Below are 122047 nucleotides of genomic sequence, written 5' to 3' on the forward strand. Positions count from 1 at the left end.
TGAAACAGCTCTGTGCATTCCATTTGATGTGTCTGTGGTCTAGGGGCTTCTTTTAATGGAATACTGTGATCCAATCAGAGAGATATTTCGACCCAATTACTTTCTTTAAATTGATCACAAGCACCAACACATATTATTTGCTCTTAAGTTCTTAAATGAGAAATACTCAGTGCTTGCAGTTGTCAAGTATATTTAATTGAAACAAGCATACCATGAGGTTATTCCATCGACCTGCAGACTATTTATTGAATAAGCAGACACAATGTTAATGTTTTGTTATTGAAACAAACGATTTTGATGAAACCATATGATTTCATTTATCTTTTATAATCTAATTTGAACAATAAATAACATCAATAATAAATACTCCAATAGTACAGCCTGTATTTCGGTTGTTGATATTATAATCACCTTATTTCACAGTTTATGTGGTATGTTATGCCATAAATGTAGTCCTGTGACGTTATCATTACACTACATTTTGCAATATAGCAATACAGTCTCATAAATCGGATCATTTTAATTATTTTGGTAGTCAGAGTTATAGTTTGCTGGATAACTATAGAGGAGTTTACCCAAGTCTACTTAATACTATCCAATCAGTCACTTTTTTTTATTGCAACCTAATGTAATTTACAAACAGTGGGACAAATTGTACAGTGTGCCTAGATCACTCTCTTCACTCCTCCTGTTGGCGAATGTTGGTAACTGCATCATAAATATTTAAATTACATCGGTGTTACACTTTTTTGGAATACTAATGAAACGGTGGAAGAAGTACTCCAATATTTTACTTCAGTAAAAATACACATACATGATTGCAAACATAATTAATCCAAAATAAAAGTATATATCAATATATTCAAAATCATATTTGGGCAAAAGTACCAGCAAATCAGCTAAACATAAAGTATTCTACTGAAGAAATGTCTGTAAACTGTGTTAAACTTTTAGAAATGATCAGCTAGAAGAACTATACTCAGATGCTACTTAATTAAAAGCATATTCTCCTGAGACCCAGCCCATTCATTTGTGTCCTCTGTGGTGGACACTTTGGTTTTGCATCTCTCCTTTTACTAATTTGAGTTACCCTATCAACTCCTGCTGTACTATAAAGACCACATCCTGAGCTTTCCATTGATACCACATGGGTAGGGGTGGGATCATGACAACTTCCTCTTTCTTTCGACACAAGATCAGCCAGCATATTTGATGGAAAGTCAAATATTGCTGCTTTTTTACTATGCTATTCATATATCTTCTTGTTTATGTCATAAATGATATATTTAGTTCTGAAACATTTCACTTATTTGTTTATTTAAATAATAGTAATCATTTTATGAATGTCAATTATAGTGGACACCAGGACAAAATTAATGTATTTGATGACTCAACATTGTTGTCCGAGACAGAACTCAAGCATAAAGGATGCTGTACCAGATAGTTGAGCGAGAATCCGATTTGGAGCTTTCAGATGATGAGAGAGATGAGGACGAGTGTGAGCCTTGTGAGGAAGAAGAAGATACAGGAGGCTCAGATGAGCAGACAGACTCAGAGACAGACAGGGATGCGCAGGAACGACGTGGTCCTCTGGGCCCAACCCTGTCTCCTAAAAATTACGTTCGCCCAGAACTAATGCGCATTCCCAATTATGTTTGATCAGAAACGTATCTCCTCCCTGATTATGTTTGTGTTCGACGTATTATCAACGTATGTGTAGTACGTTGACGTATTATCAACGTATGTGTAATACGTCAAACACAAACATAATCAGGGAAGAGATACGTTTCTGATCAAACGTAATTGGGAATGCGTATTAGTTCTGGGGGAACGTAATTTTTAGGAGACAGGGTTGCTGGGCCAGGAGCAGCACGTAGGCCGATGTTTGATCCCAATGATGCACTACGACCTGACTGCATTTAATCCAAATAGATTTGTGTGAGGTTTAATTATTATTCCTGTTATTAGCTTTCATTTAATGGTGTTATTTTCCATCATAATAGATTCACACCTGTGCTACCTGGGCTTCTATGCTGTCAAGATGACTCTACAACCTGTGCAGACTGGAGTCCAATTCAGTACTTTACAACAAAGTATTTGAAGATTTAGCAGCATTCATTCAAAGACGAAGAATGATGTTGTTTTATATATATTATGTATTATTGGTTTAATATCAGTCTATAGCCATAATTTGTTAGTTTTCTTATCTTCTATATTTGGCTGTCTTTTCACACGGAAATTGTCCTGTGGTCCAACTCTAAATAGGTAGGAAATCACAAAAAAATATGAATTTGGAAGACAGTATTTTCCCTCGGTTCCAAGGATATAAAAAATGAATACACGGATAAGTAAACACACAGTATAAAGTACACATGTCTCTGAGATGTATTGGAATAGAAGTATTAAAGTTATATAGTACTTGAGTTAATCTATACAAGTTAATAAGATAATATATGGCTTGTTGTTGTTTACTCTTGGCACTAAATAAGCTATTATGGACTTTGTTTCCTGATAAAAAGAAAAACGAATAGGCTATATACTTGTTATTGTAAGGGATCTCAAGACGAAAACTGATTAGAAACGTCTGCATCATATATATATATATATATATATATATATATATATATATATATATGTATATATATATATATATATATATATATATATATATATATGGTTATCATATGTTTTCTTTCCTTAAATGTAAATCTTAATCTGAAAATGTACGAGTAGGGAGTGGAGTGGATGGAATGCTACACCATTCCATTGGAAGTATAAAGCAGAAAAACGTACGAAGTAAAGCGTTGAGTAAAAGTATAGTCTGCTGTCTTGCCAGGGAAATTATGCACATGTTGCCAATAACCGCTGACATTTACTTTTTCCCTTTTTGTTGGTCCAGTAGTACGATAGGCGTGTATACTTAAAACAATGTAACCCTAGTCCTGTAGTCTGCAGCCTCCACGTCCTTACAGAGAGCCGCTTGACCTTCCTGTGAAAAAACGCTTCCTCCGCGGGTTTCACCGCGCATGTTTGTGCGTGGCTCATCATGTGATGTAACAGCCCACGGTTACACATTGATTGAATCGAAAGTACAGCAGCATGCTGGAGTAAGTAGCTATTTGCATATGGATTTCGCGAGATAAAAAAAACAAAAACAGGTATTTGTTTTCAGTCGTTGAAGCCGAATTCAGCACCGGAGCTGTCCGAAACTGACGGATGCTGCTGCCGCGTGAACTGATGCTGCTGCTGAGCTCGTGCTGCTGAAATCTCTCTCTCTCTCTCTCTCTCTCTCTCTCTCTCTCTCTCTCTCTCTCTCTCTCTCTCTCTCTCTTGCTCTCTCGCTCCTATTCTCTCCCTCCTCGCTCCTCTCCTCCACACGCACAAAACGCTCTGTCATGGCGTCTTCCAACAATGTTACCCCCACCAACTGTAGCTGGTGGCCCATCTCAGCCATGGACGAAGACGACGCTAAAATCACAGACGGGGAGGAGTGCGAGGAACCGACGGCAGAGCCCAAACCCTTCAGTAAAGACAGGCTCGTTTTGTACCACTGGACGCAGTCTTTCACCTCCCAAAAGGTAAAAAAAAAAAAAAAAAAAAAAAAAAAAAGGGCAGAGCTCGAAAATGGAGGTGGCTCCACGTCCCTTTGCATGGTGCTACAGACTGGACCTCTGTTTGTTTATTATGATCAAAACATGTTTTTCTGTGCATGTTTATTCTTGCACATATTGCCCCGGAATATGAATATGATCCTGCAGCAGGGCAGATCTCCCGTTTGAGACGCGTAGAAATGCGCTGCAGCATGGGGCTCATTTCCTCGACATAAAGCTGGATTGGTGGCAAATATCCCGTTTATTTACCACTGTATAAATCACCCCTCATATCTCACGAGCTTCCACTATTTAATGACATGTTGAAGCTATTCTGTCTCCCTATGGCTGGTAAATGTAGCTACAACCTATGTGCTCTGACACATGACATCCTAAATAATTCATTGACATGATGTGCAAAACAAAGGCCATCTTCCCCCTTCTACAGCTTATCAAACCATATGTTCTTATTTTAAGGGCTTCTTTAAGAGTATCATTGGTTATGTTAGACAGTAACCTGTATACCATTCCTATTACATGAGCATGTTGGATCAAATCAAGCTCTGAAAGCAATTCATTCACAAAAATAACTAGTATAAAGCTTGGCTTTGTACTCTTATGTTCACAGGGGTTTACTTCACAAGCAACATGTACATTAAAGGGGCACTCTGTCAATCGTACAGATTCAGTTCAGAGTCAAAGGTACCACACAGCCTGTGAAAACACATCATGTATCTTCTGTGGAGCTTTGAGAAGTCCTAAGATAAAGAATCCCTGGTGACATCACTGTGGCATCACAGGGGTTATTTCTTTCAAACTGGGGGTGTGGAGTCTGAAGGACATTATATCTACCAGACAGACTGAGTCTGATAGAGAGTAGAAGTCCTGATGTCACGTCCCGTGTATAGTCTCTGTTCCATTAGCTCCTATAATTCGGTGTAGTCTCTCAGTTAGCATTCGTTTCTTCAGTCTTTATGAAAATAATACGCTGGTTTTAAGACAAAATGGCATCCATTACAGCTGTTGCTAATAGAAACTAAAACCTTTGTGATTTTACTTTGCCAGTGCAGGAAAAACTACAGCGACTACCAGCACAGTTATTTACGTCATTGGAGCGTTGTAACATCCATACCCATAACATTTATTATCGCTTTCTTCTCAAGTAGTTTCTCCAACTTTTTACCTTTGCGGTTTGAAGACGTCTACAGCATTCGGTCCTTTGTCCTACTATTTGTTTAGCTGCAACAATTTGTCGATTGAAAGGAATTTAATTGGTAACTATTCTAATAATTGCTTTATGTCGTTAATCGTGTCAGTAATTTTATCATTTCAATATCTTGTATACAAGGATTTGCTGCTTCTATTTTGGACTGACGGTCGAACAAAACAAGCAGTTGAAGAACGTTACTTTGGACTTTGGAAGTTGTGATTGATCCATATCTTGGCTTCTGCTGCTTTCTTTTTTTTAATCTGTCCCTTGTAAATTTACCAAATTGATGTAAGTGCAATACTAAATAGCTGGAATACCCCTTTAACATACACATCCACTGTTATGAAATGACAATCGGTGCTTCATCTCTTGATCATTGACTTCTATCTGTGCCTTAATTGTACACACGGATTACACTCTTCAAGCGTTAGAGCTGAAGTAATTAATCCATTAATCGCTTGGTCAGTTGACTATTTTGGTTATTTATTAATAGTTTTTTCTTGGTTCCAGGTATTTAAAAGTAAGGATCTGCTTGATTACATTTTGACCTACGCGGGAATAAACTGAATTTGCAAAATAACTCTTAAAATAATCATGAGTCCTTGTGAGTTTCATTTGCTTGTGAATTGGACTTTTATTACACACCATAATCCAGGACTGCTGAAGTATTCCTGTCAAGATAAGAGGCTCAAAGCATGCACCACCATGACTCTTTCTCATTTGAAGGATGGTGTGACTGTATATTCCTCTCCAACAACCTTGAGTTGATGCTCAGTCTCATGTCGGCACATCACTTCTCCTGGAGCTGGAGTCGCTGAAGTGACTTCACGATCATGTGTGACTGTGCTGCCAATGAACAGACAATTTGGCATTCATTTTTAGGAACAAAACACATGGATTTCAGCCCTGAATTCCTGATTTGATGTACTTGTACAATGGCTTGTGGCATGTGTTGTTATGCAAGCGGATGCATGCTTTAAATGGCATTTTTGGGATGGCTTTTATGAGATTAAGAGGCCAAGCACTAGGTTGTCCACTCCACCAGAATTGAAGTGAATGTTTTGGGCCTGAATGCAACACAAAATACTTGCAATGTCAAATCAAGTCCACAGGACCTTGAAAGGAAATGTTTTATTTCGTCAATCGTGTGTGACATGAAACAACTTTTTCTAAAAAGACAACCTACACCGAGCAAGTGACTATGAAAAATCTGTCACTTCTCCGATAGATCAACAACCCTGTGAAAACAATATTGTCATCAGATGTTCAGGGGGAAGACTGTGTATACCTCATAGTTCCCGAGGAGAGGAGGGACGCTGAGCCATTGGATTTCTCCTGCACAGCACTTTCTTCATCCTTTTGTGTTTAATATGCTTCATGGCTAACTGCCATGACTCTAACTGTGCTGCATGGACAGAAGTGGGCCACATGCATGTACCTCACAAGTGATGTCTTGAGAACACAACAGATATGATGAAGATGAGAGACAGGTGGAGCTTGATACCCTGAAGTAACTGCAGTTACAGACCAGCTTCACAAATCAATAGAGCGCTGCCAACCTAAGAGCCTGCAGGTTAGAGATTTACACCTTCAATACGACAACTGTGAGGCTGTGACAGTCACTTGTTTTCTGTCTGTGTAGAGGCCTGTGTGTCAGGACGCCATCTAAGAGTTTGCATTAACAACCAGAGGTGGAAGAAGTATTCACATCTTAGAATGAATTAAAGCATTAATACAACAATGAAAAAAACTCTGTTGCAAGTAAAAGTCCTACTCAAGGAAAAATACTGAAGAATTAGCAGGAAGAGTACTCCTTCTGCAGATAATTGTATAACATTATTGTTAATCCTAATGCATGAATGTGTAAGCAGCATGTTACATCGCGTTTGTGCGCATGTTTGTTAAACATATGTATTGATAAAGTATTGCCTGTTTACTTGAATGTTTTCTTGCACTTATAGTAACGAGCTTGTTTGCCGTCAACTTAAGTAATCCGCTGACTTCACTTTGTGCTTGTGTGTAGTTGGAGGAGCTCAGCCCGACAGAGATGCCCGCAGCAGCGTGATAATTAATTACACCAAAGCAGTAATAAGTGCAGAATAAAAGCAACAGTAATGTCGGAGCTTATCAATACTACGGTGTTTAATAATTTAGCACTGGTGCCTGTTTATCACCGGGTTTCCATGACAGAAGAACTAGACACTGCTTTTTGTTAGGAGTCGTCACAACTAATTTATACTTATATGTTGTATTTTATAAGTTTGTAAGTTCATCATATGCTTTCATTATACAAAACCTTAATATTGTAACTAGTAACTATTGCAGATAAATGTAGTGGAGTAGAAGTATGAAGCAAAATGGAATACAAATCAAGTATAAGTTACTCAAAATTGTACTTAAGTTCAGTATTACTGATTACTTTCCACCACTGTTAACAACAAACATAGTAACATGCATGTAGCTGAAGTTAAGTAGGGCGTGTTTACTTCACCCAGGCAAATGAGCTACTTGGCATCATTACTAAGGGGTGACTAACATTATTATATAACAAACTCTTAAAGCAATAGTGACAATGCTGTTGTGGGCTCCACCTTTCAGTGCATGACTGCAACCTGAAACACTGTTTTGTATAGACATCCTTGATAATGTGTAAAGTTCTGCCAATAGAGATGTAAAAAGTTTTTGTTGTTGTTGTTGCTTGACTTTGCACGTGCATTCATAGATTTGTTCCTTCATTTAGAACCAGCGGTCGGGCTGTAATTACTGCTTGTGTCACTAAATCATTCAATATTATTTAATTACACCATGTCTGGCCATGTTCGGCAGAACTCCCATTTGGTAGCTCCTTATGAGCAGCCAAATGTAACACTTTATAGCCCAAGTGTCATCTCCTTTCTCTAATCGTATTCCCAGTAATAGCTCTCCGTGGACCTTGGCTTATCCTTCATCCCTGAAGGTTTTTGCTGAAACATTAGAACGCTGTAAAGCATATCATTATTTTGCCAGACCACACAAACAATTCAGATATGGTTATTTACACAAACATGATAAGTTGTGTTATGTTGTGGACTAACAGCTGAATATATTATCTACCCTGCTTAGCTTCAGTATTATTGCAATAACTCCTTTTCAGCAACCAAAAAACCCCTAGATGTATTGTGTAATGTTTTTGTTTGACTTCAGATCAAATGAATCATCAGACTTCATCCTGTCTTTGCGTCTTTAAAGCTTTAAAATGTCACCATGTGCATATTACTTCATACAGATTTTCACATGTACATTGATTCATTATACAATGTCGTTTGTTTAGAGCGCAGGCTAACTTTGTATTTCCTCTTGTTCGTCTTATTTTTTTGGTTTGACTCCCTAGCACAAAAAGGCAGAATGCTTTTCTCGTCTCATCTTTCCTGCACATGCTTGTGATTGCAGGTACGTCTAGTCATCAATGAGAAGGGTCTGGTCTGCGAGGAGAGGGATGTGAGCATGCCACTGCAGGAGCACAAGGAGCCCTGGTTCATGAGGCTGAACCTGGGTGAGGAGGTGCCAGTTTTCCTCCACGGCGACGCCATCATCAGTGACTACAATCAGATTATAGATTACCTGGAGAAAACCTTTGTGGGAGGTATGGTGCATTTTTCATTCACCTATATGATGCTGTTTTTATTCCATCTCTCATTGATTTTAAGAGAGTAGCCAAAGGGCTCTGGTGCAACAAGTCATGGCGGGTCTGTCAAGCTTTGGGTTTCTCTACCTGCTGCAGTTGTGTGCGTGGGGCTGAAGTAAGAGCAATACTCTGCATTCAAAGAGTTTGGATGGGACAGTCTTTTTTGTGTCTTTCCAAAACCAAACGTATACAAGTAAAAGTGTAAGGAATGGATTAACTAGTGTGTTTGTATGCAACATGAGCTGTAGTTGTTATCTTACCTGTAGCAGCGGAGCATTTCTTATAAGGCCAAGGAGCGTGTCATTTCCCAACTGCTGTTAAATTAGTTTTTTGGATTACATGTTACGTAAAAAGAAAGCTGTGTTCACGACTAATACAAACCAACTGAGGGGAATTTCCCCACCAAGTGGAACAAATCTCAGATTTTTAAAGTTTAACTTTAAACAAACATTAGCGACTCTGGAATGTTTACATTCTAACAGCCCAGCTTGTTATTTAAGATAGTGTTTTGCGTTCTGCAAACACATCTATAGAGTGCTGCAAGAATTATGTAATTTTGTAGTCCAACCTGGAAGTTATCATCGCCCTGGTTCCCTCGACAAAAAGCTAATGGGATGTTTTTCAATTGGATTTTGGATTCCATTCCATTAGATTTTCAACATAGATCATCAGCTGGTTAGAATGCTGACTTTTTGTCAGCTGGAAACATTAAAAAGTCATGGATCAAAAAAGAAAGCTAAAAATGAAACACCTGCTTCTGTCAAATATTACTAATAGCCTATTGACACCAAACAGCACATGTTTGACCCGGTTCACCATAGTTTTAGTGGTGCTTTTGGGAAAGGTGCCATTCATTAATTTACTTCAAACCATTGACACATATTTGAGCGTTGGTTTTCTGGGGCAGTTGCCTGGTGATATCAGGCCGCATCCTCCTCCCATCCTCCAGCAAAGAAAATTGGAAGATATCAATTTGTGGCCATCTGTCGTCCTTGTACAGTGTGTGACAATGTGTACGGTGCTGTGAAGCTATGTAAGCTGTTGGAACGATGTCTCTGCAGCAATGTGAACAATGTGAAACTGGAGGGATCGCTTGGAAGAAAAATGTGGCAAAGTATTATGATTTAATCAAATTATTACTAAAATGTTGATCACAACAAATAAATAAGTAAAGATGTGCCAATATGTGAAATGTACAATGTGAGTCAGTGACTCAGGTTCATCCACTGCCTATGCAGTTCTAAGAGTACAAACTTTATGATGCGTACACTGAGTGAATCCGGTTTTCTCTGAATCTCTGTGTGTGGCGTGTCCTATAGAACTGTCAGTTGAGACATTATGCTGTCATGTAATTGTCCGGGGTACCTCGAACCAGTAAAAGCCTGAGGGATGTTGGCCACTAACTATCTCCCTTGTCTTAGCATAGTTTGTGGTCACTCGTTCTTCGCAGCGATGCTTGGAAGCGCTGCAGAAGATCTGGTTCACTGCTCGCTCACTAATAGAAGGCAGTAACGGACCTTGGTGTTTGATGTCTTCTTCTCTTTCAGACACATTCATTTAAGCTGTTTGATAGTGTGCTGCATGCAGGTCATTGCATTAACTTCTGAAGTTAGTTTGAAGTCTGCGACAATAAAGTGTAATGTAACATTTCAGCTGGGGTATTACTTTATCTGATGAACGCACAGCATGTTTAAAAACCACAAGTCAATCTAAGAGCAGCAACGTATAACAACGTGTGCTGCAGCTGGCCCGGAAAGTGCAGATGTCTCAGAAAAGAGACTCTTACCCTGGCACAGAGCAACTTGGTGCCGACTCAGACCACTTTACCGTGTTGTTGAGAGGCAGCAGAGGGCTTTTACTGCGCAAAACTGTTTGTCGACTGAAAATCAAACCGTCAGGTACTTTTATATTCTGTAATGCGCATCGCTGTCCCCAAGATAATGCCTTTCTCATCAGATGGCTCTTAGTTGCTCATGCGATATTTCCACCCCGGTGCTGCAGCAGACCACCTAGAGGACCACTGCATGGCATGCCCAGGTCAGCATGCAGGTCCTGGGACTGATTACTCAGCTTTCTGGAACTCTGCCAGGTGCAGCTCCACCCCATCCCCAAGCGCCTCCGTCGGCCCGGTCATCCTCAAGCAGCCTGACTTTGGCTTCGCTGTGACCCTGCACAGAGATACAAGCTCCCGCTGTTCTGCTAACATGTTTCCTCCTTAATACGGAACATCAGCAGCAGGTCAATAAGTTGAACATTTTCCCTAACATGCAGCAAGAAAAACAAGTGTGAAAAATAGTTTTATGGCAGAGAGTTTGATGAGAAAAACAATATCACTCTCATATCTGTCTGTTTGTTATGTTATAGAACATAACCTAAATATATAAATTTGACAAAGCTGTTCCAGAACCAGAAAATATGTTACGGTACACAGTAGTATTCCTCATCACTAATAAAAACTCTTACACTAATTAATTTACATGCTATATCTCTATATCTCCGTTGTTTAATCCGTACAAATCCAACATGTAAAAAAAAAAATCTGAGCAGTAAAATGTATTATTATTATTAATATTTTGTGTTTTGATCCACTGGATTGTGCTTGACTTTCATCTCATGGGGTTAAACTGTGTTTTTAGGTTAAACCTGTTCACTCTTTCACTCAAAATAGATTATCAGAATGTCTTTTTAGTCTCCAGAGGTTTTTTTTCAGATTGCCTCCGTAATGTCTAAATGTCAGGCATTTTGAAACGTGAGCGCCGGTGAGTTCCCTGGTTACCATGCTGGGAGCAGGGAGACTTGTTATGGTGGAGGGATGTAAAAGCTAGATTAATAACGGTTGCTTAGAAACCTCAAGTGTTCAGGGAAGTCTATGAATATATACCAAGAATAATACCTAAGGATTCATGCTTTATTAGTTTTATTTGCACATTTTGTTGAATCTATATGCGTGTTTTTCTGTCCCTGTGATTGTCATCTTCAGAGAGCCGTGTAAAGGTGAAAGCTGAGCTACATAAACATATTTTCTCTGTATTGCTGTTTTCACATCGTTGTGTCTCGGCCCCGCAGAAACAGTGGCTCAGCTGGTTCCTGATGCAGATTCGCCTCTCCTCGAACGTGTGCAGCAGTACCGTCAGCTACTGGACGGTCTGCCCATGGACGCTTACACACACGGCTGCATCCTCCATCCAGAGCTCACCACCGACTCTATGATCCCAAAGTACGCCACCGCAGAAATACGAAGTAAGTGAAGCCAGCTCACCGTATTGTGTCGACACAGTCGTTTTCAATTCAGCATCTTAATTACAAGAAGACAGGGTGGATGTTTTGTGTGTGCTTCTTTTTATTTTTATTATACCATTTGTAACTATATAGTATATAGTATAGTTAAACATTTTAATCAACATAAAAGTGAAATGTTGTCTTAAAATAGATAAAACCAATTCCATTATCAAGATATATCAAAGAAATAAAGACACAAATAAAGTGAAATCATGGTAAACTGGTCTTAGAAGAAATTTAAATGAACAAACTCAGATTTTCTTTCTTGAAACGTGTCTTTATAACAGTTTTAATTAAACAACGTATGACATGATAATTAGTGAGCCTTACAGGTGCTGGAAGGTTTGCTTTAGAGACATGTTACAGTAACTGTTTCACCTTGTTTCCAGTCTGGTGCTAAGCTAACCGAGTGCTAGCTGTAGCTTTATATGTACACAACAGACATAGGAGTGGTTCTTATTGGCCTATTGGTATCTTATTGTTTCACTTTTGGAAAAAGAGAGAATAGCTGAGTCTAAATCTACAACTCCAAAACCAGCTCTGTCACAGATAAAAGATGTCTGCCCGATGATCTGAAATAGCTTTCCTTGAGTTGCTAATCAGTGATTTCCTCTCTCATCAGTCAGGAACTCTTTGACAGAATCCGGCTTTACTTTCCTAGTGAAACCAATGTTCCTAAAAACACCAACAGCATAAAGACCAGAGATTGTCCGACTGGGGAACCACACATTCTAGCAACTGAATCCCTTCAAGTGTGTATATAACACTTAAAGGCACACAGTGTTCACGCCAGATTCAACTCACATTGTGCAGTTATGCATCATGATTCAATGTGACAGTGTGTTCTGATGCATTTCACAACACATGTGGACACGTGTTTACTGTTGGAATCTGGCAGGAGTGGGTTTGGTTATTAGCAAGTATAAAACAGGCACCACTCTGGAATCAGGGACCAATAACCAAACAGAGGATACAGTCTCAAAATATCAAAGCGGGAATGAGAAGCACAATGGATGCCTCAGTTAACACACCATGTGGGTATGAAGCAACGTAACGGCGTACCTGTGGTGTGTGTGTGAGTGTGTTGTGTATACGTGTGTATGTGTGCATGGGTTAGTAGGAAAAGAAAAGGAAAGCACCCAAAGCAAAATAGATCCTCATTTTCCATGGCAAAAGGAAATTACAAATGCAAAGCTATGCATCTTCCTTGCAGCATTTATGCTCGGCGCCAATAGCATCAGTGTAATTTGACGCTGGTCAATACCAAGATTTCCTAAATGCAGCATATTGCAGTGACGGCAGGTTTATATATACGAACAGCTGATATCAAGCTCTCTAGTTCTCTTTCCATCAGGTAATTGGCCCCGGCATGTAAATCAAATCAAATGAGCCGGACTAGAAGAAAAGTGCAGTTATTATTTTTGTATTTGTATTAAAAACACTCTTGCCAGAGTCAAATTTAAAACTTCTGAGTTGTAATATTATGTTTCTGACTGAAGGCTATCATAAACTGAAACATGTCCAAGTGTCTCCCTCCCTCAAGGGACCCTAAAGGGAGCACGGATAAGAGTACGTTCTCTGGACAGTCAGATAACTCCTCGGGAGGATTAAATACACTCATTGCTAGTATGTCTGTTCCGTGCAAAGAATACACAGAAGAATATCCACATGAGTGTATGCACATATAGATTATCTCCTAAGCAATATGTTCTAATATATGTTCTGTGTGTGTGTGTGTGTGTGTGTGTGTGTGTGTGTGTGTGTTCAGGACATCTGACCAACGCTGCCACAGAGCTGATGAAGTTGGACCATGAGGAGCCACAGCTCACAGAACCGTATCTGTCCAAGCAGAAGAAGCTCATGGTGAGTTGTATGTGTTTATGAATGTGATTGAAAATGCATCAATTTATGACTTCTTCATTATATATTCGAATGTTGTATGTAAGGGAGGCACAACTCCTATTAAACTGAATCCCATAATTCTTTACATTAACTTTCAAATGATGTGCACATTACTGATGATGTAAACAAGTTGTTTTCATGTGGTTCAAGGGAAAATGAGGGGTAACAACTCCTCGAAATTAACCAAATAATATAAAATCATCCCTTATTTAGGAGTTTTCCATTTAGGTTATCCTCTTAATTAAAACATCTTACCCATTAACAAATGTCATATTGTCATAATGTCATATATATATCATATTCATTCAAAAATGTAGTTTATTTTAAGTTACAAATGTAAATATACCTGTAATACTATTTTCAAAAGAAAACTTAAAACTTAATATTTAAGTGAATTGATTTGGTCAAAATCAATTCAATATAATACATTTGATGCTGTAAATATGTCAGACTCATGAACAGTAGCATACATGTAATGGATACATTATTTTAACAACTCTGCTGGCTAATTTCCCGCCATAATATTTTGTGAAAGACAAACTCATCAAAGGTCCCACTCTTTTCAGGTTTAACACTCTGAAAAGATCATTTATTTCACAAGTCTGTACCTGAGGGAAGTTTCATAATCAACAGCCTTTATTAGTTTCCTCCGAATTACACGACTGAAGAGCTGAACATAAGGGAAAACCCTGTAACACCGAACCTTCGACCTAAAAACAGTTCATATTCCCTGGAGAAAATATCTAGGCGTACTGATTTGGAGTGTTATAAAAAAAAAAGAGGTTTTGAATCAACGAGACAGAGATGAGTGTGTGTCACGCCAGCACGCTTTCCTTCACAGTGTGTTGACTGATCTGTCGGCTGGTCGGTCCATCACTTTGGACCAGAAATATTTCAACAACTATAAAATGGATGAGCGCTTCCATGAGTATCATTAATGTTTCCCACGGGATGACTTCACTTTTCATCTAGTGCCATCCAATACTGGCACTCATTTGTCCAATATCACTGCATAGCTGCAAAACCGACGATATTCCCACCAGCCCGAGCTGTACTTAATGAATTAAGTTTGTCCAACTGGGAAATCAGCAAAGTCTTTGAATGCTCTCTGGCTGTTGGAGGCCTTTCTGCACACTGTCTTTAGACTTTGCTTCAGGAAAAAGTCCACAAGCATTATGGTGTGAAGTTAAAACAACAATGAAAGTGGAAAAAAACCCAAGGTTGTGCATTTTTAATTGTGAACATATTGTTAACTAGCGCCATGTGTGTGTGGTTGTTATGGTTGTCCGTCCGTCCGTCTGTCTGCATACATCCGACTCTCGTGACTCCTCTCTCAAGAACTCCTGGTGTGAATTTCTTAAAATTATAAGTTTATATATCTATATTTTTTATCCTTTATACAAACAATTGTCAGGCAAAAATCTTGGACCACGATAACGTGAACTACCTGAAGAAAATTCTGGGGGAGTTAGCCATGGTTCTAGATCAAGTGGAGGCTGAACTGGAGAAAAGAAAACTAGAGTATCAAGGTATGTCCCAAAAAGAAAAAAAACATCATTATCTTCCATCATAATGCCACCAAAACATGTCCCAACAATGTTTAGTTATGACTTTTTCATTTCCTTGCAGGTCAAAAGTGTGAGTTGTGGCTATGTGGACCTGAATTTACACTAGCTGACGTCTGCCTTGGAGCCTTGTTGCACAGGCTCAAGTTCTTGGGACTTTCTAAGAAATACTGGGAGGACGGCAGCCGAGCCAACCTGCAATCCTTTTTTGTGCGTGTGCAAAAACGCTACGCTTTCCGCAAGGTCTTGGGCGACATCCACACAACCCTTCTGTCTGCAGTCCTACCCAATGCCTTCCGGATGGTAAAAAAGAATCCGCCGTCCTTCTTCGGGGCCTCTTTTCTCATGGGCTCGCTGGGAGGGATGGGCTACTTTGCCTACTGGTATTTAAAAAAGAAATACATGTAGTGAATGCCCTCTTGTTGTGTTAAATGTCTAGTGTATTTGTGTGATGTTCCAACTTTTCTGTAATGTTTTATGACTGCAGGAAAACATAATGAATCTATATAGAGAACACTACTACTTACCTGGGTGAACAAAGAATATTAAAACATTCCATGATAAGAAATTGTTGACAGCACATTTTCTGGTAATCAAGGCCTTCATTGAGTTTAATTTCTGGCAACTTGCGGCCGACAAGTCCTTGTTTAACTTTTGTTGGAGGCATGCATCAGGTCTTCTCATACTGAAAACTTAAAGAAGAAACCCAGACAATATGTTAAACACAGTAACACCAACAGGGGTTAACTGACCTTCGCATGCCACTGTTATAGTCATTACTCATATCTGCTTGTTACCCCGTCGTCAGCCTGAGGTTCACCCACTAAAAACCGCAGGAAGATGTTACACGACAGACTTTCTGTTAAGTGCTGCTGCCAGAAAACTGCCAGAAGAAATGATGAAAGGATGGAGGCAAACTTTCAGCGAATAGTTTGACATTTGGGGATTTTTTTTTTTACTTTCTCGCAGAGACATAGATCCACTCTCAAATCTATCTGTTAAATATGAAGCTGTGCAGCCAGGAGATGGTTAGCTTAGCTTAGCATAAAGACTGGAAACAGCTAACTGTCTGAAAAATATAAACCCAGCAATCTTTGAAAACCCCAGAAAACCCAGAAGGTTGTGTGTGGACTGCTGTTCTGAAGGTATCATTTGTGTAAACGTTAATTTTGAAGCTAGACTTAACAGCTGGTTAGCTTAGCTTAGCAAAAGACTTTTTTAACCCTCTTGATGAAAAATAGTCAGAAAATACATTCGGTTCGTAAAACATATATATATATATATATATATATATGTATATATATATATACATATATATATATATATATATATATATATGTTACGTAAAACATCTTATATATAACATATTATTATATGTTTTACAAACCGAACGTCAAGTGAATACAAAATAATAATTAAATAAATTCAACATTTTTTCAGTATACATTATTTTATTTTAAAATATTAAATATTGAAAAGAAACACATACCTTTTTTGATTTATTGTGCAGAAAGCGTTTTCTTATCCAGATGGACAGAAGATTCTTTTGGGAACAGTTTTATTAAAGGCCTTTCTGGGTTTATCGAAGATGACTTGGTATACAGTGTGTTCACAAAGTATTCAGACACCTTTTCACATTATGTTGAAGACTTATACTTTCTGAATGCACTGTATATTTTTGAGAAAAGCAGATGCTTAGTGTTGTGATTTTAATTTAATGATGAATGAAATCGGGGCTATAAATGCAAGCTTAACTATCAAACTGCTGCATCAAATTCAACAGGCCTTAGAGCTGTCGATCTTCTCGTCTAACTCTCCGCAAGAATGTGAATAAGTGCATTTCCCAAAATGTGGAACGACTTCTTTTAACTAACTGTACACCCTTCACACAATAGATCACAGAGACACACTAAGTCAGTTTATTTAGCGCACCACGGATCACACAGCACACACTGGTCCACTGTCACCCTCTTTGTCGCTGAGCAGGAATTCAGAGGATATAAAACTTGGGTGTTTGAAAAGTTACACTTTGGCTGAACTGGTAGTGAAATTGTAAATTCTGCATCTATGGCACAAATAGAGTTGCATTAGGTTTAGGATGTATATCTCATTGCATGGGTATTTTCTTATTGTGTAAGCGTTTCGTGATGGATGGGCACTGCCCAGAGGCAGAATTTATGATCACTACCGAACATTTAAAACCAGAGATTTCCTAAATATTCTCATGCTAATTGTAACCTTTGAAGCACCTGCACTGTACCGTGTGTTCAAGATGGTCCTTCAGCAATACTGAATGAAGAAAAATGGAATTTTACGGCTTTTTGTTGGTCGCTGACTCCTCCTGACAGATGCAAGATTGTTTTTACAGATAGATATTTTGAATTATACATTGTCTCGTTCATTTTATCGGGCTGAATTTTTGATGAGCTCAAAAGATGGAATAAGGGGAGAATGAACAGGGGAGGAAAAGCTGACTCTTTCTGCTGTTTTCTTAGTCAGACCTCCAGGGTTAAACATGTTATAATTCTGCTTCTGAACTGCTCTGATCTTTAGGTTTAACTCATTGTGTGAAATACTTGGCTGGAGTTCTAAACTGCTGTTGGTTTTATGGCTGGTTATACAGACATTTCTTGCAGTAAGGACTCCCAGTATGGTGTTTCTGTACAGCTCAAGCCTTTGATAAGGAAGCTCATTTATTTTGTTTTTTTCAGTTCGGATGCTCCCGGTTTTCTCTGGCTACAGAAACTTGTCTCTGCAGGTGGTGATTAGCTGCTGTGACAGAAAACGTTGAACCAAAGACAACGATCAAAGCTCCTTTAATAGCAGCATCTACTTGCTGTGTCACATCTGATAATAAATCTGATTCTTATGAAGGAAGTAGAGGTGTGGAAGCTGTAGTTCATTGTGTTCAGGTTCATGTTTGATATGGATAAGAACACATTTGATATGTGGATTAAAGGAAACGGGGACGTTGTTTGGTTTCAAACTGTTTTTGTACGACCAGCAGTGATGTAAATGGCACAAATGAGAAGATTAAAAAATATATATCTGAATTTTACCAAGTTTTGAAGTAAGAAAGAGGACACAAAGTGTAAAGTAATATTTCCTGTTGAGTTAATTATAAAATGTGCTTACTTATTATTCATGTTTATTTTTTGATCCTCAGACACACTTCTTTTGTTAATTGACACACAGCAGATGACACTGCAGGGGGAACTGTCAAGAAACTTCATAATCAGCCAATCATTTGATTACTGCAAACACACCGGTTAAGACTCCACTGCTTCTTCAGACTGAAGTCGTGCTACCTGAGGGGCTGGATCTGTATTCTTTGAACACACAAAGAGTTCAAGTCAAGAAATCCTAGTTGTGATTTGTGGCCATTATATTTCACTATAGTATTTTTTTATTTTTTACTTTTTATTTTTTATATTTCTATATATATGCATTTATTTATGGTGCTTTTTATGATGTTTGTTCATAAGCCTTAATTTATTCAGTTGCCATCAATGAAAAATAAATAATGAAAATGGAATAAACATATACTGTTTTTTTTTATTTTACCACAAACTGTTCCCTGCCCTATAGAGCATGTAACTGTGTATTGGACACATCAGGAAAATACACACACCAATGCTGTAAATCAATCAATCAATTGCTTGTGACATTGTAAATCAATAATCATAAAAAAATAACACTCATTTGCATGTAACTATAGTACTCCGGAAGTAAATAGAGCATTGGTTGGGGCCTATTTTCAGATGCAGATTAAAAAGGATTTGGTCATCTAGTGAGTATTTATGAGAGCAGGACGGTGTATAAAGAACTGAAAATAAAAGGTCAGTGGCCATATTAATTCATTGATGCGTTTTTAATAGTTTGGCGGTCCATGGTACAGAGTAACAATATGTATCAGGCTTGGCAATATTTGACAATACTTGTAAGCAGGATCAATTCAGTTTTGGTCTTTTCGACAACAAGTCAAGTTACAACTGAAATTATTAGTTGATTAATCAATTAATCCATCAACAGAAAATCAAACTACAACTAATCAATTTAACGTTTAAATTATTGTTCCAAGCACAAAAGCCAAACACTCCGATTACAACTGTGGAGGATTTGGTGCTTTTGCTTGGATAAAACGCAACATTTTAATACAAATTGTGATGACATTTCTTGACCAATTAAATAATGAGCAAATTAATCAATACTGCTATTTAAAAAAATAATTGGCACTTCCAGGGCTGTGTATGATGATCAATTAAAATTATCTTTATACACACTTTTCGGAGCAAACTTTACAGTGTTGACACACAGGCACAGTAACTCCAAACCATATGCGACCGCTCGTTTAAATCAGCAAATAATTTAGGCCCACTGTAGTTACAGTGTCTGATCTAACTTTGTTCTGCAGGTAGTTTCCTATAAAATAAAATGTGTAGCTTCTTTACATTGGTAAAAAAAATACACATCATCAGTGCTATACAACTGGAACTGTAAACATTCACAAATGTTCAAACTCAGTCATCTAAAAGCTGTGATTACTCAGCTAAGAGTCAAACATTAGAAGGCAACTGGAGGGCAAACAATGGTGTAGCATGCAAGCCTCAGAGGTTAAAGGTGAGAGGCTGAAGCTGGGCAGCGTCTTGCCTTTATCTCAGATTACCAAGAGTAAATTTGGGAACAGCAGCTGCCGTACACCATCCTGTACTAAACAACCTTTCTGTGAGGAGGGAATAACTTAAAACAGCTTAAAATAGAATGGCCACCTTGGACCCGAATACAGAGAACATCAAATGTAGTGTGTTGTTTTGAGGATGGAACGTTGTATAGGAAGGTTTGACTGCAGCTCAGGTGTGTAGTTTCAGTCCTTTTGGGTGGCGCTGAGGAGGGAGTCCTGGTGACAAAGGTTTTAGATACCAAACCCGATATGTCAGATACCACCCCAACAGGCCGCAGATGGTCCCGAGCAACTTGTGAGACGGGTCATGGAAGTAAACAGAGGTGCAGGCAAACATCCACACCCAAACAATCACTATCAGATTCAAGGCTACGTACAGCAGGTTTAGGACCATCCTGGGCAGTGCGGAGAGACTGGCTGTCTTCAGGAAGGCCATGGGTGCCGTTTCCTCGATGATGAAGAGAGCCGAGTAGGCCAGGATGAAGGAGTGTCCCGAGATGTCATAGCCGTGCCAGTGGAAACCGGCCCGCCTGCAGCTGACTTTGGTGGTGAACTCCGTGTTGATAATCTCCTTGCCGTCAGTTTCAAAACACGAGCCGGTCGCGTCCTCGATGTAGAAGAAGGTCTCGGTGCAGACGTACCAGATGGTTGTTGCCACCGCCAGAGACAGCAGCCGCCGGCTGAGGAAGGACACGCTCCTGTTGAAGGAGGAGTTGGAGAGGAGGAGGAAGGGGGTCAGGAGCAGCAACGTCCACCCCCAGGATACTTTGACAAAATACCTGCAAAAGGAAAGGGGCATTTATATTAGCTGTCAGCTAATAGCACTAATTGTCTTTTTTAATTTGCCACTGGGCACAGGCAACCAAACTAGTTTACTTCATGAATACTTCCATCTTTAAAACACAGCTTAGAATGAGCCCAGCCCTAAAAAGATAACCAATATTACTGCAATATTTCACACTGGAAGAGCATTTGTTTCTCAATAGTGCAGTTCGGTAAACTGTAGGGCTACATCTTTTGTTTACTTATATTATTCTGAAAATTGTTTTGTCTGACCAACAGTCCCAAACCCCACGATGTTCATTTTACGATCATGGATGACAAAGGGAAGCAACACATCCTCACATCTGAGAAGTTGGAATAAGCAAATGCTATCAGTTGTCTCTAATTCCCACTAAAGCGGTGAGGTTTAAAATCTTGACATTTATTTATAAATCTAGTGAATTCTTGCATACAATATTTGGATGAGACAAAAACGCCTAAAGTTTTACTGAGAAAGATATTAAAACATATTTTCAACAAGTGTGAATTAGTGCAGAAACACTAGATGTGGTGTCAATGATACATCATATAATTATGCAACCATTGATGTAGGAGGTACGTTAAGGATTTAGAGCAGAGATGTATATATTCATATATGGTTAAAGCTAAATACTTTTGCTGGAGTGGCCACTGAGGCCCCAAAGTGACTTTACTGCGTTATACAGCAACATTTACCAAACGTTTGCTCACATTAGCATAAACAAGCTATCAGCCGAAGCCACATTTAACCTTTGACCCAAATTACGTCGGCGTAGCTAACTTCATTACAACGCAGTCCAAGAAAATCAGAAGATGGCAGTTTCACCTAACTGTTACAAACGGTCTACAGGAACCAACCGGTGAGCACAGGAGCTTCAATTCATTATTTCAGTTGGCTGACAAACAAAGCAAAACAACCCACTAGCACGACTCACACATTCAGGGCATTTCTGTTGCTGCTGAAATACGTCTGCGGGACGAGCTCCAGCTCCTTCAGAATCGATCCCACCGCCGAAATTAGCAAAAATATCCAGTGGAAGTTCTGCCGGACGGCTGGTATCCTCCAAAGTGTCACCAAGTTGTCCACAATGACATCCACCGCCGCCATGTTGACAGCGCTGAGCAGACGACTAACTCTGACGTCACTGCGGCTCAACCAATGAGGCTTTTCGGTCGGGTGTTCTTCTTCACTCGGTTTTTAACTACGGAGAGCAAGTCGCTGAATTCAGTTGCATACCGCCACCTAGTGTATATACTAGTGTATGACCTTATCGCCGACTCGGAGTAGTTGCTTTGACTACATGTTATTTTAGTTTTATAGATATGGAAACAGACGTATAAACAGCGGCGGAGAAGCTCCGATATTTTAAAGTGTAAAATACTCTGTTACAAGTAAGATACCTGCATTGTAAATTATTTATTATGAAAAACTATTTAGTAAAACTATTTATTATGCAGAATGGTCCATTTCAGTTGTATGTATATTAAGTCACTTGTTATGATTATTGATGCATTAATGCCCCCTCGGCCACAGACCAGCCCCCTCCCCCCATATTATTATTAATAAAATTATTAAAGTGGGTGCAGCACAGTGAGAGGAAGCCGGTGTTTCAGATAGTTTTGCCTGTGCCTCTGTACCTGATTCCAGGAATCAGCCAACCATTTGAGCATTTGATAATTGATTGGGTGGGTCCTTTGCCTCGCGCAAAGTCGGGTGCTACCTATCTTCTGCATACATTTTGACGTGTATGTTGGGGACAGTGGTACACCGGTAGTTGTTTTTACTGAACACAACCCACTTACCTTCCTGAACTCCTTGACGTGTTCCAACCAGACGTTAATCAGGTGGTTATGTGATGGGGACGGACAACTTGGTAACGGACGTGCTGTCCAGGGCTCCCCAGTGACGAGAATGTATTTAGTTTTTCCTCCTGTCTATACCTGACCTATTAAAAGTGCTTCTGAAGTGCACCGGTTGCTGAGGTGGGAACCTGGTGCAGGAGGTATCGGACCGATGGCGAAGGTCATGGTTCATCCTGGTTGTTCTTTAGATGGGAACAGGACATTTGGGGATTTTCAGTGATTTAGAACATCTGCTTTGGTGTCACTTGTGATATTTTTTATGCTGGGTTTCCCGTCAGCACCCAGCTCTTATGGAGGGAGAGGAGATGGTTCCCTAGCCTGTACACTGGTCTGTCTGTCTCCTGCACCCAACAGGTAACAGGAGGTGGCACGCCCTACATGGAAGCACCTGGGCCCGATGCTCTCCAAGGATGAAAGCAGCCAGGCAACAGCGCCTTATTCCTTGTAAGCGTTCACAATTGTTTTGGGGTGCATTGCCACCCATCTTAGTGAGCAAATAAACCTTCCTATGTTTTGCCTTAAACACGGTGTCTCCCACTCGTTTTGTCATGGCGTTGGAGCCGGGTCGTGACACTCATAAGTGATGGTCTCTATCTCTGTGATTGGTAATTGACATTCACTGTTTTGACTGGATTTGCACTATTGTGGAAGGGAAAAGTGCGCTGTGTTCCTAACATTCTTCAAGTTCCTGAAATGGTGTTGACGCAGTGCATGATGTTGTATTTGTGCTATTAATCTCTTTGTGAAACTACTTTAAAGAAAAACTAATTTTATCTCTGAAAGTTTACAAAAATCATTCTATGATCATTACTGACTATTACAGGATATATATTTTTTCTAATCTAACAAACTATATTTTGATAATGAGTAGTTCTAATTCAGATACAGGTTCTGAATATACTTCAGTGAAATGTAGGAGTTATATTTGTTATGACAAATGTATTCAACTCATGTCTGATATTGATCATGTCAACAATTTGAAACACTTTAAGCAATGACTGTACTCTGCAAAACACACTATAGAAGGGTTGTTCAGGACAAAAGTAAAGTGTGCAACCATTACAGCATGTTTCTTTCCAGAGGGCTCCACTTCCATATCACACTCATTTCATTTGAATCATGTAAAGAGGGAGATTGTCCTCCTCATTATATATGTTATACCTCTCTAAAGCATGTCCAGATATCCATTGACACTGCTAGAGCCCAGCAAAAAAGCACATCAGTACCACAGTGATAGTAGATGGATAGTGAATGGTGGGCTCATCTATACATAACTAATATTGAGCTTTAAAATCACTTCAATTCTGTAAAAATGTTAATTAATTAATGTATTGTAATATTGAATGGATAATGCCCGGCTGCTGTTATTTTACATTAATATGACTTGTGCAACCTTGTTTCTTGACTTCCTCCGCATGTGATTTTCATCAGTTTAATAAAACGCATTGAACATCCATGTATGTATAACAGTCTGACATCCATAATGAATGTGTACAGGTCCATTTACTGTCACTTGTAATTGGTTGATTATTGTGCCCATGTACAACCTGCCCTGCATGTGTCTGCTCAGATCTCTCCGTCTGATCTGTGTGACACTGTACGTTTAACTGTGAAAAAGTTAGTTTCTCTTAGTTGTTGCATCAGACTGTACACCAGATGTTTTGCGATTGACCCCTGACCTCCAGTGGCGGGCCGTGCATTTCCTACCTAAGCCTACTGTCTGATATCGTATACATAAATACGGGGATGACGGGAAGTTGTTCGGCGCGCACCCCCTCCATATTGGGCATATTGACCGAGTATTCACCGGAACTTTCATCTCATAATTTCATTTTTATATCGTGCAATAACTCTCAAATGTTTCATTGATCTATTTAGGCCGACAGTATATGTACCTGACAATACTCTTTGAGCCGGACCTGTTTGTTGCAAAGTAAAAACACAAATGTATCTTGTAGTTATTTTCTATGTATTTCTTTATTTTGTTATGTCTCTCCAGTGTTGGTAAGTTTTATGTGATCATTTTGAAATAAGCTACAGCAGTGTTATGAACATGATAATAATAATGTTATTAATTAAGTTCCCACATTGTTTCCCCCTCATATATTAACGTCATATCTTGTTCCCATGCACCTACATGTATGTATCCTTACCTTCTGTTCTGGTACACAATCAGTAAAGATAACAATTGTTTATGAGAAGAAGAATTATACTACACGTTGCTGGCTGTTCCTCCATTTTATTTGTATCAACATGTAATATTACAAAGATCAATACTAAACAGTAATAACAGTAATGCCTTTGAGTCAAATGAAAATCAAAAAGAAATGCAATTATAATTTGCACAATATTTATTGTACATAAAGTCATACATTTATTTATATCAGAAATATTATGATATTGTTTCTAATATAAAGACATATCTAGAAGAACATGTATGTAATCTGCTAATACTACTATAAATACTGTGCATACAGTTTACATGAACATACTGTATTCTATGTGACAAATGAAATACTTTAAAGCTTTTAGAATGATCATTTCTTGTTCAGCCTGAACCGTCAGTCTCCTTCTTGAATTCTGAGCAGATGCAAACAGCTGCTGACAGCTTCCTGTGTGTGTGAGGAGCTTCCCGAACCCACCAGCACAGAAGAAGCAGATGGAGACAAACTACGTCCTCTGTGCTGGTGGGAACGGGACGCTCCTCGTCCTCTCGGCTGGTGGGTGGGGCGGGTGGTGTCGGGGTGGAGGGGCAGGGAGGACCGTACTCACTGGGTCTCTGACTCTCTGGGGTGCTGAGAGGGATTCAGGTCTGTTGTGGGTCTGGGTCGTCCTGGGATGACGGGTTGGTTGACGTCCACCCTCAGCTGCCCCAAGAGTGAGACCTGTGGAGTCCTGCCCTGTGAGACACACACACAAGAGATGAATACTTTGGAACTCAACTACACAACCTTTACATTGTTGTGTTGAATCTGGCCTTTAATGATGGAATCGAATTACTGATACTTCTGTAGTCCTTGGGAGGGATTACTTACTCAGCACACTGAAAGAAAGGCGGCCGCCGCTCTCCATCTGGTCCTGTAGTCTGATCCTTCTCATCTGCTGCATCTTCAAGGAGACCCTGGATGTTGCTTCCTGGATCATACCTGAGTAAAAGAGACTTGGAGACTTTTCTTAACGTTAGTAATTGTTTACAACACATCTGTCTGGTTCAGCCAGACACTTTCAGTGGACTCCTGTTATTGCTGGTATTAAGTGTTGTTCTGGTAAAGACACCGTATGAAGAAAAACATACACAGAATAGCAACCATTCACAGTTTCACAGACTTAATGCAGAGAATAAGAACAGAGCTCCCGCTGCAGTCGTACAGAGACCGGATAGCCCGTTGCAGTTGGGAACCGCTGGGTGAGAGGGTCATCTCCATCTTTTTCTTCCTCCTCAGCGAAGCTTCTTCAGGACGATCCGCACCAAAACCTCTGCTGCAGGATGCTACCTTTTGCCAACCCCGCCAGAGGCGGGGGAAGGCTGTCTGGCGCTTTATCAGTCCTGCCAGACATAAAGGTTTTACAATACTGCAGCAAACAGGCGGTCGGTCTCAATCCGAGTCGCTGTCCTCATCCCACTGCCAGTGTATTCTGTTTGTGGAGAATCTGAGGCCTGACTTGGAGGGTGCAGACTCTTCTGACCTCTGTAGGGCTGGGGGCGCCACGCCAAAAGGGAGGGTGAAAAGATAGCCAGGGGGAAAGGGACTTGGATGCTGCAGGTCCTGTCAGAAACTCAGAGTTGGGAACCGCTGGGTGAGAGGGTCATCTCCATCTTTTTCTTCCTCCTCAGCGAAGCTTCTTCAGGACGATCCGCACCAAAACCTCTGCTGCAGGATGCTACCTTTTGCCAACCGCGCCAGACGCGAGGGAAGGCTGTCTGGTGCTTTATCAGTCCTGCCAGACATAAAGGTTTTACAATCCTGCAGCAAACAGGCTGTCGGTCTCAATCCGAGTCGCTGTCCTCATCCCTCTGCCAGTATCTTCTGAAGGACCTGAGTCCTGACGTGGAGGGCGCAGACTCCCCGTAGTCCTCTTCTCTGGTCCTCTTGGTGGAGGATCCGAGTCCTGGCGTGGAGGGCGCAGACTCCCCGTCCTCTTCTCTGGTCCTCTTGGCGGAGGGTGCGAGTCCTGACGTGGAGGGCACAGACCCTTCTGGGGCTGGGGGCGCCACAGGGTCATCTTCATCTTCTTCATCCTCCTCTTCTACCACCTCTTCTTCGTCCTCTTCTTCCTCCTCCGAAGAGTCCATGGAGCCATATCCGGAATCTTCGGGATCCCAGTCTTCCTCGTTGTCCTCTCTCTCGTCGTCTTCTTCCTCGTCGTCCTCTCTCTCGTCGTCCTCTCCCTTGTCGTCCTCTAGGCGTTCTAGGCGGGAAAGGTTCAAACGTAAGGATTTCTCATAACATTAAATATTTCTGGATTACATTGAGCAATAATCAAAGAAAAAAAAAGAAAAAACGACAGCATATGCATAACCTAACAACGCAGACAGCACATAGGAGGCTGTGCCTGTAAACATTTATAAACAGTAATATCAAACATACATAAGTTCTGCCTGTGTTAGTTTAAATAGATGAGGGAATCAGAAACAAATAATACTGCTTCCATCTGTTCACAAAGATGGACATTTTGACCATATATACTGTATGTATATATACACATATATATATATATATATATATATATATATATATATATATATATATATATATATATATATATATATATACATAGAGAGAGAAAGAATTATTAGTATCGTTATTGATATTGTCAGCAGTATTACTATTTGTATTTGTCTCAAACAACAATGGAGCGTTCATAATTAGCAAGCTTAAATCTTAAATTGCACATGAAGAGTGCTTCATTTAAAAGGCACAGACCATGCAGGTGCCTTTCACGGGCAGTTTTTTTTTCTGGACAATTAACCCACATGTTGAGTTCTCGTGAGCTCTCGGCAAAGACATTTATTCTGCACCAAACAATTGTAAGGACTTCAGTGTTTGTGTGAACAAAACGATCAATGGTTTGCAATAAACGGCGCGAACGTATTTAATTGACACTGAGGACGTGCGTCATGATGCACAGTAAAACATGGCGATATTAATCCAACATGACCACGGTAATCTCTTTCGTTTATAACTCATAATTCTCCCTGTTCATGAGGTGCATATTACAGTGCGTGGAGGAGATGCTGGAGGACGCACGCGCACATGCAGTCCCATAATGATTTAACAGATCGCTCTTGTACCCTCAAAACAAAGTATTGCAACAACGAGCAAAGTGCATTTCAATGTTCAATGTTAAATGTTAAATAAATCATGTATTTAATATGCTAAAGTAAAAGGAGCAGATGTGTGTGCAATAAGTCACGTTTCAACAGTCAACACAAATATGGTTTCCATGGTGCACAATCTACAGAATTCGATAAAAAATGGCTCAGGCGCCATTTTGTTTTTGACATTTCAATGTTAAATTTCGACGTTTTGATGTCTTAAACCCAAAATAACAAGGGTTTCGAACGTCTATACTAATCGTTAACACACTCCACACATCTCCCGCAATTTTTAAGCGATTCTATCGCTCAAATATCATTTTACAGGCCTGACAACATTCTGTGACGTTTTAACATTGAAAGTCAAAAAGTTTCACTGATTTCTAAACTGAGAACACTTTTTAAAAGATTTTTTTATTTAATTGTTTTCGTTGATAATAATAAAAAAGCTAAACTAAACATAAAAGTTGTCTTACCTCCACAGCTCTGGTCCAACTCACAGCCCAGTCCCTTCAGCAGGCCACTGAAGTCCTCTTTCAGGGTCTCTGGTCCTCTTTCAGGGTCTCTGTCGCTCAGGTGTAGTAGTTCTGTTCGCCAACAAGTTTCTTTCCAGCAAATTATCTCAAGCAGTTCAAAACTCAAAGAGTAAACTTTACACGGTTTGGGTTCACAGGAGGTTTTCAGTCCATGTCCAAGTCCAAAGTGCAAAGGGAAGAATCAGAACCGCCGCGGCCCTTAAATAGCCTCGGTCCGGTTTCCATGGCATTTGCTTGCGTGCGTGTGTGCGTGCGTACGTAACTGCGTGCCTCCGTGCGTGCCATTAAACAATACAGAAAGAGAGATAATAATTGTTTTGATCATATTTGTCAAATTTACTGTATATATTTATTTGATTCATATAGAGTTATGTTTAGTTCATTTGTCAGTGATCTGTTGTACAGCTATGAGTTGTTAACCTTACACAACCCGTCTCTGCGATATGTGAACACGTCGGTATTGGAGATTGGAAACGGAATTGAGAGAGAGAGAGAGAGAGAGAGAGAGAGAGAGAGAGAGAGAGAGAGAGAGAGAGAGAGAGAGAGAGAGAGAGAGAGAGAGAGAGAGAGACAGAGATATGTGCTCCTCCGTTGAAAATGTGTTGTTGGACAAATGTCTCACAACATAACAGATCTGTTGAACACTGAAAGCCAAATGGTAAATTAAATAGACTCTTTTATCGGGCAATATTGTAGATAATTATGCTCTCGTTGTATTAATCACAACATTTACAGCGTTGTGTGCTTTACTTTGTTGCACATCTTGTTTTTTTGTTCCTTCCCGCATGCTGTATAGATTTGTTGAAACCATCATCTCCTCTCTTAGTGGATTTGTTCAACTCCAAAACCACCAATATACTCTAATTTCAATCAGGAGAGACCAGTCAAATAAAGAACGGATCATTGTTTATTGTTAACAGATGATATGTGATGATAAAGTCTCAGAGTCTTCGGCGCTTGGACTCTGCATGGAGATCTGTAACTGAGGGCCGTCTGCCCGATCAGCAACAATATGAATCCCCCGTGGAGTCCAGACCTGGTGGTGATGGTGGTGATGATGATGGATCTGATGAAGACTGGGCGGAGATGGGAGGGGGAGGGTGCGTAACAGCAACATGAATGAACTGAAGTAGAGACGGTCATATCAGAAGAGACAGCAGCAAGATGATTGGCTAACAACGTAATTGTTTCGTGGTGCTTATTGGTCAGAGGAGACCAGCTGATCTGCAGCTGGGGTCGTGATTGACGGCCTGAACAATGACAGCTAGTAAACAAGGAGTGCGCATGCGTGAGACGTGAGGCAGATGGCGGGCTTGCAAGAGTTTGGTCTTCGACTAAACTTACTCTAAAGCTTCATTTGTGTTGACTTTTATTTCTTTTTCTGAAACACTGATATTGTCTTGACCAGAACAGGACCGGTTCAGTGGTTTATTGGAGGTTTATATACGATTAGTATGCCAGAACAATATTTAGTCCCAATTTTGTAGCAGTTTAATATTCTTAAAAGACCAAACCACCAACATTTTATGTAGATAGATTTTCTATCAAAGACAAAGTATCTGCAAAGTGAAGTTGCATGTTGCAGTTGCCCTGTTTGTCTCCAACGTGACAAAGACAGCATGATTAAGATTATTGAGTTCAAACACTTTCATGACGGCCACTCTTCCATTTTTATATCAGCCCAGATTAACAGACAGGCTAACTGAACATGATTTAATGTTTGTTATTCTAACATAATTTTTTATTAATACAAATAATAAATGACCAATGACCTTGGTGATGAGCCTTTTTAGTAGCTTATATGTCAAACTATTTTCTATGAATACAGTTATATTATATAGTATATAGTTATTGTTATGAATAATATCTCTGTTCACTCTGAGTATTTAATTTGAGGGGAAATTGGATTGTTATTGCACGTTTATTTTGAGTATTTATTGCACTTTTTACTGAACTATATTTACTTGACAGATACATAGTAACTTTGCAGATTAAGAGACATTTCCCCTCTCAACTTCTTTAAACTGTTAGGGGAAGATAAAATGATTACTGTGTAATCCAATATTTACGACAGGATGTTTTTCTTCTTTTTCTATTGTGCAGGGCCGACTTCTTCTGGATACCTGGGGGAAAGAAGACACAACTGAATAGCAGAAATAGGATATTGTTGTCAAATGTTTTCTCCTTTTGTCTCATTTTACAAATCAAATCATCTCCCCTGTGTAATGTGGAAGAGTGTTCCCTCGGGGAACAGTGTTTCCCTCCTGGTATAAATAGTGTTTGTTTACTTGATTATGTTATTGTGCTGAGCCCTAAACCAGGACTGCGCATGTGCGCAGTGCTGCACGCTGCCTGTACATGTGAGAGAATAAAGGGAGTGTAATATCGCTGCTTCTCTCAGCGCTCGTGTTTTTCAAGTGTATGTACTCGGCATTACGGGAAGAAGTCAGTGTTACGCTCTTACCGTAATGCCTGTATATGGGGACCTAAAGAAAACCTTACGGGCTGCGTGACTGTTTTTTGAAGTGGAGGCTGGACTGCAGTACATTCTCGGGTAATCTTTACAAAGGCTACTGTTGTAGTAGTTTACTCTTCATCAAAGTCTGGTAACACCTGCTCTGTGTCCTCGGCGGGACGATGAAGAAACTCAAAACGATGAACACGTGTTGATTTCACTGTTGGTGTTTGGTGAGAGCTTTTAAAGGTTAACGGTTGCTCTGTTGACCCTTCATCAATAGTTCAAGTAACTGTACATTTACTCTACATGTCGAGGTACTTTTACTCTGATGTCTCTGATGGCCTTAGTACAGTTAATCTGCATGTTATGCTACGCCTTTTGGAATAAAACATTCGGAAAATCACAATGTTCATTTTAATTCATGCCTACCGTAATAGATTCACACATTAATTGATGACAATGGAAAATAGGAGTTTGTCTTCTTCTTCTTTATTATTTTCCCAAGATAACAGTAAATAGTAAAGGATTATGACCATATACATTTCTTTTGCATTTCTTCATCAAAATAATGCGGCTCTTCAGAAACATTGCTTGTTAAGTATTTGCAAGTCTTTCTCTAATTCTTGGTGCCTATTTACACTCAAGTTTTTAAGACAGGTAAGAGTGACATATCCTCCTCCTTTATAAGCCTTTATACACTATGACACATTTAATGTAGATAATATAGAAAATTCACATTGCTGCCAGACTGCAGATATCCCCAATGGGAATTTGCTAAATGCAAACACTGACAGGAGCCTCTTTGAGAATGAAAATCTCAAGCAAATATGAGGAAGGGGGTGACATCTCGTCAGGTTGATCAAACGGCCGAGGCTTTGCTGCGCAAAGTGAAAAATGTTGCTGTGAATTATTAAAACAAACTTCTCCTACTGAGCTCTGAGATTATTCCAACACTCAGGAGAAAAGGCTGCCCATTGACCACACAGTTTTACTGCCCAATAAAGTAAAGAAAGGAGCTTTGTTCTCCTTCAATGGCGACTGAGAACATTGTTATAATGACTAGTGAGATACCTTTTTCTGAGAATCATTTCAGGGGAAATTAGGATACAAATAAATAAATAAAGTTTGACCGATTTTAATATTTCACTCTCCTTTTAGCTTTATTTTGGTCTCAACCAGCTTTTGTGAGAAATATATTTCTCTTTAACTGTTAAATGATCCACTATGTTCACCAGCTAGTCGCTAGTCTGTCTGCTTGGTGCTAAGCAGGTAGCGTACAGTCGGCTCACAGCTTGTTTGATTAATAACGGCTTCCTGTGGCAGCTAGATAGCATCGCAACATGAGTGAATCCCAACAGTAAAGTTACTGGTAAAACAAAAAAAACAGCTAAAAGACAATACAATGCTCTTTAAAGTAGAGAGAAACTGCAGAATTGAGTGATTCTCTTTGAGTTTGTCATTGCTGGAAGCATTCATCTTCTTCATGTCTGCGAAGAAAGCATTTGGTTCCACCCACATTTGACACATTTTAGGGTGTGGTTGTTCAACACAAAGCTCTTTCAGAAACACCGGCTTGCCTTTTAATTCAACAGGCTGTAATTGAGAGGTTTGTGTTACTCTAACCCCATGAGAGGAACCAGCTGCCATGCGGTTACTCAGGCAGATGAAAGGCCAGCTGCGACTCAGAGACCTCAAATACAGTTGGTGCAAGGTTTGTTTTATGTTCCCTCTCAGGTAAATACAGAAGGCCATCGAGTTCTCCTCTTCACCTTTCAGACGTAACACGGTTACTGCAAGCTTTTGTACACGAGTGTTCTGCAGTGTCTCGAACCAGACGGATGATGAAATGCTGCAGAGAGTGAGGGAAGGTCTGTGGAAAAAAACCTGGTCTGATTCGGCAGGAGGATCATCTTCTCCCATATCTGATCCATTTTAGACTGTCCTTTTCTCTTTTTAGATTTCCTGACTCATTCCTGCAGAAAAGTCCCCTGTTACCACCTGGACACACTTTCTGTTTTAGTATTTTCAGTACAGTAGGAAATTAAATTATTGGAACTTTTCTAGCTGTGTTTGAGAAAAAGAAACTAAAGCTGTGGACTATATCATCAGCTCATTCACTCATTACACAAATATGGCATATGTATGTTGTGACGACCCTGAAAAGTAATTTACCCAGAAACCACAGACTGCTCTAGGCACGGCATATGGGAGGGATTGCCATGAAATTTGGTACAAAAATACTTACTGCAAAAAGGATGAATCCTAGCCCATTCATCCATCCATTATTCAAACCGCTTATCCTGTTTTCGGGTCGCGGGGCGCTGGATCCGATCCCAGCTGTCATTGGGCGAATCCTAGTGAATTTGCTAATTCTCTGACTTTTCCTGTGACTAATTTCCTCATCAACCAAATGGATTGGCACAAAAAGCCTGACTTTTTGATGATCCTCTGACCTTTCCTCTGGCACCACGAGGTTCACTTCAGGGATTTAATTGAAAGGTCTCAACAACAGTTGGATGGCTTTTGATATTCATGATACATTGCAATTTGTGTTTGTCAATCTCTTCTTTTTTTCATCTATCACCATTATGTGTTCAATACTCGTAATACCTGTAAAACTAATCCAATCATTCTAAACTGAGATTAGTGCTCAGTTGAAAGTTTATGCCAGAGTGCAATTTTCCATTATTTTACCCTATAAAGGCTGTATGGTTGATTTCCATATTTCCACCTTCTTTCTGCTCAGTGGGAAGCAGCTCACTCACTGAGTAAATGTACTTTCTGGATGCAGTGCTTTTCCTTTCCTTCAGATTGTCAAATTATGCAGCAGGAATTTTCGAAAATGTTTAATCCACAAGGACATGTTAGTCCTCAGTCAAACATACTTTACTTGCTCCTCCACGTGTCATTCTGTCTGCACAGCTATTTTATAGCGCTGCTTAACATTTCTCCCCTCTTACGATGATAGAAATAATAACTATGTGACAGAACTGGCATGCAGGTGGCCACTGCTACATTTAAGTGTCTGAACCGACAAGGGCAAAGGTTCAAATGTAATTGTTTCACTAAATCAAGATAGTGAAACTTGAATGTTAAAAACCCATAATATTTATATTAATAAAAAAATCATACAGAAATAAAGATGAAGAAGCACTTTATGTTAACAGCTAGTTAGACGGGGGGGGGTATCACTCAAGCGACTGGAAGAGCAAACTGGTCGAGGCCAACACGATGTGACCTGGTTTCACGTGAACCATAAATGTTGTTGACCTTCTGTACGCCAGAGGCCCTCGTAGCCTTTTTGATGGAGCCCTCTGTGCATTTCAGACACAAAGTCACACATTCTGACAGCACTCTGCTGAACCTGTGTGGAAGTCTGCAGAAAACCTTTGAAGGGTTGAATTCGGAGAGCTATCAGGTGACACACAAAATTCCTGGTATTCTTGATTACAATTCTTTCCTTTTGAAGAATTTGAAGACATATTTGATACGTTAAATGTCATCAGTCCATCAGCACCTGCTGACATATTCAAACTCTTTTGCAAACATTTCAAACAGTATGTCACTCTGAGAATTTGTGTTCAGTTCGGACTGATTTCTTTTTCTGAGACGTTTTGACAAATCCAGGTTCTGATGGACACACTGATCCTGGTTCGGTTTGGGACGTTAACTCAAGAGAGGCTTCTTAATGGATCATCTAACTCATTTTAGTTAAGAGGTCCACATACTGCCCATTTTGATCTCAAGTGGGTCGGACCAGTAAAATCATAGCATAATATAATGCATACATAATAACAATAATTTTTGGATTTTTGCATGATAAACCCTATTTTAAGGTCTTTCTATAATAAACTAGAACAATAACCAACAATTCAGACATCAGCCCACTGTTTATCTGCCTGGGCTCTCCTCTGCAGATTCCCTCGCAGTTGAGCAATCCGGATCCGGCCCGCGGGCCGTATGTTTGACACCCCTGATCTAAGAGCACTCTGTTGAAATTGTTACTTGTTAAGGGATGGCTTTCCTTACATTTTTCACTGTAATAAAAATGTATTCAAGTGATTAAAACGTAAAGTAACATTACAGGTACTTTTTCAATTAAATTGCAAAATGTAGGTAAATGATAGGAAACATTACTAGGGTTTTCTTGTTTGAAAAATAAACTGGAAAAATGCACTCTTGGATTTGTGTCAAGTGGTCCTTGACACAAATAAGGATGATAACCGCTGCTCGAGGCAGCCTGTCTAGTTTGTGTATGTATGTGTGTGTGTGTGTGTGTGTGTGTGTGTGTGTGTGTGTGTGTGTGTGTGTGTGTGTGTGTGTATGCTTGGTTGTATGCATGTATGTATTTATGTGCAGTTTAAATTTTTATGTAAAGCCCTCTTAACTGCTTTGTTTTGTATGATGTGGTGATACACAAATACATTTCCTCTAGCGTCCATTTCATTGAACAATTGTTGGATGGATTTTCATAACATTTAGTACGCACATCAATGTCCCCCTCATACTGAAATCGTTGATACATATGGTGATCAAGTTTTAATTAGTCCAAATTTGGTTTGTGACCAAATAGCCCCAAAGTTTTGTCTTACATTCTCACTCCCCCAATAGCTTTTCTATTCTCCAACCATCCAGCAGATGCTCTCAGACTGTCCCACCTGCTCATCTGTTTTAACTCTCCCTCATCAGCCTTGCAGTATATAACCATCCTATTTCCACTCATTCCCTGCCAGGTTGTGGTGTTTTATGTCTTCCTTTTTAGTGTATACATGGACCTGTAGCCTGAACAATTTAGCCCTGAAATCTGCAACCTGCACCTTCCTGTAAGCTTAAACACCTTCATCTTATCAATACATCCCTCAACTGTTCCTGTCTGCCGGATTGTCTGCATTTGGGTGGACACATTTTCACAAATTCAACACAGTAACATCAAGTATCAACAATTAACTAATGATTTTTTTAATTTTAATTTTATATTTGTTCATTTACTGAGTGGAATAACATGTGAAACAGAGACTCTATTTAATTTATTCTGTGTTTTTGTATCCTTGCTTTCATTTCCTGTTCAAGTTGTTCTGCATGTGTCTGAGCTTTGCTCAGTGATCTCTCTAACCCATAGCTGCAGATCTACAGTAGGTGGCGGTGCAGTGTACCTTGGCAGTGTCCTCGCTATCTTGTTAGAGTAAATCACATGGCAGGAGTTTTGTCTATGGACCCAACAACAGCTGAAAATAAACGCAGACTCTGCAGACACTTTTCCTCTTTTTGTGCGTTCTGCTCAGTTCTTCCCAAGATGTGTTTTTTTAGATATTTTATTGTGTTTTATTGGAACATCAGGGAGGTCAGGAGGGAAGTCAAGTATTCTGTAAGGCAACATCCATCTCTCAAATAAAGGATTCAGATATTAGAATGTCCAAATTTAAATTTAAATTAACACCTTATTTAGCTCCCTCCCTCCTTTTTAGCACTCATAAGCCATATGTATATCTGTTTGTGCTATAATATACTACAATGAACCAATATTGGAGATACTGTACATATTTTCTTGGTGTATATGTTTAACTATAATACAACTATAAATTAGAACACGGTCTGTGAAAATGGCACTAAATGAAGAAATAATAAGGAAAACTATTTAAGAGGTTGTTATTTACAGTATACACACGCCACATTTAACAGTTCATTCCACGTTTCTTTTGTTTTCCCTAATTCATATCCCAAAAAATAGACAAAGTTAAAGACAGGTTTGTCTTATATTTTGTACATAGATATTGCAATAATATGCACATTGTATTAGGACAATAAAGCTGAACCCAGAAACGTTTTATAAAACATGAAATAATAGATACATAAATATGGCAAATTGGGGAGGCGTTAAACTAAAGTGTGACATATTTCTTTCCTAAAACAAATCCGACATGCTGTTGAACTTCTAAACAACGACCAGTTAAATCGTTTCCTTTAAATTCTGAAAGGCAATTTCCTTTAGTTGTGATATTTTCTCCATTGGAGGGAAAGTCAGAGACTCACTGTACGTTTAGGAATGAAGAAGAAGAAAAGGAGTTTTTTTTTTGTAAGCCAGTTAAAACTCGACCACACATGACACACAGGCTTGTTTGCAAAGGCTCATGTTGAAGAGAGGATCTCCTCTGGTCTCTCTCTGCTCTGTGAAAGGATCCACTGATGACGGTATGAGACTCAGCTTTTTTCTGCTTTTCTGTCACACATGTGCTCACTGATGACAGTATGTTTTTGTAGGAGATGGTCACTGCATGTTAAGTGAACTTCATTATGTCTTTCATGTATCTGATAAGGGTTAATTTGCAAAAAAGGATATCTCTGTTTTTCCGAAATCATATTTTGCCCGCACCAGCTTCAGTAAAACTTTTCTTTTACTTTTTTATTTATCTAATTTTGCAAATGAAGTCTTCAGAGAGTTTGGCAGCAATACCTAATATCTTGGAGGTTTAGTTTATCTTCAGTGTTCTCAATCCTTTGATTAATATACATCAGAGGACTCCAATCTTCCAAAAGAATAGGGTGAAATCATTAAAAAAAAACATATTTCCTGCAGAAGAGGGTCAGAGAAAATGTCATTGAGAAAGATGAATCACTTTGATTAGCTCAAGCCATGTAGTGCAATGTGACTTTTGTTGAATATATTTGTATTAGTGCAAAGACTGTGTGTAATTACCTCTTTGAGGTTCTTTCAACGTCAGCCTGATCATGATGTGAACTCGTCTCTTCCTCAGAGTCGTGCAGGGAGCTGGTGCAGCTGCAGCCTGGTCCTGCTCCACAGACCCCAGATGGGTGCTGCTTGTGTTTGGCTCCTGTTGGCTAGCACCCTGTGGATGACGCCTCACATGAGAGCTGCTGCTCCGTCGAGCTCCACAGAGCTGCTCAACACAACCAGGTCTGGAGCTGAGTCGCAGTCGGACTTCAGGATGCTCACTGCAACCGTCAGCAGATGGAAACGAGCCATTTCATCCCGAGAGATCAACGCTCTGCTGGATTACCACAACCGAGTCCGCTCTCAGGTCTCCCCCCCTGCAGCCAATATGAAGTTCATGGTGAGGAAACTCTGTGATCCAGACCAGTGGTGGAATGTAACTCCATGCATTGACTCAAGTACTTATAAGCAGCCTACTATTTGGAAGTACTTGTACTTAAGTATTTCCATTTTATGCTACTTTTTATATTTCTGCTCTACTACATTTATGCAAATGTTGTATTCCATTACATTTATTTTATAGCTTTAGTTACAAGGTACTTTGCAGATTTAGATTATTAACATACAATATAAATGAAGTAATACATTGTAATATATGTTTAAGTATATAAAGTAATGAAACGCAGCTGCAACAATAATTGGATGTTCACCCTCATGCATCGTTATTATAATACATTCATATTATATGTATTTTCCTGAAATGGACCATTGAATATTTTTACTTTTGGTACTTTTAATATATTTTGATTATAGTTTTACTGAAGTTAGATTCTGAATATCTTCCCATTGTAGTACTTTCACTGAAGTAAATCAATACTTCCAGGTTCTCATGTATATTGAGCCTACAGAATGATAAGTGAAGACCCATTGGATTTTGAGAGAAGAAGAAAAAACAAGTTATTTTCACACACTGAAGTCAAATGGACTCAAGACAATGAGGAAGTGCATCTCAAGTGAAAAACTGCACACCTGATCCCATAAATCTATTATCCAACTAAGCAAATGTACCTCCATACTACAAGTAACACAAAACAACATGTTCTTGCATGTTTTGTGGTACAAATAAAGACAGCAGGAAGCAAATGTATGTTTTAGTCTATTTTAAGGCAAAGAGAAGATCTGTTTCCATACCAAACCAAGTGAAATTAACAACTTCTCTCTCCCTCTTTTCCTCCCTCTTTCATAGCTCTAAAGCTCTGGGATGAGGGACTCGCTAAGTCAGCAGACTCGTGGGCTTCACGGTGCGTTTGGGATCACGGTCCGACACAAGCCATGAGATACATGGGCCAAAACCTGTCAATCACCTCAGGAAGGTAGTTCAAACACAAGAATATACTTTTGGTTTTATGCACGACTGTGATCTTAATATGCATTAGATACGGCTTTAAATCCTAAACGTGTAAATATATCTTGGAAGATCTGGATGAATGTGTGGTGCATGTGACAGGTACAACTCCATCACTGATCTGGTCCTGTCCTGGTACGAGGAGAGGCTTCGCTTCTCCTTCCCCAACAGATGCAGTGGATCAGTGTGCTCTCAATACATTCAGGTTATGAGCTATTCATCTTGTGCATGGATTACATTTTTTTTTAAGATTGAGCTACCAAAACCCCACCTTAATATTTTCACGGTCCCTTACAGATGATGAACTGACAAATCTGCATCACAGAATGGATGACCGTGTAAAGTAATATGTAATATATGAAAGGTCTCCCACAATATCTGATTTTCACTTCACGATTGTCGTGGCCAAAATAATTCATGATAACAATATCTATTGAATTTATTTTTTAATAATTACAAATGATATTGCTATCAGTCAAATTCATCTTTTACTTTGTTTATTATGTGGTTGTTGGCAAACGAGTCACACTCTAATATAATGGCATATTTCCCCTTTGAACATCGCGGTTATTGTTAATAAGGGTATATATTGCGACACCACTATAAAAGCATCAACATGTATTTTGTGTTTCCTCCCAGATGGTGTGGGCGAGCACCAGCAAAGTGGGATGTGCTGTCCAGAAGTGCTCTGACATTTACGTGTTTGGGAACACATGGAAGGAGGCCACGCTGCTCGTCTGCAACTACTCTATAAAGTAAGACAAATTATCATCAGTAAATGTAAAAGGTATTCTTAGTTTTCTTTCAATATACAAGTCTGGTGAAATTTTATATTTTTCTTAGTGTCAACAAATCTCATGAAAAACATCAAAAATGATTAGCCATTATAAAATAAATGGTTATTGCTGTGTCCAAGATATTCCTTTTTGCCTTGTGCCATTAATCTCTTTTGTTGGCCAAACTATTAAAAATGCATTGATGAGCCACTGAGAACTGTTGCCACACGCACGCGTGCGCGCGCACACACACACACACACACACACACACACACACACACACACACAAACACACACACACACACACACACACACACACACACACACACACACACACACACACACACACACACACACACACTGTAGTTTATTTGGACTCAATCCCACACATGCTGCATCAAGTACTGACTAGAACACAAACGTGGATGAATCCACCACTAAAAATAGTCCCCAACAAATATTTACTCATGTTTGAATAACATTTGCTAGAACATACATGCAGGAACCAGCTGTTGGAGGAAATAAATGAGCCCCTTTTTGGGGGGGAAGGCGGGGGAAATAAAGCTTTGTTAAGATTTCTGTCTTCAGTATGATCCATTTGGATTGGGGCAGGATGGGGATGTTGGGAAGATTAACACATTTTGGTTTTGAAGGATGTGTTGACAAAAAAAATATAGGAATAATGCCAGTCTTTTCCTTTAAAAATTATAATAGGTCCCGAATATGCATAGAAGCAATATGGCTATTATTATGTTCATTTGTGTTTCAGGGGGAACTGGGTGGGCGAGGCTCCCTATAAGAGCGGGAAGCCTTGTATTATTATTATTATTATTATATATATATATATATATATATATATATATATATATATATATATATATATATATATATATATATATATATGTGTGTGTATATATAACCTTGAATGTGTTATTGATTCTCTTCCCAACCTGATTCAATATATTTGTTGTTCAGTGTGAAAAAACGTCAAATAATTTCATCAGTCAATATGTTTAAATCACGGTTGACTGTTTGCCTGTCTGAACATTTAATTAAGTTATAAATAACTGATGATGCTGTAAATCACTATATATTTGGCGATTCACTTCTTCATGTTTATTCACTGATGATGCACAACATTTTCTGTCCTGCATTTCACCTCATTAAATCTCTGTGCCATAATACAGGAGACTAATGCAGCTTTTATGATCTGAAATATGACGGAATTAGCTGTGCCTTTCAACCAATTCACACACACACACACACACACACACACACACACACACACACACACACACACACACACACACACACACACACCTACACACACACACACACACACACACACACACACACACACACACACACACACACACACACACACACACACACACACACACAGAGCCACTAACAGCAAACATGTAACATATTTTATGTAGAAACCACCAAAAAAAAAGTGCAATGAGCAACCAAGCTCTCCGCTTACTGTAATAACTGTTTATTTAAGAGCTCTTTGTTCAGAAATAGAAAGTGGCAGAAAATGTCTGCCCAGCTTTCTCGTGTGCAGTTCTGGTTATTAGGTTATAATTACATTGGTTGTTTTTAACTCTGTATAAAATGTAGTCTTCAAATTGTCAGCACCAGTCAATGCCTTAACAGAAATAGTTTGACATTTGTGAAATGAGCGCACTGGCGTTCACTGTCTTGCAGAGAGTTAGACGTCATTCATGTTTGTGCTATTAACCTAAAGCCAGGAGACCGTTAACTTAATTTAGCATAAAGACATACACTGGGGGAACACAATCAGCACATGTAAAAGCTTGTTAATGAGCATACTTTATTTAATATGTTCAACATATGTTGTTTTCTAAAGTCATGCCAAGGAATTGTCCAGCCCATAAACAACCAAAAAACCACAGTTTTCTTCTATATTTTTTTGTAGAGATAAACAAATGCACATTAACGTGTTTATTAGTAAGCTGTAGAGTGTTTGTTACCTTTGGATAGAGCAAGGCCGGATGTTTCGCCCTGTTTGCAGTCTATGCTAAGCTAAGCTAACTGGCTGTGGGCTGTAGATTCATATTTATTGTACAGATATGAGAATGACATCGATCTTCTCATCCAACTTGTGGCAAGAAAGCCAAAAGGCCGTATTTTACACAAATGTGAACAAACTGTAAATCTCAAAAAAGCAGTATGTAATTAATGCTGGATGTCTTAATATGGACAGGGTTGTACACGTACATCATGTTAAACTGTCATGATATTTTGAGTCCAAAGAAAACTTGTAAAATAGGCTTAATTGTATCTATCAGAAGGAGCTGGATGGCGCAAAACTTGCCTTTTGACATTGACATTTCCCTCTCAGTCAAAATAACAACTTGTGACGTCACTCATCATACAGTTTGTTCGCTGCCACCTTCAGTACATTCTCCACTCCTCTGTCTTTTATGTTTCTCCCCACCCTCCAGCTTTTCTCTTTTTTTCTTCTTCATAAACTCAGTTTATTATTAAGCGCTCTTAATAGCTCTGAATCACTCCCAATATGTATAGAAAATGTCTGTCTGGTGATGAGAAAGAAGGAAAATCATGTAATAACTTCATGTCTATTTGAGTTTCTATCATCATGTTGCCTTAGTTACAGCTGCTATATAGATTGGTGTCCATACGAGCCTGGTTACTGTTTAACCTCCCCACCCACATTTGCCCAGATTAGGAAAATCAATAAGATAACAGCGGCAACACCGGCCTTACCTTCCACCAACAACACCCTTCTCACACTACAGCAACCTGCGCCAAAACTTCCACATTTTACACCTTATGGTGAGGGAGGAAAAAGTGGATTTTAAACACATGTTTGAGAGGGAGCCGAGGACGAAATGGTCAATGTAAATACACAAGTCAGTTCAAGTATGGAACTTCCATTTGGTGAGTACACACTTCCTTTTGTTTTTATCAACCCGGTGGCTTCTTTGGAAAAAAAAGGTTGAATGTGGCAGCTGCTTGCTTTTTCTTTCTCTTTCGGGGATTCGAGCTCTAGAGCTCTGCCGGATCACAACAGATTCAGGGTGGAAATATCATCGCCATTTGTGTCTGCCTTTTTCACACGGCTGTAATTCAGGAGGTGTGTCAGAGATACTGAGGTTGTTAAACAAAAAAGGCCATGGGAGCTGGGCCTGATGGTGATGATGGTTCAGAGGTTTTTAAAATGTCCGAGCAGTTGGAGTGCATTGTCTCAAAGGGGTTAACAGGATTATTTGAGAGGCTTTGAGCTTGATGATGTTGGTGCAGCTGATACAACAAAAGAGTTGTGAGAAGCTGCGGTACTGGATAAAGTCAGAGGTATTTTTTATTCTGGACCTGCGGTTCTGAAAACATTATTTTTGTAACCGGAGAAAGCCTGAAATATGAAACTTTGCTGTACAAACACAAACACAGACGTCCCCATCAGATACATCGCTGCACATTGCTGCAACCGGCTATTGCACATACAATGTGTTGCACCTGTGAAAGCCTTACTGTACATTACTGCCGCTCACAACAGTTTTTAATACAGCAGATGGAGGTTTTGTTTTTACTCATGAGGTCATTCATTGAATGATTTGCAGGTCACACTGCAGAGATGCAAATTGCACAAAGCCCTGGCCAAATGAGAAAAAAGTGATACAATAAAAATATTATATGTTTGTCCCTGAACAGATGTTGCTGTATCCATGTTCTTTGATTGAGCTAAACATTTCTCTGGAAGCCCTGTGAGTAATGTGTTTCTATTTGTGGTAAAGGTTTATCAACCTAAAAGCTTCCCTTTTATCCCATACCTGCTTTTCCCATTTCTCTGAACTCGACGGCATCAACCCATTAATATCCCTCCTGTTAAAAACCCTGTAACACAATTGTAAGGCCCTACTGTTTTCCCTCCAGCATCACCATGTGATCATTCAATAACAGTCATATGCAACATGAACTTGATTTCTGAAAAATGTCATATAGAAGAAATAGTATTTTAAGACCATAAATGACTGTAGTGCAAAATATGTTTTATCTAGAAGCTTGGTGACATTACCAACTAGCCTTGTGAATAGTGCATGCAAACTGATCTCTAGAACAATGTTCCTCCAACAACTGTTTAAAAAACACATCACACTGCACACTGTTGCCCTGGGTGACATGTTCTTTCATGATATGATAAACTAGGACGGGAACCTAAGGGTCTAAAAAGTGAAGCCAATGCAGAAGTGCCTTAAACGTGCATACTTTCTAATGGCCAGCAGGGGGGCCTACTCTCGTTTAAAAAAATACGTCTAATTGCATTGAAGTCGACGAGAAAAGGACCCTACTTCTCACATGATTTATTCCCTCAGTAAACATTGTAATCATGAGTTTATGGTCTTGATCGCTAGTTTTAAGTCTTCTTCAGTACAACTTGATGTACATTTAGAAAATTATCGTCCCATTTCGAGAAAAATAGGCTTGTACAACTTTAGCCCTTTCACAGTGTGTTTACAGTTCATGAAAGTTAATTGTAACATTTTGGTTGCCTAAAAATGTCCTATTCAGCATTCGGTTGTACTGAGCTCCGCCCTTTCGTTTCCATTCTGGTTGCAAAAAAAACAAGATGGCGGTAGCCAAAATGCCGAACTCAAGGCTTCAAAATTGCAGTCCACAAACCAATGGGTGACGTCACAGTGTGTCCGTCCACTTCTTTCAGTATGAACATGGTCACTGTTTTTTGTAACTTACCATCCTTGGTAACAAATGGGCTTTGGGCTGCGTGCTTCAGACAGTGTAGGGAAGCCAAAGTATTGAGAGATGGACTAACATGTTGTTGCCTTTAGCTTTTTTCAGCTTTTTTCTTCAAACCACATGCTATAAGAGCTATAAAAGGTAGTGCAGAAGAACTCACTGTATTGCATGTGTGTGTCCCATTCAATGATTAGCCATCATCTCAGCTAATTTGCACTGTTTTTGAATACACTGCCATTTTTTTCTAAATGTATTTGTTTATCCTGTATACATGTATGCTTGAACAAATGTTCCCAAACCAGGACATTCATGTTAAAAATGCATTCTTTGGCAGCTGCCTACACTAAGCCTCTTTTTGGCCGAGATAGGTTTATAGCATGCCTCTGTGTCCAAACAAACTGCAAATCACTGTTCAGTTTGCCTCAAAAGTTAGCTGCTATTATGACTCAAGCAGGCGTGATAATTTAATGCTCAAATTTCTATATCATTTCTCCTGAAAGGTTTAAGATTGCTCGTATCCAGCGTAGATTACAGTCTACTAAGACAAGCTCACACAACTTCCTCTTAGCAAAGTAACTTACAGTGTATACCCTTCAACACGTGTAAATTGAGTCGGATTAATTGCCCAACGGTCACAACCTGGACAAACTCCCGAGCTGTGCTGTTGGCAGAATGGCTTGGTGAATGTAAACATGACAGCAGCCGTTCACCAGCTCCTCAGCCGACAACTGTTTGCTTATAAACTGAATGACTTGACAGAGGGGCACAGAGCGGTTTCTTAATTTACTCCATCTGCATGATGAAGACAAAGTTAACGGCTCAAATGAAACGGAATTAGCAAACACAACATCATATTGTCCACACAGCAAGGTTTTTAAGGAAAATATTTGAAAAATAATGTGCATATACAGTACTATCTTGCTGCTGTGTGGGTCGTAATAGGAAGATTTGTAATGGAACAACTCGTAAAAAGTCCCTAAAATGTGCTAAAGGTGGATGCATTGCAATGTGTTTATTCATGGTTTGAATACGAAAAGTTTGAATTGATTAAATCAACAAAGTATTGACATATTTGAACTTCAGTAAACATGCCAAAGGTACTTCATGAGTTTGCTTAAAAATGCAACATTCATACGTATGTAGCATTTTTTCGTTTTAGATTGCTAAAATGGAGCAGTTTATATACTGTTGACAAAGCAATCTCACCACACGGTCCATTCGCAGTTGTCCTGGCGCTTTCAATCATATCACATGATCATCCTCATTAGAAATTTTGAATAAATAACTTCTTGTCCATGTGGTGAGATTGGTTGGTCAACTGCTGTTTCAAAGATTTCAATCCATAATTATAAAGTAACTGCAAATCTATAGTTTAGTCAAACGTACAATATTACTAAGGCGATCAAGTTAAGTACTTCAAAATTTCAATTACGTACGGTAATTGAGTGAATGCTTAGTTATATTCCACCACTCATCAAATGTTTGTCCTTTCATTGAAAACATACCTGCTGACTGCTGTTCACACCCCACATTTTATTTAAAGGCTTTTGAATAGAGAATTTTCAGCAGAGCTCAATGCAGTGAATGTTTTAATAAAGCTGAACTGCTCATGTCTGGACATCAACATAGAGGTCATTCTTTGATTCTTTCAGTTGAGTTTACATCTACAGAGCTGCTATGCTTTGAGGAAGCATGGATGGATTATTATGGCTGTGGTCACAAATACGTTAACGGCTCTCACTACACATGCTACACACACATTGTGCGCCCCCCCCCCCCTCTGTAGAATCAACATGCATTAACCTGCAATAATATTCAATTCTGAATGATTCTCATTCAGTCATTAACTTTTCTCTCTCACTACGTTCTAGTGCTTTAACACTTGACATTAACTTGCATCTCTAGGTTCTTTCTAACGCTTTGACCCTTAAACTGGCATTTCTAGCTTGTTTGTAGTGCATTAACACTTGACATTAATTTCTTTCAAGTGTTTTGACACTTGACATTAACTTATTTCAAGTGCTTTGACACTTGACATTAACTTGCATCTCTATCTCCTTTTTAGTGCTTTGCCACATGGCATAAGTGTTTTTATTAATTAAACAAGCAGCTACTTTACAAAACAACCATGCAATAATTTAATAGCCTAACTTTTTTGTACTCATAACTTTGGGCCGTTATCTGTGAGATTTGATGATCCATGACATGGTCATTGTGGGTTCTCTTCATAAACACTTGTGATGCCAAATGTGAACGTTAGAAGATGCTAACAGATCAAATCATTATTTGGCAGATATATCTAAATCTATCCTGTACAATATTGCTTTTGAGGTTTTTTTCCCAGTGTTTATTATCTGGATTCACTGATTTTGAATATAAACTCTGAGACCGATACGGCTTTGTTTCATTTATTGTAGTAATAGTCATTGTAGACATGGCGAGGTGCTTTCCTTTCCCTTGTGCCAAAGTTTAGCCAGAGTCACCATGATCAGATAGTAACAGCAGCAGCAATATGTAACATGAACTTGATCTCTGAAGTAATTTACTATAAGTTAATTTACTATATATTAAAATGATGAAGTAGCCTGGCCGTATAGAAAGTATTACACTTGTTGTAGAAAAGCAACAGCGTCCTGGAGAATGAATCACTCAGCTAAGTGAAATCGAATCTGTGTACTGTAATAAAAATATGATCTCGATGTGCCTATCTGGTGTTAAACAGAGGCAGAAAACCCAATTACCAGCCTGTTTGGAGGGTAGGTATTACACGCTGTTCACTTAACACTATTAATCCGGGTGTTCAAGTCTACAATCAAATCTCATTGTGACAGGCATTAGGGGGATTATCCCAGGGGGCTGTGGCCCCTTACAGCCGGCCCGGTAGCCCCGGCAAACAGCACTATCCAGTAACAGTGGCCCTGCTTCACCTACCAGCCTGTCTCAGCCTGGCCGGGCCTGAGAGAGCCGCCGAGGCTCATGGGCCTTCACTCAGCTGTCAGGGCTCGGCCTTCAGAGGGATGTATGGCCAGAATGGGACGCTGCACTTCACCGACCAAGGTAAACGTAACGGAAGCAGAGCGAGCTCTGAGAATCAGGCAGATTATTCCAGAATCGAGGGCAAACAACAAAATGCTGTTTGTGAGTTAAAACCGTGGAGTTGTGGAAGTAAAGCTGCTAGAAGCCAACGGACCGAAAGCTGTGCTGATGGGAAAATTGGTAGAATGGAACTGGGTGATTCTGGTTTACCGCTTCTTGACTGCTGGTTTGTTTGAGGCGTTTTGAGAGAGGAAAGCTTTGAATTTTGACTTTTTACAAGAGCTGGTTCATTGAGGAAAATATGTCATGTATATTAGGTTACACTAACTTGGCAACCCCAATGATTGGATTCTATGTGATGAATATTTTGGATGCAGAATATTTAGGATGAAACATTTAGCATGAGGCTAGTTAACTGAACAATGACTTGAATGTAGTCTTTGTGTGCTATGTGTCCACATGATGGCAGTATAAGTAGTAATTTCATGTTACCATGCTGGCAGTGGTAGAAAGTTACTTGTACACTCAAGTCCCAGAGTCAGGTATGATTGTCAGACACTAAACTTTGTGGTAAAAAGGAACAAAGTGTATAAACTAATGTACTGAATTGAACTATTATTGAATCTGAGTATTTCAATTTCATGCTACTTGATACCTTTCCTTTTCAGAGAAAAACATTGTACTTTTCACATTTATCTGAGGTGTAACATATTTTCAAATGCAATACTTTTGATTATAAAATGGACTGTTAAAATGTCTGTTAAAATATTGTATAGATAAAAGTTAAACGAACTCCACCGTAACATCTACAATTAAAAAACAACTTGCATATCTTGTCTTCATTTTACGTTAAATGAACATAGAAATAACCCAAAAATAGTATACCATGAAACTGACCAGCATTTTGTTGACAATGCTTGCGCTTTTCCTGAAGTGACATTTTCAATGTATACTTTTCTACTTTAAAGATGCATGTTGATACTTTACTTAAGTAAATGATATGAATGCATAGTGCAGAGGTCTATATCAACGTTTTCCTTGTATTATTTCACTGTGGTGTTGCTTCTTTTAATCAAGAAGAAGGATTTGAATAATTTCCTCCTCTACTGTTGACTGGCCTGTGGCATTGAAATGAAAAATGATAGCGTGATCGGACCACAGAGTTGGTTTGTTCAAACAGAACGAGACCAAAAGAGAGCAACATGTGACCTCAACGAAAAATGAGCTGATGGAGTGTTGAAACTGTCCGCCCAAAATTGAAAGAGCCGTCAGTGTTACTGATGCAGTCAGCAGATTAATTATAATGTGTTTAAATTCTTGAATTAAGTAAAATTATAAAAATATTTAGGAATGTCTTCAAAAGTATTAATCAGTTAAACTTTTGGATGAAGTCCTATTTGATTTAGGCCTCGTGCGTGTACAGGTTAAGGTTAAATTCCTAAATATTTAGTGCCTTGTTATTCAAGCTGTGGAGGTTAAATGTCTATTGATTGGCTGCTGACTGAAGGACCTTATGGAGTATCAGAGAGATAAAAGTGCTCAGAGCAGAGCTGCTGACAGAGGTGATTGGGCCAGCAGTCAAAATGAATTCTCAGCAAAACAGAGTTAATGATTACAGAGCCTTATCACAAACTGTGATTGATTTACGTCTTGCATGGGTCTTCATGTTTATTGATGCAATTGTTTACTTATTTGTTGGCACGGAGGCTACTAGAGGTTTTCAGTCTGACTGGATGTGTAACAAGATAAAACCTGTTTTTGTAGATTGCTGATTTTATCTTGAGAATATTGTCTTCAGCTTGAAACATTACAAATGTGCTGTGCTGAAGGGTTATTTTAGCCTTAATAAATATGTCACGGGGAGAAATATTTGTTTTTGCATGAGAACTAGAAAGTTCTGCACTTTACAAAAGTTAGTTTGAAGAAATCCACTGTAGTTCATTGATGGGACATTTTAGACACAAATATAGAGCACACCATCAGAAATACTATAACAAGCAACCAAACACATCTTAGTGTTGTATTATCCTTCTCCAACAGCATAATTAAATAAGCACGAGCTGTTTATCTAAACCGTGAGACCAAATAGTAATCGTGTGTGAGGACCATATGTCAACTCTTCTGTTCTTTCAGATAAAAGAGCTGATTTCAACGTTTCTCCATTTTCAATTTATTGAAATCATCTTCATAAAACAATTAGACATTCTCTTAAAAAAGTCAGGTTATATCGCTGAAGAGGTACAAAAAACATTCTACAGCACATTTTATTAGATCTGTTTGGTAATCTGATTACATACATTATAACATTTGCCATTTTAAGACACCATACACCATTACAGAGGATACATTGGCTTTGCGTTTGTAGGCCTATGAGGAAAGATTAACCTCACTGGAGGGATTGTGTTTTTATTTGACAAGAAAAATGAAAAATAAGTTATTAAGCTTATTAGGCAGAACTGCTCAAGTAGTTTCCGCTAAAAGCAGGAGAAAGGTCTAACACAATTTGTTAGACTGAACACACAAACATAACACGAGGATTTAAAAAAGGACAAAAAAAATCAATCGGTGTCATTTGAAGCAATAAAAGTAATGGCAAAGAAAATATGATATTCCTGCGGTCAGCCACAGGGGCTTGCATAAGCTGTGTTATTTGCAGATAGTTATCTGTTGACAAGGTCTTTGCCATGACACTCTACTCACCTATCTCCTCCATCTACTGCAGGAGAGCAGAGCAGCAGCCTCAAATATGCTGCAGCCAGCACATTGTCTCCTTCTGTTTTACTCTTATCAACATCATCACGCTCCTGGATGGTGCTTTACAAACACTCACATTTCCTCTGTGGTGTAGCTCTCTTAGAAAGAAACAAAATAAGTCCACAGACAGTGTATATTCCACATCTTAATAACTCCTCCAGGCCACCATGATAGTCTTTTCCTCCCAGCTGCTAACAGTTCCTGTCATTTTGATTTTTACTATGTTGCTTTCCTGCCGCCTGCCTTTGAGATCGGACTTGGGAAAATGAAATGTGGTCATTGAGGAGAAGGTACAAATAGGCTGTGGTTGCAAATGGAGTTTGGTCAGTGGTCGGAGATTCCTATTCAGAAGATAGACAGGACTTTGTTCACAAACTGGAGTTTCAAAGGGGAGAATCACAAGTGTTACATCAGGTCTCAGCGATCCTTTGACTTTTAGCCCCGGGGCAGGAGTTTGGGTGACTGATTATAAGACAGCACTGTGATGGGCCAGTATTTAGCAGGTATCTAACAGCTAAACGTCAGGCAGTTGTCAGCTCCAGCCATTAACAAAGTGTTGTCCAAAAGTTCTGCCTCAGCTTGACTAACGGCTTGTCATCTATTTATTTTGTCCTCACAAACATTACAACAAGAAAATATGATTTTATTTTAATTTTCCATAAACACATAACACACGTGTCAATAAATTAACCATGCACACAAACAAAAACAAAATAAAATATATTGAGAAAAAAATGTATTTTAAGTGCTTTATGCATGAAACTAAAGCATTGCAGAGGATGAAAAACACTTATTTTATATTTCCATGGCCTAATCTTATTGTGTGAAATCTGTTCTTGCAAGATTATGGTATGATTACAAGTCTGTGTGCTATCTGGCAAAAGTCAGGCAGAATGGCGCTTTAAGCTAAATGCTAACATCAACATGCTAACATGCTCACAATGGCAATGCTAACATGCTGATATCCAGCAGGTAATATTTTATCATGTTTACCATAGGTAGTTTAACGTGTTAGCATTCGAAGATTTGCTAATTAGCTTTTAGTAGATTTAAATATATCCACTGGGGTTGATGGGAATTTTGCAGGTACTTTGTCGGAAACCAAAGAATTACAAATTACCAAATAATTAAAAAAAATTAAAAAACTGATGATGCCGTTAGATGTGAAACTGGTAGCCTACATTTCATCCTGATTGGAACATGGATGTCTGTACATAATGCCATGGTAATCCATCCAATAAATGCATTCAGTCAAAACCGAGAGTTAGATTGACACCACTATCTTGCCCCTATGGTAAATACGTAGCTACAGCCAGTTAGCTTAGTTTAGCACAAAGAAACAACTAGCTCCGGTAACACCACAACACTATGTTTTTCACTTAGGTTTTTGTTTGGATTAAACAAACAAGATTAATGATCTTTAGAGGCATTGGTTTGAGCGATTATTATTTGGTTACCTAGACCAGGCTAGCTAGGAAAAGTCAGGTAAATTCCCAAAGTCACAGATTAATTATGTGGAAATCACAAATTTCCAAACTTTCATTGCAATTAAATGGCTGTTGAAATATATGAACCTGGAAGGATTTCTCATCTAACTCTGCAGGAAAGGAAATACAAGTCAGCCTATTCCTCAAAATCAAAAGCTTTTACTTTTGGAATATTACATATTTAGACAGTCTATAGATGTATGAACCCATTTTATTTACAGATAACAGAAGAAGCTGAAAGTGTTGTCTTCCGCAGAACTTTTGTATCATACCATTAGAATTTGTCACAAGAATGAACAGCAGCTTTAACTTTATTTTTTATAGCCTCTTGCACGTGTCAATCCAGCCGAGAACGTATGTGCAGTATGCTAAAACAAACCAAATGCAGATAAACTATGGGAGACTCTCAAGCTAACCTGCCCTCTAACACATCAGAACAGTTTGTCAGTTTGTGATTAAGAAAGCTATAACCACAGATTATACTTTACAGTCCCGTATATATGACTGTTCCTTGAGGAGTTCACAGAAATTTAAGATGGGAGCACAGCGATAAAAGACCTTTAATGACGAGGAAGATAAGATTTTCTTTGAGTGACTCATTCATAGCCTCCCCCCCCCCCCTCCTCTGCTTACTGCTTTGAAATAATCAGCACACTTCTTGAGCAAATATGGGCATTGCAGACGAGCAGCACGGATCGAACATGAAGAAATGTTGTAATGCACGACCTCTGTACACGCAAGTGAAACAACATGCTCCGACTGAGCTGCAGAGTTTGTTGCAGAATAATCATCTGTGAGTGTGTAAAGATGCTAATCATTTTTTCTGATCATGAGATCATGACTCATTGCGCCTGATTGAGTCAATCAGTTTGTTAAAGATTCCAAGATCAACCAATCTAAATGTATGACAAAGCGAAATGAATAGTTTCTGTCACAGGTTGATCACTTCCATTTTCATTTCTGATGGGATTAAAAGGGTGTTTTGTAAATATAATCATCAAATGGATCATATCAGTGTCATGCACAGGAGCCCCCGTGAATGTTATGGTGTTTGCCTGCTAGAACAATAATTTTATTAGCCCCTAGTATAATTTGAGTGTATGGTTAACAGGTTCACCTGCATGGGGTTTACTGCTTCTGAGGTCCGGCTTGAACTCAAGATCGTTGACCTACTGCTATGTACTGGCACTTTCTCTTCAAATACAAGACTACTGTTTGCTGTATGACATGTGGAGGTGGACGCTTTGCACAAGCAGATAGCATTTTTCTTTTAAACTCAGGATTCAGGAGTGTGTTAAAAAGTCATGTGTAAGAAAAACACCCAAAAATCTGCAAATAGTTGATGAAAAGTAACACGTCACTTTAGCATTATGAGCATTTGTAAACACTTTATACATAGTTAATAACTTATTATAATGCAGCTATGAACAGATATAAGTACACACAAGTGTGTTTTTATGTATTTGTCAAAAGTTATAACTCCTTGTGTAAAGCATCCATAACTGGCATATTAACTGTTAGTAAATGATTGATATCACAGTATAGCTGTGATGGCATGCAATGATTTATGATTATATATATTACATCTAAATCATTCACTGCAGTTTGATAACAAAAAATCTAACTTTAGGTCCACTTACTGGATTTTGCCTGGATATTTCATCCACCTCTGTTGCCGACAAGCAGATGGAGTTTTTATCATTATTCAAAGTATTTAGACCCAAAAGAACTATCTATGCATTAATTGAATATATTTTGACCACTGTGTGTCTTGTATGTCTCTATCAAACACCTATACATAGTCTGTTGTCATGAACTGCTGTAAAAACATGACTCCATTTGCAATATCTTATCATTTTTAATGATTTTTATTTTCCTATGATACCCTCAATAAGAATATTTTTTTTATAATCCATTATAATGTAGTTGTAGAACATCTTACGTTGTTATTAATGTTTTAAATACTTCTTAGAACATACATTAAAAAAAAAATGTAAATCATGGTCACAGACATTCACATTTCATAAAATAATTACACCAATATATGCATGGTTAAATACATATAATCTTCTATTCAGTGAAATGTTCCTTTTAAAGAGTAGAAAACTAGTTTTAGAATTTCAATTTCCATCAACACCACAGGTGATGTGGTGTTGACATTTTCACATTAGCCGAATGATCCTGGAAATGTTTCGGCTCTTTATGTTTTTTAAGTTAAAAAATGCAGCTGCCTTTCCAGCAACAAGAGTTGAGCTTTTGGGTCAGCCCATTTTCACAAACAATGAAGTCTTTTACATAAAGGCATCACTTTGCTTTAGCAAGAGTTATTTCCCTCTGTTAATTATGCTGGAATTAACTCAGATTTACCAGCGTCGTATTATACATGGAAGTGGGTCTGAATGTGACGGACTGATATGATCTGGCTAGTTGGTTTCCTGAAGTGGAAGAAGTTTAACCTCATATCAATAGCACTGTGTCAAACTATTTGGCTGCAGGTAAAAGTCCTGCAATAAAATTTAAAGGAAGTCGGGCATTTATGTATAAGGCATTTATGTATAAGGCATTTACGTGTAAGAAGCATTCTAATGTAACAAACTACTTTATGCATTGTTGGGTATTTTTTATCTATACTGGTTCACACGTTGTAAATTGATCATATGGGTTGTGATTAACATCTTGCAAAGTGAATTTAGCTGTCGGCATTGACTATGTTCGTTTGCAGTGAATGTTGGTCACAGAGTTAAACGTTGGGATGTCTTGTGGGTTTTGCTCCATTTGTAAAAATGTTTAACTCAAGCTACAGTAACATTTCATTAAAGTATACAATGCAATTATTAACTTAAATCTATTTTTCTGCAGAAAATATTACCTGTATCTCAGGTTTTCTTTGATAGTTTCATGTATTTTTTGGATAGTGTTTAGTGTAATATCTGTACAGAGGAATGCCAGTCTGGCTCTGCAGTGACAGAAAGCTTTTTGACAGAGTCTTCATCTCAGATATTAACTTAATACTGAAGTATTTTTTAACACCTGAGAGTTCTGCATAATGTTCAGAAGTTGTGGCCCATTGTCTTGTACTCCGCCCATGGCTCTCAGATAAATGTCGTGAACTCTTCCTCTGAAATGCAGTATAAGTATAAAATAGCATGAAATGGAATTACTCAAGTAAAACCACCATAAAGGTTGCACAGTAAAGTACTTCAGTAAAGTCACGTATCACTTTTTGTCTCCCTGCAGACACTCGAAGCTAAGCTGCACCTTCATTTGGTCTTGGCTGCTTTATAACTTGATATGGACGCTGTAAATGTGTGTGCAGGTGATAACAGCATGCTTCAGAAAATGCTGGTTGAAAAAAAAGAGCTGGTTTGAAGTGACAGAGGAGTGATTTGGCAAAGGATTGGCAAGAAAAGACGTCAGATATCAAAGTTGTGCTATCTCTCCCCCCCCCCCCCCCCCCCCCTAAAAAACAACCCTGTGATTCAACATTGAAGGGGCTAGTTAACCATCAACCAGAGAGACACTCCACCTCTCCTCTGGTTAGCGGCACGAGGGAAGGAGGAGAAAGAGGCGCGCTCTGCTGTCTGTCAGTGGTGTCCTCTGTGACACCAGTAGGTCCCCATCACACTCAACTGGGCCAGGGAGCTACCTTGTTACTGGGCGGAGCTAGGCAAGGGGGGGGTTAGTGGAGGTGTGTGGGGGTGTGAGAAGAGTGGGAGAAGGAGGGGTGGAGGGGTAGGGGGGGGGGGCCACATTAGCTTCTTGGACAAGTCTTTCTGTCCCACTGTCAGGTAGTTGAGAATTTGTTTGTCCAAAGCACTGGCAGACATGGACATGGCAGACTACAGCGAGGCTCTGGACCCAGCATATACAACACTGGAGTTCGAAAACATGCAAATGCTCCCCTTGGGCACAGGTGAGTCACATATATGCAACTCTAGGGTTGCACTTTGAAACTTTTACTGATTTAAAACTTTGGTCAGGAGAGGACCGAGTTAATTGTTGCGTGATGTGATAAAAAGGGGTCATTCGTCCATCTACACGCAGAGGGATGGTCCTGTGCAGTGGTCTTCTTTTATCACCTTTGAGCACAATAATAAAACACTGAGAGACTTTGATTTACGAGACTTTGCTCTCATCTCGATGCATTCAGGTGATTTGGTCGAAGCAATTTTGACCTGTTTCAGTTTGGGAAGCCACATGGTTGATTGATTACACCAAATTGATATTCATCCTCTGATGAAGCAGTAGTTTGAGTATTATGATCACACATCTCCTGTTACAAACGGTCTGTTCCCACAGAGTCCAAAGTGAAGAAAACAGGTTCACAATGACGCCAACGTATTTATATATGCAGTCTCCCATGTCGTCTGGCTGTGATCCCGCTTCTAACATTCCCAACGAGACTCAAAAAAGGAAGTTTCACAGGGAACATTACTTACAACATAACTTATTCACCACTGACACGTTTCTACTCTATTACATAAACGTATAACAATGCATCATGAGTCAGCCTGACATCCATAGCATGACATGCTCTATGATTGATTGACCCAGTCTGATAACTGTGAGACTGTGACTTAAAAGAAAACTGTCTCCAGTGATTGCCTTTTTCAGAGGCAATCAAGCCAACATCAATGATGCTCTGTTGACTCTGTAACAAATCCTTGCAGGTTTATGAACATGAAGGCTGGTTTTGATCAGCCGTCAATGGAGCTGATCACTACATTCACTCTGAGCCGTTCACACCTTCTTAAATCAAACTGTCACATTTACTGAACTTGTGAACACATTTCTTTATGTCGCTTTTATAAAAAAACAACACTCATGTCTGAAAAGCTGATGATTTATTCTCTCTTTCTCTCGCTCTCTGTGTGTGTGTCAGACTCCTCACCAGCTGAGAGCGCCAACATGAATGCTACCGGCCACCTCGGGGCCGGCAGCCTGTGTGCCATATGTGGAGACAGAGCCACTGGCAAACACTACGGGGCCTCCAGCTGTGACGGCTGCAAGGGCTTCTTCAGACGCAGCGTCCGCAAGAACCACATGTACTCGTGCAGGTGAGGGCACATCTGCAACTCATATTTATACTGAAGCAAAGCATTGCTCATGTGAACCTGCCAGTGGAGCCAGTATCCAACTGATGTGTGTGGGTTTGTGTGAGTAAAAGGGACGCAAAGAAAAACATGACTTTGTTGTTTTAATAAACTGGCTATGAATATTGCAACAACAAAAAAAGGAGTCCAGTGACTTCTTGGACTGCAACTAATCAACAGGTCTTTTCCCTGATGAATTGATTCTTCTTTCTTTCTATGAAATGTCAGACAATAGTGAGACATGTCTGCCCACAGATCAAGTTGACCTCAAAAGTTGTATTTGTTTGTCTAAAATCCAAAGATATTCAGTTTATAAGAAAATAAATGGCTGGAAACAGCAATTTTAGGTGGGAATCTTGGCTTAAAATAATGTAAAAAAAGATTGTTCGATCAATACAATTGTTGGCAATTCATTTAATGTCAATGAATCGAGGAATCATTGCAGCTCTAATTGCTTCACTCATTCAAGAGTATTTTGGGGTTCTACGACTACCTAACTTAATCCACTCATTTTCCAGGTTCAACAGACAATGCATTGTGGACAAAGACAAGCGAAATCAATGCAGATACTGCAGACTGAAGAAATGCTTCAGAGCCGGCATGAAGAAAGAAGGTGGGAGCTTTTTAAAATGTGTTTAAAGCACACTGACTGAATCTATGAACTCAATATATATGTTTTTGTAAAAACAAAAAAGAGAATTTCCCTTTTAATCAGCAAAGCACTGCCGGAGTGTGAGCTGTCTTCACTGAATGTTGCAATACCCACGAGAGTAGTACTTTGTTAATGTTCACTCGGTGCAGCGCTGAAGTCTCTAACCAGCTTATGCTGAGCAAACATTTCCAGGCAATAATAGCCATATACTGATAAACATGACAGCCTGGAAGACTTATTTTTCTTTTAAATGACCCTGCAATCTTTGTGTGACAAAGAAATGGGGAAAATGTCCGTGTGTTGCAAGAAAATGGCACATTTTTCTCGGAATTTTTCTGCAACAATGATGACACCATAAATCTGTGTGTGCTTTTAGCTGTGCAAAATGAAAGAGACAGAATCAGCACCAGGAGATCCAGCTATGAAGACAGCAGTTTACCATCCATCAATGCACTCATCCAGGCAGACGTGCTGTCAAGACAGGTAAGACATACTGGATCGTGTTTGGGAATCACTTATAACTGTGATTAATCACTTGTAACAAGGCATCAACTGATTACACATCTGCATCGCCTTAGATCACCTCCCCTGCTCCTATACTGAATGGCGACATAAGGACTAAAAAGATCGCCGCCATCACAGATGTGTGTGAGTCCATGAAACAGCAGCTGTTGGTCTTGGTGGAGTGGGCCAAGTACATCCCAGCCTTCTGTGACCTGCCCCTGGATGACCAGGTAAGACTTACACACAGACACAGTGCACATAGTTGTATAGACACTCTGGTCACTCATCTACCAGTCTGCTTAAGACCATAGTATGGGCTGCAGGAGAACAGGAGTACTCTAGGATGTATTCCTTCTAAATAATGAAAAATGGAGGAAAGAAAAAAGGAGATACGATTTTATTTTTTTTACTTTAAACCTAAAACTCTTCAACCAACGTGGTTAATGTATTTCATTCTGAGCTAGAAGATGATGAGCTGTTTTTAAAGTTATATCCCACCTTTAAAAAAAGTGCTGAATCATTAACACTGTGATCACCAGCCCTTGGTAACTGATTTGCTGATGTTATATCAGTGAGGGAGCCAGTGTCTTCCTCCAGGGTTTTCCACTCTTCACTTTACACAGACAGCCTCGAAGGAGACTTCTTTTTGAAAGGGAAACGGTCAAATTAAGTTATTATCACACAGCTAATAAGTCAATGAATTCACTGTATTTCAGGTGGCGTTGCTGCGAGCTCATGCTGGAGAGCACCTCTTGCTTGGCGCTGCAAAGAGGTCGATGCTTTACAAAGACATCCTCTTGTTAGGTAAAACTGATATATGAAGTAACATTTTCCCACTCTCGTATTGACCAATCCTGTCACATAAAACATTATCCCATCCTGCACTAAGCCTAAAATGTGACGCTCCTGCAGGAAATGACCACATCATTCCCAGAAACTGCCCGGAGTTGGAGGTTGGGAGGGTGGCGGTGAGAATCCTGGATGAACTGGTGCTTCCCTTCCAGGAGCTTCAGATAGACGACAATGAATATGCCTGCTTGAAAGCCATAGTTTTCTTTGACCCAGGTACTACTACTGAACAATTTTGGATTGTATAAGCCACAAAAAAATATATCACTAGGCACAGATAAAACAAGTTTTGAATTAAAACACTTCTCTTTGTAAACAACACTTTTATTTGCTCACAGATGCTAAAGGTCTGAGTGACCCTGGAAAAATCAAGCGGATGCGATACCAGGTCCAGGTCAGCCTGGAAGACTACATCAACGATAGGCAGTACGACTCCCGGGGCCGCTTCGGGGAGCTGCTTCTGCTGCTGCCGACGCTACAGAGCATCACTTGGCAAATGATCGAACAGATCCAGTTTGTCAAACTCTTTGGCATGGCCAAGATCGACAACCTGCTACAGGAAATGCTTCTCGGAGGTGAGCTCTTTCAGATCACTTGATAGTAATCATGACCTCTGATCTTAAAACCTTTGGCTCAATATACAGAATCCATGTGTATTAGGAATATAGACAATAGAGAGGAATGTGTCATTCTTGGGGAGTCAGATAGGCAGTAGTCAATTAAGATTGACCGTATTTTTATGTGTTTTGTCTCTCAGGTTCTGCCAATGAGGCTCCACACGCACCTCACTCTCTGCACCCTCACCTGGTTCAAGAGCACCTCAGCAGCAATGTTATAGTGACCAGCAACATCCCAACGCCGATCCATAACGGTCAAATCTGTAAGTACAAAAGACAAATGTGGAGTACAACTGTCGTGGCATCAAGATCAGATTTTCTGTATTTAGCTTAAATGTTGAGGTTCATTCAATGCCACATGCAGTTGGAAAACTGGGACATTTTTGTCCGTCCAAGTTTGATCAGTGTGATCCAAAGAATTTATCTCAGTGAACTAAAATCATACTTTAATTGCCAGTGATGGTTAAATCTCCCTCACCCAGTTCCATGTGCAGCCTCAGGTAGCTGGAAGGACAAACAGGCTTGGCAGAATAATCCTCTAAATTCTTTATGGAAACTAATCTGGCTTATTTTGTCAAAGAGAACTTCTGTTATTCTTTCTTAACATGTTTAATGCTCTGAGAAATTTCACAAAAGTGCTTATTCCTCATCTGAAAATTGCTTTGCCCCAAGACACAGAATGGTCAATATACACCTACTTATGCTGCAGTTTTCCCCTCTAACTCACTCCTGTTTCTTTGTGTTCTACTTTTCAGCCACTCCTGAAAGCCCAATCCCATCTCCGCCTACTTCCTCCAGCTCAGAACATTATAAACTGGCTCAGGGGGTCATAGCCACCGCGCCCAAGCAGCCAACCTCCATCCCTCAGCCTACTATTACAAAGCAAGAGGCCATCTAACAATCCTCTGAACCCTTATTCCTTCAGTTTTTGTATTGTGTTAAACCAGGTGTGTGTGTATGTTCATACATAATCAGCATTGAAGCTGTTAACTTGACTGAAACAATAAAGTTGCTAATTATAAAGAAAATATAACTGCAATTAGTCCCTTGCAGATTGCTGTTTTTCTTCAGGGAAATATTTGTTCACACATGCAGCAGCAGTTGAACTCCACAGCTCAACAGCAAAACTATTCGCATCCAAACTAACCATTTGTACTGTTCTGTAAAGTCGACGCCTAGAAAGACGTAAATTGTTGTATATATGTCGTTTTTTATTGGGTAACATCACTTCTTTTCACATGTCCTCAGTGTGTGCAGCAAGGCTCATGTTAGACATGGTGGTGGGGTCATGTCAGTATTTTATGAATGTTACAACAGGCCTTACATTGTCATGTATTTAGTGTTGCACAGTATTTTATTTTATGTTTATTAGTGATGAAATTGTGCCAACTTTCAGTCCGGAAGTCTTTATCAAAGCTAACAGAAATCACTTCAGAGTTCAGCTTTCAAACAGTCTGTAAAAAGACTAAAATATATGTTGTTGTATATATTGGAAAATACATATTACATAAGTTAAATTGAACATTGAACGTTGAAATTTACACTAAGGAATCCTTGGTAAAAATAGTGAACTCTGTAGTGTCACTTTATAAAAGTCACAGGCAGACACACTGAGGAAGTTTCCCAATAACATATTGTATTTCTTTTTTTAATATATATATTATATTTTTTGTTTAGTACTTTGTCACGGTTTAACTGATGGAATAAATTGTGCCTTATAACTTGTACTGCTTTACAAAAACAGACAATATTTTTGCCTTACAATGTGAAGATGAATTAATAAATCTCAAGATCTATTTTTACATTGCATTTTCTGCAGACCATATTTTACATTATCTATGCTTTTCTGAGGAATGAAAGGGTTTGCACATTCTCTGACTACTTAAGGAAATCCCACATATTGGAGTCTCTGGAGGGGAAAAAAGGGTCCAACGTGGCAGTGCTGCTTGTTCACTGATAGCTTAATGCAACATGTTGCTTCAGACTGATAAAGTGCCATAAAATCATTATAGATAGCACTGATTCGAGAGAGGGAGAGAGAGGGAGAGATTTTTGACTTTGGGGATCTATTTCTACATTCTAGTCGAATACGTCTGTAGATATTAATAATGTGCTCCATTTATACTTAATAGAGTGTCATGAGGTCTGTTAGAAAATGGAAGCTTCAAAGATAAATCATCCTCTGTAACCAAGTACAGTACGTTTTTTTCCTACTAAAACCCCAACATTACATATATATGAATACATTAGTTACGATCATTTTAAGAATTCATTTTGAATTTTTAAATGGAAAAACTGACAGATCTTAAGACGTCATACTTAGCATTTAGGGATGCAGCATACAGGTTAAGCAATATGAAGGCAAACTCTGCCATCTACTGTATTAAAATGTAGTTGATACACACACACACACACACACAAATAAATTGCGGCAACATCCACCCTATGGTAGATATTAAAGTTAACATAAGCTAAACTAACTAGAATATTTGTATCTTATTGATGAAAATATGTATGTAATGCAGAAAAAAGGCTCTACAAAAGCGTTAGTTTTGTTTTAGCCAGTAAAATATGTCTACGTCAGATAGACATTTGTTCAAATAACGTTTTTGAACAAGTATCTGATGTAAAAAAAAAAGAAAAGAAAAAGACTAGAGACTCAAGAAACACCCACACAAAATGTCAATTGTGTTAAACTTTTAGTGGCGAGGTTACGAGGGGCACGTGAACGCAGCATTGCCATCAACACGGACGCAAAGCTCAACCTCTCCGGGGCGTCGACACCGCGTCACGTGCTATCATATGAACCAATGAGAGACCGCCATCTCTTTACCCGGAAAAGGGATTTTTCCTAACAGGTCAGATGTGATTTTTGACACTTTTCTGGTCTTTTCCGGCTTCTGAATGACATTTATATCTCTTGCCAATACATGCTCATAAAAAGGCGTTAATGTGTGTCCTGGGCGGTTCAAGTTAAACGCATATCTGGGTTGGTATTCAGCCATTACTCTGACTTTAGTTGTGTCGCTTCGGTTCTGCTTATGATCAGATTATATTAGCCACTCAGTTTTAGGATCTGACTATGTTTAACAAATGCATGCAGTTAGCATGTTTGTGGTATTTTAGAGAACGATCTGACTCGTTTCAGCCATCAAGGGACGTTTTATTCCCACTATAAATTGTTTAGTTTAGGCTAAGACATATTGATGGATGTAAAGAATGTGTGTGCAGCGGTGGAGGAAGTATTCAGATCCCCTCTAGGCAAAGCATCTCTCCCGTGTTCTCCCTGCATATCTCGGGAAGCGCTCATCCTAACTACTCCCCACTTGGTGGGTGTATTGACGGGGACCCTGTGGAGAGCCTCTTCAAATGTGGTGCAGTTTGGACACGTTCAATAGTAATAAACTTTGTACAAACAATTACACAGACCTCAGTGTAGCAGCAGGGGTGGAGCTTCGGGGCTCTATGAGCTCGCATAATATATCGTCTGCATTGGACAGACAGATCCTGGTTCATTGACTGCATTATATAGAAACTCTGCCATTGCAACTCAAATTGTGTACGTTTTTGCCATAGTCATTTATAACACAAAGGGTTTCAGTTGCAAATCAAATAACACAGGCTGCCTGTGCATGTTAGTGTCAGCGAGTCCCTCGGCTGCAGCTATTAAGTATGATTTTTACCAGAAGACTGTTCACACCATTACTTAAATTAATCTAAGGTCTGTTTAAGATGGAGCTTTCAATTTATAATGCTTGATAGTGAAAAGAATGGTAGTGAATCAAATTTAAATTATTATATTTTGTAAGTGACATCTTAATCTGCAATGTAGTCTTTCTGTCAGGTAATGGAAGTACAATGTTTTCCTCTGAAGCAGGAACACACTGATCAGTAAACAGTTGTTTTGCATGTTTGCATGTTCTGCTTTTGTGGTTTTTGTAAGTTGATGTGTGGTGCAATAACTTAGATGAGTAACATAATTCAATATTTGTTTTTAATCTATGCATAATATTTATCTATAGCGTATTTACTTAAGTACAGTACTCGAGTACATGTACTTAGTTACCTTCCACCACTGTGTGTGGCATCTGCCAAAAGCTAAAATGGTAGTGTCTGTTGGTGTTTTCATTGTCTTTCTTGTCCCTCTTGTGTGTTTCTGGCCAAACAGCTTCACCCAGTGAGTCCATGGCTGATCAGCATGAGTCCATCGATCTCAGGTCTCCTCCAGATGACCCATCAGCAGCTGCAGGGCACAGCTGGTTCCCTGGACCTCCTCCACCCATGTATTCCTGCACCCTGACCCCTGAGCTGGTGCACAAAGCCCGGGAGGAGCTCCAGGAGAAGCCAGAGTGGCGTCTGCGGGATGTCCAAGCACTGAGAGACATGATACTTAAGGTATTCCAAATAAACATAAACTGTCTCATTTATGTTACGTTTATGTGCCAGTTATATTTGAAGGTAGACTTAGTTCATATAACCCCCAAAACAATTTACACTACGTACTCACATTCTTATAATTCTTAATTCACATATTATTATTATTTTTAGCATAAGCAAGCAATGTTCTTGTCCAGATGTAAATTTGGGAAATATATTCAACAAAAGACAAACAAGCTGATTTGCAAAAGCCAGCAATGTATAATATGATTACTGTACACATCTCCAGAATGTAAACTATTTGAATTACAAGCATACAATAAAACACAAACTCATATTCTAAAAAGTGAGATTACCATTCTTTTTAAATGATAAAGCAGGTATATGTGCTACATGACACTGTGAAAGTATAGAAACGCTCATATTCCGAAACTGTGCCTTTTTAAACAAGCCGTTGAAATGAGCATGATAAGTCTACATTAAAAACAATCACAATGTGTTGTCTGAAGAAGACAGATTGTCTCTTAACATTTTAAAGGCAAGGCTGTTGATAATCCGTTTTCTTTGTTATTAACAACAAAGATGTGTTACTTTGTCTGAAATACTTCCCGACATCACCAGCCTGTGGCTCTCAGCCCCACGCCCATACGCTTCAGTAACTGAAGACGTGCATCTTTAAAAATGTGTCATACATAAATACACTGTTTAAAAAAAAAAAAAAAAAAGGCAAAATAATGTTGTAAAACAGCTGGGCATTTTAGCTTTCCGTATTTACCACATTGACTCAAAACAAAATGCAGTTCTCAATGTTTATTGTTATCAAGGAACCAATGTCACCCCTTTAAATACACAGACACTATGTCAGTAGGACCAACGCATTGCTATTTTTGGTCTTTTCTTGTTTTAAGAAGAAAGACAAATACAAAATATCACCAGGCTCACCCTTTATATTGGCATGTATGTCATAGCTGAGCTCATATTCCCCCCTCACTCCGCAGGAACAGCCCAATCTCAGGACCCGCCTCGACGACACTTTTCTCCTGCGCTTCCTGCGGGCCAGGAAGTTTGACTATGACCGAGCTCTGCAGCTGCTGCTCAACTACCACGCAGGCCGTCGGGCTTGGCCAGAGGTCTTCCAGGACCTGAAGCCGTCCACAGTGAAACACGTCCTGGACCTGGGCTTCCTCACAGTCCTGCCACAGCCGGACCCCAACGGGAGATACATCCTCTTTCTCCGACCAGGTTGGCATCAGCGTCATCTGCTTCAATTCAGCAGTTTTATAATGAACAAACATTTTTAGAATGGCTGTTTTCCATTTAGCTATCATTTTATCTAGTAGACCTAAAACTAAGTGTATTTTTCCAAAACTCTAAGTACATACTGTTTGACTAATTCTTCCAGGATGGGCTTGACCCATGATGTATGATTACTAAACTCAATTTCCTTCTACAGGAAAATGGAAACCAAATGATTATCCATTTGTGGACAATGTCAGGGCCATTTATCTGACTCTGGAGAAGCTGATCCAGCCGGAGGAGACGCAGGTGAATGGTATTGTCATCTTAGCCGACTACAGCGGAGTGGGCATGTCCCAAGCTTCCAATCCAGGCCCGTTCCTTGCCAAAAAAGTTGTGAGCATCCTCCAGGTAAAAACAAGCAAAACACTTTTTAATATGAAATCAGCAAATAACTATTTTCCGGAATAGATATATGAATGCAGCATTAAAAAAAAAATTTCTATGTTATGACAGCAATAAATATGAGTAACGATGTTGAGATACGTGATAAACAAACCTTATCATTTACAACAGTGGCTCTTTAGCACTGACTGAGTTTTGTTGTGACTGCAGAGAATGTAATATTTACACAAAACACAAAACACATTTGAAATGTTTGACAAGCCCCAGTTGTGACTGTTCTGAATGCGGTTTCTCTTTTAATTCACAGGATGGGTTTCCAATCAGAATCAAGGCCGTTAACATAATAAATGAACCCAGGATTTTCAAAGGCATCTTTGCTATTATTAAGCCTTTTCTGAAGGAGAAGATGGCAGAGAGGGTAACTATTATCCTTGAATTTGTCTTTTTTTTTTTTTGTCTCTTTTGTTTTAAACAAAGGATTATTTTCAATCGTGTGCCTCCCTTTTATCTGTACCCTCTGCTCCAGAATAATGGTCTATTTTCATCTGTGAAAATGAAGGTCAAGCATTTTCTTTTCAGGGGGATGAACTCAAACCCTGTATGTTCTTATATCTCTCGTAAGGGCTTTCTTTGGGTTAATTTAAACTGGCAGTAACTGTTTTTTATTTATTTAGGGATAATGGAAATAAGCTATGAGCATAATGCTGACATGTTATCACCTTTTTAATTTAACAATATGGCAGACGTTTTAACAGACTGTTTATTTACACAACCAGTAGAGACAGAGCAACATTAGCGTTCATTTTAATTATGAATAAGAAATATCTGTCCCCTTCGCTGCTAAATGCTCCACTCTGTTCACCAGCTAGCCACTAACTCTGTCAGGCTGCTGTTTGGTGCTGAGCACATCGTATATATTTTGAGCTTTCCTACTGAAAACAGCTGCCTGCTGTGGCTGAAAACTTCGCAATGAGAGTGAACTGAAAACGTAACGTTGTGGACTCTAAAAACAAAGCAATGAGCTGAAAGAATCTTAGCGAATTGAGAGGAACTGCAAAGATGGGTGATAATTCTTTGTGGGTGCATTGCTATGAGTGACACCTTTATGGCATGTCATGAAGTTGATGGATCATAGCCACTTTATATAATGAGACGGATGACTGTATCGGTATCTGAACCTGTGCCGTCTCCTATTACAGTACATGCTCCACGGCTCGGACCTGCGCTCTCTGCACCGGAACATCCCGCCGTCAGTTCTGCCAGAGGAGTACGGCGGCACTGCGGGCCAACTGGACTTGTGTGCGTGGCTGAGAGTGCTGCTGGACTGCGAGGAGGAATTCATAGTGGAGTTCTGCCAGCCTGATCCACTAGAGGGCGTGGTGCTCCCAGACTCCATGCTTTTTGAAGGAGCGCAGGCCAGCAGGCAGGATGACGACACCTTCAGGGGGCTGCGCTCGCAACTTTACTACTGTTACTGATGCAGGCTGTATACATGCAAACACTCCCATCACTGAGAGGACATTTTCTGTTTCATTTGAAACAAGTGTGTAGACTTTTACAGGGCAAGTTGACAATAGTATACATGATTTATTTTACTAACTAAGCAGCACTTCTATAGGTGTATAGTCTATTGTAGTTTACATGTAGCCCAGAATTTAATCATGGTTCCAAGGCAGCTGCAGGCTCAAGCAAAGGGGCCTATGACATGAGCTGATACATGTTTGGTCCTTATTGGTGGCTCTCCTGTGAAGTTATTTCTGGCACTTAAAGAATAGGGTCACATTTTAAAATATATCCATCGCCCATATGTACATTGAAGCAGGTTTTGCCCAATGAAATCCGTCCTCTTGTCCATACTGGCTGTTAAAGGATCTTTTCCGAATGTGCTAAAGTTAATGGGGACACAATTCACAGTCCTTGTTTTGTTTTTAGCTGAAGCTAAAATGAGACTCCAGTAGTACCAGTTGGACAAATCAAGTGGGTAACTTCAAAAGTTTTAGTCTTTAAAATTCCCACTTGATTTGGCTAACTGAGGCAGCTGAAGCTTCATATCAGCTTCAGCTGAACTGTGAAATAGATTTTTAAGCAGAACCAGGACTTTGGATTTGTCCCCCAGCATGCTAGGGAGGGATCTCCTAACAGTATGAACAGAAGGTATGATTACAGCAAGCAACACCTGTGCTTATGCACATATGAGTACTGTTTTAAAACAGACATAGAAAATGTGAACCTTGCTTTAATCCTTTAATATTTGTTCGCTGAGGAAGAAATCCTCAAACTAGCAGTTTGTTTGGTATCTGCATATGGCCATTAATGCTCTGTTTGCACGGTTACATCACCCCACAACCCAACACTAAAATATGTTTTTGAGTATGCAACCGTCGAATACATTGCCTTAAACCTTATTTCTCTATGTATCAAAAGATATGTCAGAGTTGTGTGTACCAAAGCAATATTCATGTGTATTCTCATCAGGGCTTGTTACAAAAGAGTGGATATACATATAGATGGCTGCTTTGACTATGAGAAAGAAAAATACATTAGATTTAAATGTTTTTGCTCAATATTTAACTTGCACAGTATTGTAGGGTCTTTGTTTAGTTGATGCTTTAGTTTTCTCTAACTTGAATCTTCTGAGAGGATTTCTTTTTTCATCAGATATTCTGCCTTATGTTGTTTTTTTACAAAACCCCTTTGTTTGACCTGTTTGCTTGTGTTTTATCACTCAGTCTTATCACAAGGCCATCACTGATCACAGGAGTCCCATGAGAAGTTCAATGTTTAGTCCTGATTTTATGGACATCTGCTTTGCCAAATTTCCCATCAGGCCATGTACAGAAATGTGCAATATTGTTAGATATGTTTTCTTTCCGGTAGCCAGAAGCTAATTTCAATAGTTTTTGTTTAGGCATGTCTGTGACTATAAGCAATTTTGTGTTGCAGGATATTTATTGTTAGTAGTGAAGACAGTAAAGAAAAACTGAAATGGAGAAAGTGCTATTTCTGTCTTGTTTGTGCTGTGAATGCTTTTGCTGTTGGCAGAGGATGGTGGTGTGCTGCATGCTCTGGGGAAGTTGGGGCTATTTTCACAACACAATTGCAACACATTTCAACTGACTTGAGCAGCCTTACTCGGTTCATGGGTATTCAGATTTTCTGTATCCTGTAACATACCCCGAAATTTGTATTGTACTTGGGAGTCCAGACTCCCAGGGACAGAAGGAAGCAGTATGGAACAGCATACATACAGCAGCTTACTTGATGATATCACCACCTCAGCTGTTGTGGCTGTAAATGAGTAAATCAAAAAGTCCTGCAGAGATCAGACTGTTCACGGCGGGGCACCATGAGCGCTGACCGCCCCGGTGCTGGCAAGGCTTACCGATTCTGCTAGAAAATCTCCCAAATCGTCAGAGCATGTTTTTAAGGAGGCGGAATCTTGACAAGCTGACCAACAGCTTAAACAAGTAACTTCTCGCCTAAAAACAAATCATAAAATTACATTTCGTAACTCAACAACAGTAGTATTTAGAATATGTTAACTTACTGTTGTGCGCTTTCTCCTCTGCCATTGTTTCCTCTTGCTGGTGCAAAATGCATTCTGGGATATTTGGCTGTCCCAAGTACGGGCAAGTCACCTCTGATGCATCCCCGGTAAAATGGGCGGATCAAGTCACACCCGGGGATTTGGACCGTGCTTGGCTCAATGCAGACTTTAGAATAGCAACAGTACTTGGGCAAGTTTACGAGAACACAAGTACAGACAAGAACGCGTATTGAGAAATGGCCCATGTCCGGAAAATCTAGCTAGCTTGCGAATATTCCTTTGAGCCTTGAGCACTTGACTTTAAACGGCATTACAGAATAGATAGTGGAAAGCATCATAACCTAACCACATACCGTTGTTTTTGTTACGTCAACCTTGTGAAGAACTTTGGGCAACATTTCGTCGACATTACTGAGCTAACATTAGCTAGACATCCAAGTTACGTTAGCTACCTTTTAACCAGCATTAACATTTGCCGACTGTACGAAGAAACATGGCGCTAACGTTACATTTTCGAAAACTCTGCCTACATTTCACAAACTCGGAAAGGCATTTTCAACAGCATTAGCGTTAATATTGCTGACTAAATTACCTGTCTGCGTTTACGTTTCCTCGCCTCAGCAACCTGCTGTCACAGTCAAAAGGAATGAAAGGTCCTTCCTATTCTGTACTGATAGGTGCATTACCGCCACCTACTAGGTGGAGTTGTTTTTCAACATGTGTTGAATTAGTACTAACACAAGAAGTGTGTATGATTTTTAACACATCCTTTCTGAGTGTGCACATTCTGCCACAGTTTCCCAAAGCCAATGCCATAGTTGCTATCAACATTTTAAAACTGCTCTCCTCTCTCTTGCCGATGCGACCCTCTTCCACCACATTTACCTCCAGTCTTGATCATATCCATCCAGGCCAGTCCGCAGTCCACGAAGGAAAACTACGTCTAACACGAGGACGTGGCATCCGACATCTTAGATATTCTCGGCTGCGTATGCAAAGGGGGTGCTTGCAGCTTTAATTATTATCATTACTGTTGTTGTTGTTATTGTTATAATTATTATTTAGCTGTGTCTTACTGTCAAAATGTAATGGCTTTGGCAGGTGAGCCTGCTGGTTCAATCATTTCCTTCTGGAACATTCACACAGAACTCATTAATTTCTGCATCTTTCATGAGATTTCGACTTTATTTTAACTCCACAGCCTACACTGTTGGATATTGTTAGTCTGCTGTTTCCATGACATTGGTTTCACAAATACATTTGTTTATGCTGCACACTCATGTAATATGAGATCATAACAACCAAAAAAGAAAAAAAAGGCTCGTCAATTAAAGAGGCCCGCCACTAATTTTACACAGGAAGTTTGGTTTCCAAATTCTGCAGAAAAAACAAGCAGTGGCAGTCAACTAGTTGCCCTGTTTGTGCTTCTTATATATCACCATTATGCTCGAGTCAGAGATTGAAGCATATATTTCTCTGCAAAATATAGTAGCGATGATCTTTGAGAAACTCGGAAGGTCATTTAACAACACTTAAATAAAAATGAGAAGGCTTTCTGCTTTTCTTTTTTTAATCATTTTAAATTACAATGTTGGTTGGACAAAAAAAAAAAAACACTTTTGGCTCTGGGTATTGTGACGGCAGTTCTCCCTATTTTCTGAATTTTCACAAACCCAAAAAATTATCGATCAATTAACAGAGAAAACAATAAGAAGAATAATCCATAATAATGATAATCATACGTAGTAAAAAATGAGATCCATCTCAACCAAATATAGCAGTGACATGCTGTTTTTACATGCATGCATGAGAAACAACAATCCAATGATATAACATGTAATAGCATAACAGTCACAAAGGGGGACATTTTCCTAATATTTTTTACTTGGGTACCATTGTCATTGCAGGAGTTTTACTTAGGATCTGAATACTTCCTCGGCCAATTAAACCAACATAAGACACATCTGGGGAGTTCCCTAGGAAATCTCATCAGTTAGGTGTCTGGTGGTTTGATGTGTGTCTAAAATAAAGCTACCGTGACATGAAAGCTACATTGAATCATCCCGAAAAAAAGAAAAACAGAAAGAACAAAACAGATAATGTGTAAGTGTTTGATCTTCAGAGTGCAGTGTAGCTCTGTCTCCAGCCCACAGAGGAGTGGGAGCCTCCACAGGCTCGCTCTGATTGGCTCAGACACGGATAACTCCATTTTGGAAAACAGCTGTTTGAAGACACAACCTTTTCTCGTTGTTTGCAGACGGTACCCTGAGAAAAACACCAGGCTTTTTTAACACACATACATACACCTCTGATCACCAAAGTGTATTTCTTTTTTTGCCCAACTCGCGCGTGCTCCAGTTTCGTCCCCGGTCCGGCTCGCTTGCTGCGTTTTTGTCCGACTGCCAGGAAACTTAACTGGGGGATCCATGGTGTTACATTTCCATTGTAACAAGTGGATAACAGGAGGCGACCCGACCAAGGTTAGTGGCGGTATATTACTGATACATTTATGGTAGGGAAACGGCTTTATCTCTGCGTTTCTGTGCATAACATAGTAAATGTTGAAGTGGCCAGCCGCAGGGAGCTGCAGAGTCACGAAGCGAGTTTTTTCTTTTTCTTCCATGATTGTAAAAAGGCATTTTACCAGCCAACACAACGACTAACGACAGACAATACATCTTTCTTTGCAGAGCCGTTAGTGTCCACTGTAGCGTTAAACACATTGAATCTGTCAAACGGATACAATTAATTCCCCCCGGGGAATTGCATTATGAATGTTAATCACATTTTTCCCCTCGAATCTATGAGGCATTCAAGTGCAATCCATTATGCGAGTGTGTGTGTGTGTGTGTGTGTGTGTGTGTGTGTGTGTGTGTGTGTGTGTGTGTGTGTGTGTGTGTGTGTGTGTGTGTGTGTGTGTGTACTGTTTTAAAGGACTGGCATCCACGTCCTTCCCACACATTAGCTGCTGCATTCAGGGGAAGCTAATGACAGCTCTGGTAGCTTTGGGAAGCTCTCATCTCCTCTCTCTCATCAACTGTGTTTTTTTTTTTTTTTTTTTTGCTCTGTCAATGCATCCAGCCAAGCCAACCACATCCCCTTGGTAAACACTAATCAACTTCGTCTTTTATTTCCGAACTCGATTAGATAACAAGGCAGCGACGAGAGCAGGTTTCTATGCAGTAACCTGTCTGCAGAGGGAACATGCCAGTCCTGTTCCTCTGGAGGTGAATCTTGAGAAATGACAGGGCTGGATGGAGATGGTGCTCAGAGATGCAGCAGCAGGCGGGGTGGGGGAGCAGCCGTGGACCCCCTACTTTGCCTGAGTGTTGCTGGGCAAGTGCCAGTGTTACTGGGCATCGGCACTGGTGAAAATAAATACTGGCTTCTTGCCTGCATGTGTTGGTTTGCTTCACTGTCGTCTGGCTGGCTGACAGTAATCAAGAGCAGTTTTCTCCCTGAGCTCAGTCGGTGCACGGTTAACATATAATCTATTTAAATGTACCAACAATTCTGATTTGATTTTAAATACCAGTGTTGCAATATCACCAGACCAGTGTCAGCGGGATTGTGAAATGTCTTGACAGGCACAAGCTTAATCTACCGTGATGTGTTGTGATGTGGCATTTCATGGCTCAGAGAAACTGTTGCACGTCACTTTACATCCCACATTTTGGAAAGAAAAGCAGGCAACTTTGTGATTCTTGAAGTAACAAAGCTGGGGTAATATATCTAAGGTTGCAATTATTGATTACATTTCTCTGCTGATCATTTTTTATTCATCTTTTGACTTAATGTCAGAAGATGCCCATCACAAAGTCCTAGAGCCCAAGGAGATCAAATAGCTTGTTTTATCAGATAAACATCTCAAACCTTCTGATATTCAGTTTACTGTCACAAGACAAGTCAAAGAAAACTAATATTCATAATGTAGAAGCTGGAACTATGAATTGTTTTTCATTTTTGCTTGGACAAAATGGCTGTAACAATTATCTGTAAGTAGTTGCTGATTTTTAATTTTTTTTTTTTTTTTTTAGCAATTCATCATTTCAGCTGGAGTAATATGCTTTCCCCTCCGCTTTAATGTATTCTTAATCTTTTTGTACACCTTGAGATGATAGTTTATGTCAATAGCTTTATTGATGGATGAATGGAAAAATCTCTATTAAAAACAACAACAAATGCACCTCATGTTTGCACATACTTTCAAGAGCTCCAGCTGAGTGTGAATCTGTCTGGACATATGCCAAATGGGAAAATCATTCCCGGACATCATTTAAGAGCAAATACTAGTTTTCGTATTGGGCGGAAAGTCATGTCATAGGGGAATCATCGGGTCGCTTGATGAATATTCTGTACAGTCTGACATGAGATATGTCTTTTTTTGGAGTGGCTCTCTACTGCCTCATCTCTTCTCTTTGTACCAAGCTAACCAAACATGGTCTGTTCTCCTTCAAAATGGCCAAAGGGGGGTTGGAGAGCAGCCAGAAAAGAGAACGCAGCAATGCAAGAAAACCCACTGCTACTCGAGAGGACACACAAGCCCCGCTGCACTTGGACAGATCCCTGCAGAACCTCTTGTGTTTCAATCATATTTACCGAATCAAAACAAGTCTGCACAGGAAAAAGAAACCACAGACCACTTAACGTTAAGAGTACATGTGCTCTTGGTTTAGATATTTTGAAGGCTTGTCGCCCAGAGGCCTTTGTGCCGTATGCATCTTCTAATCTAATGGCAGAAAGCGGCTAAATCACGAGTAACCAGATCATACTCGCGCCGTTATCTGCAGTGCTGCATGACCGACACTCACCAACACCGTTTCCTTCCTGCAACTCCTTCAGTAAATGGAAGTCATATCTTCTCCTGCTGAGGGCTGCCATCAATAACATGATTACCCTGAGAACATTTGGACCCCTATATCCCGGTGCTGAGAGGCTGTATTAGGAATACACGACGGGGGTGGGTCGGTTACTGCGTGGTTGTTTTTCCTTAAGTGGTCATCAGATTTTCTTTTCTTGCCAGACGGCTTTCTCTGATCTTCAGCTTTCCTCATCATGTTGTAGTACGCGTACATTATTTCATTACTGGTTTGAGAATACTGTCCTTTTTAAATGGAAATCTGTGGCAGCGGGATTCAACGCTTTTCTGTAGAGCGGACAGAACAAAAGATGCTTTCGATGGGGAAAAAAAAGCATCTAATCTCAGAATTGGTTCAAGGGCCTTTTTAAATTTCTTTGAGATTATATCCACAGTCTGTCGCCTGGCCAGAGACCTTCCCATGATTTAAGATAACACGGATCAGAAAACAACAGTCTGCTGTAACAGTGAGGCAGGGTTAGAACACACTGCTCAGGGTCTATTTTTGTTTGCCTCCATCTGTATAATCACGGGTTTAATGTGTACATATTTTGTGGATGGGGATTTGTTGGTTCAACTGTGTTGACCTCCAACTGCATTCTTTGCCTTGTGTGCAGAGGACTTAAGCTCCTCTGTTTTTAGCTCCCTGCCTTCCCCAGGAGGAGAGAATGAGAGCCATCACCTCGGCCTTCAGTGTGGTCTGTACCAGACAGAAGAGGCTTTCTGATACACAAAGAGACGAAAAGCTTTGGTTATGAGAAAGAAACGATTATTTACTCTGTAACTTCTTCTTATTTTATGTCGACAAAGCTCCATTTCACGTTTTATTTCCTTGAACATGAGTTCAGTTTATTTATGCACACCACTTTTGGGGTCAGATGTATAAACCACATGTATGCACAGAAACCATGCACACATTGTTTCCCACACTTTTATTGAGAAAAGACTGTTGGATTTTATGAAGAGTAGATTAAATATAATACGGTGAGGGGGAGGGGAACATTGTCTGTATTGGTTGGTAGTGCCACTGATAGTTTTGCAGTCTACACATTAATGTGTATTTGTTGTAGAATATCAATCTAAGGTTTAATACATTTCTTTTGTGTACGCAATATTGCCAATCGGTTATTGGAGTCATCATTTTATCATCCTGTTTTTAAGGCTCCTTGCATATTATCCTTTTATTGTGAAGCACTTTTATGAAGACTTTTGATTCCAGTGATGTAAAGTAAAATACATTTAATTGTCCCTTTTGACATTTAATGATGATGATGATTGAGACTTCACACAGCCTATGATGGTACATTTAATGAAATAATGATGCAGGCGCTATAAATAGGCACAGAGTCGCGAGTACCGGTCATGTGTAATGATAGCTGACGGGTCTAATGGAGTGGGGGAGCCGGATGAAGTATTGATATGAAAATAGGTGATTAAGGGCATGTCACACCTTTATGACTGGAGTTGTGCTGGTCTACCGCTTTTACTATATCCTGCGAATATAGTAAAATAAACGTACTGAGGGGAACAACACCGTCAATACTGAGAGTACCTTTTTTTTTTCCCACAGGGTACAGTGAACACACCACAGCACTCCCACCCTTTATTAGCAGTTTTATTTCTATTAGCCACCTGGGTGCACCGTGAGGCACACCAGCCACAGCAGGGGCAGCAAACCAGGCTGCATGTCTGTACCTATTATGGCCATGATTTTCTATGCTAATGTTAGCGAGTCAACCTAGTGAGGCAATACTTTTGTATGTAGAAAGCAAGGGCATGCATTTCATGTGACAGACAAAGAGGCCTTCATGTGTTCTGCCCAAACACTCAATGCTTGTCACTACAGTCTTCCACAAGCTACTAGCTTGGGAGATGAGAGTACTTACAATAGCCATGTTTGTTGTTTATATTCATAATGATAGTTTTGTCTAGAGCTTTTGGAGCTAGTGATGCTAGCTGCTTTCCTTGGTTCCTTGGTTGGTAAATCTATCGTACTCTTGCTAATTTCCCCAGATTACCAATCCTATATTCATACATTTTTTGCACAAATTATTATTATTATTAGCTATTAACATCCAAATGAAATCAGAACCTGTATGGACAATATAATTTAAGACCTCAAATTCCTTTTCGAACATCTAAAAAATAAAGCCGAGCTCCTCCAAGAACTGAAACTTACTTTCATTTATGATTAATCCGATGATTATATTCTCAATTAATCCAACCTCCAAAAACTGTTCAAAGTGATGCCATCAAAATGTCTTGTTTTTTTTCTGACCAGCAGTCCATATTGCTGTTTATATACTGTTTGTATGAAACCCTAAATACTCAACAGGTGGTTGCAAAACATTTGTAATTAGTTTCTTTACGAAGACCAGTTGGAAACACTTTTTTAGTGTTTGTGACATGCTGAGCTTCATTCTCCAGGAAGAGTCTGAGAATTTTCATATAACTTTTTGTACATTGTGAAACTGGGTCACCATTGAAATGTATTGTAACCGCTGTGCAGCCTCTGCATGGGATCACACTAACTCCCTAAACCCACAGGGAACCAGTGTGAACCCAATGATTTTGGGTGGAGTAGCACCTAAATGTTGGGTAGATATAATTCCAACTGAAAATTGGCACGGAAATATTATATACTGGCCGAATTAAATGGCCTGGTCGTGTTCAGCTTCAACCCTGCAGTGACAAGAAAATAGCCAGATATTACATATCCATTTGTCAATTATTTATTCTTTCTACATTTCTAAGACTCAAATCTATTTCCTAACTAAGTTCCTCTTCAAAGTGGCAGCACGTCTGTTTTTCAGCATTAAGCCAGTTGATTTAAAAGCAGAGTTCTGCCCTCTTACAGCTGGACCGGCCCACAGCGCCAGCATACATTTCACAGATAGGGTTGAGGTGTTGAATAGAAACTGTTTTTTTTAATCTATTCGGTGAGAGAGAATTTTTAATCAAGCCTTATTATGTAAATGCATTCTCATCCATGAGAATTGGTTTGGAGGTAAAGTAAATGTGTACTGTTTTGGCCTGGCAAGTCAGTGAAAGATGATTTTATGAGAATCTCTCTTCATGACAAAATGCAAATGAACGTTGATTATTTTAGGTGGAGTGGCCCATTTCAAATTCCATGTGAAATGATGAGACCGAAACATGCCGGAGGCTAAAAGGAACGTGACCTTCCCTGTTTGACGGAAAATCGCAAGCTTGTGATCTGCTTTACGCTTTGATTTGATCCACTTTGGGAATTCTCACGCTCCGTTTGCTTTAAAAAATGTGATTGTTTTTCAGAGAAGGTTTTCATCCAAATCCCAGAAGAGATGAAACGATGAGCAATGTTGATAGAAGGTTGTTCACAGGAAGCAGAGAGCAAATCGACTGTTATTAAAATACACTTTACAATGATTTTATTGAAATCACATCCCATTTCCCTTTGTGTCGTTCGAGGAAAACCGAGGAGAAAAAAAAAATCATGTAATGTGCTAATTACTCTTACATTGTTAAATGGCTTGAAGGAAAACACTAAACGGTGACTAAATGGTCAACAGAAGGCTTTAAACAAATACATTGTATAACATTTTCATGAAAAACATGCTTTACATTAAAACAGGGAAAAGAGGCCTCAACCTCTCGTAGAGGCAAAGAGCACGCCGTTTCCCCAGGGAGAGCCAAGCCTGGGTAGTGGGGGTCCTACTCCCAATCATGGAGCACATGCATACACTTATTACTCCATTATTCATGTAGCGAGTCTCCCGTTCTCACTCCTAACTCGTCAAATGCAGCGTCCGGGTCGGTGCTGTTCTGCTTCAGAGATTAAGGCACAGAAACCCCCTTTAGCAGCTGCGTGCAACGTGAGACTGGAGTAGCGATACGACGCTTACAACCGGATTGTTCCACAAGTAGCCAGTTTACATGCTAATTTTAAACCAATGAAAAGCTTGATCATCATAAGACGTTTGCTGGTGGGCTATCATTCTGGCCAATGCTTTCTGACTCTTTTGCTGTCCACACAGATGTTTTACCCTGTGCAGAGGCAGAGAGAGAGAGATTGAGATTCTTTATCCCCTTAAAACATACATTATATATTTTGTATGCCTCTGCCCTGTCAGACGTATAGCTAGTGGAAGACATTATGTTTTCACATACATCTCGTGAACCCAATATTTCCGGAACTCTTTTAGGGAAAGTTATTACATACTCCCACTGAGACTCGAGGACGAACTGAGTCGAATTTGGTGCTCAAAGGTCACAAAAGGGGGCCTCACAAAACCCCATTTTGGCTATAACTCCTATGCCTATTATGATCATTTTAAACAAATGCCTGTGACCTTTGTGTGAAACTGCAATTAGACTGGTTGGCGGAGGCATCCAACTGCATGGTGCTAATTCTAGTTTGAACTTTTGCGGTGTAACGTAAGCCCCATGTATGACCTTCATGTCTCACCAATGTCTCAATCTGATTGTAATTTAATGGGGATAGTGCTGTCAGGTATACACTTAGTACATTTGATACAGTGGAGTTGTGATTTGCCCAGTAGCAACAGCCCTCAGGTTACCTTCAAGGCCATTTTTAGATCCCAGTATGATTCTCTTGTATGTGACATTTTTTTAAATGGGTCTTAGTTGTAAGTATTCTAGAAATGCAGAATATTTTCAGCAAATGGAATGATTTAATATCTCCCTCCCTTTTGAACTTGTCCATTCTGAGTGATATTTTGATGTTGCCAAGAGCTCTTTGCTCATGTTATACCGCCTGCATTTAACAGTGGATTATTCCGTATTTGATGAGCTGGTAGATTGTTTATGTACTACTTCTGCTATTTCACAGGAAAAAAAAGAAGTGGATTATGTATTTAAGCATATTGTTTTTATGTTATAATGACGTTATGGAGGTGCATTTATTGTATTAAAATCTGATTCTCTCCTCCAGCTATACTACCAACTATTTGCGGCATATTGATTATTATCTTTGCACGCTGCTTATGACAATAATGCTGAATCTTGGTTGTATGCTAAAGAGTAAAACATGACACCACCAGGAACACACAGATCATCTTTTGTTGCTTATGTTTGATTCTGGCTTCTACAAAACAATTAATTAGGAAACCCTAATGTAGTTAGAAATAGCCCCACCTTGACCAGCTATAACAATACAAAACTGCTTATTAATATGCATTGATCCATAATCATCTAATAATATAATAAATAATGACCAACATACCTTTTTACTTTGATAAGTTAAGTACCTTTGGAATGAAGGAGAATATTTTTACATTGTTTTGTTGGTACTTTTACTTGATTGAATGATTTGAATACTTTCTCGACTGGTGTGACAGTGGGTCTGGTGAACATTAGAAAAAGCTGAAGGTGTGTGTCCTGTATACCAACATGAGCGATGGTCTCCTTATCTAGGTCTGGATAAAAGTGCAACGTTTGCCGTGTGTATGTGTGTGTGTGTGTGTTTGCTCGCTCATGGGGAGGGTTACGGATGTGCCTTTTTATCCCCGTCAACTCAGCAAATCGAATCACATGACGCCCACATCCTCCCAGGCTTGTGGGATTAAAGTGTGATGATGCAGCTGAGTGGCGAACCTCAGACACTACGTGGCCATTGGAACAGGTGAGAGGAGTGACTTCAAATTATTTAATATGCAGCATAAAGAGCAGCTGTGCTTCGAGGGATCAAATGTAACTGAGCAGTCTTTGGCTTAACGTGCTTTCTATTTTGTGTTGTTTTAGAGTGAGAATGTTTGGGTTAAATTCTCTGAACAGGTCGTGCAGCAGGATGAAGCCTGCAACCGAATCATACATTCGTATGCGTTGCAGAGGAGCATGTATTACGATTCTCAATTTTTGTTTTGTTTTTTGTTTTAAAATCAATGGGCTAGTTAGGGACATTTCCATATATAAAAAGTGCAGTAAACTGAGAATGCATTCCTTCTCTGCACCCCTCGTGCTCCCTCTTTTTCCTCTCGTCATCATGCGTTTGTCTTTCCCTCATCCTCAACTGCTTTCCATCTCCTCATCCTCTCCTCTCTCCTCATTTACCTCCCCACCTCCCTCATCTCACACTCGCTCGTAGTCCTCCTCCTCCTCCTCCTCCTCCTCCTCCTCCTCCTCCTCCTCTTTGTCAAACTCAAGGGTCTTTTTCAGCCTCCAGTTGGTGCACAGAGAGCCTGGGAAAAGATAGGGCATGAACAACACAGGCAAACAAACCACCTGCTCCCTGCTGAGGTCTCATCTCGTGTTGTTAAATGTGTGCCCAGAAATAGAGGCGGGCAACCTTGCAGTAGAATTAGAATAGATAGAACGAACAGTGGGAGGAAAATCACCGACCAGCACAGCAGTTATCCACATGAGTAAATCAGCCTCCAGATGTGGAAACTAAGCTTGGTGGCGGCTGGTGGCAATTTGTTTTGGTAGGGCCATCTAATCAATTTCAGCAAACATCCCTGCATGATTCAATGCAAAAAGGTATCATGCATTACTACTTTGCAGGTCAATATTTAACATTTATTCCAACACTTGGTATACAATTCAATATATATATCTCTATCATCAATCATGTCATGTCGCATAACCCTCCGAAAGATAGTGCTGCACTAGACTGATGATTTCAAATGTATTAATAAATTCCCAAAACCAACGTAAGAGCTGTGTACAAAGACGATAACTATGTTAGCTTACTCCTCGTTTGCATTAATAGCGTCACACACACACAGAGCCAACACTCACGACAATTTCCTTAAAACATACACCGTTATTACAACTTTAACTAACCTTGCGCCTCTTCTGCGGAGTGCTAATCCCCTTACTGTTTCTAATTTGTATACAAAACTGACCATATTTTCAGTAGCTTTTGACATTCATGGACAGTTGCGGGAGACGGGTGCGCGACATGGGTGCGCGTTCCCGTCTCCCGCAGCTGTCCATGCTGGATCGGTGGGACATGACTCTTTTTTAAGCTAAAACAATCAGTTGATTTAATTGATTAGTCAAAACTGTATCTGCATTATAGTTTGTGTTGTAGACTATTTTTTACAATTTACTAAACTTTTTAGACCATGCAACTGCAACCAATAATTACTTCAAGTACCGATAAATCTGTCAATAATTTTTCCGACCAAAGATATTTCATTTTAAATAATTTGAAACAGGAAAAAACTGAACATTTTCATATTTTAGAAGCTAGAACGAATATTTAGCCTTTTTCCTTGACGGCTTTCATGGTTGAAAACTGTTGCCATGGAATTTTCTGTTTATCAACTATTCAATTGATTTATAATTTTTCTGAGCTTTACAAGCACAACATTGTAAATGTATGATTGAATTTTAAGCACAAATGCCAACAATTCTCTAGTTTCAGCTTCTAAAATATTTACTGCTTTCTTTATCATTATATACTGAATATTTTAAGGTTTTGGACATAGCCAAAAGTGATGTCTTCCAGTATTGTGTTGACACTTTTTCTTGTTTTCTGACATTTTACATGCAAAACAATTAATAGATTCAACAATAATATACTTACTACTCGTTGCAGCTGTAATCACACATTTTTAACAGATGGTTAATAGAAAAACCTTCACTAATACGTGCATAAATCAGAGAGTGTTTAGGCTTTTGAGCTTAATTAAAGTTCTGAAAAGATGAATTCAGTATTATTCAAATTGATTCAGCTGTAAAGCACTACATGAGTCTAAATATCAGTTTTTATTAATTTCCGGTTCTTGTAACAAGAACAGGATGAAGATTTAATTTGAACTTTTCATAACAGAATATACACTGATTTTACATTAAAGGCTGCAACTAATTCATTTACACATTATTTTCTAGAAAGACATTGAAGGTCTCATCCGTCATCATTTCCATCATCTTCAACATCTCAATTCAAACATCTTTGAATCACTTGTTTGTTTCCCACCAGCGGTCTAAAGCCAAAAGACATTTGATACTAGAAAAAATCCTCATTTGTGTAAACATTCCTGGCAAATATATGGTTTCTGATTCTGATATCAAATGATGAAATAGAAAACGTTTTTTACATATGAGAAGCTGGAACAAGAGATTGGCATTTTTGCTTAAAAAAAAATCTCTAAATTGTCATCTCCAATTAAAAACGATTATCAACATAATGGAGACATTTCAAGTGAACTTATGAAACAACCAGCCAAGAACAGAGATAAAATGTACAACTCTCAGAACAAATAGTGCCTTTTTTAATGTGTCCTTTCAACTCTCGGTACTTTTCCAGACACACAGCAGAGTCACACACATCTAAATATTTTCAACTTTGCCGTCGCACTTTTTTAAGAGTTATAAGCACGTCAGATCCTTAACTTACAATATCCCCAGTGCTGCTACACAGACATAAATTAGTCTGGCTTTTTAAGTAAACAAGAGAAAAACTGTTTATGAGATGTTTTTCTCAAGGAAGATCAAACATGATAAATGTAAACAAGAAGTGTTGGAAGAAGTACTACGATCTTTTACTAAAAGTTGCAATTTAGTGTAACAAGTATAGGTCCTGCCTTCAAATTAAATATTTAGGTGTTGTAATCAAAATAAACGCATATGTAACAAAAGCAAAAGTACTACTTATTATGCAGAATAACTAAATCAGGATCATCTATTTTGTGTAATGGATATTATATTACTGATGCAGTAATGTGTACATCACTTAATGGGACAGTTCACCCCAAAATCAAAAATGCATATTTTTCCGCTTATCTGTATTGATATTTAACAACTGAGATTATGTTGGTGTGAGTTGAGGCCGTAGTCGGCTTCTCCCAAATATAATGAAGCGAGATGGCACTGAGCTTGGGGCGATCAAAGCACCAAAAGAAAATACATGATAAACTCAACAGCAATGTTTTTTTTCCAGAAATCATGAAGCTAATCCACAGACCTTGTCGAAACTATGTTGAAAGAAAATAGATCCCGTGCTGAGCTTCTTCCCACCACTGCGTATGAGTGCTTTCTGTGTTTTTACTGCTTATTCAGATTAAAAATCAGTTTCTGTCGACACATTTGTGTGTGTGTGTGACAACACTTCCTGTGAAGAGTCTCAAGCATGATGAGACTCTTGGCGAACAGTTGTCTTGCCATTTGGAGATTGAGATGTGAGAATGTTTTTTTTTTTGGGGGGGGGGGGGTGTTGTAATCACGATCTCATTTCAGAGTCCAGTCGAAGCACCTGCTCCTGACTCGGCTGTGAATCATGGGAGGTTGATGAGACTCACACCCGTCCTATGCCCACACTCACAAAGCAGGGGATTCCCTATAGCTGGAGGCAGCGCCTGCTGCTACATTAGACTCATCGTCTCATATGTCGGGCTGTCTGGCCACTCGTCTCTGCTGCCTGGAAAAAGCATTGCTTGAGTTTATTTGCAGTTTTTGGACCAGAGGGACACTCGCACAATAGTGTGCAACACCTCTGGTAATATAACCTTTACTTTCCTACAAACATGGATATCTGATCCCCGTAAATGCAATATTGTGACGCTCGCTTGCCTCAAGAACTGGTATCGATTGACCCGGCTGTTGCTAAGTGAGCTGTGCTAACAAAAGGGAACATGGTCTGTGGTAGAAATAATGTCTGTCTTTTCAGTGTTTATTATGCTCTCCTGCCATCTGTTTAACAGACGACGGAGACTTGGTAGATTAACTAAATCTGGCGTTTTGGGTTCCAAGTTTGTGTCGTGTCACTGAGAGGAGGAGCGCTTTGCTTTTATTTAAACATTTACATACATATATTGTTTGACTGTTTTCAGCGTTACTTTTCAACGGTGGTGATGAGTGTGGGTTGCGTAAACTGGAAGTCATGGAGGACTGCCTGTGCAGAGGTCAGTCATGTGAATGTGGTCATCTGGGAGGAATCAGTTGGTGACGTCTTTGATATTTTAAAGGAATTATTGGGCGTGTTTAGGAACGTTTTAATGGGAGGTGGCACATTTGTTAAAGTGAGTAATGTGTTGAGCGTCTCATTGTCGTCATTTTGCTTCTCTTTGCTGACGTCTTTTGCATTTCTTTGTGATTGTTTTGCATTTCTTTGTGGCCGTGTCGTTTCTCTATATGGACAATTTTTGCCTCCCTGGTCGTTTTGCATCTCTTTGTGGCCGTGTCGTTTCTCTATATGGACATTTTTTGCCTCCCTGGTCGTTTTGCATCTCTTTGTGGCCGTGTCGTTTCTCTATATGGACATTTTTTGCCTCCCTGGTCGTTTTGCATCTCGGCAAGGTCACACATCCAGATGAGGCTTCTTAAACCGAGGTTTTATCCCTGCAGAAATGTGTTGATTGTTCTTGTTGTTTTGGGAGCGAGGCGCTGGATTAAAAGAGTTTAATGGGAACAGGGTCTGGTACACATGTGGATGACCTAATTTTGTTAATAGTGACCCCTCTTGTTATTCTAAAGAATGTCATGTTGGAGGCGCACCCAACATTATTGGTCCCAAACAGTTGATTCATCTGTATTTCTAATACTAGATCTACTGGGTAAATTTTCAGCAATAGTAACCCCTTTACTAAATCCAGGGTGTGATTTGTGTGAGCCTGGTTTTAGCTTTATTTCACTATGACTGTGGTGGATATCGAGCAATAGTAAGCCAGCTGCCTTGCTGATGGATGGATCGCTGTTTAATAGCAGCCTACCTAGCACATTGATCCTCCTAACCTGGAGAACAAAGTCAAGAAGACTTTCTTCACATAGACACTTAACCACACAGGTTGCCTGCAAAGTTTATAATCGATTTTTCTGACCACTGGGGCTCATGTTGCTTGAGTACCTTGTTTCATCTCTGACCTTCTCATCCACTAAGAGACAATTGTTGCCTGAAGTTTCTCAGGCAAGGAGCAGATAGTCGATCCTTACTTCTGGTGAACAAAACAAAGAATGATCCTGATGTTTGTATAGTCATCAACACTGTGGAAAACGTTATTCTTTAGGTTTTACAACCTGCTTTTGTATTTAGTTTGATTTTCATCTTCATACTGCACATTATAGCAACAATTATTCAGTTAATTGTTAGAAAATTAAAGGCAGTCATTTTGATAAATTAGTCATTATTTGAACAATCTTTTAAAGGGCCAGTGTAGCATTTGGGGGGATCTTAGCAGAAATTTAATATAATATAACTAACTTAACTATGCTTTCACAGAGTCCACCATGCTGGAAGCTATGTTTATACAGTAGCCCAGAATGGGCAAACTAGACACTGGCTTTAGGGCGTTTTCCGTACGTACGTTACCGCCTTTGTCGTTGTCCTATGCGCTTGAGAAACTGCAGAAACATGAGCCACAGAGTGCACCGTGGTAGCCGTCAGCCGCTGACTAACTTCCGTTGCTCTTAAAGTAGTGTTATTATGGTAAGGATGGCCTCTGAGTGAGGCAAACTGCGTTACAATGGTTTTGCCCTCAACAGCTCACAGTGCTGCAGTCTTAGAAAGGGAGGAGTTGACAGAGGGGTAGTAGATGCCTTCACATTTTAGACACTGTCCCTTTAAGCAAAATGGCACTGTTTCCAGCTTCTCAAATCTGTTTTTATGTTTTTCTCTATGATAGTAAACTAAAGATATGTGGGTTTTTCTAGTAGTAACATTCAGTTTTATTGATATAGCGGCACATTACATCATGACACACTCGCACTAGTTGTCTCTGTCTATTTTCGTATACATTTTTCAGGACGTTGTGGTTTAGAGGGAATTATCAGTTATGTTATGTGTTACATTTCCATCATCTGTTGAGCTACTTGAATAATTGATTCATCTTTTCAGTCTTTTTTTTTTCTTGATGCTAAATTGCCAAATTATCCGTAAATGTCAGGATTTGCTGCTTTTCTCTGTGTGTAATTGAGTAATGAACAGACAAAACATTTGAAGACTTAAGTCCTCAGGCTTTGGGAAATGGTTTCTTCCTCCTCTATGACATTTTACAAACTAAATTGGTCTCTGAAATGCTCCGACTTGTGAAGCGGGGAACACAACTCTCTAGCTGGCCCTCGTCTGAACGTCAACTAAGATCATCTGTCCAAGCTAGATAGATTTTTGATTTAGATTGCAGCTTTCTGATGAAGCTGCTTTCGCCAGGGCCTTTTGTTTTATTCATTAGTTCACTGAAGACTTTTCCACACAGCAGCTGATGCTAATAACCTCGGTCAGGCTTCTTATCTCCTGTTCCTCGGCTGATACATAATGCCTTAAGGCACCAGAGCTCAGTGCGCTCATTTAGGATGGCAATTACGTGAGTGGCAGCGATCATTCTCAGTATCTCTGCTCAGCGAGGAGGCGATACCAAATTGCATTGAGTTTCCCAGTGTTATCAATGATAATTACGCATGTCTGACAGAGAAGATGGGGACTTCTACTGTGACTTAATGGTAAGCTGGAAACTCTTAAGTGCCAGCGAGAGCGAGGTGGTGACGACCTCTTTTGTAGTGGAGGAGATTTGTGTGTGCTCGTCTACCCAGCAGGGAAAGTTTTCACAGCGTCTGGTTTAAATGGTCAAAGAGCTGACGAGCAAAAGCTAGCTGTTCGGCAAGTTGCAATGTTCACTTCACGGGAGGAAATTAGGGTTTCACACCCAAGCCCCGGGTCCCATGGGAAGAGGAAGGATATAGGGCAAATATATACACCAGAGCTGAACAGACGAGGCCTTTATTTATTTATGAAAGGAAGACCGGAGACCGACAACAATGCTAATCCCGATGAGGAAATACAGCTCCCTTGTGTTTGAAGTGGGCTGGTTGTCAACCGAGCAGCTGCTGACATCATGTGAATAGACAGTGCCCAGACCACATTCGTCGGGGGCTGAGAGGCGGCGAGCAAGAGGGCAGAAGAGCTGAGGCTCACGAGCGTTATGGTAGCACTTAGCTCTGGAGGGTGAAGAGATTTGAATTGGTCTGAAGCAGTCTGGGTCTGACTGCAGGCACCCGAGAGCAGATGAAGCGACTTTGATCACTTTGGTAAGATAGCAGTTTGTTGTAAACTTTTGCTTCATCTTCTGATGCATTGTTGGACCATGAGAACTGTAAAAAAACTGAGACTTGGTTATTTGTCTGTGTTGTACTGCAAGCTGATGAGGAAAGTCATTTCTTCAATTAGGAAGCACTTTTATTGGAGCTGTAATGGTTAATTAAATTAGTAGAATGATTTAAATAGTTGTCAACTAATTGTCTAAGGCACATGGGCCTACATTGATTACAGATCCTCAAATGTGAGGATTGGATGCTTTTCTGTCTTACACTATTAAATCGAACATCTTTGGGTTTTGAACCATTTGAAGACGTTTGTGGTCATATTACAAGATCCCAAATCTAAAGCCTTATATAGTCTCATGTCACGGTATTGATATATCAATATATTGCCCAGCCTTAGTCCAGAACCCAAAGGTATTCTGTTCAGTTTAAAATATGACCAAAAAAACATTCAATATTTATGTTTGAACGGCTGAGACCAGTAAATGTTTGGTCTTTATGCTTACAAAAAACAATATTAGATTAGATATTCCTTTATTCGTCCCGCAGTGGGGACATTTTCAGGAATACAGCAGCAAACGGGTAAGTGTGGTTATCATTTACATCCGTTTTTATTTGACATTTTGTCAACAATTTATAGACCAAAAGATAAATCAAGAAAATGAAGGACAGATTGAAAATAATCGTTACTCAGTTATTTTTGTCAACTCCATCACATCAAACATAAAAGCAGTATATCAAGTATTTAGGGTTTTAAAATGCCAGTGGAAAAGTTTAGTTGCTAGGAGAAGCACGGAGGCTCTTTTGCCTCGTCAATAAAGCAGCAGAGTTGGTTGTTGGACATGAAATGGGTTGTGTAGACGGCCCTAATGGACGCTGAAACTCAGCAAAGAGTTCTTGCCGGTCTTTGTGTGGGTTACGGCAGATAATGTGAGTTTATTACACACATATCAGGCTTAAAAGGCTCCGGCGGGATGCTAGTGAGCCTGCCTCTCTAATGGGCCCAGTGTAAGTGGCTATGCTGATTCATACACCCTCAGTGATCTCAAAGGCTTCTGTTCCTAGCATCGACGTGCCAAAACCTCTCCTGCTGCACGTCTCCTCGCCCAGTGCAGCCACATGTTCGAACTTGTCGTGAAGGAAACCTCTCCGCACGCACAGCTGTTGGGTGCAGCTTTGCTTCCCTACACAATGACGCTATAGTGCTTTTTGTTTTTTTCTCCCAGAATAGAGGAATTATCAGAATTTAAAAAAGTTCTTCAAATAACTTTCATAGAGAAAATACCCACATTGGAAAATGATCCACAGAGAAAAGAGAGCGAGGCAAAGCTGAGTTCAGCTCATCAGCTGAGCTGCAGCGATTTCCCTTTAGAGGATTGAGTTGTTATTGTTTTGAGTGAAAATACACACCTGTGACATTTGTATTGTGGTAGTGTTTCCAGCTGCCGCTGTTTTGAGTTTCCCCCCTGTATACGCACCCTGGCCTTTTCACATAAAGGCACCCTTTCTATTTAACTAGGACACGCACTTAAAGAGAGCTCTAAGTCATCATTTCAATGTGGTGTGAGATGCTATTGAGACTTTGGTGAGAAAGTTTTGAATGATGCGAGGCCGGCATCCATAGATCAAATATATTACACATACAATAAGAGGTCATATGTCATGCATGGAGAAATATTTAGAGTTTAAATGGGAACATATTTAATGAATCATTTGAGTCATTCATCAAACAAAGAGGATTTTCAAATGTGATGATTTTGTTTTTACTATTCTGTTTCATTTGTAACATTGTAAAATGAATCGATTTTAAATTGTGATTCTTGGTTGAACAAAACGAGACATTTGACATCCCTTCCCAATTTTTTTTCACTATTTCCTGACATTTTACAGTATAGACTAAACAACTCCTCGACCTAGATTAATAAAAAATAGAATTGCTTGATGTAACCGTAGATAGAGTGCATGGCTATTCTTTTATTCACCTCAATAAACAAGAGATACAATTCCTTCAGTGACACTAAAGGTCATTCTCTGCCTCCAAGACACTTTGCATGTTCATTTGAATTACACAAATCACTGCAGGTGAAGAACATCTTGCGCTGCTTCAGTCGTCAGCCAACACTACAACAACAACTTCATCATCACAGTGCGATTTGTGCATATCGGGGAATGAAGGGATTTTAAAATGCAGCGCTATTAAACGGCACATGCAGGAGGCATCATCATCATCATAGTCATCATCATCATCCCTCCATGGAAACCCGTTAATGATCTCACGGTAGGACTTGATCCACATGCTCAGGCAAGCCGACTAATTAAACAAACAAATGGCAATTAGATACGGCTCATGTTAATGGAGAACAAAAAAGGCAATCATAAAACAGACAAATTCATTGCTGCACTAAATAAACAGTCAGTGCTTGTTGTTGGTTTAAACGGTCTTCCAGTCTATTTAGAACGTGCATTTATTAGTAAGCTAGTAAGGTGAATGGTTATTTTTATAACGAAATATTGATTTGAAAAAAACTATTCATATCTTAGAGGGGGCAATTTAAAGGAAGGTCCAAGGTTTGCATAATGGTCCAAGCCACTCTTTAAGCTAAGCTAAGTTAGCCTGCTGCTGGCAGTAGCTTCATACTCGGCGTACAGACATGTGAGTGGTGCCAATCTTTTCATCTAACTCTCTGACATTTTGGGAAATACTCATTTTCTTTCTCACAAAGTTTCCCTTTCGTATATGTCAGTTACTACGGCATGTTGGTTAGCGTTTTCTTGTGCTTGTCATTGCTTGCAAATTGATGCAAATGGTGTCTCATGATGCTCAGACTGTATCGGCACATTTCATCCACACATCATCTGCATGCGTGTTATAGTTGGAAGAACCACACTGTGTTGAATTGCCCCACTATGCAGCTGTTATTATTAAACCAAATGGCGTTGTGGAATGTCATAATCTATATTTGAATATAGTTTTGTAACCGTTTTGTGAGTGCTGCAGTGATGACATATTTTGTTCTGCCAAACCCAGAAGTTAACATGGCACTAGTTTCCTCAACAAAAAAACAATGGAATTTGTCCATTGCCAGCATACACAACTGTGAAGGTGGACTAGTGGTCAGCGTAATGATGTCTCATTTAGCTATTTGCTAGCATCCGCCTTTTTTTTTTTTTTTTTTTTTTTTTTTCACTCTTAAAAGCTTCAAAATGTGAAGCTTTTATATGATGATATGATTCTATATCGGAGCCTAATAAAAAATAATTCCACAAACAGATTAACCCTGAGATGAGGGAACCAGAAGTTCAACATTCCCAACTAATTTCCAAGTTTTAGGACTCATTTGGCCCTCTATAGCATGTTTACAAATAAACATGTGAAACATTTGAATAAAAAGTGACCTAAAATATTGCTTTTCACTGGTTTAAAAAGTACAAACAAGATACACATGTTCAATACTATGTTGACCACAAAAACAGTTTAATTTATCGCGATTGCAAAGTTTGTCAGAAAACATTGCAATTAAGATATTTTCCTGGAATTGCTCGGCACTAGCTAGTAACAGTCTCAGGTGTTTGAACTGAAGGCTGATGAAAAGGAGGTGCTGCGGGTGTAATTATGTACCTGTGGGACGCGAGCGTCTCACGGTGATTTGGCTTGCTGGTGACCGTACAGCCTGGCTATCTCTGACGATGTCTGCAGTCAGGGGAATACAGAGCGGCTCTTGTGCTTAGTGGACGCACTCAGGGAAATGCCAGCAGCCCAGAACTCAGTGACATTTCCTGAGCTACCGTCTTACCTACAGGGGTTTAAAGTTTGCCCTTCTCCACAAATTACACATTCCCAAACAGCGTCGGCTACGTCTGCGTGGCTGGTGACCTCTCAGATAACGACCCTGGGTGGCTTCCTGTTTGGCTTGGTGCTCGCATACTGTACATAAGCAAGACACAAACAACTGTGGGACCATTTTGGGTGCTGCAAAAAGAATGTGAGCGAAAGGGTTTTGGGAGCAGGCCGATCCTGGGTGAGAGTGTCTGTGTCCGCCAGCTCGTTTTAATTCCTCTCTTGTTCCCCTTCGGGACTCCAACCCCCCTCAAGTTTCTTAAAGATTCTTAGCTTAGCTGGTCAGCTGTTCTGCCGTGTTACATGCTTTATTAGAGGGTATGTGTGTACCTATAATGTAGTCGGTCATGCACAGCACTGAGGTCTGATCTGTCTGTGGGAGGATGTTCAGCGACTGAAGCTGGAGAAGAGGAACAGCTGTCGACAGCGTCTATAAGTTTCTTTCTCCTTTTTCTTTGAGGACGACTTCCCACTGCTACTTTAACTTTTCTATTCTTTGTATCGTTTCTTTTCTGGAGCAATCTTATTTTGTGTCCTCTTCTCTCAGAGGAGTTACCAGCTGTATAGTGTTTTAGCAGTTGGCAGGATCCATGACCTAGTTAAACAGGAAACAGAAGAGGAATGAATGGCTAGTGGGAGCGCTACTTACTTTTTTGCTAGGCCCTTTCTGGCCACGCCTTGGTTTCTCCTTTTAATGGTTTCAAGCTTTTTTTACTCTTTCTATATTGATCAGTACGCTTTACAGCAACCCACTCCTCCCCCCCCCCCCCCCTCACAAAGAATTGCTGTGTAAGTACATTAAGTACAGATAAATGGACTCTAGTAGAGAGCTATGACTATGCAAGTGAGAGATTTTCGGATGTGATTTGGACAGCCTATTAGCGGAGATGCCAGTAGTGCCATTATTTGCTGTGCAGAAATAGGAATGATTAACGCCTCCATTCTTTTTATTAATACTCTCCCAGCTGCTGTTGGCCTTTCAGGTGGTGGGAGTGCTTCTGAAGTGCCCTCTTTCTGTCCGCTCTCTCACTCTGTATTGGTCATACTCATTTGCCCCTTTGAAATAGCACAGTAATATATATATATTTTTTAAAGTCTTTAGCCAGCATCCCTGCGTCACATTCACAAGACGCAGTGATAGGTCCTCCCCCGGGTCCTGCAGACCATTGAAGGAAGACAGCGGGGTGATTTATTTGCTTCCCGCATCACCGCCGCATCCATCTGACATCCCCCTCCTCTCATCTTGGCAGGTGTAATGAGAGCGCTGGTCATGGGCAGATGATGGACGTGGGGACGTCGTACTCAGAGTTCATCAACTGTGATCGCACAGGCCGCAGGAACGCAGTACCCGACATCGCAGGGGAAGGAGAAGGAGCGGCCAGCACCAGTGAACTCACCAAAGATTTGGCAGAGATGGACCTGAAGGCTGCAGGTCAGTAAACCCACATCTGAATGCATGCGTAACGCAGAGTGAGATGCTTTTGGACTGGTCCGTATGTACCGGCTTTATTATTTTTGATAGTGAGACTATTTCAAAGTTGTTTCAAAGTAGTTTAACACCAGTCAGACAAAGTCTGCGTCTGATGAGTTCAGGGAGAGTTGATAATGAATCAGTTATTGACCATCACCACTACTCTAGGGACCACACTGGCCTCCATTCTGTTGTTAAAACGTGTCTGTTTTGTTACGCTGGTTTTGCATCTTTTGCACTACCCTCATTCACACTGATATTGCATATATACATCATACGGGTGTGTGTGTATATATAAATATATATATATTACATTACGTACTGTGTTCTATTGTATTGCCTATTTTAATGTTGCATCTATTCTAATTTGAATATTCTAATGTTTGTTTATGTATTTTATGTGTGTGTAATGTGTAGGAGACTACAGCCCAAAATATGTAATTAAAAAAGGATACATTTAGCCACCCTACACCCAGGCTACCTCAGAATTAAGACTAATGTCTCCATGGTAACAATCAGTTACATCTGAAGTGGCACCACATGACAAAAAAAAGAGGAAAACATAGCTCATAATTTGCTAACAATGTCATAAAGTTATTATAAAGAAAGGTTGAAGCCGCTGTTACTTTTTGTTTAATGCGGTTGCCTCATTTTCTAGTTTGAAAAAAGTTTTAGTTTACCCAGAATTCATGACAATTCCTGCTGAAGATGTGTGCACCAACACGTTTCAATACAAACAGGTGGTACTGCTCAGCCATGAGATTCCGTGGTTTCGCTTTGTTGGCTGTTAAATGAGTCGTAAAGGACACACAATGACTGATGGTCCCTGCTTCCTCTGCTCTCAGCAGTGTCAAGTTGTGCCAGTCTGACCATTGTGTGTTACAGTCTTGTTCTAGCAGACTTCCTTTTCATTCAAAGATAAGTTTCCCATGACATATCCAATCCGACAGCAATAAATCTAAGTACTCTAACCCCAGTCAGCTGGGAAGCATCAAGTTTGAAAATAATCTCATATCATGCTTGACACTGCATTGCTACAGGAAGTTGTAGTTCCTTCCTCTGAATTCTCTTTATTTTTTGATTTCTGGAGCCTGAAGGCAGATTTATTGCCTGCTGTTAGGAATGCCAAACCACTTCTGAGCTTGATAATATAAACGCATCTTTGACTGATTTTTCTTTTTAAAATTATAATTTTTGTTTGCATATTGTTTCCTCCAGAAGGAGACCCGGGGGCCTCCCCAGCCCCTGAGGCTGAGGTCTCCACCAGCCAAGATGGCCAGGGAGGTGGAGGCCCGTCCTAAACTCAGCCAGAGACCAAAGGGCAGCAGAGCCGAGGAGTGAAAAGTAGAGAAGGAAGCTAGTGAATGTGGAGAGACATGGAGAAAGGAAAGAGAGTGTATATTGGTTGTCCTAACTGGACACGAGGACACCTTCGCTCACTGCCAGCCTGTTTGGAGCTTCAGCGGCCCAAATGTTCGCCTTTTCATTGGATCAGATTGTAACATGCGGAGCAGAACTGACAATTGAGATGCTGCTCTTGTGCTCCACTCTCCGTTAGTCATTTATATTCCTGACCGGACAAGAAAGCACAGAAACTTTGGATTTATGTCTGTGGAGTTGAACCGAGCTGAACAGAATTCCTTTACAACACTCAAAACATTGTTCCAGCCTAGTATGGAACTGTGTCATGGACGGGCATATTCATAATCATCTGTTTGTCCTTTTTCTTTCGATGTATGCGTGCGTGTTTGTGACCCTCTTGTCCTCGTCATTTTTTTTTTAGTAACAAAACATAGTCGCCATTATACTGTCGTGTACGAACTTCATATTTATTGCTTAATGTTCAGTGATAACTTTGTGATAGCAAATTTCTTTGTGTAATAAAATACTTATGAATTACTGTAGCATTTGTATTTCATGTTTTCAAGCGTAATTAGCTTTTCACAGGAGGCAATTTGCAGGATCCTGTCGAACACATCAGGTACAGGAGCTGCAGCGGGGCCAAGTCAAGTGGGATTAATGAGTCCAGTTTGCTGAGTTGTTCCAGAGCCATAAATATTATTGGATGCAGTTTTTGTGTACATGAGCGTGGCTGCAGGAAGCTAGTATTTACATTTCCACCAAGCATGTTCCCAGTGCTCCCATTTATCTCTTCATACTGTATATAAAGCAACAGGATCAGGACAGCAGTTTATCTGTACAGATGTGTTTTTTTTTATTTTTAAGTTGATTCCCTATTTAATAGTAACTACCTGAAAAGCTTTGTACTAAAGTAACATTATATTATAATGGAGATACATATAAGTACTGTCTTCGAAAAAAATACTGTAGATAATCATCTTAAAGAAACAAGCTGACATACAGAAACATTTTATTATAGCTTTTATTATGCCATAAATGTGTCTGTTACAACTGGAAGTGATCTTTTTATGTAGTGAAATGGAAATACAATGTTTAAAATAAATATATAATTCAAAAGAATTGAGTAATTACGATGTGCAAAACCAGTCAGTCAACTGGGTTGTCCATCAAGGTGACTGTAGTGCGCCCCCTAGTGTTCTAATGTGAGAGTACACTTTTGGTATTGAGCTGTTACTTTCTGTTGCACGTTTAGGGCAAAAAGCACACATTTCTGACACTTTGATTCAATTACTTCTCCCTTAAACCAAACTATGGATATTAACAGTACGCCATATGTAACCCCATGAATGGCATATTCTTCAATTATCCCTCGGCACATTTTTCCCCTCAAAGATGAACAAATACCCCCTTCTCCTTCCCTTACATGCTGACAAAGTGTTCAGACTGTTGAGTAAGTGTGCATCAACAGCTTCCCTGATTCTCTTCCTGACAACAGGAAGTAAACGCAGGATAAAGAATGTATCCAGAGGTTTCATATAAACAAAAACTGCTTCATAAACACAAAATAATTTGCTTGCCCGTATTTTTAACAGCTTGCAGAGCACCATGACATCCTTTGGAAACTGAGCTTTAAACTGGAGTGTGAAAAGGTATCTAAGTACTGAGATGGAATACTGACAAGATAATGATGTACAAATATGTGAGGTGAAGGCAGCAGCCATGTGACAAAACAGCATATTTCATATATTATTCTGTCGGTTTTATGTCTGGTTACAAATTAGGAAAAGACATTCCGCCGTGTCAGGTGGGTGAGATTAAGGGTTCATAGCGATTCGTCCCTGGCTAAGGTCCCGCTTCCTCCTCAGACGTTGTTCTTCGTCAGGTCTAAAAGGCAGTCGACTGTACCATCCCGTACGCCTCGTACAGCCTGTGGACGAGCTCTTTTCTCTCCTCCTCAGGCAGGAAGCATGACTCTGCAGAACCAATGTTCTATGAGACACAATAAGTCATATTTAGTGTGCTTGATCATTAAATAATTATCTATTTTATATATATATATATATATATATATATATATATATATATATATATATATATATATATATATATATATATAATAGTTCAGACATTTGTGAAATTCGTTCATCTTGCATGGAGTGAGATGAAATGATTAATACTGCTTGTACCAGCCAATGATCAGTTAGCTTAGCTTAGCTTAGTCAAATACAAAATATGTCTACTTGAGATGTTCCAGTGGTGGAAGAAGGGCTTAACTGGAAAAAGAAAAAGTCTTTCTCAATTGGACTTTTCAGAATAATGTTTATTATATTATTCATTGATGCATAAATGTGTTCATCACGTATTGTAGAAGCTTGTAAATGTGGATCTGATTTGATCATATTTCGATTATATCGACTAAGCCCTATTTCCTGGGTTGCAGCTCCATCTGTCGCATAGTAACGTCGGCTAATTTAATAAATAGCTAAAGTTAGCGTCAGTTACTCCCACCGTAAAAAGTTGGAATAATCATTTTGAGAAATTGTTGTTATTTTAAGTGTGTTGCACGAGCCATCCACTATCTGCCTAAAGAGATCTCAGACATATGAAACTATTCAGTTTCTGAGTGAGTGTATGAACACGTCGGTGGTGGAATTGGTTGCGACGCAAGCAGCACCAGTTAAAATCTTGCTTACAAACTAGATATCACGTGGTATCTAGTGAACTTTAGAGGGCCAAGTGGGCAGATGTTGTTTCATCTATCTCTTGAAAAGAGTATTGCCCAAATGTCAAACTTTTTATTTAATGATCAATCCATGTGCAAACCGGATGAAACCTGGATGGGAAGAATAATTCTTCACACACTGTTTAAAATACATCAATAATTGTAATTATTAAAAGAATCTGAGGCTTTAGAACTCTTTTTTTTATGTGGGCTTTTGTTCCATGCACAGGGCGTCTACACCCCAGGCTATGATTTCAAAAACATATTCAAATGCCTTCATCCTGTGAACCACTGCAGTAATTATTCATGCATTTGATCTCACCAGTCGTTTGAATTCCTCCTCTGTGAATCCCATGTATTTGTGCGCTGTGCTGTAGTCGAGGTGCAGTGTTGAGTTGAAGATCAGTGGGTCATCTGTATTCAGGGAGTAGTTTGCCTTGTCCTTCCTGAACCTGCACAAAGGAAACAAGGAAATCCAAACAAATAATGAATCACGCAACACTTTAACGCAGGGTAATAACCAGGCTGTCGTAAAATAAAATAAACACGTAAAATGTAAAATAAACACAGCTCACGTGATGGCCGGATGCTTGGTGAAGTCTGGGTCGCAGGCACCCGTCAGTTTACTGGAAACAGGACACACCTGTAATACGTAGAGCACAGGTAGCACTGAGAAACGTAATTACTGCAGTCTTCCTTCCTTCCAGCTGTGATTCTGGAGGCTCCACTAGAGGTCAGCGTAGCACTGTTCTCCTACTGGTAGGTATTGTAATAATGCAGTCAGCTATGTCACTATAACAACCTGATGAAATAATCCCACTCTGTAATGATCAAAATGATGAGTAGGCTCAGTATGTTTAATAGATTAAATAGACATTCTTGCAGAAATCAATAACCTCGTTGGTGATGCAGCTTTTTAATTGAAATGGTGATAATTCTGGCCTGTTCCTCACCTCAAAGTGCATGTTCTGAGCCAGCAGCTTTTTGTACAGAACTTGGTCTTCCAGGGTTCTGTAACCGTGTCCAACCCGTTCAGCTTTCAGCACTTCTACAGCCTAACATTTTCGAGACGGGTCAAGAGGCAAAAGATTATACACCACAGAAAAATCCTTAATGTTGTGCATGTCAGCAGAATTTGCAGGCTATTCCTAGAGGCGCACTTGCATCTGTTGTGGCATAGCTGAACTGTCACTTTAAGGGAGTGAGAGAGTGGCCACTTATTAAGGCTGTTGAGACATACTGTAGTTTTTCACTGAAGCAATTTTATTACAGCAGCTGAGATATAAATTGCACTACACATGTATTTGTAGGTGTTCATGTAGCCTTTTGTGCAATTGTTGTCCAGTCCATTTTTAGACACTCCCAATCTGCTCCTTCGTCGATTTTGTTTCTTTTGGATCTCTGCCGACCATTGCCGGTTTACTAATTCACATTGTTTGTGCGTTACATCATTGTTTTGTTTAGTTGCTGAGAGAATTAAGTTCTCATAAGACTCCCTGTTCAGAAATGTCTCACGTTGTTGTTGAACGGCTTACCTCCTTCACTACGGACGGGGGCCCCACCTCTCCCGCGTGAACGGTCCTGTGGATCCCACAGCGCACTGCTTCCTGTCAACACAATCCATCACAAGACGCATCAGCAACCAAACTGCACCGCCAAACATCTGGCTTTCACATCTGTGATTCTGCAGCACCCAGTGAGGTTTATCATTGAGACAGGTTTTTCAGCGGATACTGGGCGGTACAATTAAATTAACAATGAAATAAATATTTTTACAGCATGTGCACTTCGTCATCTGCTTTCATTTTAGCATTCTGAACCTTGGACACACTACGTATGGTTTGCTTAACGTGTATCTCAGACTTAACAGGTATCCTAGACTAAGTATGGTTTGCTTAATCTGCAGGTATCTAGAGGTCTTGCAGCTATGAAGATAACCATCAATATTAGTGTGGACTTTGCTCAGTGAGTTCTGCTTCGTGTTAATAATTGAAGTATTAAAAATACATAATCATAAACTGTATGCATACAGCATTAGGAAAGTAAACTGTACATTATTGAATAAGCCGTACAATGTGGTTGTAAAAAAGCCTTTTGATAAAAAACATATTTTAAGATTTGATTTGAAAGAGGGCACTGATTTTGCAAAGTTAGTACAGTAAAGGTTAAATATGGACAAATCATTTGAATGGTATGACGGCCTTATTGATGTTTGATTGACTAGAGCTAATCAACAAAAATATGTGCAACCTCTGCAAATACTTTACTTTACACTGGATTATTTTGATTTTATGACCATCTTGTGAATTATTGATCAATTATTTGCTCCAAATGACTTTTGACCAGCTGTGTTTCAACTTAATTGTTACACAAGTTGAGGCATGAAAACATGTAATAGTTCACACATTCGTACCCATAAACTTTTGAAAGCCCTCCACTGAAAAAACCTTGGTATGTTTGCCATCTTAATAATGGGACTCATAGATAAAGAATTTTCACTAGTTTTTTTCCAAACTTCAAGCATATATAAATGTGTGATAATAAATGTACCACAGCAATTAAACAGCAATAGTCAGATGACTATAAGGACACTTATAGTATATACTTCATCCACTAATCATTCTCATATTACACTGAAAATGTATATACAAAATATGTGCTAAATATTATGAATAGTATGTCCCTGCATAGTCGAGTCCAACCATCCATGCAATCGCAGGTAAGACTTGTTCCACGTTCAGCCCTGTAGCGTTTTAACTGATTAATCTACCGCATTCATTATGGTCTGATACGTAAAATTGATTACTCTCTGTGGTACTCTTTGAATTAATTAATAAATGTTGTCTGAAAACCAAATTGGATTTTTTCGTCGGTTCATAAGAGGAGATTGTTTTTGGAGTATTAGCTTTTGCTACGGTTCTGTGTTGGATAACGATAACAAAATTAAAGTCCACATCAATTTCAGACAATTTTCGGACGGTGAAATGTAAAACAGTAGGAACCGTTTGTCAGCCGAAACACCAGAAACCCCCCCAAACCCTTTTCACAAAGCCAGATCAGCGGGCTGCAATCTGAACCGTTATAGGACAGAATGACAATAGAAACTGGTACCGCAGGGCGTGCACCTATTCTGCAAGTTATCAAACCAGTCTTCAATACCTTCTCAACAAGTCTGAGATACACGTTCCTCCACATTGACAGTGTGACTCATGTGTGGGGACATGTTACATAGAAGCTATTTAAACAAGAGTAAGAGTTTTTGGACATGCTAGCAGCTCTGCGGACATGCTAACCTGACACAATGAAAGGTATAGTGTTTACCACGTATCACTCAGCGTGTGAACATACTAATATTCGCTATTTAGCACTGAACACATAGTACAGCTGAGGATGATGGGCATGTTTTCAGTCGGCAGGTCATCTGTTCACCACGAGGGTCGGCGGTTTGATCCCTATCCCTATTGTCTGTACGTCAAAGTGTCCTTGAGTGAGACACTGAACCCTACGTTGCTTCCTGGGGGTTTTACAGCAGCCTTTTGCTCTTAAAACACTTAGGATGGGTTAAATGCACAGGTCAAATTTCATGTTCTTTAACTGTCGCAACAAAACAAAGCGTTCGATTCTTTCCAAGAATTCCTGAAAGTTGTTGGGGCAATAAACTGCAGCTATAATTCCATCAGCCTGCAGCATGTGCTAACACTGGACTCTATGCCTTGTTTTTACAACTTCAAAATGATGCAATATGCTAGCAATAAAAAGGATGTCCACTGTGCTATAATGCTGGAGTAAGCCGTCTACTTATGTATTCTGTCTGCAATCTTCCTTCAGCAATCACGCTTCTTGTTAAAATGTGTAAGAAATCACAAGCCCTGCTCCAAACAAGTAGGTGGCAGCATTTACCTCTATTACTGCATGCAATTTGAATTTACCGTCTTCAGTTATTAAAAAAACAACCAGCAAAACTATGAACTACTAGCATAAAGTAGTTATAAATACACACAATTCTACCAAACTGCTGAAACTCTGAGAGGCGGACACAACCAACGCTGCTATGTTTTGACATATAGTTTACGTTAGCCTCCTCTGTGTTTGATTTTTTTACTATTCCTTGTCTGTGCAAACTTTTTTCATAATTAATAGGCTTCTCTTTGGACAAACTCAGTGTTTTCTTCTCCGTGACGATTGGCCATTGTTTAACTTTTCTAATGCAGCACGAGTCTGTTTAATGGAGAGGGGATGCCTTCATTCTGTGAGATATCTTTGAAAGTTTATATCTTAAATAATAATCCAACTGTAAAGAATAACAATTACATTTAGTTTTCTACTGAGAAATGAGTGAAATGCTAAGATATGGGCCAGCTGTATATAATCTTTAAAAAGTTGTCAAAGAAGCATCGTGACCCCCCTTTGGCTAACCATTGTGGGGTCGGTTGGGAACCAGTGGTTTAGCCGAGCTTGGTTATGATTATTACCAATATTGCTAAGTTATTGCTATGCATGAGGTGCGTGGGCCTGTGATAAAAGCAAACAAAAACATCACTGTCTGTTGGTTGTGGCAACACACTCACCTCGTAGGCCTTCCTGTGCTCTGGATTGGCTTCACAGTTGAGTGACTCATCACCTGCCAGGTCAATGGCAACCACTCCTCCTTGTTGATATGTCTTACACAGTTCCACCACTTCCATCGACCAGCCTGGAGAATTTTAAACACACATTATATTACTACACAATTTGGTCCTGCCAACTCAAACAAACACACACACACACACACACACGCACACACACACACACACACACACACACACACACACACACACACACACACACACACACACACACACACAGGATGTGTGGGTGAAATGTGACGACACAGTTGAAGCGTCATCCTTCTGTATCAATCTACAGCTGTGATGAGCACAAAATAACACTAACCAACTGGCTGACAGTAACCAGGACTAAAACTTAGAGAAATAGTTCAACATTTTAGGAAATGTTCTCATTTTCTTTGTTTCCGAGAATTAGATCAGAGGATTGATACCACTCCAGTCTGTACTGTAGCCTAGATATAAAGCTACCAGGAGCCACCGACTAGCTTAGGTTAGCTTAGTTTAATGTTTAGATTGTGTTACTTTTGCTTAGTCAGGCAAGCTGTTTCCCCTTGTTTCCAATTTTTATGCTAAACTAAGCTAACTGTCACCTGGAAATGCCACATGTCCTGTACAGACATGAGATATCAGTGTTCTTATCTTCTTGCAAATAAGCATAACTATTCCTTTCATTTGCTGTGTCACATATTGACTTTAAATACTGTATGAAAGCATAATCTACTTTTACAAAATCAAAACCGTTGCATACATATGTCCCAGATCATCATACAGTAGTCCAACTGCATACTGTTACGCAACAGCTTGCATAAGATGATGTTTTCCTTAAATAGCACCTTGTATTCTCATGTATAATGACAAAATCAGACGTCCTCCAAACGTTCAGGAAGTCTCTAACGTTAAGATGTAATCACTCTATCACTATGTATTATTACAGCTTGTTTGTGCCAGAGATGTATTGTGAAATACAGAATGGCAGATATGAATTGCACTTGGCTGTTAGGCAACACAGGAAACAGCTGCATAAATGGAGCAGAGCGGATCTCACTATAGTCACTGTGGCTGCCGCGCAACTGCTGATGTTACAACCATTATTTTAACTGGTACAGCGTGTAGACTGTACACAGTGATTGACTAGTCCTAAAATAGCAAATATTAGTACCTTATCCTAGTTCTCCGAGCTAGTGAAGGCAATATTATCCATCTTTGATTCTCCACTTCGGTCGAAACTGAAACATCTCCACAATTATTAGATGAGTTCCCGTGACATTTGTACAAACATTCCTGGTCCCCAGAGGATGAATCCTGTAGCGCCGATCTTCTCTCCGTACAGTAATCCATAATAATAATCCATATTACCGCTACTGTTACAGTCTGTGTGTTGGCTATAAGCTTGACGTGAAATGAGACTTCAGAGGCAGTAACCCTTGACTTTTACTCTAATGCCACCAGCTGGTTGATGTTTTAAAAATCGAAAGCACTGAAATCAAATTTAATACAGATGTCCATGTCCCTCTCAAGATAAATCCTAACGACTTTGGTTTGCCCCCTGAATTTTTCTTTAATTTCATCATCAGGTCAAAGTTGAAATGTGTCTAATACTTTGGTTTATGAACAAATACATGACATTCTTACCAACCTCAGCTGTACTTTGTGTTCAGCTGTTTAGTGTTCAATTTGCAAATGTTAGCAAGATAAAACACACTAAACTAAAATGCAGAACATGATTCAAAATATACCTGCTTGACATCAGCATTTTAGCATTGTCATTATTAGCATACCACTTCTCTGTTTTTCTTTCTTTCTTTTTGTGGGGCTCATTAATTGACGAGAATAACCGAGGCTGAGCTTTAAGAAAAGACAGAAGACAGTAGAGTGAGGAACCTTGTCTCACAAGGTTGTTTTGGCAGACAGGAGTGTGAACAGTTCATTACTTGGCATGTGGCGCATGCAGCATAGAATGGACCTGGCTTTGATATTGAAGGCCCTCTCCCCCTCGCTGAGGCCCTCGTTGACCAGGTGCACCACATCGTCTGGGCTCAGGTCCCCTCTGAGTGAAGAAAATACAGAAACATGCAATGAGTTCAATATATCCCTCCCTTACAGCAACACCAACTCCAGGTTTCTCCAAAGACTTACTCTGTCTGGTTCCATGGTATTGGATCCACTTTAGTGTTAGCCAGGAAATGCGGGCTGTATCTGACCTCGACGTAAATCACTCCCTCCTTGGCTTTGTCCTCAACGAACTCATAGGCAATCCTTTTGATGGCTTCTCTGTCTCCGCTGTGAGAGAACAAAAGAAAAACACAACATGAAAAACATTGCCCTTTGGCTCTGATAAGCTCTTATCTCAGCGGTAGCTTACTAATAAAAGCATTAGCCACTGCTCATCCATCATCTAAACTATGCTGGCTTTCAAAATTAGCAATATAATTATTTACTCATATAACTGATTTTATTTAGATACCTCACATTAATTCGAGGATTAAGAAGAGTAGCGGAAAACATATCTGCAAGGATCTTTTGGGGTGAGCAGGGGAGACTTTCTAATCCTATATTTATATTTGATTTCAGTCTACCCCAAATTGTAAATTACATCTATAAAAGACAGCTAAGGGTCATAACGGTGTGTTTGGCCATAACAACCATGTATCATTTCTCTCATCAAATCAACTAGTAGACTCAGTTTAGAGAAAGTGAATGGACGTAAGTCTTAATAGTTATTGTTGATTGAACATTATCGCTCCACAGAGTGCCTCGTTTTACAAGAGAGCAGCAGGAAGCAGAACAACTGTAAAGTAAAATGTGCCATATAAAGTTACCCATGCAAACCTTTTTTACTAAATGGTGAATTTAGAAGAAACACATCAACTGTTACTGTTTTTTGGCGTTGCAATAATTGTCAATCTGAAAATTAATCAGCAACTATTTTGATAATTGAATAATAATTCAAGTAATTTTTCAAGAAAAAAAGAAACTGTATTTGTAAATCTATCTATCTATCTATCTATCTATCTATCTATCTATCTATCTATCTATCTATCTATCTATCTATCTATCTATCTATCTATCTATCTATTTATCTATCTATCTATATAAATAAATAAAGCTGGGAGAGCCCTCACTTATTTATGTAGTTGTCATAGTCCTTGGCCATATGCTTATCTCATTTTACACATGATTGTGCTACATGACATGATGTGTTGTGACAATATTAGAAGAACCACAGCTCCATTTCCGTCATTACTTTAGACTCAGTAGCACACTTTCTGGCCTACATCACATGACGGACAACAACACAGCTTCCAGCATTTACACAGGTCTGAATGTCTGTTGTTCTCCAGCATCTTCTCCCCCCCACCACCACCACATCACCACATCACCACATCACCACATCACCACTAAGCTCATACAACAATTCTGCATGAGCTAAACTCAGCTAGCAAGTTCCCCATGCTGTTAAAGCCACACTGCACACAAGGCTTTCAAGAGCCTGGATACAAGAGGGTCCATTCAGCACAACTGCGCGCTGCAGCCCGGCCACTACAGACCGTCATTGTTGAAAGCGTTCACGGCTATTGAGCGACTGAAAGACTTAATTTGGTCTTTTCTTAACAGTTCAACTCTGTCGCTGGAGCACTGAATACAAGACTCCGGAAAGGGTTCCCAAACAACTCTATACTCTCATCTTAGTTTAGTTGCCATGGTGACACTTGATCTCGATAATGATGTCTTCCTGTTCTGCAAGTCTAGCATTTAGAATCCCCACCCCCATAAATCACAGACCATCCCACTCACTGCGGATGTAACACTTTGGATGCATCATAGTTGTATGACACATTTGCACATGTGTGTTAAACTGCCTGGACGTTGACCCTCGTCGTAGAACATTGCGGAGGAACATTCCTGTGACAGTAATAAGGTGGACCCTGACTCTTAATCACACAAAAATATTGCTCTTTGCCCTCACACACCTGCTCAGCAAGAAAACGCCGTTGGTAATTATGAAACTCAGTCATTAAAGGAGACATGCAAGAACTTACGCAACCACATGCATGTACTCGGCAAACTTTCCCAGGAACTTGGTGAGGGTGGCAGGCTGTTGGAGGATAATGATCTGCGTCATCTCCTCCACGGTATTTGCTGGCAGAGGAATGCCGCGTCTCCTGGAAAGAGGAGAGCGGGAAAAAAACAATTCAAGGACAGTGTTGAAAGTTAACGTGTACATTGTTTCGTTTGAATATTAGTATTTGAGACAAAAGAGAGCTAGTAGAGTGAATATTTGACTGCCATTCATCCGGTGGACAAAAACACGACTCCAAACTAACGTGTCTGTTGGGTTTGAACATTGGCAACTTGTTGAGAACCACAGAAATTCTTGAACTTTCCATCACACTTGTTATCTAATTCCGTTTGTTTCCTGTTCACCCCCACCCTTCTGTGACTTCAGCTACTCTGTAGTTTGCTAACCTGTTCGCCGTATTAATATATATGATCATATAAGATCCGCTAACAATTAACCAGTATTCCTTTTTAAACACATTAACACGTTAAAAAGGATCGCTTCATTTTGGTTATCCATAAAATATGACCACGATATATTCTGAGCACATTTTGCAGTCACTAAAACAAACCTGTGTGGTTTTTCTGTCCCTGTCTTTTGCATTTATGGAATGTAATTTATTTCTACATATAGACCCATATGTTCAAGATCATTTAATATTGGCCGATAGACCTGTTTGTGCGATTTATTGACAGTGTTTTTTAAATTACTTTTCAGTACAGTTAATCAAGTAAACTGGATGATGTATTTTCTTAATTCTTAACTTACTTGGCAACATCCAGAATAGTCTGCACCCTGATGGCTCCATCGAGGTGCACATGCAGCTCAACCTGTGGATGAGAAAGATACGCGATAATAAATAATGAACCAAACCAATTATCTTCAAACAGATGGATGTTGCCACTGAAGATACCCACTCGTGTTACAAAAACCGAGCCGCTAGAAAGCACAGCGGCGCTGATGTTGCAGCTTGACGTTTTGGCTGCAGCCCATCATGAATGCAGTATGCAGGACTGAGCAAGAAGTGGTGAAAAGGCCAGCAAAGGGTCAAAGAAGATGACATGTTCTGGCTCTGGTTAAAGTGCTGAGAGCAGCGATTTATTCAGGCCGATGACACCGATACATCTCTGCTCCTCTTTCAACAGCTGAGGCCTAAACTTTGCTCATCAGTCAGGGTGAGGTTTAATTTAAAGAAATTCTGACAGCATACTTTTAATTTCTCTTTCTGGTTAGGAAGCTGGCTGAAATTAAAGAGCGAAAGAAGCAGCTTGGAACGCTGCTTTTGATTTGACACAGCAGCAAATGCTTTCTAGATAACACTCTTGTACTTCCAGGCCATACAATCTTATTTTCACTATCAACTTTTGACTATGAGTGATGGAGTCACACATGAACACACTATTTTCTGTATTATGAAAATGTTGGATCTATAAAGTTTATGAAAGCAGTCAATGAGCCTTCTCATGACCTCAGTTAAACTCCATTCAGCTGTTTGACGTCTTACTTTCACCCCTGGTGATTTTTTATTAATATTATTGATATTCTAGAAGAGGAAATATTCTCTTGACATATAAAAAGGGGTGTGGTTGCACAAAGGCTCGGTGGAATATTTTTCAACTGGACGAGTAAAAAAAACATTGACTTGTCAAAGGACAGAGAATTAATCAGCAACCATTTAGATATTTAGAATTGATGGGTCCTTTTTAAGTAAAAATGTAAACATACTCTGTTTCCAGATCCACAATTATGAATACTTGCTGCTTTTTTTCTGTTTGATATTATTGTAAATTGAATATCTTTGGGCTTTGGTTGAATACAAAACATTTGAAGACACCACCTTGGACAAGGAGAGATCATTTAATATTCAATGGTGATATGTCTTCCCCAATTTTCTGCTTAAGTGTGAGCCAAATAATACATTACTAAATCAAGAAAGTACCCTGTGATAATCTGTTAATAGTTAATAAGCACCAACTATGGCCAAATGCTTTTGAAACCTGCTTCCTTATCGCCTTGCTACTTTTATAGAACGTAAAAAATGAACACTGGAGATCAAATGTTTACAACAAGAAAAAATATGTGTTACTGAAACTGCTTGAGTGTGTCTTTTGTTTACATCTATTTTCTTCCATGAAAAGCCTGGTGTGGTGTAGCGTGCAGTGGTTCACGGCTGGTTAAACCATCTGCAAATTCTGTGGAAATTATTCTAGTACACACAGCACTTCCTGTTGCACATTGTGGTAAGTTATATCAAGCGATTATACAGATTGCCTCTGAACATAGTGAATGAGAAGCACAGCACTCAATTTCAGTTGTGATGCAAAATTGTTATATTGTGTGTTTATTTATCATTAATAATGTTCATCTGGACCGGAACAGAAACTCAAGTCATTTTACAAACAAAAATACAAAACAGTCTTTAGTTCTCAGTTGGAATATTATGTAAGATTTAGTGTGATCTAGCGGTAAGGTTGCAAATTGCATACGGACTGAACACCCTTCTGCTCAATCCTCCCTTTTCATGTGTGTCAGAGAACTACGGTGGCCTTGAGGTAACGTAAAAATGTGAAAGGCCCTCTCTCAAGCTCGTGTTTGGTTTGTCCGCTCTGGTCTGTAGAAACATGACAGTGCAACATGGCAATTTCCGTGAAGAGGAGCCGCTCCCTATGTAGATATGAAGGGCTAAGAATTGTTGTGTTACGCTGAAGAAAACACAACAATTCTTAGTTTTAGGTCCGTCATTATACACATATTCAAACATACTTATGAATATAATATTCAATTTCTGCCCAGAAACTCTGCCTAAATTGTACGCAGTGGTCCTTTAATATGATCTGATCTAGTTGAAGCTTATCAGAGTGTAACTCTGACCCCGAACAGAAGCTCAGTGAAATAAAACAGTTAATTGGTCGATTGCCCAGAAAATACTAACAACTATTCTCTTTATCGCTAAATTTGTTGCCAAAATATGCACGTTTTTATTCTCTCAGTTGAATATATTTGCTACTTTCCTTTGTGTGCTATCACTGTTAACATTTTTTTTTTTAATTTTGGACGTTTGAAGATGTTAGATGTGGATTTTAGTGGTATTTTTCACTGTTTTCTGACAATAAATTGAGAAAATAATCAAGAGATTAATCAATGATGAATATAATCGTGGGTCTCGGCACTACTAACAATCACATATCCTTACAAACAGCACTTACTACATGAGCACACACTGTAATAACCTTATAGCTACTACGCTGTGACAATACTGTCAGCATATGGAGCATGGATGGTGAACCGATGGTTGCTGCGACAGACAGCCCTACAAGTGCTATCATTTCCACAACAGCAAATTAATATTTAATGAGATTATCTCAAGCAGCCTTCACTCCAACAAGGCCTCTCCTTTTACAATGTGTTATCTTTCTTATCAACATGCAGCCCACTCTCGCTTTGCTGTGTCATTTCCTGTTTTACTGTCAGCAGATTAGGTACATGTTCAGTCAACTCTCTGACTCCAAAGGGCAGCAGTGTGGACATGCCAGGCCTGATGTGCCTGATGTGCATGTGAAACTATGGCTGGGAATGACAGGTCCATATTTCACCTCAAGGCTTGGTTATGTAAGTGAGCCGTCTCTGTATGAGCCAACATACCATGAAATAAACAGTCAAATACATGTGTGTGTTTCTATAGCAGTGAAGAGAAGCGCACGTGGAAAAAGGTAGTGCCCTTCATCCCACATGATGCGCAATTACGATTACAAGTTACAATCGATTACAAGGCAAGCTGTTAAAAAGCAGGATCCAAGTTTCATATTAGCTTCATGTCTTTGCTCAATGGCAGGGTAAAACATAAATTACACTGTTTTATAAATAAAAAAAATGTGCTCAGTAAAAAAAATATCTGTAAAAAGTTGTCATCACCGTGGGGCTTGTGTTTTAAGGTTGTCACATGTCAAACTGAAAGCAGTGAAATGTTCTTTTCGTATTTTGCTCCGGGTCACAAACACAAACACACACACACACACACACACACACAGAAACACACACACACACACACAGAAACAGACACACACACACACACACACACACACACACACAGACACGCGCGCACACCCACCCACACGAATGGCGGTAAATCATTTTTTTTTTGTTTTTTTTTTGTTTCTCACAAGTTTTCCACCACCTTTCCATCTCGCTGTCATTACTTAATACTGCACTGAGCCACCGGCTGCTAACGTACCTTTGGCTTGTTGAACACCACTTGATCGGACGGGAGCTCGGCCATCGCGGTAAAGAGCCTGCGGCTGCCGGTGAGTCTGCTGGTGCACAGGGAGCTGAGGACTGGGGAGCCGAAGCCTATCGCTGCTCGTCTGGCTATTATGTGCATGGCTGCAGGACACGCCTTCCTTTTATCAAGAGGCAAACAGCAGCCACCAAGTGCATTGGTGCTACTGTAGAGCAGCCCGCAGGTTGAGTTTGTACCAACACATGTAGACTGTAGACGGATTAACGGATCTGTATGGCAGCAGCTTTGAACCCATGTGATACGAGCTTTACCGCTGGTCTAATTAATATATATATATATATATATATATATATATATATATATATATATATATGGGTACAATTTTCAAATTTAGTCTGAGAGCAAAGATAGTTTTTCAAGAGGATGCCCATGTCCAATATAAGTAGTGGTGGAATGAAACTCTACATTTGCTCATGAATCTATTACAATTGTAAAATGAAACAGGGTGCATTGCATTAGGACAGTGGTTCTCAACCTTTTTTCAGTGATGTACCCCTTGTGAAATATCTTTTCAGCCAAAGACCCCCTAACCAGCACAACATCATTTTTGGTTTAAAAAATAAGAAGATGTAATACACACAGCACAATCAGTGTCTGATTTAATATAGAATATATACAATTCAGTTTATGAACTTACACTTATATTTTATTGAATATTTATTGAATAACTATTTTTAAAGGATTTTTAAATGGATGCTACTTTTAAATATATTTTTTACAATTATGATATATTGATATACATTAACCATCATTCTACTAACCTATTTAACATACAAGGACAGCATGGGTCCCCCCAAAAAACACTGTAAGAAACTACCATCATAGTCAATTGTTAACCCATTTCATTTCAACACATTAGTAATTAATTAATGTTGTTTGAAGAAGTAAAAAAAAAAATATTTCAGGAAAGGTATATTGTTAAATTTGCATTTTGTGTCAAACAAAAAATAGACAGAGCACATGAGAAAATCTGTGTCTATCTCTTTCAAAATGACCGACAGCCCTGTTCCACCACACCTTGCCTCCCTGGTAGCGTGTGATACTTACAATTAGCACCCATAGAAAAACTGCTGAGGCTGTAATTGTGTGCATTTAACTGAACCCCCATGGCCCAAAAACATTATATGAAGTTATTAGGAACAACTTGAGTGACTAAGTCATGCATAATGAGTACTTTTATTACTTTTGGTACTGTCGGTATATTGTGATGCTACTTTTGTACTATAAAACGTGGCGTAAGAACAATGTTTCAAGCTCATTTTGTGGCAAAAGAAAGTATTACTGCTTCAATACTGTTCTACATATTTAGTTTAAATTATGTATATTTAAAGGAATTATTATTGCTTTTACTTTTACCTACACAGTAGATGGGATCACATACAGCAATGAGGGAGCACAGCAAAATATGAACAAAACACAAGGGTTACATCTTTTTTTAAATTGGTTTACAACTTTACAATGTTAAAATGTTAACACACTCTAAAATATCAAGCTTTTAGTCTGGTTCGGCTGCAGATATAAGATTTTAACCAGCGGTGTTCTCTCCTGAAACTGATCTGATCAGCATTAGTGTCTGTGTGTGTGACTTGCTCGTCTACTTCCACTTCCTTTGCCAAGATGTCTGCTGCTGACAAAGGAAACATTTGGCATGATCGTCCTGCTTAGAAACAGAGAAACAGCTGCAGAGATTCCTCTCAGGAAAGTATTTGTGGGCTCTGTAGCAGATCTTAAGAGATACTTTGAGCTATAGTGAAATAGAACACAAGACCCTTCATGACAATGGTCCTTTATTTTCCTTGTTTCTTCTTTTGGCCTTTACACAAACAAGCATCAATTACCTGCCCATCAGTGTTTGAACACCCAGCGGTATAGTTTTTTCTCTCACAACATTACTAAAGATAAGAGATATTGCAAAGAACCACCTTTGACACATAAATCATGTTTCTTATCGGAGGGCCTTGCTTTCACTTGTGCTTGCAGTTTTCTTCAGGGGATAAAACTGAGACTTTGGCATGATGAATGAAAAATTGCGTCAAACGTTGTGAAACTATAAATGTGCAGTAGTAGTGTCTTCCAAGCATTCACACAAGTGTTGTATTTTATTCAGATATTATGAAACCAAGTGTTGGGTAAATAAGAACAATCTAACAAAGTGAAATTATTACTACATTTTGGAGGAAAATATTGTAGTCCTATTTTTTACTTCAATATGTCTTACTATGCAGATTTAGATTATGAATAAAACATATAAATACAATAATACATTATGATTGGTTGATTAACCCACATCCCACTAACCTATTTAACATACAAGGACTTAATGACTGTAAATAACTGAAACATATTTGCAAAAATAATCCCTCAAGTGCACACAAATCTTTATACAATTTTTTCAGATTCACACCACCTACTGGCAGCACGAAAAAGTGTGTTTTTAGTGGTTGACTACTGAGCAATTTAGAAATCAATATAATTATGGACTAATTAAAAAATATATAATAGTTTTGAATTGAGCTGGAGAGACTTCAGATGTTTGCAAAGGAAACACATTTTGCTTGATTCCCATGCAGCACTGGTTCAAGATATCCCTAAATTAGTTTTTAAAATGTCCCAAAACTGGTTTATCCAAAGTGGAAGTTACTTAGCAGAGAGTTGTAGTGGTCAAAATCCTCAGTGAGCAGTTCTGGAGTTGCTTAAAATGAGCAACCTGGTCGTCAAACTTGTCCCAAGAGAGAAAAAGAAGATGACTTGACAGTTGGGTCAGACAATAAATTGAAAAGAGTGCTTGTTGAATCTGTCAAAGCTGTCATGCCTGAGACATGATGGACAGACTCCACACAGCAGACATTCTGGTCAAGGACAAAACTTTCACCAGATCTGTAACCCCACAACCACATGACCTCCTGAAAGAGGAACAGGACTGAGCTAGCCTCATGAGAGCCAAGTCTGTCTGGATTTATCTGCGGACAGCTGTTAAAAAGGCAGTCGTTGGTTCTGCCGTTGGGATGATCTTCTATTAGATATGCCCAGCAGTTGGCACTGGAACATAATCTAACAAAATAATTGCTGTCAGTTTCTACACACCCAAACCATGAAAACAGCTCCAAGTAAGAAGTACACAAAGGTATATGGAGATATTTTAGGCCACATCATTTAAATAATCCACATGGAACAAAGCTACACCAGTAAAATCTAATTTGTAATGCATCTGTAATCCTCTTTCAACTGAGGCTTCAATCTTGTAAATTTAATTATTATTTAGCCAAGAAAGAAATCAGCCTTTATCTTGTTATTGTGTATTCATCCTCTACAATACAATTCTATATCAAAACTTGGTGGGTCCAGTCTTTATTATTGTCAAATATATCCGTCCACAAACGAGTATGTATGAGGCCCAATTTCAGTCCCTGAACAATAAAACCCTTTTTTCTTTTCATCCTCGGTCATATAAAAGCAGTATTCTCTGCCTCTCCTTGATCTACAGCACATCATTGGTTCCTCAGTAGTTTCAAACACTGCACCGAGTTTTTGAACCTCAAGCAGCGGAAAATAGATGTGATGGAAGAGGACTCTCCCCTGTTTGGGACAGGGTACTTAATACATCCATAGGCTTATGTTAACATCGAAACATCTTGTGCATGTTCACAACCTATTTAGTATGACACTAAAATGTCCATATTTACTCTTCATATTCTGTACAGTCCAATTGACCTTTTTTCACAGCAGATGTTTTGAACTGGCAACAGGCCATGCACATTCCTTCTTACATTATTACACAAAGCTCTGTTCCATTAAATGATCACAGTTTAATATTTATATAGGTCATGGTCCCCAAATGCCTCAGAAAATGTTGACAGTTAACAGAAAGCCTGTACATTTCTGTAGTTATTCAGTTTTTTAGTTGTTTTTTTTTTAGTTACAATTTCAGTTATTGAGTATATACATTGTATTTCTTGACATGAAAAAAATCTTGAGAAAAATCTTTTCTCAAAAGCTTGAGAAATTCAACTATTTATTTAGCTATATATATATATATATATATATATATATATATATATATATATATATATATATATATATATATAATCTGCCTTTAAAATACACATGATGTGTAGATTTCAATGGTAAATCCCCTATGTTTATATAAAAGTACTTAACTAATAAATAATAGATGCAAAGGACAGCCCTCTCGTTATGAATTATTATTCACACCTGTGCTTTTAAGCCATGACATCAAGGTGTCCAATACATTTAGATATTGTGTTATAAAACCAGATGCATAGACTTGTAGAACAAAACTTTATATGCAAATGATGCTTGGGCTCATTATCAACGTGAAAATATTGTCTATGATCAGATATTTCAGGGGTAATAATAAAGCAAATAGCAAACACTGGGTCTTGTTAGTCAGTGAGGAACAGTGGTCACAGTGCAGTTCGGTCCTCACTTTATGCTATATGCATACTTGGCCACCAGAGGTCGCTTTGACTTTATAGAAAAAGCCTTTGTTCAGTGCATCCAGAAAAAACTAAATCAATATCTGCAAATGGATACCTGGCCTGGCTTCCAGACGGTTAATCAAATTACCAACATTCACACCAGACTGAGGGATTTAATCCCAGCATCCAACATAAAGAGATCTGTACCAGACAGGCTTCATAGTCAACCAACCGTAACACAGCCATGTCTTACAGCTGATTTACTCGTATAAAAAAACTAATTTTACATTATTGCACATTTAAGACTAATTATTTATATATATATATATATATATATATATATATATATATATATATATATATATATATATATATATATATATATATATGTATGTATATTCAATTACTGGATTATAATTAGTGATACATACATGTGTTCATCACTTGGATGGAGTTTATTTTATTTATTTGATATACAACTGAATATGTCTATAAAGTTCCCTGGGGATCAATGATGTCTTACATCATGGATAAAGTCCACATTTGTAAATCCAAGGAACTATTAGAGCTCCCATTACTTCTTACCACACATGAGTACAAATATTTCCCAGAAATTGATCAAAAGACAATCCATAAACATTGTGAAGAGTTACAATGCATACTTTCAGACTGTTTCCAAAATACCACAGAGAAAGCAACAGCACATCCTGACTACTCCCAGACAGGTAGCTACTTTCACTGCTGAACTGTTTCAGTTATAATCCAGTTATCTCAGCACTCCCTGTTCATCTCAGAGCTGTAGTCCATCTTTTACACTCATGGACTCATATGAGCGGTACTCAAAATGTTATTTGTGTTGTTTCTGGAGTTGCACTAATTCACCTGAGTAAGATATGAACAACTCAGACAGTGATGCTCCTCCTAGTTCCCAGAGAGCAGATTAAACGACTCAATCAATCAAACAGGTGAATTCTTACAAAATGTGTCGAAATGTTCCTCTAACATTCTCTAGCTAGTACGTCATGCTCTTACTTTCAGAAGAATCTCATCATATGTGTCCACATCTTAAAACTATGTTTCCACTAATGCATCTGTAATAACTTTATCTTCATTCTATTCTCCAGCGGTGACATAATAGCATTATAAAAATCCCTGAGTCGGCTTCATGTTTTAGATGTCTCCCGCTGTCAGCAGAATAAATCTCTCCTTGACCTGAACCTAGCGCACAATCTCAGCTCAAAAATATTGACACTGTGTACCATGCTAGGAAGTGGTTGCCTTCATGAATTGAATCCTTGTTTCTTTTTTATTTGTTCTTATTTATTTTTAGTATCTAAAGCTAGAAATGGATGTGTTGTTGGTTTAGGTGTGTCAACGAATGCAGGAGGCTATTTCCACTCTGTGTTGCTGCAATCATCTCTCCACAAACACCTCCTGAACCCGGGGACAAACAAAAAAAGGTCTACATAATTGAGAGAATGGCGAGACAGCAATAATGTAAGTCCAGTTTTTTGTATTTCCCAATATTACAACCGAGCGACATCAATGGAGGAATAACAAGACGGAAAATCCCTTAATGTCTGTGAGGCTGTGTTAAAAAAAGAGGCTACGTGACAATGTTAATCTGACGATTTTAAATGAATATGCTACCCACAAGGAAACTACATGTATAAAAGAAGGAAGGGTTATTACAACAAAGTTACTTTGAACAGAACAAATAACAAAAAGATTGTTGCTTTTTTTTTTTACCTAGAATTAAATCTACTTGCATCAAGAGTCCAAAAGGGGTCATCTGCAACAATCTGCAACTGTAAGAAAAAGTTGCCACAGGTTCAAATGCATATGAATACCTGAGATAAGGTAAGGGCTCTACAACATTCTCACAGGAAGGACTGGGTCATTTTGCACTGCATGCACCACAATGTAACACTCCAGTCCCTCTTAACATTAGCAAAGGTAGACAGCCTAGGTCAGGGGTCAGCAACCTTTTCTATCCAAAGAGCCGTTTTGCCCTTTTATCCACCAAAAAAAAGTGTCTGGAGCCGCAAAAGCTATTTGATATCAAAGCTTATGAAGTTGTATATATAGTTATATATTATATGTACAACAAACTATAGTTTGTTGTATTTATGAAATTATAGAACAAGAATAAAGACAATTGTTGACATTGTATTGCTATTTTACCTGTTTATAACTATCAAACTCTTATGAAGAGGAGAAAAAAAATAGTCATGTGTTAGCTACATTAAGGTCCATTAAATACACAACTAAGCAGACCTTGAGTCTTGTCTACATATGTGGCTCATGTGGTAGAGCGTTCATCCTGTAACTACAAGCAGGTTTGATACCTGTCATCCTCACGTGAGGTTTACATTTGAAACGTATATCTTTTGCTACGTTTACACTGAGCCTCCACACTACGGACTTTTAGATCACCGCAAGCGGAGGAGGACGGATCCGTCTTTACTAGCGGACGCCTCGCTGTCTCATGAGCTGACACAGAACCAGCAGCAGGAGTGGAGTTTGGAGACTTGATCCACTTCCTGAAAGTATATCTACTTTGCTCAGTTTGCTGCAGCAGTTGATAAATCGCTCTTCTGCAGCTTGATACTGTTCATCAGATGCTGTGTGCTTGTTCTGGAAGAGTCTTTCAACATTAAATGTTTTGTTGTTTGCTAACTCCTTGCCACAAATCAAGCATACAGGTCAGCAGCATCGTTGGCAGTGAAAGCTAATTAATACGTCCACGCAGAATTAAACTACCTTTTCTCTGTTGATAGTTTAGCGAGGGCGGAGCTCTGTGAATCACTAGTAGCACCTGCAGGGGAAGCTGCTTGACAGAGACGTGACAGGATGTGATGCACATTTTAGTTAAAGAAATATTTAAACATTTATTTTTATTTTCAGTGACCCAATATCACCTCAAACGCCAAGATAAGAGGAATTCCCTTTGAAAGATTTTCCACTGGGCAAAAAAAGAAGAAGCATAAAATAAAAACGTTTCTTGTTGTTGTTGTTGTTGTTGTTGTTGTTGTTGTCAAAGCCTCAGGGAGCCGCGACAGATGGGCTAAAGAGCCGGAGCCGGACCGCAGGTTGCCGACCCCTGGCCTAGGTGTTCATTCAGTCAGCTGTCTTTGGGTGAAAATTAGCGAAACAAAAACCTCCTTTTACCACGTGGAAAGAATAATCTGCCCATCCCATTTTACCAGGCAATAACTCATTGTGTCTCATTGTGTGACTCGTTTGGTCCAGACATCCAGTACACAACGCTGGTTCTGATGGTGCCAAAGCTGCAGTGATTTCCATCCGATGCTGTCCGTAAGGTAACTTCTCTTCAGTAAAAACCTACTTGACAAACCATACTGTATATGTTCTACTCCTTTTCCATGTCCATGTCTGTGGGCCTTTGTCAAATCTGTGATTGTGGCCTCTGCAGAACGAGGCATTCAGGTGGTAGTCGTGGTATGTGGAAATCAGTCATGTGTATCAACAATCACAACTAAGTACTCCAGTCATTCAAGTCATGTTAATTTACTGGCGACACTACAGCTATTCATTTTAAGCTACCAGAAAATATATAGCTAACGTTTTCATTGCGACAGCCGTCTCTGGAGAAAAAAAGCTACATTTCTTAGCCTGGTTAAGGGGTTGCCACTTCCAAATACATTCTAAATATACAAGCTATCTGAGGAAATATCCAATGTCTCCATATATCAAAAGGTTAACACCGCAACATGGATACTAGGTAATAACCTCAAAATCGGCCAAAATGAAATTTCTTCCACTGAGCACGTTTGTGTGTTCACCCGCTACAATGATATAATGCCTCTTCCTGCTTATTTAGTTTCCTTGGTTCACCATGTTCACCATCTATGTTAACATGCTAAAGTTTTCGAAAAGTAAAGATGAAGCTAGTGGAAATATTGTTAGTTTTGCAGGTATTGGACAAATCAAAATGCTTAACCCTGATGATGACAAAAAGTTAATCAGCGACCAAAGTTATTAAAATTCATCCTGAGGGGAACATAACAGTTAGTGGCAATCCATCCAACCAATTTCCAGACAGTTCACCTAAAACAACAAATGTCAACCTCATGGTGGGGCTGCAGGAAAAGTCAACCATAAGGATTCATCCTCTTGGAACATGAATGTTAGTGTAAAAGGTTGTGCCAATCCATTGCCCTGGTTGTGGTGCTCAATAAAAACTAAGAGGATTACCAAAATCTGTAGGTTGCATCCTCTTGGGAATGTCTGTGCAATACTTCATAACAATCCATCCAATAGCTGTTGAGATACTTCAGTCTGGACCAAAATGGTGGACAGACAAAAAGACTGATATTTCCATCCCGATAGAAATCTCAGATGAGGAAGAGATTTAAGTAGATCCCACCTCGATTATTACATAGTAAAACAACAATCTTTTTCATCACTACAATTTGAGGTCTGACATGTGCAGCTGCCATGATGAGTAGATGTGACTAAGTGCATGCGCGATGTGTGCTTTTCTCCTGTCGCTGTAGACACGGCGGTTACCACAACCCTGCATGTACGTCAGGTGTGACCTTTGGTCAGGACGATATCCTTATCGTCGGCTCCGGGTGTTCCTCTGGCAACACGGTGGGATTTTCACACATTGAACCGGAATGTCTGGAATTCTAGGTGTCATTTTAGAAAAAAAACTTGGCTGCGACTTGAGTTATTCATGTTTGGGGAGCCCTAGCTAGGAGTGTGTGTGTGTGTGTGTGTGTGTGTGTGTGTGTGTGTGTGTGTGTCTTCTACTGCTGCTTACATCTCCATCTGGCAGTTATATGTACAAAAGACTTACACAATCAGATCTTGAGAAAACCCTCTTTCTCTGGTACAGTAAGTTTAGATTTTGTGGTTTTCGATTCTGTTCTAAGACGTTTTTAGACTCGGTGTGTGGAATTTTGGTAATTGCCATATTTAGCCTCTGGCTGAGTGGCTGTGCTGAATTAAATCATGTCTCAGTTTGTTCTTTTGGATATATTTGGATCACTCAGTCAGGACAATTTAAGTTGTGTATTACATCACATAACAGCTGTGCACCTGTTGTATTTCCTCTGCATTTTCACAAGAGCGATTTCAGAGGAAATGCCTGGTGGTAGTGGTGAAAGTATTTTTTTCTGCTGATCATTTTGTTATGTGAAAAATAGGAACATTTTCCATCTACTCAAAAGTTCATCCTTTCCTCTTGTTTTTTTTCTCCCTATTAAAACGGATATGATCAAGTTGTTTTAGGCTGCACTTAATCCACTTGTTAGGCTACTGCCTACGTTCATACAATACAACTATCTAGTGGTCATTTAACAAATGAGAAACCTTTTAGCTCTGCCTTGTTAATGAAAGACGACATTGTCTACTGTCCTGACTTTTAGAGAAACTTGTTGATGCCTTTTTTAAGAGAGAACTATTGTAACTGAGGTGTGTTAAAAGAGGGACATAAAGAAAGATGGAAGAGAAACAGACATAGTGCAGTTTGAGCGTTTATTGTGTTTTGAATGGATTAGAACTGCTCGGTCTGTGACCTCTCCAGGGTGTGGTAGTGAGCCAGTGATGCCCGTCATCACATTCCCTTTACAAAGTCCTTACTGGAATAATGAGTCAGTATAACTCAATACATCAACATCAGGACCAGACTACAACTTGCATGTTTCTGACTCAAGTCTGCAAAGCTGGACCACTTGCATACTTTTTGAATGTTGTGACTGTTCCAGTAGTCACAGCTAATCTTCCACCTTCACTGAAATGATACCTGCAGATCTGGCACGGCCAGTCTACCTGCCTGGAAAACCTTCAGCACCACATGGTGTCAAAACCTCAAACACCAATTACTAAGTGCACTTGGAGCTGCTCATGCATGTTATGCGTGTGTCCTGGGAAAAGATTCAAATATTATTTGTGGCTGCTACAGCCCACAGCCTGTTTATTCTGAGTCATGCTCAAATCAGGCTGGGCATGGCATCACTCAAACCCACAAACTGGCAAACTTTAATATTGTCTGGCTTTGCTGAAGTCATAAATGTTAGGGGTACAAAAAGGGACTTTTCAGACTGGAGGTCTTTTGTTCAATCAAATCAGGAATTATATCAAATTAGGAACTTATCGAGTAGGAAATCTTTTAGCTGTTCAGCCATTTTAACAAGTGAATACAAGACTAAAACTGTGGTCGGACTGAAGGCGAAAGCAATTTTTCCTCCTGCGTCATTCGCTAAAATTTGTCCTGGACCTTTTATATTTATTTGTCGGCAAAATGTATGAACTGTGCAGTAGCAGTAAGCTAGTAAACTAACTGTGTTTAGGTTCCACTCAGCCTCTCACTAAAGTCTTTTGAACTTATGTCTACTTAGGTTTTTCCATCAACTTTGTTGCATTTCCGCCACCCTTAAATTTGCCTTCTGTCTGAATGCTCCAAAATGTCCGACCTCCTTCTAGAAAAATGACAAAGGAACGCCACTCAAAGTCGGAGTTCCGAAATGTAAACTCAGGCCAAATCCATCTACCCCAACTTCACAAAGAAGCAGTTGTCCGACCTCACACAAAAATGGCAGCATCAATAGAAGTGCACATTGTAAACAGTAAACCATCAACAAAAAAGCAACGTTCATCACAGTATATTTGCCTGTATTTGATTACAATTATACGCACTCATTTAAACACTTTCATGCATGTAAATTGATGTAAAAATATGTTGCCGTATATTCATAGGTATAATGTTGACTGTTACCTCATGTGTGATTTTTGTATCCTCTGTTTTCATATGCAAGCAGGGCTGCACTGCTGAGAGCCATGTTTTTATGCCTCTGCGCCAGAGTGCCTGGAAGGAATTTCTTCAAATTTGGCGTAAGCGTCCACCAAGACTCAAGGAAACTGACTAGACTTTGGTGTTCAAAGGTCACTATGATGAAGACGTTTTGGACAGACATGATGCATATCCGCCCAATAGTTGTTGAGATATTTCAGTCTCACAGACATTAGATATTCAATCAGCAATTGTTACTGTCTGACCTCACTGTGAAACCAATCTTTACAAATTGTCTATCGACAAAACAGAACTGCGAGGTTTCACATCTGTAAATGTGATTTCAGTCGTGCATACCTGCAGCAGAGTGTCACCTCTGAGTATCAGTACAACAGTCTGAGTCCAGGCTGCTTTTTGTTCTGCTTCCACTTTGAGGTATTTTTGGGTTGTTGGCCAACTGCTTTGAATATGCGTTCAACATTTTTGTTGCACATTGATAGATTTGGTGGAGTGATTTTCCTTTTCGATCAATGCATTCTTTTCTAACATTTACAGGACAGATAATATTTTCATTCCTCTGCCCCGCCGTTTTTGCATTTGCGAATCAACAAGGAATCCAATGGGCTTTTCCTACATACCATCACATACCAAAACAATATTCGCCCAAACTGAATGAGGGTCATTGTGCAGGATTCTAGGGGTTTCTTCAAACGTGTCTACTCTCAGTGAGAGTGATACTTTACTGTCTGGGAGCTATCCAACATCTGTGTGCTCTGGAAAAATGTGTCAGGCCTTCTCCTGCCTCTCTTGGTTTGAATTGGCGGATGCTGTATGATTTCACTATGACTGAGTCTGGCTGTAGTTGTTATGTTATGACTTGGCTACATCTTTTTCCCACAGCAGTTGTTCATAAATCAAGCACCCTGAAGCTACACTAACAATCTATTCTTATCATGTGTCCTTCCAAGTGTACGCAGGATCATTGAAGAGCTTGCATTCAGAATCTTAAGCACATGATAGAGAGGTTTTTCCAAAGTCTCCGTCTCAGTCTGAGTTTGAGATCTTCCGCCAAACTCGTGTATGTTCTAGTGGAACCATTACAGTGCAATCCTTCCAGCCTCTGTCATTCTTGGAGAGCGTGGAAAACACAGGGAGAGGTGGCCAGGACAACATAGTTTTCAGAGAAGACTGAGGCCTTGCAGTACATCTCCACTGGCTGGCCACCTGGAGCCCACCTGCTGAGACACACATACTTTCCCCTTTTCTATCTTTCTGTCTGTCACCTTCTATTTATAACTCATCGCTGGATGTCTTCGCTGCCCACCCAGCTCTGTGAGAAATGACTGTTGTTGAAATGCAGGAATTCAGTGTTACTTTTGACCGCATCCCTTAACCATGAATGGATTACATTCTGTTTCCGTGACTGCAGTCTTTTTGCTATTGTGTTTAGATTCATGCATTCTGTGGCAATGACAGCATCTTTGTAATATGCTGTACACGTAGCTGTGCTGTCAAATGAGTATTTCTGTAATGTCAATTCAGTTAGAATTTTTTTCCACACTAGCAGCTCTAGGGATGGCAATGTCGGTTTGTTGGACGCTCCACCACTCTCGGACTGAAATATATCAATAATTATTTGAT

The 122047-nt window shown here is 39.4% G+C and overlaps 7 protein-coding genes across 10 annotated transcripts; 5 read left to right on the forward strand and 2 right to left on the reverse strand.

Moving 5' to 3' along the window:
* Positions 1–3386: 3386 nt before the first annotated feature.
* On the forward strand, positions 3387–15618 carry gdap1l1 (ganglioside induced differentiation associated protein 1-like 1; the record flags this gene model as incomplete). Its single annotated transcript, XM_079225719.1, has 6 exons — positions 3387–3578; positions 8230–8422; positions 11531–11704; positions 13512–13606; positions 15060–15174; positions 15275–15618. Exons 1-6 carry the CDS (start codon positions 3396–3398, stop codon positions 15616–15618), a joined length of 1104 nt encoding a protein of 367 aa, XP_079081845.1. The 5' UTR covers positions 3387–3395.
* A 3463-nt stretch (positions 15619–19081) lies between these two features.
* Positions 19082–21800, reverse strand: fitm2 (fat storage inducing transmembrane protein 2; the record flags this gene model as incomplete). The annotated part of the gene is made up of 2 exons (XM_079226165.1): positions 19082–20670; positions 21628–21800. 2 exons carry the CDS (start codon positions 21798–21800, stop codon positions 20061–20063), a joined length of 783 nt encoding a protein of 260 aa, XP_079082291.1. The 3' UTR covers positions 19082–20060.
* Positions 21801–32511: 10711 nt separating this feature from the next.
* r3hdml (R3H domain containing-like) lies at positions 32512–47742 on the forward strand (the record flags this gene model as incomplete). Its single annotated transcript, XM_079226518.1, has 8 exons — positions 32512–32577; positions 37619–37936; positions 38791–38909; positions 39044–39146; positions 39581–39696; positions 40487–40530; positions 47299–47517; positions 47618–47742. The coding sequence occupies 8 exons, from the start codon at positions 32512–32514 to the stop codon at positions 47740–47742; spliced, it is 1110 nt and encodes a 369-aa protein (XP_079082644.1).
* Positions 47743–55547: 7805 nt separating this feature from the next.
* On the forward strand, positions 55548–60350 carry hnf4a (hepatocyte nuclear factor 4, alpha; the record flags this gene model as incomplete). The annotated part of the gene is made up of 10 exons (XM_079226077.1): positions 55548–55650; positions 56620–56794; positions 57349–57443; positions 57859–57965; positions 58061–58216; positions 58703–58790; positions 58899–59051; positions 59174–59410; positions 59593–59715; positions 60208–60350. The coding sequence occupies exons 1-10, from the start codon at positions 55563–55565 to the stop codon at positions 60348–60350; spliced, it is 1365 nt and encodes a 454-aa protein (XP_079082203.1). The 5' UTR covers positions 55548–55562.
* A 3275-nt stretch (positions 60351–63625) lies between these two features.
* Positions 63626–66948, forward strand: ttpal (tocopherol (alpha) transfer protein-like; the record flags this gene model as incomplete). The annotated part of the gene is made up of 5 exons (XM_079226078.1): positions 63626–63847; positions 64828–65071; positions 65283–65476; positions 65778–65888; positions 66670–66948. Exons 1-5 carry the CDS (start codon positions 63638–63640, stop codon positions 66946–66948), a joined length of 1038 nt encoding a protein of 345 aa, XP_079082204.1. The 5' UTR covers positions 63626–63637.
* A 4441-nt stretch (positions 66949–71389) lies between these two features.
* pkig (protein kinase (cAMP-dependent, catalytic) inhibitor gamma) lies at positions 71390–94063 on the forward strand. 4 transcript variants are annotated; one of them, XM_079226082.1, is made up of 3 exons: positions 71390–71497; positions 91939–92120; positions 93378–94063. In XM_079226082.1, exons 2-3 carry the CDS (start codon positions 91967–91969, stop codon positions 93458–93460), a joined length of 237 nt encoding a protein of 78 aa, XP_079082208.1. In that variant the 5' UTR covers positions 71390–71497; positions 91939–91966; the 3' UTR covers positions 93461–94063. The 4 variants fall into 4 exon arrangements, with proteins under 4 accessions (XP_079082208.1, XP_079082207.1, XP_079082209.1 ...); XM_079226081.1 differs by lacking the exon at positions 71390–71497 and adding an exon at positions 83276–83317; XM_079226083.1 differs by lacking the exon at positions 71390–71497 and adding an exon at positions 86703–86838.
* A 495-nt stretch (positions 94064–94558) lies between these two features.
* Positions 94559–109288, reverse strand: ada (adenosine deaminase; the record flags this gene model as incomplete). Its single annotated transcript, XM_079226072.1, has 11 exons — positions 94559–95510; positions 96566–96695; positions 96819–96886; positions 97197–97298; positions 97779–97850; positions 100812–100936; positions 102782–102897; positions 102987–103130; positions 104891–105013; positions 105679–105740; positions 109142–109288. 11 exons carry the CDS (start codon positions 109286–109288, stop codon positions 95406–95408), a joined length of 1194 nt encoding a protein of 397 aa, XP_079082198.1. The 3' UTR covers positions 94559–95405.
* Between the last annotated feature and the right edge of the window lie 12759 nt (positions 109289–122047).

Source organism: Taurulus bubalis, assembly GCF_910589615.1.
Source record: "Taurulus bubalis genome assembly, chromosome: 11".
Lineage (NCBI taxonomy): Eukaryota > Metazoa > Chordata > Actinopteri > Perciformes > Cottidae > Taurulus > Taurulus bubalis.

Coding starts and splice junctions, on each gene's coding strand:
- pkig (XM_079226080.1), top strand. Junction 92,121..93,377: donor GATGGACCTGAAGGCTGCAG/GTCAGTAAACCC, acceptor TGTTTCCTCCAG/AAGGAGACCCGGGGGCCTCC.